Source organism: Scyliorhinus torazame, chromosome 8, assembly GCF_047496885.1.
Source record: "Scyliorhinus torazame isolate Kashiwa2021f chromosome 8, sScyTor2.1, whole genome shotgun sequence".
In the NCBI taxonomy this organism is placed as follows: domain Eukaryota; kingdom Metazoa; phylum Chordata; class Chondrichthyes; order Carcharhiniformes; family Scyliorhinidae; genus Scyliorhinus; species Scyliorhinus torazame.
The window spans coordinates 257,208,028-257,326,850 of NC_092714.1; the positions used below are offsets into that span (position 1 = coordinate 257,208,028).

Consider the following 118,823-nt stretch of genomic DNA (forward strand, 5'->3'; position numbering starts at 1 on the left):
GATCTCGGTGTCCATGTACATAGATCTCTGAAAGTTGTCACCCAGGTTGAGAGGGTTGTTAAGAAGGCGTTAGCATTTATTGGTAGAGGGATTGAGTTTCGGAGCCATGAGGTCATGTTGCAGCTGTACAAAACTCTGGTGCGGCCGCATTTGGAGTAATGTGTGCAATTCTGGTCGCCGCAATATAGGAAGGATGTGGAAGCATTGGAAAGGGTGCAAAGGAGATTTACCAGAATGTTGCCTGGTATGGAGGGAAGATCTTATGAGGAAAGGCTGAGGGACTTGAGGCTGTTTTCGTTAGAGAGAAGAAGGTTAAGAGGTGACTTAATTGAGGCATACAAGATGATCAGAGGATTGGATAGGGTGGACAGTGAGAGCCTTTTTCCTCGGATGGTGATGTCTAGCACGAGAGGACATAGCTTTAAATTGAGGGGAGATAGATATAAGACAGATGTCAGAGGTAGGTTCTTTACTCAGAGAGTAGTAAGGGCGTGGAATGCCCTGCCTGAAACAGTAGTGGACTCGCCAACACTAAGGGCATTCAAATGGTCATTGGATAGACATATGGACGATAAGGGAATAGTGTAGATGGGCTTTAGAGTGGTTTCACAGGTCGGCGCAACATCGAGGGCCGAAGGGCCTGTGCTGCACTGTAATGTTCTATGTTCTATGATTGGTTATGATCAATGCACGGGTTTACAGGGATAGGGCAGGGGAAGGGGCCTAGGTAGTCTATTCTTTCAGATGGTAGGTGTAGACTCGGTGGGCCGAATGGCTTCCTCCCACATTGTAGGGATTCTATGAATATCTTCAGTGTCCTGGCCAATATCTAACCATCGATCAACATCACATTGTCTGGTCATTATCACATTACTGTGGGTGGGATCTTGTTGGGAGGAATTTGGGCATTGCAACATTAACTACACTTCAAGAAAGATGGTATACTTGGCGGTAAAGTTCTTTGAGGCACCTGGTGGTTGTGAAAGATGCTATGTAAATGCAAGTCTTTTTTTCTTGATTTTCAGGAAACACCTTTTTTGGCCCCTCATTTAACCCAGGGATGCTGAAGCAAACTGTGGTAACAAACTGAGCCTTCGCTGTGTTCAGCATATTAAAACAGTAATGATCAGATAATGGACTATCAAAGCCAAAGCCTCATTCTGTCCACACCCAATTTCGTCGACATATTCAGTTGCTAAACATCACTGTATTCAGCACAGCAATATGGACTGACCTCAGGTTAAAAGGTGAGAGAAACTCAGATTGTCCTTCTTAGAGCAGAGACGGTTAAGGGGAGACCTACCAGAAGTATTCACGATTATGAGAAGGTTGGGCAGCATAATGGCGCAGTGGTGAGCATTGCTGCCTCACGGCGCCAAGGTCCCAGGTTCGATCCCAGCTCTGGGTCACTGTCCGTGTGGAGTTTGCACATTCTCCCCATGTTTGCATGGGGTTTGCCCCCCCAACCCAAAAAGTTGTGCAGGGTAGGTGGATTGGCCACACTAAATTGCCCCTTAATTGGAAAGAATGAATTGGGTACTCTAAATTTTAAAAAATAAAATAATGAGAAGGTTGGTTCGAGAAAGCTCCAAATTAATTGAGAGACTTTGGCGGTAACATGTAGAGGTGAACTCGAGGCATCAGTGCTCACGCACAATCCTCCAAGCAACTCACCTACCCAACCCTCCAAGCACCACCTGCCCCACATGTACTAGAGCCTGCAAATTGCGCATTGGACTTATCAGCTATCTAAGAACCCAACAAACCAGAGTGGGAGGCAAATCATCCTCGGTCCCAAATGATTGCCGAAAAAAGATTATTCAAAATTATAAGCAGTTTTTGACAGGGCAAAACTGTCAGGAGGGAGATAGGAGAAATTGTATTCTTTGACAAGTGGGTCAGGATTCAAGGTCATAGATTCAAAATAATTGGCAAAAAGACTGGAAGGTAATTGACAATTTTTTTCACACCGAGGGTTGTTAAGCTCTGAAACACACTACCTGACAGAATGATGGGAGCAGATTCTACAGAGATTTTCAAAAGGCTGTTGGACACATACTTGAAGAGGACTGAATTGAAGGGTTACGATGAAAAAGCAGAACTATGGGGCTAAATAAGCATGATGGGGCAAATGGTCTCCTCGTATGGTGTAAGGTTCCATGGTTTCCCTTCTGGTGTGGAACACAGAGAGCACTGATCATGCCTCTTCTGCTGGCCTAGTTGATCCGACTGAATATTAAAATTGGGAACATTTTTGACCTGTATGGTTCAGTTTCACATGGAACTAATTGAGTCATGGAGAGAGCTTTAAATTTGGAAGTTTTTATAAAATGTCCATCTGGAGTAAGGGTCACATGTCGTGCCCCTTTCCATTGATCATTTCATTACCATAGCTGTTAAAAGCAGTCTTAACTCACAATCCATAATAGAAAATTTGATTATGAATCATCTCAAGTCACAAGCTTCCACGAGTTGGGAGCAATAATACTTCCACACAGATTTATTTCCCCCCTCAGCCAATAGCAACATCACTTTCCTTATTAAAGCACAGCTTCACATCTTAGCAGGAATAGTTGGATGATGTAATTGTGAATGGGCTACTTTTGTATCAATAGATGTGCCAGTTTTTTGAGTGTGAATGAAGTTATGTAATGGCAAGGAACATGTTTATTTGCTTAAGTACATCAATAAATTCTCTGGTCTATTTAATAACATGCTCATTTGATTAAAATGTTTTTTTTTATTGATGGAGTCGATAAATTAAAAGTTAAATTGATCAACAAATATTTTTTTAAATATAAATTTAGAGTACCCAATTCATTTTTTCCAATTAAGGGGCAATTTAGCGTGTTCAATCCACCCACCTTGCACATCTTTTGGGCTGTGGGGGCAAAACCCATGCAAACACAAGGAGAATGTGCAAACTCCACACAGACAGTGACCCAGGTCTGGGATCGAACCTGGGATCTTGGCGCCATGGGACAGCAGTGCTAACCACTGCACCACCGTGCTGCCCGAATTGATCGACAGATATTGTTTGTGGCAGACATTTGAAGGCTGGTCTTCTGGCTTTGACATCAGATGTTGGAAAACTGGGAAGTTCCTTTTTTCTTTTAATAAAAATTGAAGTACCCAATTCATATTTTTCCAATTCAGGGGCAATTTTTTAGCATGGCCAATCCACCCACCCTGCACATCTTTGGGTTGTGGAGGTGAGACCCACGCAGACATGGGGAGAATGTGCAAATCCACAGGGACAGTGACCCGGGGCCGGGATCGTACCCGGGTCCTCGGCGCCGTGAGGCAGCAGTGCTAACCACTGTGCCACGTGCCACCGCACTACCAAATACATCTTCCCTAATTCTTCCTACTGTGACATCCCGGTCCACTCTTCAAACATCCACATCGCTTCCCACGGCACCTCCCCATGCAAGCACAGACTTGCAACATCTCCACCCTTCCTGCCATTTCCAGGTGAATAGTGATTTATTGATACTTGGGCGATTGCTTTGCTGAACACAGCCACTCAGTCTTCAAGTATGACCCTGAGCTTCTGGTCACCTGTTATTTTGATTCTCTGCCCATACACACTCTCTGTCCTTGGGTTTCTACATTGTCCTAATGATGGTCAACATAAGCTTTAAGAACAGTACTTCATCTATTGATTGGGTGGAACTCTCCACCTCAGGGAGCAGAGGAAGGAAGCAGTGTCCATACATTTAAGGGAAATCCAGACAAGCATTTGAGGGAGAAGGAATGGACGATCCTAATGATAGATTTAGATGACAAAAGATGGGAAGAGGCTCAAGTAGAGAATAAATGATAGCATGGACTGGTTGAACTGAATAGTCTGTTTCTGTGCAATATATTCTATGCATTTTATAGTCTTTCAGATTCAATATTGACTTCAACAATTTTGGTCATAATCACTGCTATCTTCCCGGCTCTGGGTCACTGTCCATGTGGAGTTTGCACATTCTCCCCGTGTTTGGGTGGGTTTCGCCCCCACAACCCAAAGATGTGCAGGGTAGGTGGATTGGCAACGGTAAATTGCCCCTTAATTGAAAAGAAAAATGAATTGGGTCCTCTAAATTTTTTTTTTAAATAACCCCTGCTATCATTTTTTAGGTAGCCTCCATTGCTAAAGATTCTGTTATTGCTATCTGCACTCTCTCTGGGCCCATCTTTTGTTCCATTCTTAGATCCATTATCATCGACTTGTCTTTCACTTTCATCTCTGATGTTATTTAGTCTTTCCTGTCTTCCAATCTCTCATAGACCTATTTTGTTCTTTTCCTCCGTCCCACTTCTGCACTGTAGCGATTCTATGATTCTATAATACCTGTTACATCACTAGCTTTTTCGCGTTCTGATAAAACGTCATCAACATGAAGTGTTAAGTCGGTTTCTCCCTGACAAATACTGCCAGACCTGCTGTGTATTTGAAGTATTTGACACCTCTAAACAATTATGAATACAAGCAAAAACACACACAACTGCTTCTGAACTAGATTGTCTGCCAAAACATTTTTTTCTATCCTTTTTCTACACAAAGGAGAAATACATTATGGACTCTGCCCCCTGCACATCCTACTGGAAGGTTTATATATGGCACTTCTTTTTAACTAAAATGTCATTTTACCAAGGAATTAACTTTAGATCCCAACATCATTGTGTTTCCAGCATTTTCCGATTTCCAGAATCCATTGCCTATGTACTGATGAAGCCCGACCTTGTCCGCACCCAACATCCACTCATGCACTTTTCATCAGGGATCTCTGAATAGCAATGGTGAGCAGAAATCCTGGCTAACATTTCCCTTCCAGAGTCAGTGTACTACACTCAACTGGCTTCCTCGACTGGGAATTAAAATTGGGAAATCTGGTGTGTCTGGTTTTGGTTATTGCTTTAAATCCTACCCCCGTCTCTGTCCTCCCCATATGTCTATCTCTTCCATAAGCGGATCCCAGTTCCAAAGAGCCATCACTATGATTGAAATCCTCTCTCCTTATTCACACAGTTCCAATTTCATGTCCTTGCTGCAGTTTGCTTAATGGCCAAAGGTGCCACTGCAGAACAGCATTCACGAACAATGCAAAGTGCCAAACACATTATGCAGTGATCCGAATCAGAACATTAACTCAGATTCCAATTCTCTGATGGCACTTACTGTTCCTCAATTGTTCTTCAATATGAAAAAGTTTTGTTTTCCATTACTCACCTGTTGAACGGAGCTTTGTGGACCGACAAGCTACTGCCTGCACATTACTATATATACAATGGACGCTGACTATAACCTCAATTTACATTTTCTCAATCCCAGGGTTTCTCAACACACCACGGAGTCAATGGGGTTGCCAAGATGCTGTAAATTATAGACTTGGGCAGCACGGTAGCACAGTGGTTAGCACAGTTGCTTCACAGCTCCAGGGTCCCGAGTTTGATTCCCGGCTCGGGTGATTGTCTGTGAGGAGTCTGCACGTTCGCCCCGTGCCTGCGGCGGTTTCCTCCGGGTGCTCCGGTTTCCTCCCACAGGCCAAAGATGTGCAGGTTAGGTGGATTGGCCATGATAAATTGCTCTTAGTGTCCAATAAGGTTGGGTGGAGTTACTGGGTTACAGGGATCGGGTGGAGGTGTAGACTTAAGTGGAGTGCTCTTTCCAAGGGCCGGTGCAGACTCGATGGGCCGAATGTAAATTCTGTGAATTAGAAAACCAATTTTTTCAAGTTATTTCATTTGAAGCTCGTGACATAGCGTAAAGAATGCTAAGATATGTGGAAGTATCAAGAGTGATGAGCGAAGAAGATAACTCAAATAAAATGGGTTTGTTTGATCTGGTCTTGTGCTTGATAACTTGAAAATGTACAGAGGGTGGCACGGTGGCGCAGTGGTTAGCACTGCTGCCTCATGGCGCCGAGGTCCCAGGTTCGATCACGGCTCTGGGTCACTGTCCGTGTGGAGTTTGCACATTCTCCCCGTGTTTGCGCGGGTTTCGCCCCCACAACCCAAAGATGTGCAGGGTAGGTGGATTGGCCACACTAAATTGCCCCTTAACTGAAAAAAATGAATTGGGCACTCAAAATTTATTTAAAAAAAGGAAAATGTACAATATTCCTGTATAATGGGATGTTTACTACATTAAATACAAGAGGGAGAAAAATTCTCTCAGAGGGTTGTGAGATGTTGGGATTCTCTTCCTCAAAAGGTGATTGAGGCAGTGTCCTGGAATGTCCTTAAGGCAGTGTCCTGGAATATCCTTGAGGCACTGTCCTGGAATGTCCTTAAGGCAGTGATAGATAGATTTTTGATTAGCGGGGGGGGGGGGGGGGGCTAAGATTATCGGGGGTAGGCAGCAATGTGGGGTCGAAGTTACAATCAGATCAGCCATGGTCTTATTGAATGACAGAGTGGCCTACTCCTGCTCCTAGTTCATGTAGAATCATAGAATCCCTACAGCGCAGAAGGAGGCCATTCGGTCCATCGAGTCTAAACTGACCCCCTGAAAGGGCACTCCACCTCGGAATTGCTTGTAGGTCTGGAGGAGGTTACAGAGATTGGTACAGGTGAGTAATGGGGGGAATTTGAACATGATTGTACTTCATAAGAAAATGCAGTATAAATTTACAACTGTAAATTAAACTTGGAGACGTAACACGGAAATGTGTGTTTTGTCAGGTGCATTTAGTAATCCTAAAACTGAATTTTGCTTTATAACATTGGGTTAAACTCAACTAATATGATCATATTAATGCTTAAAATCAAATTTATTAAGACCATAAGAAATAGGAACTGACATAGGCCATTCGGCCCCTTGAGTCTGCCCCGCCATTCAATACGATAATGGCTGATCCGACATTCCTCACTTCCACTTTCCTGCCCTTTCCCTGTAACTCTTGATTCCCTTATTGATCAAGAATCTGTCTAGCTCAGCCTTAAATATGCACACGGACTCTGCCCCCACATCTCTCTGTGGTAAGAAGTTCGAAAGACTCACAACCCTCTGAGAGAAGAAATTCCTCCTCATCTCAGTCTTAAATTGGCTCCCCTTTATTCTGAGACTATGCCCTCTGGTCTAGACTCTCCCATTAGGGGAAACATCCTCTCAGCATTTACCCTATCAAAGCCCTTTAATAATCCTCTATGTTTCAATGATATCACGTCTCATACTTCTAAATTCCAATGAATAAAGTCCCAACCTGTTTAACCTTTGCTCATAAGACAATCCCTCCATACTGGGAATTATCCTAGTGAACCTTCTCTGAACCACCTCCAATTAAATAATATCTTTCCTTAAATAAAGGGACCAAAGCTGCTCTCAGTACTCCAGATGTGGTCTCACCAGTACCTTGTACAGTTACAGCAAGACTTCCCGACTCTTATAGTCCAACCCCCTGGAAATAACGGCCAACATTCCATTAACCCTCCTGATTACCTGCTGCCCCTGTGTGCTAGCTTCCTGTATTTCGTGCACAAGTATCCCAAGTCCCGTTGTGTTGCAGCTTTCTGCAGCTTTTCTCCATTTAAATAATACTGTTCTTTTGTTCTCCCTTCCAAAATGAACTTTACATTTTTCCTCATTCTACTCCAATTGCTAACTTTTTGCCCACTTACTTAACACATCAATATCTCTTTGCAAACTGTTTGTATCCCTCTCACAACTTGCCTTTCCACCTATTTTTGTTTCATAGAATCATAGAATTTACAGTCCAGAAGGAGGCCATCCGGCCCATCGAGTCTGCACCGGCCCTTGGAAAGAGCACCGTACTTAAGCCCATGTCTCCACCCTATCTCCATAACCCCACCTAACCTCCTTCCTCCAAGTCATTAATATATATTGTAAACTGTTGCGGTCCTCGCACTGATCCCTGTGGAACCCCACTGGTTACAGGTCGCCAAGCTGAAAAAGAACCCTTTATCCCCACTCGCGGTTTCCTGCCCATTAGCCAATTCTCTATCCATTCCAATATACTAACTCCCACACCATAGGCGGCAGATGTAATTAAATAAAGTTGCAGTTATAGGACACCAAGTGTCATGTTGTGAGTGTTGAAAGTTAATAGGAAATCTTTGTGCTACTGCATTTAACAACCTGCTTTGTCAATCCTTTTAAGTCTGTTGGTTAATCTAGAACAACACCAGAACCGAATGGCATCATATATAAAACGCTGAGACATAAGAAGATAAGTCTGAAACCAGCTCTTTAAATATTATCATAGGGGCTGAGACCTACGGGGAACAAAAATGCCAACATGCCATTTGCCCTCCTACTTGCTTGCTGTAGCACATGCTAACTTTCCAAATTCCTTGCATGAATTCACCCAAGTCCCTCTGAAAATCAACATTTAAAACTTTCACATCATTTAAAAAATATTCTGTATAACAAAGTCAATAACCTCACCCTTCCCCACATTATACTCCATCAGTCACCCTGTTGCTCACTCATTTAACCTACCTACGCCTTTTTGCAGCCTCTTTCACAGAATTATAGAATCTCTACAGTGCAGAAGGAGGCCATTTGGCCCATCAAGTCTGCACCGACCCTTGGAAAGAGTCAGTGCATGCTCTTTGTGTCCTGTTCACATCCTACTTTCCCACCTAACTTTGTATTGTCAGGAAACTTGAATATGTTACTGTCAGCCTATTTATACTTAAAAATTCATTCATGGCATGTGGGTGTTACTAGCTAGGCCAACATTTATTGCACATCCCTAATTGCCCTGGGTGTTGGTGGTGAGGTGCCTTCTTCAACCGTTGCAGTCCATGTGGTGTAGGTACACCCACTGTGCTATTAGGGAGGGAGTTCCAGGATTTTGATCCAGTGACAGTGATGGAACGACAGTATATTTCCAAGTCAGGGTGGTGAGTGGTTTGGAGGGACATCTCCAGGCATCTGTTGCCCTTGTCCTCCTAAATGGTAGCGATCGTGGGTTTGGAAGGTGCTGCCGAAGGAGCTATGATAAGTTCCTGCTGTGCCACTGTTCATCGTTGATGGAGGGACTGGATGTTTGTGGAAGGGGGCCAATCAAACAGGCTGCTTTAGGTTGGATGGTGTAGAGCTTCTGGAGTGTTGTTAGAGCTGCACTCATCCAGGCAAGTGGAGAATATTCTATCACAATCCTGGCTTGTGCCTTAAAAATTGTGGACAGCCTATGGGGAGTCAGGAGGTGAGTTACCCGCCGCAGGATTCCTCGCCTCTGACCTGCTCTTGTATCCACAGTATTTATATGGCAAATCCAGTTCAGCTTCTGGTCAATGGTAACCCCCAGGATGTTGATATTGGGGGATTCAGCGATGTTAATGCCATTGAATATCAAGGAGTAATGGTTTGTTTAGTAGACAAGGAGGAGTCCGTAAAGGAGAGTCAAAAGAATGGTTTATTACCAAAAGTAAAGTATTACAGGTTACAGTCCCAGTCGGGACTATCCTGCAGCACCACTCCTACCTGGGTCGGCTATTAAGGGACTGAGTTAACCAGCCCCACTAACAGGCCTCTGTCCCTCAGCGGGGGACCTCGTACGCCACGTGGCTCATGGGGAGATTAATCGGGTCATCCCCTGGGTCTTGTGGGGGTTATAACAGTTAGATTCTCTCTTGTTACCCCCACAATCCAAAGATGTGCAGGGTAGGTGGATTGGCCACACTAAACTGCCCCTTAATTGGAAAAACAAAGTGGGTACTCCAAATTTTAAAAACATTTAAAAAAAAAGATTCTCTCTTGTTGGAGATGGTCATGTAGATGGTAAATAGCAGAGGCCTCAGTTCCCTGCCAAATTGAAAATGCCCCATTTATCCCTATTCTCTGATTCCTGTCCGTTAACCAGTCCTCCACCCATACTGATATATTACTCCCAACTCCATGAAACTACTTTATTTGCTATAAAGCACTTTGACCCGATTTGAGGAAGAGTCACCCAGACTCGAAACGTTAGCTCCGTTCTCTCTCCACAGATGCTGTCCTCCCTGCTGAGACTTTCCAGCATTTTCTGTTTTTGTTGTTGAAGCACTTTCACATAATCTGTGATTGTGAAGGGTGCTTTATAAATAAAAGATTTTCTTTTCTTTAATTAAAGATGAATTAATAGATTATTTATACCTAGCAACACTGAAAGAGTTCTGTATTACACGTATAGAAAATGAGGTAGAGAAGGAGGCACAGGAAGGTCAGCCGAGGAATCCAATATAAAAGCAGTCAATGCAAATACATTTTCAGATTAGGGGATACAAAATGCACCTGAACATCGGTACATTAATCAGATGGTTCAGTGAAGAGAACTCTTGGGATTTAATGGACGGAGCAACTAATGAGATGAAGACTATAAGAGGCATGTGCGTAAGCAGATTCCCATGAAAGCAGGGTATCAGGTGAATTGGGGTTGTTAAACTTTTCAATTCACCTGGTGTCGTAAGTGTGCTGCAAGGTTTGGCAAGAGCTTACAGTTATTTGGAAATATGATAGAGTTTGGTATATGACCACAAGGCAGTGGACATTGCTTTGAGCTTCGAAAGCATTTGATGAATTCTGTCAATTAGACTGTGGTTAACTCCATCTAGGTTCCGTGACCTTGCCTAAACAATATCTATCAGTGTCGGTTTTGAAAGTTTGAATTAGCCCCCAGTCGTCACAGCGTTTTGACGGCGCGAGTTCCAGATTTCCATTATCTTTTGAGTGAAGAAGTGCTTTCCGACACTACCCCTGAATCGTCAAGCTCTGAATTTAATGCCACCCCCGCCTCCACCCCATGTTCTAGGTTCCCCCACTGGAGGAAATAGTTTACCTTTGTCTATCTCCTTTAATCATCTCAATCAGATCACCCCCTTAATCTTCCATAATCAAGGAAATACAAGCCTAATCTAAACTATTGGTCCTCCTAATTTAATCCTTTTTACCCAGGTATCATTTTGTGCTGTAGATGATATATTAGAAGTCTTCACGTTCTCCCCGTGTCTGCGTGGGTTTCCTCCGGGTGCTCCGGTTTCCTCCCACAAGTCCCGAAAGACGTGCTGTTAGGTAATTTGGACATTCTGAATTCTCCCTGTGTACCCGAACAGGTGCCGGAATGTGGCGACTAAGGGATTTTCACAGTAACTTAATTGCAGTGTAAGCCTACTTGTGACATTAAATATTATATTAAGGTAACCTCAGGAAATAAGGAATGGCTTTCTCAAAGCCGCACTGTTAATGTATAGAACAAACAAACAGTGAATGTAAACTTGAATGAAACATGAAGGAAATAAATTAGTAGATCCTAGATTCAACTGGAGATACAGTCCTGGTCTTCTGCCGAGTCAGATGAATATAAACTCAAGTGATCTTCAACGCAGATTTAAATACCCGGGTGAGCAGACTGCGCTCAACACCTCATTCCACTTACCTGTCTTTTTCAGTAGGACGGCTTGTGTAAATGTTGCAGAGGCTGTGACAATCGAGTGCACGCTCTGGCTGCGATTAAGAACGGCTGATACTAATTGCGGAAAGGTTAGGGCACATCTATAAGAACCAGTTTCCATCTGTGCTGGGGGTGGCTGTGTGGGAGGGAGAAGCAGTCCGCAGTTATGTTATACAGGGTTTTGTGAATAAACCTATGTTCAGACAGACGGGCTCCAGCTTTTTCCTTTGCCAGAAAGGTGTTCAACACATTAACATCTTGTTTCTCTTCTCATGTGAAAATGATTCAATTTAACAAATTCCAGTCGAAATAAAAGTTTTTTTAAATTCAGAGTACCCAATTATCTTTTGCCAATTAAGGGGCAATTTAGCGTGGCCAATCCACCTAGCCTGCACAGCTTTGGATTGTGGAGGCAAAACCCACACAGACGCAGGGAGAATGTGCAAACTCCACACAGATAGTGACCCGGGGCCGGGACTGAACCCGGGTCCTCAGCGTCGTAGGCAGCAGTGCTAACCACCGCACCGCCCATAAAAGGTTTTGCTGAAACGGTACTTTTCTCTACTTGAGAGGACTGACTGAGCCCACCACTTCCCTTTGTGCATCTGTAGGTTTCCCTGTATTTTCCAGCATTAGTTTTTTCTCTCTGGAATCCTGTTGGTTTCCTTTAGTGCTTTTCCAAGAGCAACTCTCCTCCGAAAGCAGAATAGGAACACTTCGACTGGTTGCCACTGCAGGTGACATGATTCCTGACATGACACCTGGCAAATTGCAAACCTTCTGACGTTCAACTCTTGATTCCAATTCCGTTTTATACTAAATTGACCATTTTTAACTGTGGTGATTTTTCTCTCTTTAGATACCAGGTGGCAGAGAAAAAAAAACAACTGGTGCCAGGGGAAACCTTTCATGAGGTCAGGCAGGTCAAAAAAGTACCTGAACAGGAAGGAGCTGGAGAATTTGCACTGGGGTGTTCCAGGGGAAATCCTGGCTCATTCTGCGGTCAGAAAACCATGCTCCAATAACCTCATTTCAAGTGATGGTTAGAATCCCTATCATGCAGAAGGAGGCCATTCGGTCCATCAGTTTTGCACCGGCCCTTGGAAGGAACATCCTACTTAAGCTCACGCTTTCACCCGATCTCCATAACCCAATAACCCCACCTAACCGTTTCATAGAATCATCAAATTTACAGTGCAGAAGGAGGCCATTCGGCCCATCGAGTCTGCACCGGCCCTTGGAAAGAGCACTCTACCCAAGGTCAACACCACCACACCATCCCCGTAACCCCACCCAACCTTTTTGGACACCGAGGGCAATTTAGCATGGCCAATCCACTTAACCTGCACATTTTTGGACTGTGGGAGGAAACCGGAGCACCCGGAGGAAACCCACGCAGGCATGGGAAGAAGGTGCCGACTCCGTGCAGACAGTGGCCCAAGCCGGGTATCGAACCTGGGGCCCTGGAGCTGTGAAGCAACTGTGCTAACCACAGTGCTACTGTGCTGCCCTCTATTGGAAACGAAGGGGCAATTTAGCGTGGCCAATTCACCTAACCTGCGCATCTTTGGACTGTGGGAGGAAACCGGAGCACTCGGAGGAAACCCACTCAGACACAGTCACACAGAAAGCGATGGGCACAGTGGTTAGCACTGCTGCCTCACTGCGCCAGGGATCCATGTTCAATTCTGGCCTTGGGTGACTGTGTGGAGTTTGCACTTTCTCCCCGTGTCTGTGTAGCTTTCCACCGGGTGCTCCGGTTTCCCCCCACAGTCCAAAGATGTGCAGGTTAGGTGGGGTTGCGGGGAATGGGCCTAAGTAGTGTGCTCTTTCAGAGTGCCGGTGTTGACTTGATGGGCTGAATGGCTTCCTCCTGCACTGTAGGGATTCCATGAATTAAGTTTAAAATCCTGCAAGAAAAGGAATATATTCAGGACGGCACTGTGGAGCAGTGGTTAGCACTGCCGCCTCACTGCGCTGAGGACCCGGGTTCAATCCCAGCCCCGGGTCACTGTCCGTGTGGAGTTTGCACATTCTCACCGTATTTGCGTGGGTTTCGCCCCCACAACCCAAAGATGTGCAGGGTAGGTGGATTGTTCACGCTAAATTCCCCCTTATTGGAAAAAAATAATTGGGTACTACAAACAAAGAACAAAGAAATGTACAGCACAGGAACAGGCCCTTCAGCCCTCCAAGCCCGTGCCGACCATGCTGCCCGACTAAACTACAATCTTCTACACTTCCAGGGTCCATATCCCTCTATTCCCATCCTATTCCTTAAATGTCACTATCATCCCTGCTTCCACCACCTCCTCCGGTAGCGAGTTCCAGGCACCCACTACCATCTGTGTAAAAAAAACTTGCCTCGTACATCTACTCTAAACCTTGCCCCTCTCACCTTAAACCTATGCCCCCTAGTAATTGACCCCTCTACCCTGGGGACAAGCCTCTGACTATCCACTCTGTCTATGCCCCTCATAATTTTGTAGGCCTCTATGAGGTCGCCCCTCAACCTCTGTCGTTCCAGTGAGAACAAACAGAGTTTATTCAACCGCTCCTCATAGCTAATGCCCTCCATACCAGGCAACATTCTGGTAAATCTCTTCTGCACCCTCTCTAAAGCCTCCACATCCTTCTGGTAGTGTGGCGACCAGAATTGAACACTATACTCCAAGTGTGGCCTAACTGAGGTTCTATACAGCTGCAACATGACTTGCCAATTCTTATAATCATTGCCCCGGCCAATGAAGGCAAGCATGCCGTATGCCTTCTTGACTACCTTCTCCATCGGTGTTGCCCCTTTCAGTGACCTGTGGACCTGTACTCCTAGATCTCTCTGACTTTCAATACTCTTGAGGGTTCTACCATTCACTGTATATTGCCTACCTGCATTAGACCTTCCAAAATGCATTACCTCACATTTGTCCGGATTAGACTCCATCTGCCATCTCTCCATCCAAGTCTCCAAACAATCTAAATCCTGCTGTATCCTCTGACAGTCCTCATCGCTATCCGCAATTCCCCTAACCTTTGTGTCATCTGCAAACTCACTAATCAGACCAGTTACATTTTCCTCCAAATCATTTATATATACTACAAACAGCAAAAGTCCCAGCACTGATCCCTGCGGAACACCACTGGTCACAGCCCTCCAATTAGAAAAGCATCCTTCCATTGCTACTCTCTGCCTTCTATGACCTAGCCAGTTCTGTATCCACCTTGCCAGCTCACCCCTGATCCCGTGTGACTTCACCTTTTGTGCCAGTCTACCATGAGGGACCTTGTCAAAGGCCTTACTGACGTCCATATAGACAACATCTATATGCATCATTTGATGCATGGTAGGTGGATTGTTCACGCTAAATTCCCCCTTATTGGAAAAAAATAATTGGGTACTACAAAAAATAATTGGGTACTACAAACCTGCAATCATCATCTGTGTGACCTCCTCGAAAAACTCTATCAAGTTAGTGAGACACGGCCTCCCCTTCACAAAACCATGCTGCCTCTCACTAATACGTCCATTTGCTTCCAAATGGGAGTAGATCCTGTCTCGAAGAATTCTCTCCAGTAATTTCCCTACCACTGAAGTAAGGCTCACTGGCCTGTAGTTCCCGGGATTATCCTTGCTACCCTTCTTAAACAGAGGAACAACATTGGCTATTCTCCAGTCCTCCGGGACATCACCTGAAGACAGTGAGGATCCAAAGATTTCTGTCAAGGCCTCAGCAATTTCCTCTCCAGCCTCCTTCAGTATTCTGGGGTAGATCCCATCCGGCCCTGGGGACTTATCTACCTTAATATTTTTTAAGACGCCCAACACCTCGTCTTTTTGGATCTCAATGTGACGCAGGCTACCTACACACCCTTCTCCAGACTCAACATCTACCAATTCCTTCTCTTTGGTGAATACTGATGCAAAGTATTCATTTAGTACCTCGCCCATTTCCTCTGGCTCCACACATAGATTCCCTTGCCTTTCAGTGGGCCAACCCTTTCCCTGGCTACCCTCTTGCTTTTTATGTACGTGTAAAAAGCCTTGGGATTTTCCTTAACCCTATTTGCCAATGACTTTTCGTGACCCGATCTAGCCCTCCTGACTCCTTGCTTAAGTTCCTTCCTATTTTCCTTATATTCCACACAGGCCTCATCTGTTCCCAGCCTTTTAGCCCTGACAAATGCCTCCTTTTTCTTTTTGACGAGGCCTGCAATATCTCTCGTTATCCAAGGTTCCCGAAAAATGCCGTATTTATCCTTCTTCCTCACAGGAACATGCCAGTCCGGAATTCCTTTCAACTGACACTTGAAAGCCTCCCACATGTCAGATGCTGATTTACCCTCAAACATCCGCCCCAATCTAGGTTCTTCAGTTCCCGCCTAATATTGTTATAATTAGCCTTCCCCCAATTTAGCACATTCACCCGAGGACCACTCTTATCCTTGTCCACCAGCACTTTAAAACTTACTGAATTGTGGTCACTGTTCCCGAAATGCTCCCCTACTGAAACTTCTACTCTAAATTTATTTTAAAAAGGAATATATTCTGCAGGTGTAACATTGTTGGGAGAAAGTGTTGCCAGCCAAAATTCTAGTGTTAGAGATGTAGTGGGTTTTAGAACAGGGTGTTTCTAATCAGCAGGCCAGATGCTCAACCACTGAGCATAGTCAAGCTCCGCAGAACTATGACAGACTGCAGCAAACAGGCCAAAATTCACACTCTTGCAAAAGCTTTCCCAGTAATTATCCTGCACAGCCTGTGTCTGTCCAGTGATGGAATACTTGGCAAGCTGAAAAAACCCTTGAATGCTTGCAACATTCCCAGGCAAAAGAACAGGCGAACATAGACGCCCCCTTCAATTTGGTTCCCAAATTGGAAATGACAGTACCAGCTTTTGGCTTTGTGGGCTCCACACTGGTGTACCATTTTGTCCGGGCGGGGGCGGGGGCGGGGGGGGGGGGGGGGGGGGGGGGGGGGGGGGGGGTACGGAGGTGGTGGTGATGGTTTTGGGGGGGGGTTATCGAAGGTTTAAATGAATTCTTCAAATTCAGGTTTCCACTGATTTGCATCCGTCGCAAACAGGTCAAACCAGAAACTAGAAATGTACGTGTCGGACGTGCCTGTGATTTTCGGGGAGGTTGGATGGGAAGAGAAAAGGAAATGGGTCCAGAGCTCTGGGGCAGCGTAAGCAGATCTAAACAAAATTAAACCCTGCATTAATTGTAAAGAAGGCACAGAGCCACGCAAGAACTTAAGGCATGGATTTATTTTGCTGTCTTTAAAAAAAAAACACTTCAGAAAGGAACACATCATAGCCAGACTGCATACAATTTACAGAGACCAAGGCAACATACTCATTCACAACTGTAATTGAAAGCACTATTCTTCATAGAAGAAGCTGACGGTTAAATAATGAATAAGGAAGTATGCATTTATTGTGACTGTGAACACCCACGGATCACACTGGAAGCCCTGATTTTGAAAGCTGAGTGTATTTATTTTCGTAAGAGATATTTTTACAAGATACTTTGCACTGGAGCCTATAATGTTCTCACCTTCACAGCTTAGACACAGAACTAGTTGGGTAAAGACTATGTAGACTGTATACATATATATATATATATATATATATATAGGTTGAACTATAAATGGATGTACAAGCTTATTGTCCTGCACACTAAATAAGTGTGCACCATGGAGTCCCAGGGACCACATATCAAATGAGTTTAAATACATGCTTCCAATTAATTTGTATGCATCTCACCTTGCTGATACAAGCAGATCTTGGTATCATGGATTAGGATTTAGGCTCAAACGAGACAACAATGCTAAAAAAAATAACCCTCTCTAAACCTGCAGGCCCATGATAATCGAGCAGGATCAACCAGCAAATAAGAGATACGAGCATGAATACAACTGTGTGCCTTGCCTTCAGTGCCTGGAATGCCAGGGCTCTGGACCTGCAGGCTGGGCACGATCTGAACTCTTTTTTAACTGTAACCAATAAATAATCTGATGGCATGGGCTGCGTCAAAATTCATTCACAAACAGAGATGGAAAATAAACAGAATTTGGCTTTGCAAGTAGCTGATGGACCCGTTACTTGCAGGTCCGAGTGGAGTCGCAGGAGCAATCAGGTGACTCGAGCTTTCTTTGCCCTCTGAGAAATAGACTGAAAACAAACAACAAAACCAAAAACAGATTAGCTGCGTAAAGATTTACCTGAAAAACATTCTCTTTTTGTCAGTTTCCATCCCTTCTCTCCCCTGCAGGCCGTGAGTCTTACTATGATAATAACAATTTACATAGCGCCTTTAACATAATCAAATGTCCCAAGGTGCTTTACAGCAGACATTTTCAAAGTCGGGGTCGCGACACGCGGGTGGGTCACGGGCGGGTGTCGGGAGTGTCGCGGCGCTCCCGACTGCACAAATGTGTGCGCAACAGCCGACTTTTAACAATGCCGGCTATGAGCGGCCTTCAAAAACGCCGCGACCATAGAAAAAAAACGCGGCCGAACTGCGCATGCTCATCGGTGAGCAGGCACGCACGTGCAGTGTGGCCGCGTTTTTTTATATGGTTGCGGCAGTTTTGAAGGCCGCTTGCAGCCGGCATTGTTAAAAGCCGGCTGCTGTGCACGCACTTGCGCAATCGGGCTTTTCACAGTGACGTCATTGCAGTGTTAATGTGAACCTACTTGTGACAATAAGGATTATTATCAGAGAGATAGGAAGAGGCAGGACGACGGAAGGGTTTGAAAAGAAGGATGAGAATTTTAAAATCAAGACACTGCTTGACCAGGAGCCCATGTAGGTCAGCGAGCATAAGGGTGGTAAGTGGGTGGGATTCGGTGCCGGTTAAAACATGTGCATCAGAATTTTAGATGACCTCAGATTTACGGAGGGTAGAATATAGGAGACCAGCCAGGAATGTGTTGGATTAGCCATGTCTAGAAGTAACAAAGACACAAATGATGGTTTCAACTGCAGATGAATTGAGGCAGGGGAAAAGCTGGGCGATGTTCCACACGTGGAAATAGACAGTCTCAGTGATGGGACGAATATGTGGCCAGAGGACCATCTTGAAGTCCAGTGCGACATGTGGTTGCGGACAGTCTGGTTTTATCTCAAGAAGTTGCAAGGGGCAGAGGTAGGGCTGGGAGCTAGAGCACAGAGTTTGGAGTGGGGACTGCAAACAATGGCTTCATTCTCCCCAATATTCAATTGGGTTGGGGGGGGGGGTTCTGCTCATCTTGACACAGGATGTCAGGCAAGCTGTCACGACAGCTCAGCCAGCAGTGGAGTAGTCGAGAGAAGTGGTGGTGGGGTAGAGCTGGGTATTGTCGGTGTTCATTTGTAAACAAAAGCTGTGATTTTGCTGAACGGCAACATGCAGGCGACCAAAAGGTGGGGGCCAACGGGAGATTCTTGGGGGACACCACGGATAACAGTGTGGGGCAGGAAGACAAGACATTTCAAGCAATATCCTGGCCATGTTTAGATAGAAAAGAATGGAACCAGGAGAGCGCAGTCCCACTTAACCAGAAGATAGTGGTTATGTTCCACTCAGTGCCCTGTGGTTCTTTTGCCTTAGTAACCATTCTTCAAGTATGAAATGATTGAGTGTTAACAGCTCATTCAACAACACAGCCATCGCCATGTCTGATTCTACCCCACTCACTCACAATGGCCACATCCATGTACGTTCCAGTAGGCAATCAAGAGAGTGACTTCCCGTTCACTGGCTGAGGGACCCCAGGGCTGACCGTTAATTAGACACAAAGAACTTTAGGATGTCTGAGAGATAACGCAAGTTCTTTCTTTGCTGTCATGGACTGGGAATCAGACTGGGGACTTACTGCAGCCACGTTCAGAGAAGGTTCAAGGGGCAGCACAGTGGTTAGCACTACTACCTCACGGCGCCGAGGTCCCAGGTTCAATCCCAGCTCTGGGTCACTGTCTGTGTGGAGTGTGCACATTCTCCCCGTGTCTGCGTGGGTTTCGCCCCCACAACACAAATATGTGCAGGGTAGATGGATTGGCCACGCTAAATTGACCCTTAATTGGAAAAAATGAATTGGATACTATTTAGAAAACCAAAAAAAGGTTTATGTTATGTATTTATATTGATTTCTGAGTAGCCGCACTGAAGCAGCACTGAGCACTGTATGATGATATGTGCATGACCTCACCAGAAGTGACGTCACCGATTGCCTGTGCAGGTAACCAGGTAACTGTGCAGAGTAAAGAAACAGCCTGTACTTAACACACCTCATTAATAAACTCCTTTAGTTTCTCAGCCTCTGTGCCTCCTTGCATCAATCCTGCGGACACACCACAGAAACTATCGACTTGCAAGTCGAACAGCGCTTGCTAGCCACTGGGGACGAGGAAAAATAGTCGGAAAAGTCGGGAAAATGGACTTTGAAGAAAGGTTCTCCCCGTGCTCTGGAGCAGAAGGGCTCGGCGGACGTGAGTAACGGTTGCCCTGCAAGGTGATTAAAGAGCGCTTGCAGAAGCAAATATGCGGCACGGTGGCACAGTGGTTAACGCTGCTGCTTCACAGTGCCTGGGGTGCAAGTTCAATTCCAGCCTTGGGTGATCGTCTGTGAGGTGTTTGCACTTTCTCCCCGTATCTGTATGGGTTTCTTCCAGGTGCTCCGGTTTCTTCCTACAGCCCAAAGATGTGCAGGTAAGATGGATTTGCCATGATAAAATTGGCCCGTAGAAATCCAGATGCCTCGCTATTTCTTCCTTGATAATAGATTCCAGTATTTTCCCTACTGCTTAGCTCTTTCCTCTCCCTACAGATGCTGCCAGACCTGCTGAGATTTTCCAGCATTTCTAGTTTAGAAAAAAAACAATTAGTGCCACTGCATCTTTGAATATGGCCGAAAGAGGCTTGACAACAGGGGCACGATGATTATGCAGGACCTTTTAAAGGACACGAGTCCTCATCACAGTCGATGCTCACTCAAAGTGGCCAGAAGTCACCATAATGAAGCTAACTTCATCAGAAAAGATGATCGAGAAGTCTTCAGTAGATTTGGATTTCCTGAACAATTAGTGAGTGATAGCACACCTCAGCTTGTCTCTCAAGATTTTAAGTTTCTTGGGAACGCTATACAACATATTTGGTTTTCACCGGAGCATCATGCTACGAATGGACCAGCAGAGTGACGCCCCCCCAAAAAAACCATCGGAATTATTGATTATTGTTGTTTGATTATTGTTTATGTTGCACTTGTTAAAATCTGTTGGGTCATTCTATTTAAAGGGGGAGAAAATGTTACGTAATCATATTGATTTCTGAGAAGCAGCACTGAGCACTGTATCATGATAAATGCATGACAACACCCGAAGTGGCGTTACCAATCACTCGTGCAGAGGAAAGGAGCAATCTCATTAATAAAGCTCCTTTAGTTTCTCAGCCTCTGTGTCTCCTGGCATCAGTCCTGCGGACACAACAGCTCACTAGACCAATTCCAGGAATGGGTGGGTTGTCTTACGAGGAAAAGTTGCAGTTAGGTTTGCATCCACTCATATTTAGAAGAGTAAAAGGCAAAACCTTTACGATCCTGAGGGGTATTGACAGGGTGGATGTGGAGCGGATGTTTCTCCTTGTTCGAAAATCTAGAACTAGGGATCGCTGTTTAAAAATAAGGTCACTCATTCAAGACAGAGATGAGAAGACATTTTTTCTCTCAGGGGATTATAAGTCTCTGGAACTATCTTCCTCAAAAGGCAGTACGAAGTCTTACGACACCAGGTTAAAGTCCAACAGGTTTGTTTCGATGTCACTAGCTTTCGGAGCGCTGCTCCTTCCTCAGGTGAATGAAGAGGTATGTTCCAGAAACACATATATAGACAAATTCAAAGATGCCAAACAATGCTTGGAATGCGACCATTAGCAGGTGATTAAATTTTTACAGATCCAGAGATGGGGTGACCCCAGGTTAAAGAGGTGTGAATTGCATCAAGCCAGGACAGTTGGTAGGATTTCGCAGGCCAGATGGTGGGGGATGAATGTAATGCGACATGAATCCCAGGTCCCGGTTGAGGCCGCACTCATGTGTGCGGAACTTGGCTATAAGTTTCTGCTCGGCGATTCTGCGTTGTCGCGCGTCCTGAAGGCCGCCTTGGAGAATGCTTACCCGGAGATCAGAGGCTGAATGCCCTTGACTGCTGAAGTGTTCCCCGACTGGAAGGGAACATTCCTGCCTGGTGATTGTTGCGCGATGTCCGTTCATTCGTTGTCGCAGCGTCTGCATGGTCTCGCCAATGTACCACGCTTCGGGACATCCTTTCCTGCAGCGTATGAGGTAGACAACGTTGGCCGAGTCGCACGAGTATGTACCGCGTACCTGGTGGGTGGTGTTCTCACGTGTAATAGTGGTATCCATGTCGATGATCTGGCACGTCTTGCAGAGATTGCCATGGCAGGGTTGTGTGGTGTCGTGGTCACTGTTCTGAAGACTGGGTAGTTTGCTGCAAACAATGGTTCGTTTGAGGTTGTGCGGTTGCTTGAAGGCAAGTAGTGGGGGTGTGGGGATGACCTTGGCAAGATGTTCATCGTCATCAATGACGTGTTGAAGGCTGTGAAGAAGATGACGTAGTTTCTCCGCTCCGGGGAAGTACTGGACGACGAAGGGTATTCTGTCGGTTGTGTCCCATGTTTGTCTTCTGAGGAGGTCGGTGCGGTTTTTCGCTGTGGCGCGTTGGAACTGTCGATCGATGAGTCGAGTGCCATATCCCGTTCGTACGAGGGCATCTTTCAACGTCTGTAGATGGCTGTTACGCTCCTCCTCGTCTGAGCAGATCCTGTGTAGACGGAGCGCTTGTCCATTGGGGATGGCTTCTTAAATGTGTTTAGGGTGGAAGCTGGAGAAGTGGAGCATCATGAGGTTATCCGTGGGTTTGCGGTAAAGCGAAGTGCTGAGGTGACCGTCCTTGATGGAGACGAGTGTGTCCAAGAATACAACTGATTTTGGAGAGTAGTCCATGGTGAGTCTGATGGTTGGATGGAACTTATTAATGTCATTGTGTAGTCGTTTCAGTGATTCTTCTCCGTGGGTCCAAAGGAAAAAAATGTCATCGATGTATCTGGTGTATAACGTCGGTTGAAGGTCCTGTGCGGTGAGTAGGTCCTGTTCAAACTTGTGCATGAAGATGCTGGCGTATTGGGGTGCGAATTTGGTCCCCATGGCTGTTCCGTGCGTCTGGATGAAGAACTTGTTGTCGAAGGTGAAGACGTTGTGATCCAGAATGAAGCGGATGAGTTGCAGAATTGCGTCTGGAGATTGGCAGTTTTCGGTGTTGAGTACTGAGGCTGTTGCAGCAATGCCATCGTCATGGGGGATGCTGGTGTAGAGTGCCGAGACGTCCATTGTGACGAGGAATGTTCCTGGTTCAACTGGTCCATGGGTGCTGAGTTTCTGTAGGAAGTCCGTCGTGTCGCGACAGAAGCTGGGTGTACCTTGTACGATGGGTTTCAAGATGCCCTCGATGTAGCCAGAAAGGTTCTCACACAAGGTCCCATTGCCTGAAACGATAGGGCGACCTGGTGTGTTGGCCTTATGTATTTTCGGGAGGCAGTAGAGATCTCCAATGCGGGGTGTACGTGGGATGAGAGCACGTAGGGTGCTCTGAAGATCTGGATCCAAGGTCTTGATCAGTCTGTTAAGTTGGCGGATGTGTTCCTTGGTCGGATCTGCGGGTAACTGTCTGTAGTGTTCTTGGTTGTTCAGTTGTCGGTATACTTCTTTGCAGTAGTCCGTTCTGTTCAGTACGACAGTGGCCCTTCCTTTGTCTGCTGGTTTGATGACGATGCTGCGGTTGGTCTTGAGAGCGCGGATGGCATTGCGTTGTGCTTGGGTGACGTTCGGGGCTGTCTTGTGAATGCGACTGATGAATCTGGCATTGACGCGACTCCTGACGGCTTGGGCACACATGTCGAGTCTAAGGCAGCGGCCTTCCGGAGGGGCATTGACGACGGCATTGCTGCAACAGCCTCAGTACTCAACACCGACAACTGCCAATCTCCAGACGCAATTCTGCAACTCATCCGCTTCATTCTGGATCACAACGTCTTCACCTTCGACAACAAGTTCTTCATCCAGACGCACGGAACAGCCATGGGGACCAAATTCGCACCCCAATACGTCAACATCTTCATGCACAAGTTTGAACAGGACCTACTCACCGCACAGGACCTTCAACCGACGTTATACACCAGATACATCGATGACATTTTTTTTCCTTTGGACCCACGGAGAAGAATCACTGAAACGACTACACGATGACATTAATAAGTTCCATCCAACCATCAGACTCACCATGGACTACTCTCCAAAATCAGTTGCATTCTTGGACACACTCGTCTCCATCAAGGACGGTCACCTCAGCACTTCGCTTTACCGCAAACCCACGGATACCCTCATGATGCTCCACTTCTCCAGCTTCCACCCTAAACACATTAAAGAAGCCATCCCCTATGGACAAGCGCTCCGTATACACAGGATCTGCTCAGACGAGGAGGAGCGTAACAGCCATCTACAGACGTTGAAAGATGCCCTCGTACGAACGGGATATGGCACTCGACTCATCGATCGACAGTTCCAACGCGCCACAGCGAAAAACCGCACCGACCTCCTCAGAAGACAAACATGGGACACAACCGACAGAATACCCTTCGTCGTCCAGTACTTCCCCGGAGCGGAGAAACTACGTCATCTTCTTCACAGCCTTCAACACGACATTGATGACGATGAACATCTTGCCAAGGTCATCCCCACACCCCCACTACTTGCCTTCAAACAACCGCGCAACCTCAAACGAACCATTGTTTGCAGCAAACTACCCAGTCTTCAGAACAGTGACCACGACACCACACAACCCTGCCATGGCAATCTCTGCAAGGCGTGCCAGATCATCGACATGGATACCACTATTACACGTGAGAACACCACCCACCAGGTACGCGGTACATACTCGTGCGACTCGGCCAACGTTGTCTACCTCATACGCTGCAGGAAAGGATGTCCCGAAGCGTGGTACATTGGCGAGACCATGCAGACGCTGCGACAACGAATGAACGGACATCGCGCAACAATCACCAGGCAGGAATGTTCCCTTCCAGTCGGGGAACACTTCAGCAGTCAAGGGCATTCATCCTCTGATCTCCGGGTAAGCGTTCTCCAAGGCGGCCTTCAGGACGCGCGACAACGCAGAATCGCCGAGCAGAAACTTATAGCCAAGTTCCGCACACATGAGTGCGGCCTCAACCGGGACCTGGGATTCATGTCGCATTACATTCATCCCCCACCATCTGGCCTGCGAAATCCTACCAACTGTCCTGGCTTGAGACAATTCACACCTCTTTAACCTGGGGTTACCCCATCTCTGGATCTGTAAAGATTTAATCACCTGCTAATGCTCACATTCCTAGCATTGTTTGACATCTTTGAATCTGTCTATATATGTGTTTCTGGAACATACCTCTTCATTCACCTGAGGAAGGAGCAGCGCTCCGAAAGCTAGCGACATCGAAACAAACCTGTTGGACTTTAACCTGGTGTCGTAAGACTTCGTACTGTGCTCACCCCAGTCCAACGCCGGCATCTCCACATCAAAAGGCAGTGGAAGCGAAGTCTTTGAACATTTTTTAGGCCCAGCTAGATAGGTTCTTAAATACAAAGGGGTGAAAGGTTATCGGTAGACAGGAATGTGGGGTTGAGGTTACAAGCAGATCAGCCATAATCTTATTGAATGGCGGTGCAGACCTGAGGGGCCGAGTGGCCTACTCCTTCCCCTAATTTGTATGTTTGTGTGTTAGTCACATGGATGCCTTTCCCAAATGAGGCATTTGTCACTCGTGCCCCAGTTTCTAACTCCAATCTGAGTTCAACGTCACTGATTTCGGCTGGGGGACAATGGGTGCTACAGTTGGCTACAGTCCATCTTCGTCAAGAGCTCTTACTCTAGACTGTTATTAGTGACCGCGGCTGGAAGTGTACAACTTTGGTCATCGGGTGAAGGTAGGAGAGAGCTTGGCCACGATGAACCCCTTAGTCCAAACAGCCAATCAACACCTACTGTCAAACCGCATTTAAAAAAAATTATAAATTTAGAGTACCGAATTCATTTTTTCCAATTGAGGGTCAATTTAGCGTGGCCAATCCACCTAGCCTGCACATCTTTGGGTTGTGGGGGCGAAACCCATGCAAACACGGGGAAACTGTGCAAACTCCACACGGACAGTGATCCAGAACCGGGATCGAACCTGGGACCTCGGCGCTGTGAGGCAACAGTGCTAACCACTGTACCACCGTGCTGACCGCCAAACCGCATTTGATAGGGTGCTGGAATGTGCCTGGCGCTTTTAATCATACTCTAGAATGGCGAAAGTAAGACATTTGACTGTTCATCCTCAGTTTCATTTGCATTTCGACGACCCTTTATTTCCTTCAGGGGAACAAAGGGGCAAAACTAGGAAGAAAAATGGCCAACCTTCCCCCCACAACCACCAAAACAAAATACAGATTGACTTCATAAACTTTCCTAGTTACCTAAAAAGTAATAGCATCTACACCATAAAAGTAATTCACGCTTTAGAATATCCTGCAGATGTGGTAAGATGCCGTATTTGTTCCACTTTTAACCCGCAATATTTCTGGGTTCAGATGTGACATCATAAATCGCTCTTATCTTTGTTTTATAAATTTAGAGTCCCCATTTATTTTTTCTCCAATATGGTGCAAATTTAGCGTGGCCAATCCACCTAACTGGCACATCTTTGGGTAGTGGTGGTGAAACCCACGCAGACATGGGGAGAATGTGCAAACTCCACACGGACAGTGACCCAGGGCTGGGATTCAAACCTGGGTCCTCAGTGCCGTAGTCCCAGTGCTAACCACTGTGCCACATGCCGCCCTATAAATCACTTTTATAACCCTAAGAGAGCTGTGCCAAGGGTGGTAGGATCCAGGGTCAATTAAGTTTTATAATTCATTATCCAAGGCAATTATTCTACTCTTGCCACCCATCTTCCAGTGACAGGATATGCTGCAGGGTACAGTCTCAAACAGAGCAAAGAGTAAGGGGCAGCACGGTGGCGCAGTGGGTTCGCACTGCAGCCTCACAGCGCCGAGATCCCAGGTTCGATTCCGGCACTGGGTCACTGTCCGTGTGGAGTTTGCACATTCTCCCTGTGTTTGCGTGGGTTTCGCCCCCGCAACCCAAAAATGTGCAAGCTAGATGGATTGGCCATGCTAAATTGCCCCTTAATTGGAAAAAATGAATTGGGTACTCTAAATTTTTTTTTTTTTTTTTTTTAAATTGGAAAAATGAATTGGGAACTCTAAATTTATAATAAATAAATAAATAAACAATGCAAAGAGTAGACTGATACTTACTGTTCTTCTCCGATAAAAGTGCGGGGCTAATTCTAACAACCATGAAGATTCGATCGCGGTCACATCCCTCATGAAGTACTTGGATGTCTGGATGATCTCGTTATAGACAACCCTGGCAACAGTTAGAGTGACAATGAGGGGTTTAGAAAGTCACAAACTTTGATTTCACAGGCTGCTACAAGGTTCAACCACTTCATACAAAAACAAGCATTTAATACCCCAGGTGTTACGATCTGGAATGCACGGTCTGGAAATGTGATGGAACCAGATTCAGAAATCATTTTCAAAAGGGAAGTGGATATATACTTGAAATGTGGAATGGGGAACTGGGTACCAATGCGGAATGAGGCTGCTTCGATAACATAGAGAATCAGCAGAGGCTTAGTCCTTCCGTACTGTACCATTCTATGATCAAATAAAAATGATATAATAATCGTCATAGAGTTAAACTTACCACTGCTGTTCCTTCTCTCCATATAATACGGAAGTTGGATGAATATAAAGCTCATAATCATCTCGAATGGTCCTACAAAAAAAAAAAAAGGTTGTTAATTCTTTTTCACAAATATGCTTACAGCTGCAGTCTACACTAGAGGATGTCATAGTAAAATGTACAGAGTATATTAGAGTACAGATTTTATAAATTAATTTAATTTTTAAAAATGTATTATTTCATGGGATGTGGGCTTCGCTGGCAAGGCCACCATTTGCTGCCCATCCCTAATTGTCCATGGACTAAGTGGCTTGTTCAGCCATTTCAATGCACAGTGCTGTGGGGCTGGCGTAACATGTAGGCCAGGCCTGTAAGGGTGGCAAATTCCCTTCATTAAAAAGGGCATAAGTGAACCAGATGATTTTTAAAAATCACAATTAATCATGGTCACCATTGCTGAGGCTAGCTTTACATTCCAGGTTTATTAATTGAATTTAAATTCCACTACTTGCTGCGAAGGGATTTGAAACCATGCTCCCCGGGGCATTAGCCTCATCCGTGACATCATGACTACACCACCATTCCCCCAAATTATAATGGAGGGTGCTGTAAAATGGATGCCTCATTATGGAGTTGCCCCAGAGCGAGAATTTTTCTTCTCCTTTAATCTTTCTTCCAAAGGTGTTGCCTCTGCTCACTCAAATGGTCATTATTTATGTGTGAGCCATTCAATCACAGGGGTATCGAAGCTGAGCCCAAGTTAAAGACAGCGAGGGCAGCATGGTGGCGCAGTGGATAGCATTGTTGCCTCACGGCGCCGAGGTCCCAGGTTTGATCCTGGCTCTGGGTCACTGTCTGTGTGGAGTTTGCACATTCTCCCCGTGTTTGCGTGGGTTTCGCCCCCACAATCCAAAGATGTGCATGGTAGATGGATTGGCCATATTAAATTGCCCCTTAATTGGAAAAAATTAATTGGGTACTCTAAATTTATTTTAAAAAAGTTAAAGACAGAGAGAGCAGCCATAAGCAGCATGTTTCAAAAAGTGTCACGACATGACACCTATTAAAGAGCGTTATTATGAAAACTACACAGTATATCAAAGACGATATGCATGACATCCAATTGCTTCATAATGATGGATGTTAGATTCATTAAATGCGATTGAAAGGTAATGAGAGAGAGAAAAAAAAGTCAAGAACATGATGGCAAAACTGCCTGGGTGGTTACCTGTAGAATCCAGAGTAGTGAAACTTTGCCGCATTAGCGAAGAAGCCTGAAACAATACACCGCAGGATAGGATCTGGGTCACCTGAGGAGAGAGTGTGTAAAGCAGGTAACTTCTCATTTCAGACAGCTGCAGGAGTATACTACTTTACCCATGTTCTGTTAACCTGGGCCCGTGGAGTGGGTTGAAGCTGGAGAGGGGTTTGAGTAGGCTGACACAAGGTTGGGGCTGGCTGGTTCCGTGGTGGGGCTGTGCCATTGTTCTGACAGCTGCTCTTAATCATTAATTTCGCCGTTGTCATGCATCGGGGTCAGTACGATTACATTTTGCAATAATCTATTTGGATAGTCAACAAATGCAAAGCCTGATTACCATTTAATGGTTTCAGGGGCAGAGTGGTTAGCACAGTTGCTTCACAGCTCCAGGGTCCCAGGTTCGATTCCTGGCTTGGGTCATAGTCTGCGGGGAGAAATGGCCTCCTTCTGCACTGTAAATTCTATGTTATATGATTCTTGCATTTTATGAACTAAAATGCTCATAACAAAACACTCATATGGAGTAGATGATGCTTTTCTACTTAACAAATGTCTTATGCTATCACATTGCAAGGAGTTAAATGTTTTTTAAAAATATAAATTTAGAGTATCCAATTCATTTTTTCAAATTAAGGGGCAATTTAGCGCAACCAATCCACCTGTCCTTTTCTTTTAAATTTAGTGTACCCAATTAATTTTTTCCAATTAAGGGGCAATTTAACGTGGCCAATCCGCCTACCATGCACGTCTTTGGGTTGCGGGAGCGAAACCCACGCAAACACGGGGAGAACGTGCAAACTCTACACGGAGAGTGACCCAGAGCCGGGATCGAACCTGGGACCTCGGCGCCGTGAGGCAACCGTGCTAACCACTTGCGCCACCGTGCTGCCACCCAAGGAATTAAATGTTGACGTGACCCAACAGATTTCTCAGAATTCTAATTGAAGCAATGATAAATGTTATAACCCGCATGGACTCGTCCAGCTGGGGGTGATTGTTCCCCGGTGCTGATTGGACTGTGAGTTAACCAGCAGGTGACAAAAAGGAGTGAGGACCCAGAGATGTGTGACCGGGCCCTGTGTAAATACCGCTGTTATGCTGAATAAATGTCTTTCTAATGAATTCTTTGGACTCCTGCTTTGCCGTTTATTTCAGTGAATCCACACGCTGCCCAATATTAGCGCGATGGCAGTGGTTAGCACTGTTGCTTCACAGTGCCAGGGACCCAGGTTCGATTCCCGGCTTGGGTCACTGTCTGCGGAGTCTGCACGTTCTCCCCGTGTCTGCGTGGGTTTCCTCCAGATGCTCCGGTTTCCTCCCACAAGTCCCGAAAGACGTGCTTATTAGGTGAATTGGACATTCTGAATTCTCCCTCAGTGTATCAGAACAGGCGTCGGAATGTGGCGACTAGGGGCTTTTCACAGTAACTTCATTGCAGTGTTAATGTAAGCCTACTTGTGACAAGAATAAAGATTAATATTATTAACCTCGTCAAGGGTTTCTCCATGTGATATTGTAACATACTTTCACTCCCTGGAACGGTAGATTAAACCAAGGATCTCTCTGGATTTCAGAAGCCAGTAGTGCAGTGGATTGACTGCACCGCAGACCAATAGGATATAATGTTGGACCTGTAATTCCAATAATAGGGGCTGGTTTAGCACAGTGGGTTAAACAGCTGGCTTGTAATGCAGAACAAGGCCAACAGCGCGGGTTCAATTCCTGTACCGGCCTCCCCGAACAGACGCCGGAATGTGGCGACTAGGGGCTTTTCACAGTAACTTCATTGAAGCCTACTTGTGACAATAAGCGATTATTATTAATTAGTATTATTAATTCACTGCAGTAAGGGCAGCATGTGGCGCAGTGGTTAGCACTGGGGCTGCGGCGCTGAGGACCCAGGTTTGAATCCTGGCCCTGGGTCACTGTTCGTGTGGAATTTGCACATTCTCCCCATGTCTGTGTGGGTTTCGCCCCCACAACCCAAAGATGTGCAGGTTAGGTGGATTGGCCGCGCTAAATTGCCCCTTAATTGGAAAAAAAAAATTGGATACTCTAAATTTAAAAAAATAGTCCCAAATCACAGGAGCACTATAAAAGAAAGTGTGACACCAATCCACATAAGGATGCATTAAGTCAGGTGACTAAAGGCCTGGTCAAACACAGATTAAAAAAAAAATCTAAAGTATCCAATTCATTTTTTCCAATTAAGGGGCAATTTTGCGTGGCCAATCCACCTACCCTGCACGTCTTTGGGCTGTGGGGGCGAAACCCACACAAACACAGGGAGAATGTGCAAACTCCACATGGACAGTGGCTCAGAACTGGGATCGAACCTGGGACCCTGGCGCAGTGAGGCAGCAATGTTAACCACTGCGCCACGGTGCTGCCCCCAAACACACAGATTTTAAAGGAGTCCCCTAAGGAAGGAAAGCTAAGGAAGAGAGGCAGTACAGTGTGAGGTCTAGGAAGAGTATTCCAGATCTTAAGACCAAGGCAACTGAAGGGAAACCTAGTGACGGTGGAGCAAATAAAATTGGAGATGCTCAAGAGACCAGGATTAGTGAAGTGCAGATATCTCAGAGGGTTGTGGAGCTGGGGCAGATTACAGAGATAGGGAGGGGGTGAGGTCACGGAGAGATCTGAAAACCGAGAATTTTAAAATCAAGACCTTGCTTGATCTGGAGCCAATATAAATCAGCGAGCACAGGGGTGATAGGGGAAACAGATCTAGTGCACGTTAAGACACAGGCAAGAGAGTTTTGGATGACCACAAGTTTACAGAGGATAGAATGTGGAAGACCAGTCAGGAGAACCTTGGCGTGGTCAAGTCTAGAAGTAACAAAGGCATGAATGAGGGTTTCATTCGCACACAGGGGTTAGTCCATCTACCAGGGTGAGGCAGGGTAAAGTAGCAGACAGAAGCCAGATACTTCTCAGTGAGAACAAAAAAAACCCCTGCTACCTTGAATTTCTCTCATCAACTGGTTAATATAACACAGGGTTCAGATTCACTGTTGCTTTAGTTGGAACTGTGAGATAGTTATGGATAAGAGCAAAAATAAAATCTAAGAAGGGGTTCTCACTAACCTGGGCAAAGAGGCTGTCGCTTCCGCTATTTTAAACCTGAATAAATAAATTCGCAACAGACATGTCCCCCTCCTCCCTCTCCCCCGTCAGCAATGGAGAACGAAAATCTTGTTGACAGCAAACACAATACTCTGACATAATTGTCACAGAATTGTGAGCAGCCATTTCCAACTGTTATTAATTATTGCTTTAGCCCAGCCAGCCGACAACACAATGGCTGTCCTCTTAACTACTCGGCTGTGACCTGTATAAGGAATTTCAAATACTCCACCGTGTTGATACCTTCGCTTGATTTCTTCGGCACTCTGAATTTGGACAATAACTTCTTCAGCTGCTCCCGGACTGTCGTGGCTCGAACAAGTCCTTTGTAATTTAAGAAATGTTTCTGGCACCACTGTGAGTTTTTATTGTGCTGCAATGGACAAAGAAAATATATGAGCATTGACTGCGTCAATCTCTAACTCATCAATCACAGCAGTCGCATGATCATGCTCCAAAATGTAAAGAGTTTAAGAACGTAACGAGGTAGTAATGGCAAGCAGTCACCCACTCGCTGAGGTTTTAAAGTAAAAGGAACTCAAAATGTTCAGCAGGTCAGTCAGCATCTGTAAAGAGAAAATAGTTCGGGTGTAAATCGTTCCTCAGAACTGATGTCAGTACATGTGCAGGTTAGGTGGATTGGCCACACTAAATTGCCCCTTAATTGGGAAAATAATAATTGGGTACTCTAAATTTTTTTTAAAAAAAAGAACTGGGATACGATTCTCCAACCCCCCACCGGGTCGGAGAATTGCCGGGGGCTGGCGTGAATCCCGCCCCCACCGTGTCCCGAATTCTCCGCCACCAGAGATTCGGCGGGGGCGGGAATCACGCTGCGCCGGTCGACGGGAATCGCGCCGGTCGGCGGGCCCACCCCCGGGGATTCAAGCCGGCGTGGATTAAACCACCTTGTGAACGGCGGGACGGGCGGGTACCGGGGTCCTGGGGGGGGGGGCGTGGGGCGATCTGGCCCCGGGGATTGCCCCCACGGTGGCCTGACCCACGATCGGGGCCCACCGATCGGCGGGTGGGCCTGTGCCGTGGGGGCACTCTTTTTCTTCCGCCTTCGCCATGGTCTTCACTATGGCGGAGGCGGAAGAGACCCCCTCCCCTGCGCATGCGTGGGGATGACGTCAGCAGCCGCGTGGCACCAAAGGCCTTTCCCGCCAGCCGGCAGAGCGAAAACCACTCCGCGTGGGCCTAGCCCCACCAAGGTGAGGACTTGGCCCCTAAAGGTGCGGAGATGTCCGCACCTTTGGGGCGGCCCGACGCCGGAGTGATCCGCGCTGTTTTTGGCACCAGGTAGCAGACATCGCGCCAGTTTGCGGAGAATCCCGCCCCTGATGTCAGCACTAACCTGCTCAGGGCGACATGGTGGCGCAGTGGTTAGCACTGCTGCATCACGGCGCCGAGGTCACTGTCCGTGTGGAGTTTGCACATTCTCCCCGTGTCTGCGTGGGTCTCACCCCCACAACCCAAAAGATGTGCAGGTTAGGTGAATTGGCCAGGCTAAATTGCCTCTTAATTGGAGAAAAAAATAATTGGGTACTCTAAATTTAAAACAAAAACTGTATTTTCTCTTTACTGATGGATATTTGAGCCTCCACCCTATGTCCAGTTTTCCATTTTATTTTAGCCCAGTTACATCCTCTTTCAAGAGTCAATTTGACCATCCTTCATCTTACTCTCGCAAACCCATATTCCCCTGCTCTCTGCTAGATCACAAGTCTCACCACTTCCTGCAGAGGCCTCACTGTGCCACGTAGCATAGCCGTACCTCCCACAAAGTTTTCAAAGGGTGGAAGTTAGGTTGGCACCTGGATGCAGGAGACTGATTTCCTGTAGAATTCAGCCGATTTCATCAGGTTGAGAAAACAGGATGTCGCTGTCCCCTTTCAGCTGTGATGGTTATTGTTGGGACATCCCACTTACATTGGGATACCTGTGAGGAGTATCACAAATCCAGGAATGACGTTTGCTCAATTGGTGTGGCTCCCAGCTCCAATACAAACATTTCTACTTGTCCTTCTATCCTTTACGCTTAATCAAACAAATGCGTTTACTTCTGACGCATTTATAGTTATAAAGGGAGACATTTTTTTTTTTTTTACACAGAAAGTGGCAGTCGTTGCCAATGAGGTTGGTGGAAGTGGAGACAATGAATGGTTTCAAAAGGAAATTGGATGAGCGCTTGAGGGAAATAAATGCTACCAGGATAGAGCGGGGCAATGGGACTGATTGGATTGTTCGGCAGAGGGATGGCACTGATGCGATGGGCCATGTATCACTCTTCTGTGCCATTATGACGCTATGTCAGACAGCGGTTATTATACTGCTCACTCACATCATTAGTGACTCAAATATAACAATAGACTGCATTTCTATAATGCTGTTAACGCAAAGACATTCCAAGGTGCTTCACAGGAAAACATTCAAACAAAATTTGACACAGAGCCACAGAGGAGACATTAGGACATGTGACCCAAAAGCTTGGTCGAAGAGGTAGGTTGCAAGGAGTGTCTTCAAGAAGAGAGAGGTAGAGAGGCAGAGATGTTTTGGGAGGAAATCTCAGAGCAGGTAGGTAGCATGGCTGCCAATGGTGGAATGATGAAAAGAGACCAGAATATAGTCACCTTGAGCTCTGCTTATTGGCATCTGGCTGTCAGGGAGATATCTAGTCACTGAAATTCAAATTGTTTCAGTCGAGGCGGCACGGTGGTGCAGTGTTAGCACTGCTGCATGGTAGCACAATGGTTAGCACAGTTTCTTCACAGCTCCAGAGTCCCAGGTTCCATTCCCGGCTTGGGTCACTGTCTGTGTGGAGTCTGCACGTTCTCCCCGTGTCTGCGTGGGTTTCCTCCAGGTGCTCCGGTTTCCTCCCACAGTCCAAATACGTGCAGGTTAGGTGGATTGGTCATGCTAAATTGCCCTTAGTGTCCAAAGAGGTTAGGTGGGGTTACGGGGATAGGGTGGAGGTGTGGGCTTAAATGGGGTGTTCTTTCCAAGGGCCGGTTCAGACTCGATGGGTCGAATGGCCGCCTTCTGCACTGTAAATTCTATGATAACTGACCCGGATTCAATCCCAGCCCCGGGTCACTGTCTGTGTGGAGTTTGCCCATTCTTCCCTTGTTTGTGTGGGTCTCACCACCATAACCCAAAAAGATGTGCAGAGTAGGTGGATTGGTCACACTAAATTGCCCCTTAATTGGAAAAACAAAGAATTGGGTACTTAAAATTGTAAAAAGGGAGGGCAGCACGGTGGCACAGTGGGTTTGCCCTGCTGCCTCACGGCGCTGAGGTCCCAGGTTCGATCCCGGCTCGGAGTCACTGTCCATGTGGAGTTTGCACATTCTCCCCGTGTTTGCGTGGGTTTCGCCCCCACAACCCAAAGATGTGCAGGTTAGGTGGATTGGCCACGCTAAATTGGCCCTTAATTGGAAAAAATGAATTGGGTACTCTAAATTTTAAAAAAATAAAGTATAAAGAAAATCTTTTCAGTCGATGAATTTAAAAAGTTGAGCAAAAAAGCTACGTGCATCAATCTGCAAAGAGGCAGACTTGGACTCTCTTGATGCAAGTTACTCAACATTTGTTTAAAGAAGGAATTTTCAGGGCAGCACGGTGGCGCAGTGGTGAGCACTGCAGCCTCACGGCGCCGAGGTCCCAGGTTTGATCCCGGCTCTGGGTCACTGTCCGTGTGGAGTTTGCACATTCTCCCCATTTTCGTGTGGGTTTCGCCCCCACAACCCAAAGATATGCAAGGTAGGTGGATTGAACACTCTAAATTGCCCCTTAATTGGAAAAAATGGATTGGGTACTCTAAATTTATTTTAAAAAAAGGAATTTTCCCACCCTCTTTTTTTCTTCTCTTCTCCTGAAGGCATTGTCTTCACTGCTGGATCACAGAACACAGACACTCACAGCCAAGTGGCCAATGTTCATGCGTGAACCCTAGATAGTAAAACTGTAGGTAAGCTATTGAACTCTGAGGAAAATCACCTCTCGGTCTGATCCTTTCCTCAGAGCACATCCACACACATGCACAGTTCAGTAAGGGACACAGTTCAGTGCTGGACAATAAACAGAAGTTAGGACACTGCTTGTCTTTTTACCCTTTCCTGAGATTAGATCAGTTAACTCAGTGCAGACCTAGAATGAAACCTATTTTCTGGCCTGCAAACTTTATTCCAACATCAGGCGTTGCTTTGGCTCATAGGAGTTATAAAGTTAGTGAAAGTTTTTTCAAGATATGAAGACTCCAGGGCAAAACTTTATAATGGTGCTATTTCACAGTTTTCTTGTAGTGTAGGCTTATAGCCATCTCACATTGGTTGATACATGACATGGCACAAATTCTATAACTGGTGCAACCTAGTCACAAAAAGGCTGGTTACAAACCTTGATGAAGGCCTCATAGACATTCAGCATTGTCAGATGGTCTCCCTCAGCCACAGCAAACTTCCTGTGCTCTCGGGCCTTGAAGGGAAATTAAGAAAAATACAATAAGATATGCAGAAAAGCATGGAAGCAAAATTAAAACATCAGGAACAGATAGCATGCCCCAGATGAAAAAAAAAACACGCAAAAGCCTCTGATACCCCACCTCTCCACTACCAGCAACCCCCCCCCCCACAAAGAGAAATGCTCTCATGCTGTCTTTTACTTATTAACGATTGCACATAGGTTCCGGCAGCTGATTAAAGCAGCTGTCACAATTTCAGGTTTTATATAGACATTTTCTAGTTGAGCAATTTCACAATGTTTCCCGTACTGTTCTGACTCAGAGGCTTCGCCAGCAGCCGGATAATGTAGTTAAGATACACATGAGCCACGATCTAACTGAATCATGAACAGGCTCTCGAGGCTGAATGGCCTATTCCTGTCCCTGTGTTTCGCCTGCTGTAACCCGCACTAGCCGCATTAATGATTCCCTTACTTGCAGTAATTTGTTCACTGAATTTAATGGGGGGGCTTTTGCTCCAATACCAGCCTCAATTTACAGCATGGAATAAATGTGTCATTTAGTATAATGTAATATATGTAACTCAAAAGTCTGACAAAAATACTTTGCAGCATTAAGCATAAAGATATATTCTGATAAAGGTCGACGACAGATTAATTATCCTTTGAATGTTTTCGGATTTGGGCAAATATGGAGCTCAAAAGAAAATCACAGCTTCCTACCAGGAACATCCCCTTTTTGTTCGCTGGAATGCACTGAATTCACCAGCATCCAGACATTCACAATAAACAAATGTTTTATTTCAGATCTCCAGCATCCGCAGTATTGTGTTCTTGGTACAATAAACAATCACCTTGTTCAGATTACAACAAGCCTCTGCTATTTACAGTGATGAGCCCATTAGCAATTTAAAATGAGTAAATCACCTTGACCTCGGAACAAAAGACGATCTCTGCTTCCTTAATTAAAACTGAAACAAAGTGAAATTCGCGACAAGCACAATTACAGAGAACATCGTCAGTTTTTTCACCCTGCAAAATGGAAATGATAATTTGCTTCCAGTTTTGGCCAGGCTCATTTATTTGGGGGACAGCAGGGAGATTTAACATCCTAATAATCAGCAGGCAATGTATCGCACAGTGCTAAACTATCTTCTGGTTAGGAATGAATGGGGCAAATGAAAAGATGCTCTATGGGAGAACTCTATGGGCCAGATGAATCTCTTTTCCCTCAACTCTCAGTCATGCTTCTATGGCCCCTAGGTACCGAGGAGTACATTTATGGTGCTATGTAGTGTGCAGAGACCACTGCAACCTTGTAAAATGAAACCGTGCAAATCCACAGGATGTGTCACGTGATGCGGTAATCCCTCAGCTGCCTGCTTTTACAGCAACTTGCCTCAACCTCAGAAAAACATTCAACATGAAACATAGCACACAGACAAGGGAAAATTTCATTTTTTTTTTTGAAACGTGGAGAAAGAAAACCTAATTACTGAATGTACATGAAATAGCAAATATGGGGCAGTGAGCCTCAAATGATATTTATATAAAGCACACAGACCTCATGCATTGCGACATGGTTTGAACCTCTTCTGCTACATAGTAGTTTCAGAATAATTTAAGGGATCCATTGACACCTCTCCAATGTGTTTATCAAGTGGATAGCTGAACCCCGGAGACGCAGGGAAGTTCTGGGTTCAATCCCATTTGCTGATTTAACTGATTCCAGGGTGGGACTGCAATAAGTCTGTTACTCGGTGCCCTTATGAGGGTGAGGTGGAAATTGCCCAGAACGCTGCATGGGCATTGGGCGACCAATGAATTGAGTTTGGCTGTGATGCCCTCGCCTGTCAAATAGCCCGCTGATAATCACCGCCAAGGTGCACACATGAGTGACAGAGAAGGTGCTGCAGGATAGCTGGTACATGTAAAACTACACCTGAGCAAAAAGTCAACCTCTTCACGAAAGAACAGCGATGATGAGGAAGGGGGGGGGAAGGTAGGTGGTGGTTGAGAATAAAAATAAACTTCAACTTCATAAAATCACTTTATGTGCATTATAACGAAGGAACACAGAAGTTAGTGACGTACAGATAAATAATGCATGGAGTGAGTCAGGGCTTTGTAGCTCAATTACCCATTATCATTAAATAATTTGACTTGTGATAAATAACTATTATGCACATACACATTTTATGTTCCATGGGAACCCTTAAATTACATTGCAACTCTGTCCATTAAACCCCATTCCTCTAAACCTAGTTCCCCTGGGCTACATTACAGCTTTCTTACAATGCAAAGGCCAATCTGCACTCAGAGATTCAGTAGAGAATATTGGGGGGGGGGCAAGTTGTGATACTTTTATAAAACTTCCGAACCTACCGCTGCACCTTTCTGGTTTGGGGGCACCACAAACACATTCTGTATCTGCATCATGGCCGCTATACTCAAAATCTCCTGTGAGCACCCAAAGTTTCCTCAAATTAAAAGAAAAAGGAAAAGATTAGTCATTATCACCTGCATTGTGCATCTGTATTAGTCACAATGTCACAAGTGAATGTGACGAAGGCGATCGTGTCGATTTCAAAAATACCTTTTTCCTGCACATTTTAATTTCTCTCTACCACACCTGCGTACCACTTCCTGATTGAGGTAGTTGTTAGCCAAAATCAGCCTGTTCTTAATGTTTCAATAGACTCCTCTAGCAAGGATCATGACCATTGGCATACAGATACTGTACAGTTTATATTCATAGAATCCCTACAGTGCAGAAGGAGACCATTCGGCACAGACCCTCCGAAAGGACACCCCTACCTAGGCCCACTACCACTACCCCCCCACCATTCCCATAATCCTACCTAACGTTTTGGACACTAAGGGGCAATTGAGCATGGCCAATCCACCTAACCTGAACATCTTTGACTGTGGGAGGAAACCGGAGCACCTGGGAGGAAATCCACGCAGACACGGGGAGAACGTGCAAACTCCACAGAGACATATTCATCGATGCAAGTCTGCCAATGTACTTCAGCCATTATGTTCTTGCTAACTTGTACTGCATTCACATTGACTAAATCTTGATGCAACATTGATGATTGGTTAAAATTAAAGAAACAAGCTGATGTCAAGTGTTCTTTTTCTGAAAGCTGGGCTGCTGGAAGCCAGGTTGTGCTAGGAAGTGCCTGATTTTCACAGGCCACCTCCCGCAAGCTTCCCCTCCCCCGCCACTGTCTAACTGGAAGCTCGGTGGCTGATGGGTTGAAGGAATGTGTGTTGATTTGGACGGCACAGGCAAAGCTACGGGTCCTGAGATCCACATGCAATACCAGCTTTGTGTAACATCATTGCGGCCAAAGAGACTTCACCAGGCCTGAAAAAGTATCAACCGTGCATTTTCAAACACTCACTCGCTCTCTGATCTGTACTTGAAAATGGATCTGGGGATAAGCAGCCCGTGCAGTAGGACACCATTGCAATGGACACATACTAATACATAGAATTCACAGTGCATGAACAGGACATTAGGCTGAGCTGGTTGGTGCTGGCTTTTATAGTCCAATCACCTCCACCCACCCTATTTCATCTCGCCAGATAAGCAAATTCTTCTGTTCCTTTCTCCTTCATGGACTTACCGAAGCTTTCTTTACTTTTATTTTTTAATATAAATTTAGAGTACCCAGTTCATTTATTCCAATTAAGGGGCAATTTAGTGTGGCCAATCCACCTACCTTGCATATCTTTGGGTTGTGGGGGCGAAACCCACGCAGACACAGGGAGAATGTACAAACTCCACACGGACAGTGATCCAGAGCCAGGATCGAACCTGGGACCTCAACACCGTGAGGCCGCAATGTTAACCCACTGCGCCACCGTGCAGCCCTCCTAAGTTTTCTTTATAACATCTATGCTAGTCACACCAAGTATTCCATGTGGTAGCAAAGTCCGCATTCTAATTGCTCCTCAGATAAAGAAGTATCTCGTGAAGAGCCTTGGGATGTTTTATTATGTTAACCGTGCTATACAAAAATAAGTTGCTATTGAATTCTTCATTGGGTATATGGCAATCTTATATTCATGACCCCTCATTTTGGTCGACTAAAGTCAGGGAAAGGAGGGCAGCACGGTGGCGCAGTGGTTAACATTGTTGCCTCACATCGCAATGGATGCAGAAAAGGCTTTTGATCGGGTAGAATGGGACTATCTGTGGGAGATACTGGGACGGTTCGGATTCGGGCGGGGCTTTATTGACTGGGTCAGGTTACTGTATAGGGACGAATAGGACAACATCGGACTATTTTAGACTGCACCCCGGGACGAGACAGGGGTGCCCCCTCTCCCCACTGTTGTTTGCGCTGGCTATAGAGCCGGTGGCAATTGCTCTGAGAGCCTCGAGGTGCTGGAGAGGACTGGTCTGGGGAAGGGGTGGAGGGGTGGAGCACAGGGTTTCGCTCTATGCGGATGGCCTGCTTCGGTATGTTTCAGACCCAATAGAGGGGATGGAAGAAATCATGAGGACTCTAGGGGAATTTGGCCGGTTTTCAGGGTATAAGCTTAATATGGGATGAGATGTTTGAGGTCCAGGCGAGGGGACAGGAGAGGCGACTGGCAGAGCTGCCGTTTAGGTTAGTAGAGGGAAGCTTTAGATACCTAGGCATCCAAGTGGTGCAGGAATGGGACCGGCAGCATAAATTGAATCTGGCCCGGCTGGTGGACCAAATGAAGGACGATTTTCGGAGATGGGATGCGCTCCCGTTGTCTCTGGCTGGGAGGGTGCAAACGGTGAAGATGACGGTCCTCACGAGATTCCTATTTGTATTTCAGTGTCTCCCCATCTTTATTCCGTAGTCCTTTTTTAAGCGGGTCAACAGAGTGATCACGGGCTTCATCTGGGCGGGCAAGACCCCCCGAGTAAGGAAGGTAATGCTTGAGCGGAGTCGGAGAGAGGGCGAGCTGGCGCTGCCAAATTTTAGCAACTATTACTGCGCAGCTAATATAGCCATGATCAGGAAGTGGTGGTGGGGGAGGCGGCTTCATTTAAGGGCACCAGTTTGGGAGCGTTGGTAACTGCGCCTCTGCCATTCCCGCCGGCACGGTACTCCACCAGTCCAGTGGTGGTGGCGGCCCTGAAAGTTTGGGGCCATTGGAGGCGGCATGTGGGAGCATCCGTCTGGGCCCCAATCTGTGATAATCACCGGATTGCCCCGGGGAGTATGGACGGGGTGTTCCGGTTATAGCGGAGAGCGGGGATTGAGAGGATGGGGGATATGTTCATAGAGGGGAGCTTTCCGAGTACAAGGGGGTTGGAGGAAATGTTTGGGTTGGCGAGGGGAAACAAAACAAATTCAGGTATGTGCAGGACTTCCTTCGTAAACAGGTGTCAACCTTCCCGCTCCTACCGCTAAGGGGGATTCAGGACAGGGTAATTCCAGACGGTGGGTAGGAGGAGGGAGCGTTTCGGACATTTATAAGGAGCTTATGGGGTTGGAGGAAACGCAGACCGAGGAGCAGAAGCGCAAGTGGGAGGAGGAGCTGGGAGGAGAGATAGAGGATGGTCTATGGGCAGACGCGTTGAGTAGAGTCAACACATCCGCAACATGTGCCAGGCTCAGCCTGATACAATTTAAGGCTGTTCACCGGGCTCACATTCAGTGGCCCAGATGAGCAGATTCTTTGGGGTGGAGGACAGTTGCGCAAAATGTGCGGGAGGACCAGCGAACCATGTCCACATGTTCTGGACATGTCCAAAGCTGAGGGGATTTTGGCAGGGGTTTGCAGACGTCATGTCCACGGTGTTAAAAACAAGGGTGGCACGGAGTTCAGAGGTGGCGATTTTCAGGGTGTTGGAAGATCCGGGAATCTAGGAGGAGAAAGAGGCAGACGTTCTGGCCTTTGCTTCCCTGGTAGCCCGGAGACAGATACTATTAGTATGAAGGGTGTCAAAGCCCCCGAAGTCGGAGACCTGGCTATCGGACATGGCTAGCTTTCTCTGTTTGGAGAAAATTGTTTATTTTGTTGTTACTATACCAAAATTACCTCAATAAAATGTTTATTAAAAAAAAACATTGTTGCCTCACGGCGCCGAGGTCCCAGGTCGGATCCCGGCGCTGGGTCACTGTCCGTGTGGAGTTTGCACATTCTCCCCGTGTTTGCGTGGGTTTCACTCCCACAACCCAAAGATGTGCAGGCTAGGTGGATTGGCCACGCTAAATTGCCCCTTAATTGGAAAAAATGAACTGGATACTCTAAAAAAAAATGTAAAAGTCAGGGAAAGGATATATAGATCTATAAGATCCTCAATCATCTTAACAAGGTGGACGTGGAAAGGATGTTTCGTCTTGTGGGTGAGTCCAGAACTAGGTGGCGCTGTTTTAAAATTAGGGGTCACCTTTTTAGGACAGAGATTAGGAGAAATGTTTTCTCTCAGAGGGCTGTGCGACTCTGAAACTCTCCACCTTAGAAGGCAGTGGCAGAGGGGCTCATCAAATATTTTGACGGCAGAGGTAGATAGATTCTTTTTAGGCAAGGGAACCAAAGGTTATCAGGGGCAGATGAGAATGTAGAACTGTTTTCTCTATAAATTTTAGAGTATCCAATTATTTTTTTCCAATTAAGGGGCGATTTAGCTAACCTGCACATCGTTGGGTTGTGGGGGTGAAACCCACGCAGACAAGGGGAGAATGTGCAAACTCCACACGGACAGTGACCCGGGGCCGGGATCGGACCCGGGGTCCTCCTGGTGTGCTAAACCTTGGGCTGGTTCAGCACACTGGGCTAAATAGCTGGCTTTTAAAGCAGACCCAGGCAGGCCAGCAGCACGGTTCAATTCCCGTACCAGCCTCCCCGAACAGGCTCCGGAATGTGGCGACTAGGGGCTGTTGACAGTAACTTCATTTGAAGCCTACTCGTGACAATAAGCGATTTTCATTTCATTTCATTTTCAGCACCGAAGGCAGCAGTGCTAACCACTGCACCAGCATGCCGCCAGGGAATGCAGAACTTGAAACACAAACGGATCAAATCTTATTAAATGGCTCAGGGGCTAAATGGTCGACTTTTGCTTCTATTTTGTATGTTTGTATGTAAGCCCTTTATTTGGCCACCACCTCAGCTTTCACTTCTCTAGAAGTGGGTAGGCTACAAATTGAGTATTAGTTTTGGCAATCTGTCGAGATGTCTCCCCTAGTGAGTTAGTTTTGGCAACAACCTTACCGAAGATATTCAACAGAGGATGAATCAAATTCAGTATCTGGTTCAGGATGGCTCCATTTTGCTTGCCATTGATTGTGAGACAGCCAACCCAATCCCATCAGTCCCCCACCAGGTGGGATATTGTTAAAATTACCCCCATAATGTGCACGTCTGTGAAACAAACAATTTGCACAATGCTTTTTCCCCCCCTCCTCTTTCTCCGGGTAGGCTGGTCCACAGCCCGCCCTGTCCATGCCAGCCCTCTGCAAGAACAATGCAGATAGCCAGCCCTCCTCCCCACCCTTTTTCTGCAGTCCTGCAATTTTGAAAAATAATTTCTCTTTCGAAAGCCCCGATGGATTCTAGCTCCACAACACTCTATCAATGGGAGTCGCTTGTTAAATAATCCACATAAACAGGGCCCAGAAACCTTCTTTGAAGTGACACAATATTGATAATAATCTTTATTAGTGTCACAAATAGGCTTACATTAACACCGCAATGAAGTTACTGTGAAAATTCCCTGGTCGCCACATTCCGGCGCCTGTTCGGGTACACAGAGGGAGAATTCAGAATGGCCAATTCACCTAACAAGCGCGTCTTTCGGGACTCGTGGGAGGAAACCGGAGCACCCGGAGGAAACCCACAGAGACATGGAGAGAACGTGCAGACTCCGCACAGACAGCAGGAATCGAAGCTGGGACCCTGATGTTGTGAAGCAATAGTGCTAACCACTGTGCTAGAGAGAAAAAGACTGCGAGGGTTATTTTGAGCCCACACAGACTCCGCACAGACAGCAGGAATCGAACCTGGGACCGTGACGCTGTGAAGCAACAGTGCTAACCACTGTGTTACCGTGCCGCCCCGACTAATAGGATATTAATCATGGTGGATCTTTTCTTTGAGACAGTAAAACAATCCTTCTATAGCAACAACTTGAATTTATAAAGCACCTTTAACCCAGTCAAACGCCTCATAGGACTATTATTGCAGAAAACATGATACCAAGAAGATATCAGGATAGTTAACCAAAAGCTAAAGAGCGTCTTGAAAGGAGCAGAGAGAGCCCGAGAGGTGGACAGGTTTAAGACGGGAATTCCAGAACTTCGGGCTTAACTGAAGGCACGCCTGTTATTGCTGGTACACATTACTATCCTGATTCAGAGGCTTACCTGACTCCAGCAGCATTTTAGCAAACATGGGATTCAGAGGGAACTCAGCCATGCGCAGGCCAAGGGGGTCGGTGAGGAAGCACTGATCGTTCAGACCTGTAAATGGCACACAGAGCAAATTCTGCAATTAATGACGTGATCTAGCCGTGGGGTGACATACCTCAGGCTGTGTGACTATCGTTCCCTCTGTGTAATTATTAATTTGTTTCCAAAAGCGAATTAACTTTGGAAAAAGAAAAAGTAGCCTCTCATTCCCTCCAATAAGCTCTCGAAATGGGAAGCTTGCGAGCAGTAAAGATGCCAGTGAGGTTTAATAATAATAACAATCTTTATTGTCACAAGCAGGCTTACATTAACACTGCAATGGAATTACTGTGAAAATCCCCTCGTCGCCACATTCCGGCGCCTGTTCGGGTACTCAGAGATAGAATTCAGAATGTTCATTTCACCGAACAGCACGTCTTTCGGGACTTATGGGAGGAAACCGGAGCACCCGGAGAAAACCCACGCAGGCTCCGCACAGACAGTGACCCAAGCCGGGAATCGAACCTGGGACCCTGGAGCTGTGAAGCAACAGTGCTAACCACTGTGCTACCGTTTCAAGGCTGATTCGGGTCTTGTGCTTTCTCTCCAGGCAACTAACCATCATGGTGAGACTGAACAATACTCTTCTACGGTCTGGGTTCAATATAAGCACAGACTGGATGGAAATGTTTTACTTTAAGGCTCATAAATTAAATGAGTTTATCGCATTATCAACGGTTGTTACTCCAATGTGCGTCAATTGAACTCTAAAAAGATCCCCCTTCATTTCCCCCTTAAAGAGAATAGTGTTATGGTTTTATGCTAGATAGATTACTTGGGTTCACTGTCAATGTAAGGGGCCCCTGATCGAGCAGCATATTGCTTTACCTGCCTAATACTCAGGCAAATGTAAAAAGCCCCAGGGGCTGAAATAAATCCTTGCCACTGCATTCCAATTTGCAGGACAGATTCGGTGCCAACAGGCACAGCCTCCTTTCCTTCAGTATGTGGAAAATAAACTCATCTGACCGAGACTCAGAATATAAGGCAGCAGTTTACTTAACATTAAGCAGGTAAACAAACATTATACTTAAAAAGACAAACTTTATTATCCGCCTCAAAAATACAAATTAACAAAGCAGTTTATCCTGCTCTATCCCTTAAAAAATTTTTTTTTCCGAGTACCCAATTCATTTTTTCCAATTAAGGGTCAATTTAGCGTGGCCAATTCACCTACCCTACACATCTTTTAGGTTGTGGGGGTGAAACGCACGCAAACACGGGGAGAATGTGCAAACTCCACACGGACAGTGACCCAAAGCTGGGATCGAACCTGGGACCTCGGCGCCGTGAGGCAGCACCACTAACCACTGCGCCACCGTGCTGCCCTTCCTGCTCTATCTCTTAAGATAACATTGATTTTTAATTCATGCTTGTTCACTTGTGAAATACTAAAATGCTGGTACTGATTTAGCTCACTCTCCCTGTTGTCTTCAGACTAACTGCTGAGGAGGGTCTTAGAAGCCAACAACTGGACGTTCTTGGCCACAGGGTTGTTCATCAACGAGTCCGCAAAGAATCATTGACCCTGCCCCCAACACTGACCCAATCAACATCTGACATAGGTGTTCACATAGAACATAGAATTTACAGTGCAGAAGGAGGCAATTCGGCCCATTGAGTCTGCACCGGCCCTTGGAAAGAGCACCCACTTAAGCTCCAAACCTCCACTCTATCCCCGTAACCCCACTTCACATTTTTGGACACTAAGGGCAATTAAGCATGGCCAATCCACCTAACCTGCACATCTTTGGACTGTGGGAGGAAACCCACGCAGACGCGGGGGAGAACGTGCCGACTCCGTACAGACAGTGACCCAAGCCGGGAATCGAACCTGGGACCCTGGCGCTGTGAAGCAACAGTGCTAACAACTGTGCTACTGTGCTGCCCACGGTAACCAACAGAGTCAATGGACTTTGATGAATGGCTTGATCAGTGATCAGTGCCAACTGCTTTAATTACCTGCTGGATGGGTTTCATTCCCAGATATCGTGTGAACCCATACACATCAAGGACTTCCAGAATTGTGCAAGTGTCTTCTTTCCCCCTAGGTTGTGATTATTTGCCAGGCTATAAAATGTGTAGCTTGCAGGAAGCACCCACCAAAAACAGATCTTAACCCAGTGGATCTGCTGCGACTGGAAATAAGGAAACTAATAGATAATTAAACAAAATGGCTTTGTTTCCTTGCAGACTCCATTCTGTCTCCGGCACCATGCAGGCAGGAGAATCAATAGTTGGTCATCAGATTAAGAGCGAGTCTGACTCCTTATCAGACAGGCAGCAGGTGCTAGAAACTAATTAGCAAAACAAAAAGAAATACGCTTGAATTCCATGTTGGGGACATGTTCCATATCTGGAAGAATTTTACTTATTAAAAAAAATGACCGACAGAGAAGGTGAATTTTGCCAGAAATCCCCAAAACAAACCTATCCTTACCTCCCAGTGCATAAAGCAGTTCTAGTGCCTGGACCATTGACTGGGCTGGGGGAGGCTGTGAATAGAACAAAGGATACTGTATGAAGGTGTTTCACTTAGAATACCCATACTCAAGATTTATTGCACAAACTGTTATAGGATTCTTACATTTGCAAGCAATTATAATTTTTGTGTTGTGTCTTCATCCAATAATGTCACCACCCTCCTCCCATTGTAGCACAATGAGAGGCTTCACACTTCTCATTGTAACACTTCCTCTCAGCTCTCTCATTGTAACAGAAATATTCCACACATTTCACTGTAAAATTCTGATATACTCCACACCTCTCACAGTAACATTCTTTTTTTTTTTATTTTAAAATTTAGAATACCCAATTCATTTTTCTAATAAAGGTGCAATTTAGCGCGGCCAATCCACCTAGCCTGCACATCTTTGGGTTGTGGGGACGAAACCCACGCAAACACGGGGAGAATGTGCAAACTCCACACGGACAGTGACCCAGAGCCGGGATCGAACCTGGGACCTCGGCGCCGTGAGGCAGCAGGGCTAACCCACTGCGCCACCGTGCTGCCCTTTCACAGTAACATTCTGATGGTCATCTGGCACAGTAACACTGCGGTATACTGCACACTTAGCTATAAAATTCTGAAACTCTGATAGGCCCCACCCCTCTCATTGCAAAGTAAGGTCAAGTCGCCATAGTCCCAGATGACCATCGGCTGCTTGCCCCTCTTTGAGGGGGAGAGCTGACTGGTGGTGATTTAACCTGAGGATCACCATACCTCAGATGAGGGGCAAGGTTGAGAAGGCAGGGCCTTCAGGGATAACCTCAGCCTGTATGGAAATTGCCCCCCCGCTGCTGGCCTCGCTCTGCATCACAAACCAGCTGTCTAGCCCACTGAGCCAAACCGGCCCCCGATATTTGATATCTCACACACTTCTCGTTAACATTCTGATGTGTTCCAGTTTGCTCTGCAATGTGCCCCACACCCTCAGTATCGCAAATTCAGAAATGTCCCACTTTTCATTATAACATTCTAGACAGTGCCTCACATTCTTCATTATCGGACTCAATAATTATCATCGCTGGCTGAGGTTCCAGGGTCACTTTCAGCACAAACTAATTGTGCCGCAGTGGCTGGTGTTTTACTTAAAATAGACAGTAATTACAGTACATGTGAGCGTTCCTCTTACTCTGGTAGCTCAGCGCTTTGCACAAAAGAAAATTACTGCGGAGGCTGCAAACCTGATATAAAAGCAGAACATATTGGAAAACATTTAGAAAGTTAGGCAGCATCTGCAGAGATGGAAACAGAATCTAACTGAGTCTTTTCCAGCATTTAACTGCTTCCCACTCCACAGACGCTGCCCGACCTGCTAAGCGCTTTCCAGCATTTTCTCCGATTATTGTCGGGCTTTGTACAAAATTATTTTACGCACCACTCAATGCTGTTGTTAACCCGGAGCAAATGAAACACTTAGGGTGCAACTGTAACACGTCAGTTCGACATATGTAGCCTTGCAGTGAGAGCATTTTATTCAGATGCTCCCTACCCCTCCTGAACAGCAAGATATCCACACAGAGGTGTGGCATGTGAGACCCAGCGGAGAGAAGGCACTTCCAATGCTGAGGCAGTCACCCCATTGTGGAAGTTTCATGTGCAGATTTTATCATTTTAAATTGATGTGAGAATGCAAAGAGAGGGCTACCGTAGAACAGAAGCCCTCACCCGTTGCACCATCCCCGATTCAAAGAACCTCATTTCAAGTTACTTATTGCAATCGACCATTAGTAACTCAGCAGGCTTGCTCTTGGCCTAATTTCACGAGCTGTGACGAATTCCTATTGGAAGACTTAATCCGCAAGCTTCCCATTTCAGTTCTGCTGGCCTCACGCTCTGGATTACATTCGCTTGATAATAAATAGATGTTAGCGAGAGATACAGTAATTACTTACAGACAGAAAATTGAATCTCAGCACATTGTCAATGCCCAATGCTTTTAGCTGGAGTATGACTGGAGCAAGGTTGCTGCGCTGCATCTCTGGCACCATGGATTCCGGCAGCTTCTCAAAGGTTTCCTCTAACGTGGCACAGGAATTAGAAGAGAAAAACATGAGAAACAGTCTGAAGCCTGCACTCCAAACAGCCAGGCTGCATGCTGAAACTTCAGAAACCTAAATGAGGACTTTAATTTTTCTAAATTTGTTTTCGGGATGTGGGCATCTCTGGCGAGGCCAGCATTTATTGCCCATCCTTCACTGCCCTTGAGGTGGTGGTGATGAGCTGCCTTCTTCAACCACTGCAGTCCACGTTGTTTAGGTATACCCACGGTGCTGTTTGTGAGGGAGTTCCAGGATTTTGACCCAGTGACAGCGAAGGAACGCCGACAGATTTCCGACTCGGCATGGTGGGCGGCTTGGGAGGCGTACTTCCAAGGGGTAGGGTTCCCAGGTATCAGCTGCCCTTGCCCTTCCAGGTGGTAGAGGTCACGGGTTTGGAAGGTGCTGTTGAAGGAGCCTTGGTGAGTTGCTGCAGTGCATCTTATAGATGGGTACACGCTGCTGCTACTGTGTGCCAGTGGTGGAGGGAGAGAATATTTCTGGATGGGGTACCAATCATGTCCGCAGCTAGCTCTATAACAAGAGGAGGTGTTTGAAACATTTTGATCCCCAATACTTGTCTCAGAAGGACATACAGAAATTGTACTGGGGTATCACATAGTAAGTCATGGATTTCAGGGCAGCACGGTGGCACGGTGGTTAGCACAACTACCTCACAGCGCCGAGGTCCCAGGTTCGATCCCAGCTCTGGTCACTGTCCATGTGGGGTTTGCACATTATCCCCGTGTCTGCGTGGGTTTCGCCTTCACAACCCAAAGATGTGCAGTCTAGGTGGATTGGCCACACTAAATTGTCCCTTAATTAGAAAAAATGATTTGGGTACTCTAAATTTATAATTTTAAAAAAAGTCATGGATTTCAGCAGTTTAATTCACTGTCCATAAATCTGGGGGCAGTCAGTGATGGTTAACTCTGCAGTTGAAATGTTGCACACTAGCTGCTACCATGACCTTTGTAAGATAAGGACAGGAAGGTCTTTCATTTTGTCACTGGGATTCCTTTCATCCTTTGGATTTGTATATATCAGTGCACAAACTCATTCAGCATTCATATATTAATAAAGGAGAAACCCAGTTTAAAATAAAGAGATTAACATATCTGTTAAAAAGGCAGACAAAAACATTTCCTCCAAACGCACGAGTGCACCAATATTCAGAGCTTAATACGAAAGCAAAAGCATTGCATTTCAACGCAGTTAGCGGTGGAAGGGTCAGACTTAAACAGATGGATCTATGTAAAAGAAACAGCTGGGCTACACGCCTGCCGGAGAAGATACACCCTTTTCTGGAGCACGCTCCTTTCTTGTGGAATCGGTCCACACACAGAAGGTAGAGCGAAAGAAGGAACACTCATGTCTTCCTCGTCCTTTAATCTTTCAACTTGACACTCCGAATACTGATCCCAGCCTTGTGAAGCAATGGAGTTGGTACAATTGCTGTATGAGGAGGTGCTTGTGAGTGTGGGGATGTATACTATCGACTATACTATACCATGTAAACACCTATTTACTTTGACATAAAATTTTTAAAAATAATTTCCTGTAATGAAATACATGGATGCATGCATTGTCCAATGGAGTGCTCCATCGCATAAACCAGAAGGTCCTCAGCTCAGTAACTGATCTGTGATCAGTTTGTGGAAACATACTGCACAGAAGGAGGCCATTCAGCCCATCATCGTTAGTAAAACTATTCAATTAATTCCACCCCCCTGCTTTCTCCCCACAGCCTCAAGTATTTATCCAATTCTCTCTGGAATGGAATGATTGAATCTGCTTCTAGGGCCCTTTCAGGCAGATCAATCCAAATCACAAGGACTTACAGCACGTCATCTCTGGTTTTCGACCATTCCGCTTCTCCTCATTTACTCGGTCAAAACCATTCATGATTCAGATCGCCGATCTGATCTCAGGCGAAGCAATTGCTGCGGGTAACAACTGGGCCTCAGTAATCCAGTTGGAAAGGGGAAATAAATCAGCAAGAACTTCCCCTCCCCATCGCTATCCTACTGGCAAGTAGAGATTCAGCTGTGATCCATCTCCAGTTGAACTGCCTGCCAACATTCGCTTGCGCACGATGAACAGGCATCTGACTGAGGTACTGGGGGCTTTCAGAGCCTGTGCCACAGTCACCCTGCAAGAGCCATGCTGCTGATCAGGAAGAATATTGATGGAAGAATATTGATAGAAGAAGAAAAAGGGATTTGCAAATGTTATTGCTGTTCTTCAGAAGCAGGCTCTCAGAGAGCTCCTGCTCCTGGAGGACAATCCTTCAATTAGCATCACTAGTTCAAGCTGTTGCTGGTGTACTCACAGTTAGTTAACTATAATATTCCTGCATGGTGGAATTATATTAAAGCACTGCTAGATTTTGGAGGGCGGCACGGTGGCGCAGTAGTTAGCACTGCTGCCTCACGCCGCTGAGGACCCGGGTTTGATCCCGGCCCCGTGTGGAGTTTGCACATTCTCCCCGTGTCTGCTTGGGTCTCACCCCCACAACCCAATGATGTGCAGGGTTAATGGATTGGCCACGCAAAATTGGTCCTAAATTGGAAACATTTTAAAAAATCTGAGTTTGGCTTTATTTAAGGATTTTTCCTCTAAACACTGACTGACCCTGACTCGGTGATGGTCAGAATAAGGATTTAAAATGTTTTCCTTTTGCAATCTTACATATATTTAAACTGTCACCACAGGTCACTGCAGGAAATAAAGTCAATTATAGCCAATTGAGGATGAAGAACCCCATCACAGCCAAACTCCACAATCCAACTTGTCATTTCTTTGTGATTATAGGGTGAACTCGTGCTCAGGTAGAATTCCACAGGCACCAGTTCTTGCCTGTTTTAAATGGACAGACTTGGGGGAAGCATGGTGGGCCAGTGGTTAGCACTGCTGCCTCACAGCGCCGAGGACCCGAGATCAATCCCGGCCCCGGGTCACTGTCCGTGTGGAGTTTGCACATTCATAGAATCATCGAATGTACAGCGCAGGAGGCCATTCGGCCCATCGAATCTGCACCGGCCCTTGGAAAGAGCACCTGACTTAAGCCCACTTCTCCACCCTATTCCCGTAAGGCCACCTAACCTGTTTTGGGCGCTAAGGGTAATTTAGCATGGCCAATCCACCTAACATGCACGTCATTGGACTGCGGGAGGAAACCGGAGCACCCGGAGGAAACCCACGCACACACGGGGAGAACGTGCAGACTCTGCACAGACAGTGACCCAAGCTGGGAATCGAACCTGTGACCTTGGAGCTGTGAAGCAACAGTGCTAACCACTGTGCTACCGTGCTGCCCGTACCCCAACCCAAAAAGATGTGCAGGATAGGTGAATTGGCCATGCTAAATTGCCCCTTAATTGGAAAACAAATTGAGTAGTCTAAAGTTATATTAAAATAATAAATGGACAAACTTGCTACAGGCATGAACGTTGGTGGGATATTCTACCATCAAAGTCTAGCCAAGTCAGATTCTCACCCGTAACACATTGTCTCCCCTCCAATAGTGAGACCATCGAAGAAGTTTCTTAAAACCTACGTTTTTGATCAAAGTTTTGGTCACGTGTTGTAATATCTCTTTACGGGGCTTGACGTCAAGTCCGACCTGATTAAGGTCCTGTGAAGCACCTTGGAAGGTTTACTATATTGAAGGCTCTATATAAATGCTGCCTGTTGTTTCGCCTGGCCCCGACAGGCTCGGTTTCGCGTCTAATCCAGCGAGCCTCAGGATTGCTTTAAGTTAACGCTACCGACAGATACTTTCTTACCTGTACACAGCCTGAAGCACTTTCCTGAGCGGTTTCGACCAGCCCGCCCCGCTCGCTGAGCTGCAGAAGCCTGGGAGACTGGGGTGACCACGAGAGACTCAATACCTGTTCTGGGATTGTAGGCTCTCAGTTTCACAAAGCCACAGTCAATGACGAAAACAATTCCATTAATTGTGATTGAGGTTTCGGCAATGTTGGTGGCCACCACTATCTGCGAAGAGAAAGGAGGAAATATGCAACCGGTGTTGTGTCTTTATAGAGGCGTCAAGTACAAAAACAAGGAAGCGATGCTAAATCTTTATAACTCACTGCAGTATTGCATCCAAATCTGGTAACCACAATTTGGAAAGGATGTCAAGGTTCTGGAGCAGATGCAGAGGAGATTTGCTAGGATTATACCAGGGCTGAGGAACTTCAGTTTATGTGGAGCAACTAGAGAAGCTAGTCAGTGGCAGGAAGATCAGTACCCAGAGGGCACAGATTGAAACGAATTGCCAAAAGAATCAGAGAGAGGAGTTGAGGAAGAGAATTGTCTTTACGCAGCTAGTTGTTACGATCTGAAATATGCCTACTTGAATGGGTGGTGGAGGCAGATTCAATTGTAACTTTCAAAGCAGGAATTGGATACAAAAAAAGGAAAATATTTGCACGACTATGGAGTAAGAGCTAGGGGATTAGCACTTTCAAAGAGCCAGCACAGGCATGTCAGGCTGAACAGCCTCTTTTTCCACTGCATGATCAGGTTTCTCTGCTCTCATTGTCCCTGGTTTAAAAGATGCAAGGGGACAGCGCCACATGCTGACACAGTGATGTACTACAAAACAAAACACTTTCCACAGAGAGTGTATATTGAACTTTGGAACAAATCACTTGGCTAGTGGCATACAGGAAATAATAATAATTAAAAAAATTTTTTTTAGAGTACCCAATTCATTATTTTCTAATTAAGGGGCAATTTAGCGTGGCCAATCCACCTAGCCTGCACATCTTTGGGTTGTGGGGGTGAAACCCACGCAAACACGGGGAGAATGTGCAAACTCCACACGGACAGTGACCCAGAGCCGGGATCGAACCTGGGACCTCGGCGCTGTGAGGCAGCAGGGCTAACCCACTGCGCCACCGTGCTGCCCCCGAAATAATAATAAAATTAAAACTTTTCTTTGTAGCTTGTGGTGTTATCCATTAATTCTTCCTCTCAACTTCCTATTCTGCTGGTCTCCCAAGTGCCGACTCTGTACAGGTGCGGTAATGTCTGCAAAGGATATCCATTTTAAATAATTCCGACAGCCACCTGATCTGCCTGTTAACCATGCAAATGAGCCAGTGCAGGTAACACAGTACTCTCAACTTCAGGATTCAAGCCCCACTTCAGGACTCGAGCACACAGCCTGACAATTGAATGCAGCCCTGTGGGAGTATTGCAAGGAAGTGTTTTTCTGAGGAGATGTTGAAACTGCACGATAGCATAGTGGTTAGCACTGTTGCTTCACAGTTCCAGGGTCCCAGGTTCGATTCCCGGCTTGGGTCACTGTCTGTGCAGAGTTTGCACGTTCTCCCCGTGTCAACGTGGGTTTCCTCCGGGTGCTCCGGTTTCCTCCCACACCACAAGTCCCAAAAGGCGTGCATGTTAGGTAATTTGGACATTCTGAATTCTCCCTCAGTGGACCCGAACAGACGCCGGAATGTGGCGACTCGGGGCTTTTCACAGTAACTTCATTGCAGTGTTAATGTAAGCCTACTTGTGACAATAATAAAGATTATTATTATAAACGGAGTTCCTATCTGCCTGTTCATGAGAGGTCCCCGAGCACTTTTCAAAGAGAGCAGGAGAGTTCTCAAATGTTGCCCAATGGTTAGCGCTCAACCAGCAGTACCAAAGTAGATCACCTTGCTGGCTCTTTGTGGGACATTGCTGTGTGGAAATTGGCTTCCACATTTCACAGTGTCAAAACAGGTCAAAGGAGGCCATTCGGCCCGTCAGGTCCATGCCAGCTGTCGGTTGAACGATCCAGTCAGTCCCACTCCCTCCATTCTATCCTCGAAGCACTGCAAGTTTATTTCCCTCAAGTGCCCATCCAATTTCCTTATGAAAGCATTGCTCATCTCCACTTCCACCGTCCTCTGGACAGGATGCTCCAGGCCATTAGTGGTCGCGGTGTAAAACATTTCTTCCTCACATTTTTCTTGCATCCTTTGCCCAAAGCCATAAACCTGTGCCCCCCACTCCCCCCCCCCCCCCCTTGCCCTGTATCATCAGCAACTGGGAACTGCTTTTCTTTGTCTACCTTACACAAACTGTCATAATCTTGCACACGCCTATCAAATCTTCCTTTTGTCCCCTACAAAAACAAGTTAGGAAATAATTATTTGGCACTAAAACATTTGAGGACATAAAACGTTAAATATAAGTGAAATATAAGTGTCATTTCTTTCTTTCTTTAAAGGTGTTGGCTCTTTGACAGAGTATGGTGCAAAGGTCACTGGGTATCTTTTAGTACTTCAGCAATTCTTCATATGTTAACTACCCTGGTCAATGAGTGTAGGCAGGTGATTTGATTATGGAAAGCATCGCTGCCAAGCTGATTCTGTCCCCTCCTGACCCCAACCGTCTTATATGGTGACTAGGAAGTGATATTTTGGCTGACTTTGCCCTCGCTAGCTCAGGGGCCGACGGCAATGTGTCCACTCCCACCCTGATTGAAGTCAGTCACCGCAGGATAGATTGTGGCCCAGTAAATATAAAGGAAGTGACTGGGAGCTGGACGCCACTTCTAACAGGAGGTGTGTGTGTGTGCAATCTCACCTTCCTGCAGTTAGGGGACATTCTCTCAAAGACTTTCATCTGTTCGCCAGGAGGCAGCCCTGCATACATAGGGAGAACACGGAGGTGCTTCTTCATCCCGCTGCGTGAAAGAGCACGGGCCTGTTCTATCACCATGGAAACCACCATCTCCACTTCATCCTGCAGAACGAAAATATGACTGAAAAGGAATCTCAATGCATTTACTGGTTTTACTCTGCAACACTCTATATCTACCATGTTAAAAGATAACTGAAACAGTTATAAAATTGTGGCTATTTCGCTTTCTCCTACTCAGTCTGCACCACTCATCATTTCCTCTTCTGTCATTTTTTTTTAACTAACCAAACACCAATATCTTTACTTCCCTCGGTGTTCTATTTTTGCACTAGCTATTAAAGCAGCTACATTAATTCCTGCCTGGGTTATTAAAGCATTCAAGATAAACAGGCCAACAACTGCATTAACATTAATTCGAAGTGTTACAAATGCGTTAAAAATAGTGCACTGGGGCGGCACGGTGGCGCAGTGGTTAGCACTGCTGCCTCACGGGCGCCGAGGACCCGGGTTCGCTCCCGGCCCCGGGTCACTGTCCGTGTGGAGTTTGCACATTCTACCCGTGTCTGCGTGGGTCTCACCCCCACAGCCCGAAGAAATGCAGGGTAGGTGGATTGGCCTCGCTAAATTGCCCCGTAATTGGAAAAAAAATTGGGTACTTTAAATTTATAAATAGAAAAGGAAAAAAAATAGTGTACTGGGGGAATTAAAGCCACATTGCCTTTAGGATATACATCCATTGCTGACATTTTGCCACCGAGATGCTTGTCCTGGTGATCTATATCTGAAGAAAATGTGATTAAAAATAAACAAGTATGCCCTGGTAATGAAAACTAGGAGTTTTAGCAACTAAAACACTTCTTTCTCATCATGATTAGAGCAGCTGCCATTTGCTTTTATAAATTGTACATTGAAACTGATTTTTACAAACTTTTAGATCTTCAAAATTATTTTCAGTGAAAGGTGACTTGCTGCATTAATTTATTTCTCTCGCTTTTATTTTCGTCACTTGTGATGGGATGATGCTTGTTGGGTGTTGAGCACCCACCTGTCACCTTGCCCAAGTCCCTATCATAAGAACATACGAACTAGGAGCAGGAGTCGGCAATTTCAACCCCTCGAGCCCACTCCGCCATTCAATATGATCAAGGCTGATCTAATCTCGGCCTCAACTCCACTTTCCGGCCCGTTCACCATAACCCTTTAACCCTGTCCTAATTAAAAATCTGTCTATCGACTTCCAATGGTGGCCATGAGCTGAGCGGTTTCTCGTCGAAGAATATCAACTAAGGCCTTTTAACTCCAACAAATGTGCACCAGAAGCACAGGAAATCCCCCCCAAATCAACCTCCCACCGACCGCAAGGGTAAATCAGTCGCCCAGCTGAAAAGCCAGTAGAGACGAGGGGAGGGAAACCTCAGCCTCGGAAGAGGGAAACACGCGTGGAGGCACAGAACTGGCGAGGGTTGATCCAGGCGCTGATGGACAGAATGATGGGCTTCATCATCTCCGAGTTCCAGAAATATAAGGGGGAAGATGAAAAAGACCTGATGACGGCTGTCGAAGCAGCAGTGCAGGCAGCGACGGCCCCCATGAGGGAGGCAACGGACAATATGGAGCGGAGGCTGGAGGCCCAGGAGACGACGACACGGGACCTCGAAAAAGCCGCCGCGGGCCAAGGGGACCGGATTGCGGCACTCGAGGCCGAGGTGGCGAGGCTGGTCAAGAGCCAGAAGTGGTTGAAGGACAAAGTTGACGACCAAGAAAACCGATCACGTTGGCAAAACCCGAGGATCGTGGGGCTGCTGGAGGGAACGGAGGGGAGAAACCCCATGGAGTAAATTGCAGAGATGCTCGGGAAGCTGGTCGGTAAGGAAGGCTTCGCCAAACCCCTGGAGGTGCCCACAGGCCGCTTCGGCAGCAACTCAGGGCTGGGGAACCACCGTAGGCGATAATCGTGAGGCTCCATGGTACCAGGATAAGGAGCAGATCCTGAGGTGGGCAAAGAGCGCAAAAGGCTGTAAGTGGGAAGGACATTCCATCCGTTTGTACCAGGACATTGGTGCCGATCTGCCCAAGAGCCGGGCAGAATTCAACCAAATTCGCCTGTACAAAAGTGGGGTGAGGTTTGGCATGCTTTACCCTGCCAAAGTGTGGGTCACGTATCAAGGGCAATGAACACTATTTTGATGCCCCGTTGGAGGCCAACAAGTTTGTCCAGATAAATGGCCTGGGCAACCAACAATAGAGGGCAATGGCCAGAACGTGGGTGTAAGAATCTGAGAGGGGCAGGGGCAACCATACAGAGAGGTGTGGCGGGGTGGGGGTTGCCTGGGTTAAATTGGGGAATCCAACTGTCAGAAGAGCTGCTATGCTAACAAACAGGCTGGTGTATGGAGGTACACCGAAGGTGGAGGCTGCAGAGCACCTCCCGGGAGGGAGGGAGCGCCTGATAGGAGGGAGGAAAAACAGAATTGCAGGGGAAACAAAGGGGAGGAAACGGAGGGGGTGGGGAAGGGGGCAAAGCTGAGGGGGGAGTGTGGGAATAGGAGGGGGGGGCACAGGGGTAGGGGGTGCACAGGGGAGAAGCAGAGGGGGTGTAGGGGAAGGGGGATCGTAGTGTGCTGCTTATAACAGGTCGGCGCTCCTGAATAGTCCTTGAGCAAAGGCAGGTCAGGGCGAATTGGGTCAGGCCCACAGTGTGAGTATGGCTGACCCTCAAAGGAGGAAGAGGAGGAGGAGGAGGCGGGAGGGGTGCCACATCCTGATAGTAACATGGAACGTGAAGGGCCTCAACGGGCCAGTGAAAAAGTCCAGAATCCTTGCCCATCTCAAGAGTCTGAGAGTGGATGTAACCTTCCTACAGGAGCCACACCTAAGAGACAGGGGCCGACAGCGGGTAAGGAAGGGCTGGGTGGGACAAACATTTCATGCATGTTTCGGCACTAGGGCAACGGGGGGTGGCCATATATATTTGTTATGGGTTATGGTCAGCGGGACCCTGGAAGGGACCCCAGTAGTCTTGCTAAATATATATGCCCCGAACTGGGACGATGCAGAATTCGTCAAGAAAACAATGGGCCACAGGGAGAAAGAATCTCAAATTTGTTGGACGAGGGCTGAGGATCCTACAACCCTATTGCCTGGATCCCTCTACCTACCTCACACAGAGTCATACCCTCCTGTCCCGGACCATTGGCCCGATTCAAGGTAGTTAATCTAACGGGGGTGACTGTCTCCTGAAACACAGCTTTCAGATAACTCTCCCCCTCCCTGATGTGTTGCAGTGTCCGAAGCTCAGACTCCAGCTCATCAACTCTGAGCCGGAGTTCTTGGAGTAACCAACACTTGCTACAGATGTGGTCATCAGGAACCTCAATGGGGTCCACCAGCTCCCATACCGTGCAGGTATAACACCTTGTCTGAACCTGCATCTCTATTTTATTTCATTCATTTTACAGCTGATTTTTAAAAAGAATTACGACTGATCTTCAGATTTTTAATTTGTAAAATATTTCTCCTATTTACCTTTAATCTGAAAGCAACTTAGAATCGATCATTCAAATGAGCAGATACTTACCAACCAAAAAACTTACGGTTTTCCTGCGAGGTGACTCTTTCTTTTCTCACTCTGTTTATGCTGAGCTCTGCCCTCAACAGCTCCCTTCCCTGCCCACTCCCCCCATTGTAACTCATCGGGTCCGCCTCTATCGGCGTTGTTTCTCGCTCTGAAGCTGCTATCTACACATCTAAACCCAGACTTTAAGTTTCAATAATAATCTTTATTGTCACAAGTAAGCTTACATTAACAGCACAGGACAGCATGGCAGCACAGTGGTTAGCACAGTTGCTTCACAGCTTCAGGGTCCCCGGTTCGATTCCCGGCTTGGGTCACTGTCTGTGCGGAATCTGCACGTTCTCCCCATGTCTGCGTGGGTTTCCTCCCAGAGTCCAAAGATGTGCAGGTTAGGTGGATTGGCCGTGCTAAATTGACCTTAGCGTCCAAAAAATGTGGGGTGGGGTTACGGGGATAGGGTGGAGGCGTGGGCTTAAGTGGGGTGCTCTTTCCAAGGGCTGGTGCAGACTTGATGGGCCAAATGGCCACCTTCTGTACTGTATATTCTATGATTAACACTGCAATGAAGTTACTGTGAAAATCCCCTCGTCGCCACACTCTGGTCGGGTACACTGAGGGAGAATTCAGAATGTCCAATTCACCTAACAAACACCTGTTATGGGACTTGTGGGAGGAAACCGGAGCAGCCAGAGAAAACCCATGTAGACTCTGCACAGACAGTGACCCAAGCCGGGAATTAGGAACTGGATATTCAATGAGGTTTTTCCACTCCCTCGCCCAAGAGGAGTTTTTTTTTAATAAATGTTTATTATTGGGTTTTTGAATAAAGTATAGTTACCGTTATGTACACAAAATAGAATACGTATATACATAGGAGAAGGGAACACGCACAAAAAACAAAACAAACACCCAAAATAAAAGTAGGGTATTATGTGCTAGCTCAACAACAGCAGCTCTGTACAATTGGCAGTATTGTTTTTAGCACATAAGTAGGTATCTGTTTGTGGGGGGGTGGGAAACTGGGGGGGGGGGGGGGGTATACATATACATTTGGGCGCCGGGGAAACAAATACAGAACAATAACAGAGGGCAATACACAAATGGATCTGGTATTGGTGTTGCCGCTTGCTTCTCCCAGACGGTTTTCACTGCCGTTGTCGTCTCGCGATCACCTCCGCTTCAGCTGTTCTCTGCTCCTGTAGATGCCAAGTTTGTTATTGTTTCCGCTGCCCTCCTTCCGGCTATCATTCCCTTGCCTCCCCCCCACCTCACTGGTTCCCCTCCATTGTTTCCTGTCTCCTCCCTCTTCCCCCCTCCCCTTGCCTTTTGTTTCTCTTAGGTTTAGCTGCTACCCCACCCCCCCCCAACCACACCCACCGCCTCGGCTACTTTCCCTGGATTCTTGGCTACCTGGCTATTCTTCTGCTTGTTCGTTGGCCACAAACAGGTCCCGGAACAATTGGGTGAATGACTCCCACATTCTGTGGAAGCCGTCGTCTGACCCTCGGATGGCGAATTTGATTTTCTCCATTTGGAGAGATTCCGAGAGGTTGGACAGCCAGTCTGCAGCTTTGGGTGGTGCTGCTGACCGCCAGCCGAACAGGATTCTGCGGCGGGCAATCAGGGAGGCAAAGGCAAGGGCGTCCGCCCTCCTCCCCAGGAATAGATCTGGCTGGTCTGATACCCCGAAGACTGCCACTTTCGGGCATGACTCCACCCTCATCCCCACCACTTTCGACATTGCCCCAAAGAAGACTGTTCAGTACCCTGCAAGTCTGGGGCAAGACCAGAACATGTGGGCGTGGTTGGCCGGGCCTCCTTGGCACAGTTCACATCTATCCTCCACCTCCGGGAACAACCTACTCATACGAGTTCTTGTTAAGTGGGCTCTATGTACTACTTTTAGTTGCGTCAGGCTGAGCCTTGCACACGTGGAGGTGGAGTTGACACTATGCAGTGCTTCGCTCCAGAGTCCCCACCCTATTTAATCCCCAGGTCCTCCTCCCATTTCTTTCTTGTTGCATCCAGCACGGTGTCGGCCTTTTCTACCAGTCGGTCATACATGTTGCTACAGTTCCCTTTATCTAGGATTCTTGCATCCAGTAACTTTTCCAGTAATGTCTGCTGTGGATATGTCCTTGTCTCCTTTCGTAGGAAGTCTTTGAGTTGCTCCCAAGAGGAGTTGAAACTGACTGCAATTCTCTATTGCCATCCTGGCTGAAATTGGTTAAGGCAGCAGAAACCGAGTGTCGCAGGCAAAGTTGTGTGGGGATGCGGGGTTGTTGGGCATGGCCACAACTAATCAGTAAAACCCTGTCACTCCTGACTGCTGCCTAACAACTTACTGCCAGTAGTACTCGTGGGCGCATATACGAGGCAGAGCAAGTTGGAGCTCAGCCATGAAGACCCCACTTTCAAACCGATTACCAATGCTCACTATCTCGATTCACACAAAACAAATGGCCACTTGCTTGAGGTACCAGAGACCTGGCAGCACCTGTGTCTGAGTCAGCGCCCACAGGATTGGGGGGGGGGGGGGGGGGGGGGGGAGAGAAAATGAGGCGGAAGGTGATCACAACAGTACAGGATATTGATGCAGCATTTATTTTTAAAAATTCAATGCAAACATTTGTTAGATCAATTCGAGACACTCAGAACAATTACACAAGCCATTAATTTTATCAAAGAAAGTGATGCAACATTTGTGGGTTTCTATATTAATTATATGCAGGATACAAGACAGTCACTCACTGCTTTAACCCAAAAGCAAGTTAATGAGTGGAGTTACCAAGAAGGGGTCTTTGGATTGAGGCTTATAATGACATAAATGGGAAAATATTCTGTCAATAATGATAGTAACCCAAAGAGATGCTTCCCTCTTTAAGGCAACATAGGCTTTTGCCACTGGCTCCATTTGTCAGTCAATGGAGATCTAGTGCGAGCAAATACCACAAGGTTGCCTGGCAACTAACATTACTGTCAGCAACCTTTCCCCTACCAGCCTTCACGACTGAAAAATCAATAGGCTTTGCAGACTCTGGTTTCTTTGAGCAACTGAATTTGTTATACCGCACTGCCTTTGCCAGATATTATAAAACACAAACCAACTATGTGCATCTCCTGCTTCACCTGCTGTTTACATTGCAGTGCATTCAGTGCAGGTTACTATAAGGAGCCAGCTCCCCTAAAGGGTTAATGAGGTTAACTAGTAGCTGAATCATATAGAACAGATTTGACCACACGGCTATGGTTTTAGCTATTAAGCGATACGTGAGCTATAAAGCAGAAACGAGGCAATATTTAATCAAAGCAACTCCCAAACCTGTGATCGTCTTGATCCAGAAGGATAAGGTCTGCAGATGCATGGGAACATTATTACGACTCACCCGCCTTGAACATATATTCGCCGTATAGTCGCTGGGTCAAATTCCTGGAACTCCCCAAGAAGACTAACCAACATCTTTAATTTAAAGGCAATTGGCTATGGGTAATAAATGCCAGCTTTGCAGATAACATTTTTCAAACACAGTACAAGCTTGAAGATATTGGATATTATGGACTGTAAGATTATATTTTGTAGAAGTGGCCACAAACTCATATTAAGATGGATGCAACTTAACATGTAAAGATGGACATTTAGGGCGACACGTGGCACAGTGGTTAGCACTGCTGCCTCACGGTGCCGAGGTCCCCTGATCAATCCCAGCTCTGGGTCACTGTCCGCGTGGAGTTTGCACATCCTCCCCGTGTTTGTGTGGATTTTGCCCCCACAACCCAAAGATGTGCGGGCTAGGTGGATTGGCCACGCTAAATTGTCCCTTAATTGGAAAAAAAATAATTGGGTACTCTAAATTTGTTTAAAACAAAACGATGGAAATTTTAACTATGGACAGTATTCGATTCTCTGGCCAGTATTTAGTTAAACACAGACCTGCAGAAGGGGACTTCGCAGCCACCGGTGTAGTTTAAACATCCCATTGTTTAAGGATGAAGTAGTATTTGAGGAATATGGAAGAAAAACGGAAAGTGCTGGAAAAATTCAGCAGGTTTGGTAGCATCTGTGGAAAGAGAAACAGTTTTAAAAAATAAATTTAGAGTACCCAATTCATTTTTTCCAATTATGGGGCAATTTAGCGTGGCCAATCCACCTAGCCTGCACATCTTTGGATTGTGGGGGCGAAACCCACGCAAACACGGGGAGAATGTGCAAATTCCACACGGACAGTGATGACCCAGAGCCGGGATCGAACATGGGACCTCGGCGCCGTGAGACTGCAGTGCCAACCACTGCGCCACCGTGCTGCCCGAAAGAGAAACAGAGTTAATGTTTCGAGCCCAAATAACCCTTCTTCAGAACTACCTTTCCAGCACTTTTTGTTTTTATTTCAGATCTCCAGAATATGCAGTATTTTGCTTTTATTTGAGGCATAGGGGTTCTTTAGACTTTGTCTAATGCAGCTGAAGTACTCCATTTGTTCCAGCTTCCAAGTCCATCCGAGAACAAATATCCTGGCTATTTGACTACAAGAGGCTACTCAACTTCATGAGAATCCTTTCTTTCTAAAAGACCTCCACTCCAACTAAAGTATCAACACTGCTAAGAAGTATTAGGCCTAGATCCGCAAAGGGACTGGAGTTCTAAATTCCAGTTTTAATTCCTGCTTTAACTTAATCTGTATCTAATCCTGATGCGTGTGAAAATGAGAGCGAGATGAGTAATTGAGACGTCACATTCGATACATCTGGGCAAGCGTGTGATAATAAATAACAATGTTTATTTTTAAAATCACCAAAAAGCCTGCTGCTGGAATTTATTTGAAACTCAGGTGGAATAAAAATCACTCAAGAGGGTAAAAAAAATACACACACCTGGCGTACAAGCATCCTGATCACGGACTGGAAGGGACCACACAAATTTTGCCCTTAACTTGTTCATATTCTGAGAATGAACACCTGGAGAAGTAATGCCTGAATCTATGAGAGAAGAATTGGCTATGTTTTCTGCTCGGTGCCGAAATAGCTCAGTTGGGAAGATTGAAAGGTCCCTGGTTCGATCCCGGGTTTCGGCAAAGCTTTTGGTAACACAGTGGGTAGCGCTGTTGCTTCACTGCGTCAGGGTCCTAGGTTCAATTCCCAGCTTGAGTTACTGCCTGTGCGGAGTCTGCACGCTCACCCCATGTCTGTATGGGTTTCCTCCGGGTGCTCCGGTTTCCTCACACTAGTCCCGAAAGACGCGCTTGTTAGGTGAATTGGACATTCTGAATTCTCCCTCTGTGTACCCGAACAGGTGTTGGGGTGTGGCAACTAGGGGTGTTTCATGGCAACTAATGGTTGCTAATGTAAGCCTACTTGTGATCGTAGGGGCTGGTTTAGCACAGGGCTAAATAGTTGGCTTTTAAAGCTGACCATGGCAGGCCAGCAGCGCGGGTTCCATTCCCGTACCAGCCTCCCCGAACAGGCGCCGGAATGTGGCGACTAGGGGCTTTGCACAGTAACTTCATTTGAAGCCTACTCGTGACAATAAGCGATTTTCATTTTTCATTAAATATTATTATTGTGACTTGTGACCATCCAGTGGCTCAACTGAAAGCGCCAGTAAGTGAATGAGAACAGATTGAGATCGGGCTGCAATCGACAGTAGTCTGCCCACATTCGCACATTGACAATAGCCACCTGATCAAAATTTTGAAGAGCAACCTGGTTAGTGTCCAGCAGACTTTCAAGAGAGACAGAGGGGAGAACACTGGCCAAAAAAGTCATTGAGAGGAACTGCAGGTTTTCAAAGTCAGTGCGCATAGGTGGTTAGAACAGTGCCCCCAACATTTCTTTACTAAAACAATATGGTCATTCCAGGGTAGTAAGTTTCTTTCTCTTTTTTTTGAATAAATTTAGAGTAACCAATTATTTTTTTCTCCAATTAAGGTGCAATTTAGCATGGCCAATCCACCTAACCAGCACATCTGTGTGTTGTGGGGGTGAAACCCACGCAGACGTGGGGAGAATGTGCAAACTCCACACGGCCAGTGACCCAGGGCCGGGATTCGAACCCGGGTCCTCAGCGGCGCAGTCCCAGTGCTAACCACTGCGCCACATGCCGCCCCGTAAGTTTCTTTCTCGATGCCGTTAAACATCCATGCTCTAACCAATTGGCAAGCCAGAAGAAAACAATTAGATGAAAAGGGAAAAAAGAAGTACCTGGCCAGTTAGAAATGCTAGAATATCCCCGTCTGCCTCATTCTGATGGATTTTCGTAACTGTGTCCACTGTAGCTTTCACGTAATCAGGAACTGGACTAGGGGTACAAAAAGAAAAGAAAAATCACATTACAGTAGGCAGTTAAGGTTTGAAGAGTTTTGTGTGAAATTTGATGACGAGTAGAAAATTGCCTCCGTGATAGTCTCAAACCTCCCACCAACCCAACCTCACAGTTCCTCACCCAAATCAAATTCCTAATCTTAGCTGTGCCCTAGAAAGAAGCAACGAGGTCAAAGCAAACACTTACTCTGCTGCACCTCCTGCTGGTCGCAATAAGGATGCCTGCTGACATTCTCCACAACAGAAAATGATGTGGAATGAGTGAAACGTGACACATTGAAAGGAAAATAAATTTTGAAAGAAGAGTTGAAACAACACATTTTGTGATGGGAGGAAAAGAGGGGAGGAAGATGGGGAGAAAATAAAGGTGTTGAGAATTTGCATTCATTTAACAACTTTCATGATCTCTGGATACCCCAAAGGGTTTTTTGTATTTTTGAAGTGTGTAAGAGACATGTTTATAACATTTGTGCGCATCAAGGTCCCACAAACAGAAATGAGATAAATGACCAGATAATCTGCATTTGGTGATGCTGACTGAGGAATAAACATCGGTCAGGATCCTTTGGAAAGTGCCATCGGATTGTTCGCTTCTCCCGGAGAGGACAGGCTCTCTGCACCCTCCAAACGCCAGCACTCTTAATACTGGACTAAAATCTAGATTGCTTGTTTAAGCCATGACTTTATCATTCCCCGTCCCATCATATTCAGTTGGCTGGACAACTGGTTTGTGATGCAGAGCAAGGCCAGCAGCGTGGGTTCAAGTCCCGTATCAGCTGAGGATATTCATGAAGGCCCCGCCTTCTCAACTTTGCCCCTCGCCTGAGGTGTGGTGATCCTCAGGTTAAATCGCCACCAGTCAGCGCTTCCCCCCTCAAAGGGGAAAGCAGCCAATGTTCATCTGGGACCATGGTGACTTTACCTTTTAGATTCCGACTGTCTCCTGACAAATGTGGGAAGGGATTGAGTGGCGTATTGAGGATGTGCTGGCCTTGAAAAGGGTCCAGAGGAGGTTCACAAGAATGATCCCTGGAATGAAGAGCTTGTCGTAAGGGGAACAGTTGAGGACTCTGGGTCTGTACTCGATGGAGTTTAGAAGGATGAGGGGGGGACCTTATTGAAACTTGTAGGATACAGCGAGGCCTGGATAGAGTGAACGTGGAGAGGATGTTTCCACTAGTCTGAAAAACTAGAACCAGAGGACACAATCTCAGACTAAAGGGATGATCCTTTAAAACAGAGATGAGGAGGAATTTCTTCAACCAGAGAGCGATGAATTTGTGGAACTCTTTGCTGCAGAAGGCTGTGGAGGCCAAATCACTGAGTGTCTTTAAGACAAAGATTAGATAGGTTCTTGATTAATAAGGGGATCAGGGGTTATGTGGAGAAGTATGCGGATGAGAAAAATATCAGCCATAATTGAATGACGGAGCAAACTCGAAGGGCCGAGTGGCCTAATTCTGTTCCTATGTCTTATGGTCACCATACAGGGACCAGGTGGCAGCTTTTGGACTCCCCTTCCCCCCAACAAGGAGCAGGGTGATCAAACCACTCCCCTCCACTCCACTCCAGGCTGGCACTTTCAGTGGGCCGTGGGCACAGCCCGGGCATGTTCTCCCCCCCATCCCCTGGGGGCTATACCTAACCTTGTGCCCCCAGAGGGTTCCCCCAAATGCTTAACATTTTTAAATCCTGTTGTAAACCTTGCCGATATGATGCCACGTTGGCGAGATATGAACATTCAGGTGAGGGGGGAACATATTGCGGGGAACCCCTTTATTTGTATTTAAAGTTATTGAAATGAGGGCAGGAACCTCGTTACGTTGCTCTCCGACTCATGCGAGATTTGGGGTTCATGTAGCTGTTTACATTGACAGCTAATGTGGGCTCAAAATCACCCTCACTGTCTTTTTCGCTCTAGCACAGTGGTTAGCACAATTGCTTCACAGCACCAGGGCCCTAGGTTACATTCCCGTCTTGGGCCACTTGTCTGTGTGGAGTCTGCACGTTCTCCCCGTGTCTGCGTGGGTTTCCTCTGAGTGCTCCGGTTTCCTCCCACAAGTCCCGAAAGACGTGTTTGTTAGGTGAATTGGACATTCTGAATTATCCCTCAGTGTACACGAACAGGAGCCGGAGTGTGGCGACTAGGGGCTTTTCACAGTAACTTCATGGCAGTGTTTATGTAAACCTACTTGCGACACTAATAAAGAGTATTATTGTGCCTTCTCAACTCAGAAAGTGGTAACAAGTGTACTCCATACATTTCAATCCCTGCACAGGTTCGATGCACAGGCTATAATAGTCCTGCCTGTCATGCAGTTTTCCAGATATTAACACATAAAATGCAGTTAATTTGCGAGCTGAAGATCTATGCTGGCTGAGTTACACAACTGACTGACAGCAGAAAAGGCAACCTGGCCACTTTTCATCTGGATGACCTAATCAGTCTTTAAATATTTATTCATGGGATATGGACACCGCTGGCAAGGCCAGCATTTGTTGCCCATTTCTAATTGCCACCACTTTCTTGAACTGCTGCAGGTACACCCACAGTGCTGTTATGGGGGGGATATTAACCAAGTGACAATGAAGAAGCGGCAATACATTTCCAAGTCAGAGTGGCGTGTGGCTTGGTTGGGAACTTTTGGGTGGTGGTTTTCCCGTGCATCTACTGCTCTTGGCCTTCTAGGTGGTGGAGGTTGCGGTTTTCGAAGGAGCCTTGGTGATATACTGCAGTGCACCTTGTAAGCGGTACACTCTGCTGCCACTGTGTGTCAATGGTGGAGGGAGTGGATGTTGAAGGTGGTAGTTGGGTTTCCAATCACAGGGCTGCTTTGTCCTGGGTGGTGTCAAGCTTCTTGAGTGGTGTTGGAATCACATTCATCCGGGCAAGCACTCCAGAAAGGTATTTAATCACTCTCCTAACTTGTGCCTTGTAGATGGTGGACAGACTTTTGGGAGACAAGAGGCAACTGACTTAGCGCAGGATTCTCAGCCTCTGACCCACTCCTGTAGCCACATATTTATATGGCTAGTCCAGTTCAGTTTCTGGTCAATGGTGACCCCCATGATGTTGGTCGTGGGAGATTCAGTGTCGGTAAACCTTTGAGTGTCATGGGTAGATGGTTAGATTCTCTCTTGTTGGAGATGGTCGTTGCCTGGCACATGCAAATGTTTCTTGCTGCTTATCAGCTCAAGTCTGAATGTTGTCCACATCTTGTTGTATATGGACACGGACTGCTTCAGCATCAGAGGTGTCATGAATGATACTAAACATTGTGCAAACATCAGCGCTTCTGACCTAATGCTGGAGGGAAGATCAGTGAAGAAGCTGAAGGTGACTGGGCCAAAGACACTACCTGAGGAACGCGTGCACCAATGTCTTGGGGTTGGGCTGACTGGAACCTGGCATCAGCTCATTTCTGTCTCATCACAAGCAGTGTCACTTTCCATTAATTCTAATTAAACGGGCAGCACGGTGGCGCAGTGTTTAGCATTGCTGCCTCACGGCGCCGAGGTCCCAGGTTTGATCCCGACTCTGTCCTTGTGGAGTTTGCACATTCTCCCCTTGTTGGTGTAGGGGCGTTTTGCCCCCACAACCCAAAGATGTGCAGGGTAGGTGAATTGGCCATGCTAAATTGCCCCTTAATTGGAAAAGTAAATTAATTGGATACTCTAAATTTAAAAAGAAAATTCTAATTAGTCTTTCCGTGGTGGCTAGCGAAACTGAAGGGTGGGGGCTGGGGGGGAGAGAGAGGGAGAGAGAGAGAGAGAGAGAGAGAGAGAGAGAGAGAGAGAGAGAGAGAGAGAGAGAGAGAGAAGAGAATGGTAGGACCAGTAGGTGGCCTGCGGGGCCTTTGGCCTTGCTATAGATAAAATGTTTGTGAACCACTGCTTGAAGAGAACTATCCACCATCCCAAGCCCTTGCTCCTTCCCCAGAGCCCCGCAATGTACCTTAAAGTATAAAAAATGTCAACTGGAAATGTCCGGCCCTCCACGGTCAGGATGGCACAAGTATCCTTACTCGGGTCTGTGGTTTCGTTAAGATTGAAAAAACCTCGAAATTTCTGCAGGAAGGAAAGGTAAAAGTAGGAAATCGGCATTGGCACGTGTAACAACATTACAAAGAAGTTTTAATTCCTGTCACAACATACAACTGCAAGATTGGATTCTCATCACTTGTGGGCCAAAAACAAAGGGGGGAGTTCTTCGGAGGATTAACATATGCTATGGATAAAGAGGAACATGCAGACATGTCACACTTGGATTTCCAGACCACATTTGATAAGGTGCCACGTCAAAGGTTATTGCAGAAAATAAAAGCTCATGGTGTAGGGTGTAACATATTAGAACATAGAACATACAGTGCAGAAGGAGGCCGTTCGGCCCATCGAATCTGCACCGACCCACTTAAGCCTTCACTTCCACCCTATCCCCGTAACCCAATAACCCCTCCTAACCTTTTTGGACACTAAGGGCAATTTAGCATGGCCAGTCCACGTAACCTGCACGTCCGGAGGTTCACAAACACCGGAGCACCCGGAGGAAACCCACGCAGACACGGGGAGAACGTGCATACTCCGCACAGACAGTGACACTGCGGGGAATTGAACCTGGGACCCTGGCGCTGTGAAGCCACAGTGCTATCCACTTGTGCTACCGTGCTGCCCGCTGATGGGATAGATGGGAAAGTATTAGCATGGATAGAAGATTGACTGGCTGGCGGAAAGCAGAGAGTAGGCATAAATGGGTCTTTTTCTGATTGGCAGGCTGTGACTAATGGAATCCTGCAGGGGCCTGTGCTGGGGCCTCAACGTTTTACAATTTATATCAGTGACTTAGATCGGGGGGGGGGGGGTGAAGGCACGGTAGATAAATTTGAAGATGACACAAAGATAGATGGGCAAGTATGTTGTGAAGAGGGCATAAGGAGGTTGCAGACTGACACACATAGATTGAGTGAGTGGGAAGAATCTGGCAGATGGAGAATGATGTGGAAAAATGTGAAGTTGTTCACTTTGGCAGGAAGAATAGAAAAAGAGTATTACTTAAATCGACAGAATTCCGAGGTGCAGAGGGATGTAGGTGTTCTTGTGCATAAGACCATAAGCCATAGGTCATTCAGCCCATCGAGTCTGCTCCACCATTCAATGAGATCGTGACTGATGTGATGTGATGTGATAATCCTCAACTCGACTTTCCCGTCCTATCTCCATAACCCTTGATTCCCTCACTGATTAAAAATCTGTCTATCGCAGCTTTGAACATACTCAACGGCCCAGCCTCTGCAGCCCTCTAGGGTAAAGAATTCCACAGATTCACTACCCTCTGAGAAAATAAATTCCTCGTTGTCCATCTTTAATGGGAAACCACTTACTATGAGATGATGCCCTCTGGTCCTAGATTCTCCCACAAGAGGAAACAACCTCTCACATCTACCCTGTCAAGCTCCCTGAGAATCCTCCATGTCTCAATAAGGTCACCTCTCATTCTTCTAAACTCCAATGAGTACAGGCCCAACCTTTTTTAATAAAAAGTAACCAATTATTTCATTTTTCCAATTAAGGGTCAATTTAGCATGTTCAATCCACCCAACCTGCACGTCTTTGAACTGTGGGAGGAAACTGGAGCACCCGGAGGAAACCCACGCAGACACGGGGAGAACGTGCTGACTCCGCACAGACAGTGACCCAGCGGGGAATTGAACCTGGGACCCTGGCGCTGTGAAGCCACAGTGCTCGCCTCATGTGCTACTGTGCTGCCCGAACAAATGAAGGACATCTTTGGGTTGTGTGGGTGAAACCCACACAGACATGGGGAGAATGTGCAAACCCCAGACGGACAGTGACCCAGGGCCGAGATTTGAACCCGGGTCCTCAGCGCCGTAGTCCCAGTGCTAACCACTGCGCCACATGCCACCCTGAGTCTAGGCCCAATCTACTCAACCTCTCCTCGTAAGAAAATCTCTCCATACTCGGGATCAACATAGTGAACCCTCTCTGGACTGCCTACAATCCCAGTATATCTCTCTTTAGATAAGGGAACCAAACCTTTTCAAAATATTCCAGCTGTGCTCTAACAAGTGCCTTTAGCAAGTCTTTCTTAATTTTATTCTCCATTCCCTTTGAAATAAAGACCAACATTACATTTGTCTCCCCTATTACCTGCTAAACTTATATACTAGCTTTTCTGATTTATGCGTGAGAACTCCCAAATTCCTCTGTACTGCAGCTTTCTGCAGTCTTTCTCCACTCAGATAATATTCAACTCCTTTATTCTGCCTACCAATGTGCATAACTTCACTGCACAGTCACAGAAGGTTAGTATGTAGGTACAGCAAGTAATTAATAAGGCTATTGGAATGCTATCCTTTATTACGTGAGGAATTGAACATCAAAGTAAGGATGTTATTTTTCAGTTATACAGGGTGTTGGTGAGACCACATCTCAAACGCTGTGTGCAGTTTTGGTCTCCTTATTTAAGGAAGGATGTAAATGCGTTGAACGTGAATCAGTGGAGTTTTACTAGATTGACACCTGGAACGAGTGGGCTATCTTATCAGGAAAGGATAGACAGACTGGGCTTGTTTCCACTGGAGTTTAGAAGAGTGAGGGATGACATGATTGAAGTATCTAAGACCCCGAATGGTCTTGACAAGGTGGACGTGGAAAGGATATTTCCCCTTTTGGGCGAGTCCAGAACTAGGGGACACTGGGTTAAAATCAAGGGTCACCCTTTTAGGACAGAGATGAGGAGAATATTTTTCTCTCAAGGGGGTTGTGCGACGTTGGAACTCTCCATCTCAGAAGGCGGTAGAATATTTTTAAGGCAGAGGTAATGGATTCTTGTTAAGCAAGGGAATCAATAGTTATTGAGGATGGATGGGAGTGTAGAACTCGAAACACAAACACATCAGCCATGATCTTATCAAATGGTGGAATGGGTTCAAGGGGCCGAGTGGCCTACTTGTGCTCCTATTTTGTATGTTCGTAGGTAACATGGATTCAGTACATGGGTAAGATTTTTCCGATTGTCTTTTGTAATCTCAGTGGAAGATTCATAAACCACACATAAATGGCTTTTTGCTGGAGGCTCCGCTGACGTTGTGATAGGACAATCAGAAGCCCCTCCCCCCACCTCCTACCATGGGAATTTAACCCAATAATTTCTATTTTCCTGCAGCGGATTGGTTAAGCGAAGGGGATTATTGGGAGGCAATCTGCAATTGAGTGACTTGTCCCCATTTCTACCTTACATTACACCCAGAAATGTGTTACTAGTCTTCCAATCACACAAAGAAGTGATCCTTCTATCCCAATTGCGCCTTTAAGTGCAGCTTTGAGTTCAAATTAGTCCACGAGATGCAACAGCAACAATTTGCGTTCAAAATGGACGTTTCACGTTGTATAGCATTCCAAGGCTCTTCATTGAAGTGACCCAGGCCACATGAGAGGATACAAGGACAGGCAATCAAAAACTTGTTAAAAGGGTAAGTGGAAAAGGTAAAGAGGCATTAGGTTTTGGGTAGTAAATTTCAGAATTTAAGACTAAGGTAGTTGAAAGCATATCTCTGGCGAGTTGTAGCAGGTTACAGAGATAGGGAGGGGAATCATATGCCTACTCTGGGTTTATACACACATTGCATCTGTAGGACATACCTCTGCATCCAGTGTAGCAGAGGACACAATAAGTCGAAGATCTCCTCTTTTCTTTTGAATCTGCACAGAAAGGAGAATGTATATGACGATCAATGCATTTTTGCCATCAAAATTAATGCATTATTTCTGAGATCTTTAGGACTAAAAAAGCTTTTGACTTGTTCAATCCTTTGACAGATTTCAGTACTGTTTTTGACTTTGGATGTTAGGGAGCAGTAGGTATGTTTATTGGACAAGATATGCTTGCAGAGGGCAAAGCACGATAGAATCAGCTAGGGACAGACACGGGTTCAGAGTTAGGGCTGTCGATAGGTGTTATTTTTTTATAACAGAACAGAGGTATTGTGGGCTGTATATTATTAAATCTTAATGACTTATAAATATAATCTTGGGCAGCACGTGACACAGTGGTTAGCATTGCTGCAATCGGCGCTGAGGACACGGGTTCGAATCCCGGTCCTGGGTCACTGTCCGTGTAGAGTTTGCACATTCTCCCCATGTCTGCGTGGGTTTCGCCCCCATAACCCAAAGATGTGCAGGCCACGCTAAATTGCCCCTTAATTGGGAAAAAAATAATTGGGTACTCAAAATTTAAAAATAAATAAATATAATCTAATGACCATCCAGAAATAAACTATCACACCTCTCTCTCTTGGCAGTGATAGATCTGCTGTGTACTTCTTAGAAACACAGAATAGAATAGAAACATAGAATTCTTTCAGTGAAGGAGGCCAATTGGCCCATCGGGTCTGCGCCAACCCGCTGAAAGAGCACCCCACCCAGGCTAACTTTTCCCCCAGCCCCCCATCCCTAACCCCACCTAACCTGAACATCTTGGACACTAGGGGCAATTTAGCATGGCCAATCCACCTAACCTGCATATCTTTGGACTGTGGGAGGAAACCGGAGCACCCGAAGGAAACCCACGCAGACACGTGGAGAGAGTGCAAACACCACACAGATAGTCACCCAAGGTTGGAATTGAACCTGTGAGGCAGCAGTGCTAACAACCGTGCCGTGCCGCCTCCAAATCAAGAAATATCTACAGATAAGTTTTTTAAAAATAAATTTAGAGTACCCAATTACTTTTCTTCCAATTAAGGGACAATTTTTTTTTCTTTTAATAAATTTAGAGTCGCCAATTATTTCTTTTCCAATTAAGGGGCAATTTAGCGTGGCCAATCCATCTAACCCGCACATCTTTGGGTTGTGGGAGTGAAACCCATGCAGACACGGGGAGAATGTGCAAACTCCACATGGACAGTGACCCAGGGCCGGGATTCGAACCCAGGTCCTCAGCGCCGCAGTCCCAATGCTAACCACGGCGCCACATGCCGCCCTAAGGGGCAATTTAACGTGGCCAATTCACCCACCCTGCACATCTTTGGGTCGTGGGGGCGAAACCCGCGCAAACACGGGAAGAATATGCAAACTCCACACGGACAGTGACCCAGAGCCTGGATCGAACCTGGGACCTCGGCGCCGTGAGGCCGCGGTGCTAGCCACTGCACCACCGTGCTGCCTTGATACGTTTAAAAATTTTTTTTAAAAATCATCCTCCTTTTTCACATTTTCTCCAAAATTTACACCCAACAATAAACAATAATCAGTAACAAATATGTCAATCCCCATATCAATAACAACGATCCCATCCTCCCACCAAACCCAGGCATTAGCCCGCATGTTAACATAAACAAATGACAAAAAGGAATCAGGAATCACCCATAGTCACCATTAACACATACAGTCCCCCTCCCCCCAACCCCACTAATGTTCGATGTGATCCAATTCCCGAAAGTGCATAATGAATAACGCCCATGAATTGTAGAACCCCTCCATCCTTCCCCTCAGTTCAAATTTGACCTTTTCAAGCGTCAAGAATTCCAGCAGGCCCCCCTGCCACGCCAGGACATAGGGTGGAGTGGTTGATCTCCACCCTAACAGGATCCTCCTTCGGGCAATCAACGAGGCGAAGGCTATAACATCTGCCTCCGCGCCAACCCCGGCTGGTCCGACACCCTGAATATGGCCTCCCGAGGGCTCGGGTCCAGTTTCACGTGTACCACTTTAGAGATTACTCTAAACACCTCCTTTCAGTAATCCTCCAGCTTTGGACAGGACCAAAACCTATGAACGTGATTTGCGGGGCCTCCCCCGCAGCGTTCAACCTTGATAAGTTTAATACAAACTGAAAATGTTTTCTTCTACAATCTCAGATCCGATCTTCCAGGAACCAAACATCTTGCGGTTTTCATTCACCAAACATATGCAAAGTGCATTACTGAATGCTGACCTTTCTTAGTAAGCCAATAGCTATGTCTGTGTACAAAGTTCTTTCATGGGCCTCATCCAACAGCAGGACACTAAAATAAGGGTAAACACAAGAACACATTAGAAAGTCAGACATATGAAACCATCATCATGTTTCTGGCACACAAGAGTACGGAGGTGAACACTGTTACGACACCCTGAACTAGTGTGTGGTCAAATCCAGCCTCACAGACCCCGGAGCCCCAACACAAGTGAATTAACCAATAATTTGTATAAATTTTGCAGACTCTTTGGCTCCTAGAGTACACAATAAGTTATAGACTTCAGGTTTGTAAGTTGAACACAATAACTGTTTATTTATAACAGGAACAGTGTTGAAATATGCAATAATTGTAACAGAATAACGGCCAGCTAACCCCCGCCCGTTTACCGTCCCACCCTCTACTCAAACACACACAAGACACACAACACACAGAGGGAGGGGTAAAAATAATAGGAATTAAACTATGAAACAAAAGATTAATGTCCTTGCTTCCGGTGTCAAGGTTGTTGCAGCAGGCTGTCCTCCCAGGATGCTTAGTGGTCAAAGCCACCAGATGGATTGCTAATGAGGATAATCTGACAGTAACATTGAGTCAGAGCTCCCAGGCTGTAAACTTCCCTCTGGGGAGTCACTTTAACTTTTATTTTATTTAAAAAAAATATATTTATTGAAGTTTTTAACACGATTTTTCTCCCTTACAAACAATAACCCCCCCCCCCCGTAACAAAAAAAAGAAACGCGAAATCGCGCGGAGCAAGATATATACATGGCAAAATAGTATATTTACATAGCTTTGTACACTGGCTCTCTCCCGTACGTGCCAGTTTCCCCGACTCTTCATGTTATCTCTTGCTCATCAACCCCCCCAGGCAGCTCCCCCTCCCCCCCTCCTCCCCGGACGTCCCCACCCCCCCACTCCCCCCCTCCAGGTTGCTGCTGACCGACCTTCCTCTAACACTCCGCGAGATAGTCTAGGAACGGTTGCCACCGCCTGTAGAACCCCTGCGCAGACCCTCTCAAGGCGAACTTAATCCTCTCCAACTTTATGAACCCAGCCATATCGTTTATCCAGGCCTCCACGCTGGGGGCCTTCGCCTTCTTCCACATCAGCAAGATCCTTCGCCAGGCTACTAGGGAAGCAAAGGCCAGAATGCCGGCCTCTTTCGCCTCCTGCACTCCCGGTTCGTCCACTACTCCGAATATTGCTAGCCCCCAGCTTGGCTTGACCCGGACTTTCACCACCTGAGATATTGCTCCCGCCACTCCTCTCCAGAACCCCTCCAGTGCCAGGCATGACCAAAACATATGGACATGGTTCGCCGGGCTCCCTGAGCACCTTCCACATCTGTCCTCTACCCCAAAGAACCTGCTCAACCTCGCCCCCGTCAAGTGAGCTCTGTGAACTACCTTAAATTGTATCAGGCTGAGCCTGGCACACGAGGAGGAGGAATTAACCCTACCCAGGGAATCAGCCCACAGACCTTCCTCGATCTCCTCCCCCAGCTCCTCCTCCCATTTGCCCTTCAACTCTTCTACCAGCGCTTCCCCCTATTCTTTCAGCTCCTGGTGTATTGCCGACACCTTGCCCTGCCCGACCCATACACCCGAGATCACCCGGTCTTGAATTTCTTGTGCCGGGAGCAACGGGAATTCCCTCACCTGTCTCCTCACAAAAGCCCTCACTTGCATATATCTAAAGGCATTTCCCGGGGGTAACTCGAACTTCTCCTCCAGTGCCCCTAAGCTCGCAAACGTCCCGTCAATGAACAGGTCCCCCATTCTTCTAATCCCCGCCCGATGCCAGCTCTGGAACCCCCCGTCCATCTTCCCCGGAACAAACCGGTGGTTACCTCTGATCGGGGACCATACCGATGCTCCCATTGCGCCCCGGTGCCGTCTCCACTGGCCCCAGATGCTTAACGTTGCCGCCACCACCGGGCTCGTGGTATACTTTGTCGGCGAGAGCGGCAGCGGTGCCGTCACCAACGCCCCCAGGCTCGTTCCTTTACAGGACGGCATCTCCATCCTCTTCCATGCCGCCCCCTCTCCCTCCATAACCCACTTGCGGATCATCGCCACATTTGCTGCCCAGTAGTAGCTCCCTAGATTTGGCAGCGCCAACCGTCCTCGGTCCCTACTGCGTTCCAGGAACCCTCTCCTTACCCTCGGGGTCTTATTCGCCCACACAAACCCCATAATACTCCTACCTACTCTCTTAAAAAAGGCCTTGGTGATCATGATGGGGAGGCACTGAAACACAAACAGAAACCTCGGGAGGACCACCATTTTGACCGACTGCACTCTACCCGCCAGCGAGAGCGGTAACATGTCCCATCTTTTGAAGTCCCCCTCCATTTGCTCCACCAATCTCGTCAGGTTCAGTTTATGTAGGGCCCCCCAACTCCTGGTTATCTGGATCCCCAGATACCGAAAGCTCCCCTCCGCCCTCCTCAGCGGTAGGTCCCCTATCCCTCTTTCCTGGTCCCCTGCCTGTAATACGAAGAGCTCACTCTTCCCTACATTGAGCTTATAGCCCGAAAACTCCCCAAACTCCCTCAGAGTCTGCATGACCTCCACCATCCCCTTCATTGGGTCCGCCACGTACAGCAACAGGTCATCCGCATATAGCGACACCCGATGCTCTTCTCCCCCTCGGACCACCCCCTCCATTTATTAGACTCCCTCAATGACATGGTCAATGGTTCGATCGCCAATGTGAACAGCAGGGGGGACAGGGGGCACCTCCGTCTCGTCCCTCGGTACAGTCGAAAGTACTCCGACCTCCGCCGGTTCGTCACTGAACTCGCCACCAGGGCTCTGTAAAGGAGCTTAACCCAACTAATAAACCCTCCCCCGAACCCAAACCTACGCAGCGCCTCCCAGAGGTACTCCCACTCTACTCGGTCAAAGGCCTTCTCCGCGTCCATAGCTGCCACTATCTCCGCCTCTCCCTCCTCCAATGGCATCATCATCACGTTTAAAAGCCACCGCACGTTTGTGTTTAATTGCCTGCCCTTTACAAATCCCGTCTGGTCTTCATGGATCACCCCCGGGACACAGTCCTCGATCCTCGTGGCCAGCACTTTTGCCAGCAACTTTGCATCCACATTGAGGAGCGAGATCGGCCTGTACGATCCACATTGCAGTGGGTCCTCGTCCCGCTTTAAGATCAAAGAAATTGTCACTTCCAACATTGTCGGGGGCAGGGTCCCCTCCTCTCTTGCCTCGTTAAAGGTCCTCACTAGTAACGGGGCCAACAGGTCTACATACTTCCTGTAGAACTCCACTGGGAACCCGTCCGGTCCCGGGGCCTTCCCCACCTGCATACACCCCAAACCCTTGCTCAGCTCCTCCAACCCAATTGGTGCCCCCAAGCCAGCCACCTCCTGCTCCTCCACCCTCGGGAATCTCAGTTGGTCTAGGAATCGTCTCATCCCCTCTTCCCCCGCTGGGGGCTGGGGTCTGTACAGCTCTTCATAGAACGCCTTAAACACCTCGTTTATTTTCGTCGCACTCCGAACCATGGCTCCCCTTCCATCCTTGACTCCCCCTACTTCCCTCGCTGCCATCCTCTTACGGAGCTGGTGTGCCAGCATCCGACTAGCCTTTTCCCCATGCTTGTAGATCGCCCCCTGCGCTTTCCTCCACTGTGCCTCCGCCTTCCCTGTGGTTAACAGGTCAAACTCCATCTGGAGCTGTCGTCTTTCCCCAAGTAATCTTTCCTCCGGGGCCTCTGCGTATCTCCTGTCCACTCTCAAAATCTCCCCCACTAACCTCTCCCTTTCCATGCCCTCTGTCTTCTCCCTATGAGCCCTAATGGAGATTAGCTCTCCCCCGATCACCGCCTTCAACGCCTCCCATACCACCCCCACCCGCACCTCCCCGTTGTCATTGGCCTCCAAGTACCTTTCGATACACCCCCTCACCTTCCCACACACCAACTCGTCCGCCAGCATTCCCACATCCAGCCGCCACAGCGGGCGTTGGTCCCTCTCCTCTCCCAGCGGCAGTTCCACCCAGTGCGGGGCATGGTCCGAAACGGCTATGGCCGAATACTCCGTCCCCTCCACCCTCGGGATGAGCGCCCTGCCCAGAACAAAAAAATCTATCCGGGAGTAGGCTTTGTGTACATGGGAGAAGAAAGAAAATTCCTTGGCCTGCGGCCTTGCAAACCGCCATGGGTCCACTCCCCCCACCTGATCCATAAACCCCCTGAGCACCTTGGCCGCCGCCGGCCTCTTTCCAGTCCTTGATTTGGAGTGGTCCAGTGCTGGATCCAACACTGTATTGAAGTCCCCTCCCATTATCAGGCCTCCTATCTCCAGGTCCAGAATGCGCCCCAACATGCGCTTCATGAATCCTGCATCATCCCAGTTTGGGGCGTATACGTTTACCAACACCACCCGCGTCCATTGCAGCCTACTGCTCACCATTACATATCGCCCTCCATTGTCCACTACAATAGTCTTGGCCTCAAATAACACCCATTTTCCCACCAATATTGCCACCCCTCTATTCTTCGCGTCCAGTCGATTGGCGAAAGCATAGGCGCCAGCATTTCCTTACGCATCTCCTCGCGCTGCTCCTCGAAGCAGTGCTTGATAAACTCCTGCAGCTCCACTTTGTCTCTGGCTGCCGCCATTTTGTCTTTTTCCCCCGGTTTTTCCCATTGCTCCAATGCCACTTTTGTGGCCGTTACGCTTCGATTCCGTTTCATAAAAGTTGGAGGGGGACTTCCCTCTTACCTTCCCCACAGGTTAGTATCAAAAGAAGTTCCGTTGGGGCTCTTCTAGCGAGCCCGAAAGTCCGTGGTAGCGGGAGCTGCCGAATCGTGCTGCTCAGCTCCGCATAGCCGCACCCGGAAGTCATCCACTTTAACTTTTATTAAGCTGGGCCTTCACTCAAAGGATCCTCCCCAGGCCTGTTTAATTCTTACTTGTTTTCAACAACACCAAAATGACCGAGCGCCTTACTGAGATAAGAACAGAGTTCCCCACATGAGTTTTAAAAAAGGGTATTTAAACTACTGACCCAGCCTATAGCTAGTGGCTGGACTGAATTTCCTGAAGTTCAAGCTGGCTGTGGAGAGAGAAAGGTCTATACTTTGGACCTTCAGAAACAATCCATTACATGAGAGAGGGCGATCAGGGCTGTGACCCTCCAGCATCTACCAAAATGAAAGTAAAAGCAAGCACAGTCACACAGAGGAAGGAACATTCCAGAGAAAACCCCAACCAATCGGCAGGGGCCATCGATAAGGCCTGGCAATTCGAAACAGTCCATTGGCCAACAACCAAGTCTTTCACGGTGTGTCATCACTGATCTTCCTTGAATCTGCTTGGGCAGCACGGTGGCACAGTGGGTTAGCCTTGCTGCCTCACGGCGCCGATGTCCCAGGTTCGATCCCGGCTCTGGGTCACTGTCCGTGTGGAGTTTGCACATTCTCCCCGTGTCTGCGTGGGTTTCACCCCCACAAACCAAAAGATGTGCAGGGTAGGTGGATTGGCCACGCTAAATTGCCCCTTAATTGGAAAAAATGAATTGGGTACTCTAAATTTATAAAGAAAAAAGAAAAAAAAAATCTGCTGATCCAAAATATAAATAGCCCTTTTGTAACCTGCCTTGCCTGAGGTCATAAGTCAATCCTCAGTTTTCCAGCCACATGAATTAAAGGTGAAGTTCACCTTAAAGACATAGGTCCCATTAATTGCCCATATACAAAAATTGAAATAGCAGTAAAACAGAAATTATAAGGAAAATACAAGGGACAGTCAGGGGTTAACAGGAGGATCCTTACAGTACCGCAACACAAAATATATCACCAGATTACACATGTTTCAGTATGGTAAAAAATATCACAAATAAAGAAAAAAGATGGAAAGTCTGCAATCTATTTCGTAACATGCAGTGTGACAAATTTACAAAATTAACATTTCTAGCGGTTCGGTGATGATAAACATATGGAATCGAGCTGATGGAGGTCATGCCTGTGCATTGGAAAGCAGCAGAGCCCCACATTGCTCCAGGCACTTAACTGATTGGTGAGGTCCTTCCCTGGGATCAAGGACCCTGCGTGTGGATGTCACAATGGAGGCATTTTTGGGCAATGATATGACATGTTCACCCAGCCAGTCAAATAGCTTGCCTATCTCACGATCAAGCTTCACAACATGAACAATTGTAACCCAAGTGTGGAATTAAACTCCAGCAAGGCATCAACCCCTTAGGAGGGAGTGTGGAAAAAAGAAAATTAACAAGCTTTATTTTAAATGTTGTTTCTCTGCACAATTCTGAATAAGGTATTATTGTGAAAGTTGGGGCAGCACGGTGGCGCAGTGGGTTAGCCCTGCTGCCTCACGCCGCCGAGGTCCCAGGTTCGATCCCGGCTCTGGGTCACTGTGGAGTTTGCACATTCTCCCAGTGTTTGCGTGGGTTTCGCCCCCACAACCCAAAAGATGTGCAGGTTAGGTGGATTGGCCATGCTAAATTGCCCCTTAATTGGAAAAATGAATTGAGTACTCTAAATTTATTTTAAAAAATAAAAAGATTATTGTGAAAGTTGTATGGCAATTAATAAATACTTGGGGCATTATAAGTCATCAAGGGGGGGGGCAACAAGGTGGTGCAGTGGTTAGCACTGCTACCTCACGGCCCCGAAGGCCCGGGTTCGATCCCAGCCCTGGGTCACTGTCCGTGTGGAGTTTGCACATTCGCCTCGTGTCTGCGTGGGTTTCACCCCCACAACCCAAAAGATGTGCAGTAGGTGGATTGGCCACGCTAAATTGCCGCATAATTGGGACAAAATATTGGGGTACTCTAGATTTATTAAGGAAGTCATTGTGAAGATCTGTCTTGTCCAGTATTAACATCAGCTGGGATTGTAACACTCTCCACAGATGCTGCCAGACCCACTGAGCTTTTCCAGCATTTTCTGTTTTTATTTCAGATCGCCAGCATCCGCGGTATTTTGCTTTTACTTATCTGCTGTAGAGCTCTGAAGACTGTGGGCTGCACATCGTCGATACATGTCAATGTTCCCACTTAATAATGGACAGCTGAGACATGACCACTGTGCATTTATCAAGTGGGAAGTTAATTACCAGGAAATAATGTCAATGAAACTATAAATGATTAATGTTCTCAGCATTAAAAGCAGACCAATCTACACCAGAGAACTGAAACATATTACAGTAGGTCTAGCGTTCTATTCTAGTTTACAATCTATTTAACTCACTGCCAACCCAGGGCAGCACCGTGGCGCAGTGGGTTAGCCCTGCAGCCTCACGGCGCTGAGGTCCCAGGTTCGATCCTGGCTGTGGGTGACTGTCCGTGTGGAGTTTGAACATTCTCCCCGTGTTTGTGTGGGTTTCGCCTCCCAAAACCCAAAGATGTGCAGGGTAGGTGGATTGGCCATGCTAAAATTGCCCCTTAATTGGAAAAAATTAATTAGGTATTCTCAATTTTTTTTTTAACTCACTGCCAACACTACAAATTAATATAGGATGTTGAATGAAAGAAATCTGAACTGCATTTCTTTTCATTGCTATTCGATTTAACATTGATGAGAGTTTTAACCTGAAATGTGTTTAGCTTAAAATAATTCTCAGCCAGAAGAACAGAATGAAAGTGCATGCTAAACAACGTTGTGACTAATATGGAGTCAGGTGTTAGCCTGTGTCAGCTGAAAAGCAGCATGCTGCACAGTGTTTTTTCATTTTTCTTGCAATTCCACATCATACTTTAAAAAAATAATGCTGAGTCACAGTAACAGCCCAAAAGCTGAATCGTTCTTTCAATAGTTACCTGTATTTCTTCAATAAAGGGTCAGCCATCATTTCTCGGACAAGCATCCCATCTGTAAGAAACTAGGACACAACAATACAGTGTTAATCAGTGTTTCAATTCAGAAACCCCTACTGCAGGGTTACAATGAAGCTCAACATCAGCTGGAGGAGCAGCACCTCAGCTTTCAAACTAGGCACTTTTCAGACTTTAGGCTCAACAATTTCAGACTGTAACATCTGGCCCCATTTTATTTCCTGTTCTTTGCATGCATATTTTGGTACTCAACTGGTTTTTCATCAGTTCTTGCGACTGGACGGTAGCTGTTTATTATTCTGCCATTTACGGACAGTACGGTGGCGCAGTGGTTAGCATTGCTACCTCACGGCGCCAAGGTCCCGGCTCTGGGTCACTGTCCGTGTGGAGTTTGCACATTCTCCTCGTGCTTGTGTGGGTTACACCCCCACAACCCAAAGATGTGCAGGCTAGGTGGATTGGCTATGCTAAATTGCCCCATAATTGGAAAAAATGAATTGGGTACTCTAAATTTATAAAAAGAATTATTCTGCCATTTACACCTCCTCTAGGCACAGCTGCGGTTTCTCTACTTGCCCCATTACAACACCCTTTGGCTCTACCCCATCAATCCTTTGGTCATTTAATGTCCAGTCTTCTACCCTCTCATTCCTTGTGTCCTTTATCCACTCTCTCCATTTCATCTGCTCCAAACCTGTTGCATTTCTCTGTGTGGAGTTTGCGTGTCTGCGTGGGTTTCTTCCGGGTGCTCCAGTTTCCTCCCACAGTCCAAAGATGTGCAGGTTAGGTGGACAGGCCATGATAAAATTGTCCCTTAGTGTCCAGGGATGTACAGGTTAGGTGGAGTTGTGGGGGTTAGGGTGCTCTTTCAGAGGGTTGGTGCAGACCCGATGGGCCGAATGGCCTCCTTCTGCGCTGTAGAGATTCTATGATTTCTATATTTTCCCAGTTTGGATGAAAGGTCATTGACCCGAAAGGTTAACTCTGTTTCACGGATGCTGCTTGACCTGCTGGTATTTCCAGAATTTTCTGTTTGTAGTTTAATGCAGAATATTGTGTCAACCATTTTAATGTGACCCTGCCATTGGTGTGGCACAGGCATGACTCAGGTCTCTGCTTATGCCTATGAATTGCCTTGTGGTAAGATTTTGGCCTGACCATCTGATCAGGAAAATGCCTAATCAATCAATGCCACAATAACATGGCTCCCAGTGGTTCATTACCAGCCATGATTGGGAGAGTCCCATGGGAGAAGGGAAGCTCACTTCCTTAGCCAAGGAATAGTGCACAGAGTGAATATAGCAAAGTTCAATGAAAATAATTTTGTTTTGAAAAATGTAATTTAGCCAATTAAAAATGCAGAGAGCACCCTTAATGGTTCATCGGGTAAACACAGTTTGCAGTCTGATGCTGAACCACACAAATTAAGAGTGTCCCAATTTCAATCTCCAATAGCCATGCATTGCATCCACCTATGCATGCAATGTCTCGGTCGGTCAGGTACTGCACGCGTCGAGGAGACTTCAAGATCGCCTCAGTGTTGATAGTCAGCCCTGGGCAGAAAGTAAAACCTGAGGTGATCAAGCACTAATCAGATGCCAGATTTGATCAATTATTAGGGATTAATTAATGAGTCTACTACAAACCGTGCAGAATATGCCATTAAAAAGATGAATATGGCTTCCTTACCAGCTCAAATAAGTGATTTTTATGACGGGAAACTGAGGAGAAAAAATATGAAATCAAATGAAATGAAAATCGCTTATTGTCACAAGTAGGCTTCAAATGAAGTTACTGTGAAAAGCCCCTAGTCGCCACATTCCGGCGCCTGTTCGGGGAGGCTGGTACGGGAATTGAACCGTGCTGCTGGCCTGCCTTGGTCTGCTTTCAAAGCCAGCGATTTAGCCCTGTGCTAGTGGAATATAGATTAATGAGAATCAAACATGGTAGAAATGATGGGGTGGTATAAGAATATTACTGAAGGCTAAGCAGAGTAGCATGTGGTACGTTAAGGTATACGGGTCTTTTTTAGCATTGCTGCCTCAGGCCGCCAAGGACCCGGGTTCGATTCCGGCCCCGGGTCACTGTCCGTGTGGAGTTTGCATATTCTCCACGTGTCTGCGTGGGTTTCACCCCCACAACCCAAAGATGTGCAGGGTAGGTGAATTGGCCACGCTAAATTGCCCCTTAATTGGAAAAGAAATTGGGTACTCTAAATTTATTTTTAAAGGGTCTTTTGGTTAATACAGGCGCTGCAACAGCCTTTGGGTGCTAAGTATGCCCCCTGTGGTAGCGGGATCCCAAATGCATTTGCCAATTAAATATCAGGCACAATCGCCACTGCAACTAATGGTTGTTGCTATCAGTTGACTGCTGATAGAAAGTGTGTGAACAAGGTTGATCTCAGCCTGTCATCCCTCACCAGCACATGAAGAAAAGCTGGCTGAACGACCTGAAGACTGCTGTTGTCTATAAAATTAGACCTCCACAGTCTCACCACCTTCAAGCTTTCCGAGTCTTGGGAGGGGGGTTAAAATCAATGATACGCAGTCACCTAATGTCAATGATGGTCTGGTACATTTTACCTGATGAGCAGGGATTGGATATACTGCTGACTATAAGTTGTGATCTAATGGACATGTTTGGTTTTGGGACCATTAAAAAATATAAGTGTAGTTGTTGGCAGAATAGGATCCAAAAGCCAAAGGTCTCTTGCATTGATTCACAAACTCCACATGGACAGTGACCTGGGCCGGGATCGAACCACTGGGTCATTATGCCACCCCTGCTATTTCTAAACATTGAAGTAAGATTAGAACCCTTAGAATTTGTCACAAGTGTCCAAACTTTCTCATACTTGGTTCTGCAGACTTAATACATTTTCGTGATTTGAGAAATTGGGTCAGCCATCTGTAAAAATAAGACGCAGAACGAGCGGATGGTTGATGTAATAGCGCCTGCTTTATACTATAGCCCACAATGAAAATGACAGTGTATAATTTCTTTTGTTATATCTGACAGTACTCCAGTTGGAAGATTTGCGGCGTTATTAAAAGTATATAATTACTGGATGTAGCAGGAGATGTACTGGAGATTGATTAAATCAAAGAGTCAAAGAGGTCTACAACACAGAAAAGGCCCTTCAGCCCATTGCATTTGAGCCAGTCAAAAACAACTGTTCTATGTATTCTAAATACCATTTCCCAGCACTTGTCCCATAGCCTTGTATGCCTTCGCATCTCAAATGCACATCTAAATACTTTGTTATGTGAGAGTACCTTTAAGAAATGGGGGTTTATAAAATAGCTGTAGTGGATGTACCTTTAAGAAATGGGGGTTTATCAGTGATGTCAGAGTGTGGGTGGAGCTGGGCTGCCTGTCTGCTTTTACTTTCACTTTGGGCTCGCAGCTACAGGGTGTGTTTAGTTTTGTTTTAGATTTGGAGAAGCTGTAGTCACAGCAAGATGTGTATGAATCTCTGCCAGCTAAAGAATGTTCATTTGATGATTTCAAAGTGGTAACTGTTTTCAGTAGTGAAGTTAAACCTGATGTCTTTCTGTAAAAAGGGTTATTTTTGTCTTACGGATGTTGCAAGGAAAGATTAAGAGTTACTTGCAGAGTACTGTATTCTTTGGGGATTTATTGGTGTTGATAGTTGTTAAGATGTTTACTGTGGGTTTCTCAAGTGTTAACGGATTCATAAATAAACATTGTTTTAATTTTAAAATACTGTAGATTTCTGTTGCATCACACCTGCAGAGTGGGCCCCGTGTGCTCCCCATAACCACTATCTATTCAAAGTTGTGGGTCAGGTGAACTCCATGATTCACTTTAGGGTTCTCTAAACCCTGGCCCATAACAACTTCTTAAATGTTATGAGGGTCTCTGCCTCCGCCACCCTTTCAGGCAGTGAGTTCCAGACACCCACCCAGTGGGTGAACAAGTTTTTCCTCACATCCCCTCTAAACCTCCTGCCCTTACCGTAAATCTATGCCCCTCCTTGGGCGGCACAGTGGTTAGCCTTGCTGCCTCACAGCGCCGAGGGCCCGTATTTGACCCCGGCTCTGGGACGTTGTGACTCCATGTGGAGTTTGCACATTCTCCCCAGGTCTGCATGGGTCTCACCTCCACAAACCCAAAGATGTGCAGAGTAGGTGGATTGGCCAGGCTAAATTGCCCCTTAATTGGAAAAAAAAGAATTGGGTACTCTAAATTTATTTTAAAAATCTAAGCGAAAGGTTTTTTCCTGTCTACTCTATCTATGCTCCTCATGATTTTATACATCTCAATCATGTCCCCCCTCATTGTGCTCTGATCCAAGTGATAATGAAAAGATGACTGGCAGAAATGAAAAAGATAAACATACACACACACAGGCACTATGCTGCCTCCCCTTCTAACCATTGAGTGGGTGGCGCATTGAAAAAATTCTATGTCCCAACATGCTGTTTTCTGGGGAAGAGGATGGAAGGAGAGGAGCAATCAGACTCGGAGAAGAAAAGCAAACGGATTGGGCTCTTTGGACTGGAGAGTGACTGGACGAATTCTCAGCTGGCAACAGGTAGCTTGGCACTGCCGTGGGGGGATCATAACTGCAAACCTCCCAGCCTGTGCGACACTGCTCCAACCAACTGCGCCAATCTTGGTGACACACATTAACAATTGTTACCGTACCTTTATTCTCGTTGCATGGAAATCGGTGCAGTCGTCAAAACGGATACAGTATCCAACTTCGTGACCCAACACCACACCACGCTCCTCTGCTACTCGCCCTGCCACCTTCGGGCACAGGAGAAAAAGATCAACAGGAACCAATCTGGTTTCAGGAATTACCTGCTGGCAGTGGGAAGCTCTCAGAGTTCTCGCATCACCATATTATCACAGTGGTACCCCTAAATTCCTTTCCAGCACCAAGACCTGTCATTCAAAGTCATTCAACAATAACTTGCATTTACACGAAGTGTCATCAAAACGTGCTTTATGTCAAATAATAGATTTTATTCCAGCGGCTGTAAACCTGAATTGAACTTTTATAAACAGAGACTTTTTGAACACAGAGACTAACGGTCATGTAGCTCCCAGCCAAATATGGTTTCCCCAATTTGCATTACTGTACATTCCACATTCCGATTCATTGGAATGGAGGCAGCATATTTGCAAAATCCACCAAAGACAACGACCTCAGGGAACATTGATGGATCTACACCTGCCGTCACATTAGTAAGCCATCAAAGCGATCACCTGAGGCATTCGACTGCTGGAACAAACCATTTAGCTTAAACACTTGGACAATGGGGCCCTGGCTAAGAGAGCTTCACAGACAGGGCCTAAACAAGTTAACCTTGGATTAGCGTACACTAACAATTACTTTTGAAAAAATTATTTTCACAGTGTTTTGGTGTTGCTGGCTACACCAGCACTTTTATTGCTCAGACTAAGGCAGGCCAGCAGCACGGTTCAATTCCCCTACCAGCCTCCCCGGACAGGCGCCGGAATGTGGCGACTAGGGGCTTTTCACAGTAACTTCATTTGAAGCCTACTTGTGACAATAAGCGATTTTCATTTCTTAATTGTCCTTGAGAAGGTGGTGGTGAGCTGCCCTCTTGAACCGCTGCAGTACATGTGGCGCAGGTACACCCACAGTGCTGTTAGCGCGGGAACTTCACGATTTTGGCCCAGCGACAGTGAAGGAACGCCAACATATTTTCAAGTCAGGGTGATGAGTTACTTGGAGGGGAACTCCCAGGGGGCAGTGTTCCCATGTGCCTGCTAATGTTGTCCAAGTCTTGCTGCATACGACATGGACTGCTTCAGTATCTGAGAGGTTTGGATTATCTGGATCCCTGGGCAGATGGAGAGAGAAGATCACTTGACAAGCCAAACATTTGTGTGTTTTGAGCACCTGTTTTCCCTTCAGAACTGAAGACAAGCAGCTGAGACAGAAGACCCCTCTCCCCGCACCCAACCCCCCACTGCCTCCCTCCCTCTCCAATCCACCTTGCAAACTCCGAATTCCGTTTGCTGACCGTGATCATCCTGCTGCGGACAGAGACTTCTCAAAAGAATTAAACCCAGGAATACCATCTGCAGAAGTCTGAGGGCAGGATTCTCCGTACGGCCGCACCAGTTTTCTGGTGCATCAAGACTACCAAAGGAAAGCCGCAAGACCACCAAATTCAGCCTGAAGACAGCGAAGTCTTCAACCTACAGGCTGCATATTTGTTTACAGCCTCTTTCTTCCTTAAATTCAAGAAAACCTGTCCGATTGGTTCTTCTACGATCTCGGTGCGCATATCCTCTTTAAACAAAAATAAGTCGCGGTCAAACATGGGGAGGGGAAAAGTGAAGCCTTTTGACTCCTCCTCACTTGATCATGAAAGAAGGAACCAGGGGGACAGCCAGAATTAGAGGAACGCAGAGCTCTTGCATGGTCGTGGGGCAGGAGAAGATTACCACGTACAAGGGGCCAAGAACACGGAGGGATTTAAACATAAGGATAAGAATTTCAAATTCCATTTCAGGATGATGGGTGAATGATACATGTTGTGAGTTAGGGTGCCGCAGGGTCAGGTTTATTCAGGCAAGTCTGGAATTCAGATTTATTACTGCTAAGCATGGAATGCCAACAACTGTTGAGTGCTCCGAGGACAGGAGGATTTGATGGTATCACACCCAATGCTTTTCATAGATGACAAGGCAAAATATCAATTTAATGTCCACAATCTAAATTTGTAATGCATAATTCTGTTCCACTTGATTGTTATTAGGTACACTTTCGTGATTAAATTAGATCAGTTTCCCTTTGCTATCCAATGCCATAAATCTGAACTGGTCAGGATCAAGCTTCATTCAAATTAATGGTCAGTTTGGATTAGGGATCCCACTGTGTGTATATACACACGCAAATGCACCAAACAATAACGGTACAATGGAGAATTCAAGGCTGGAAAAACAATCGGGAAGATCGAGATTTCATACCGGATTCAGTCTTGCGAAGTATTCACCCAATTCCCTTTCAAAGTTATTGTTGAAGGGCAGCACGGTGGCGCAGTGGTTACCCATTGCTACCTCACGGCACGAGGACCCAGGTTCGAACCTGGCCTCGGGTCACTGTCCGTATGGAGTTTGCACATTCTTCCCGTGTCTGGGCAGCACGGTAGTGCAAGTGGATAGCACTGTGTCCTCACAGCGCCTGGGTCCCAGGTTCGATTCCCCGCTAGGTCACTGTCTGTGCGGAGTCTGCACTTTCTCCCCGTGTCTGCGTGGGTTTCCTCCGGGTGCTCCGGTTTCCTCCCACAGTCCAAAGACGTGCAGGTCAGGTGGATTGGCCATGATAAATTGCCCTTAGTGACCAAAAAGGTTAGGAGGGGTTATTGGATTACGGGGATAGGGTGGAAGTGAGGGCTTAAGTGGGTCGGTGCAGACTCGATGGGCCGAATGGCCTCGTTCTGCACTGTATGTTCTATGTACCCACAACCCAAATAGATGTGCAGGGTAGGTGGATTGACCACACTAAACTGCCCCTTAATTGGAAAAAATGAATTGGGCACTCTAAATTTATATTAAAAAATAGTTATTGTTGAATCTGCTTCCACTGCCCTATCAGACAGTGCTTTCCAGTACACAACAACTTTCTATCTCAATCTTCCTCAGTATTAACTATACCTCCCAATTTGGTGTCATCTGCACATTTTTAAATTATATTTCCAATGACCAAGTCCAAGTAGTTCAGGTAGAACAGTGGTTAGCACTGTTGCTTCACAGCGCCAGGGTCCCAGGTTCGATTCCCACTTGGGTCACTGTCTGTGCGGAGTCTGCACATTCTCCTTGTGTCAGCGTGGGTTTCCTCCGGGTGCTCCGGTTTCCTCCCACAAGTTCCGAAAGACGTGCTTGTTAGGTGAATTGGATGCCTGAATTCTCCCTCAGTGTACCCGAACAGGCGCCGGAGTGTGGCGACTAGGGACTTTTCACAATAACTTCATGTAAACCTACTTGTGACAATAAACAATTATTATAAAAGATTATTATATAAATGGGCGAACAATGGTTCATTTGCCGACTAAATGGTCAGGTGAGGGAACAACAAGCTGTTTGGTTTAATCTATAAAGCCTTAAAACACGCTTGGAGAAGTGGCCTGCCCACTGAACAAACCCGTAAGATTTCAGTCTAACAGCCTTCCCAGTTGTAAGAGGACATACTCCCGTGCTTATCTGAGAGAAACACAATGCGAGCCAGCTACTTACGGAAATAGCTGCCACCCTACGGGGCTGTGTCACACCGATCACTCGGCCTTCTGCTGTCCAGCCAGCTTCCAACAGATACTGTCAACATATGGTTAGAAGGGTGAGAAAGAAGCAGTCAGCCCTGTTATTAATTTACCTTAATACACACTTTACATTTTTTGAGAGACAACTGTGGAAGACATATTAAAACAGATGCATTTCCTCACTGAAACTAACTCTCCAAGCAATGTCCTCCATCATTTTAAGCACTCGCTCAATCACTTAATGCAACTCAATGCTACTGAACATGAAGGGCAGAGCAAACAAACCCACTTCCAATTTTTGCTATGGCTTTCCTTTCAGTCTTGTAATACGGCACCAAGTAAAAAAGCAGAATGTGGGGGCAGCACGGTGGCGCAGTGGTTAGCACTGCTGCCTCACGGTGCTGAGGTCCCAGGTTCGATCCCGGCTCTGGGTCACTGCCCGTGTGGAGTTTGCACGTTCTCCCCGTGTTTGCGTGGGTTTCACCCCCACAACACAAAAAGATGGGCAGGGTAGGTGGATTGGCCACGCTAAATTGCCTTTAATTAGAAAAAATGAATTGGGGACTCTAAATTTAAAAAAAAGCAGAATGCTTTAGAAAAGCAGTTTGGTTCAGAAACCCATCAACAATCCCATGATTCCTGCTGCCTCACAGCGCCGAGGACCCGGGTTCGATCCCGGCCCCGGGTCATCGTCTGTGTGGAGTTTGCAAATTCTCCCCGTGTCTGCCAAATCCCAAAATGATGTGGAGGGTAGGTGGATTTTGGCCACACTAAATTGCCCCTTTATAGGGAAAAAAAAATTGATGTTTACATCCCGTGATTTTCTACACTTAGAATGATGCAGCATAGGAGGTGGCCATTTGGCCCATCGTCCCTTTACTAGCTTTTTAAAATAACTAACCAATTAATGTAACCCCCCTATTCTTCCCCCAAAGCATTGCAAATTTTTCCTTTTCAAGTACACCTTTAGTTTGCTCTTGAAAGCTCCTTATGATTTACTGTGTCTGTGTCAGAATTCTACACAAAACATCCTATAGGCAGTAAAAATGTGCTTTTTGAGTTAACACATGTTGTAATACGTCACTTGCCCCAGTGACAACTCATTCAGTGAGACACAGAGAAACTTTAATACCAACCTGGGGAATCTGAGTGCTTTTGCCACATCCGGTTTCGCCAACTATCACCACTGTCTGATAGTTTTCTACTAAATAAAGGATGTGATTTCTGTGCTAAAAAAAAAAGAACAAAACTTCATTGAAAACTATTACTGTTAGATTAAAGCACGGATGACTTTGCAAAGGCCTCACTGGGACTAACGAACTATGCCATGAAGTCCCAGAATCTTAGTTAATTCAACGATTTGCAGTTTTCATGAAAAAAAAAGAATGGATTTGTGGGGAAGGAATGAGAAGCACAAGTTTTTAAAATTCATTCACAGGGTGTGGCACTGCCAGCATTTATAATAACAATCATCATTATCACAAGTAGGCTTACATTTACACTGCAATGAAGTTAGTGTGAAAATCCCCTAGTCTCCGCACTCCGGCACCTGTTCGGGTACACAGAGGGAGAATTCAGAATGTCCAATTCACCTAACAGCACGTCTTTCGGGGCTTGTGGGAGGAAACCGGAGCACCCGGAGGAAACCCACACAGACACAGGGAGAACATGCAGACTCCGTACAGACAGTGACCCAAGCCGGGAATCGAACCTGGGACCCTGGTGCTGTGAAGCAACAGTGCTAACCACTGTGCTATCATGCCACCTATGACTCCAACCAGTGGAAAGTTTTATCCCAGTTTCCCACTGCTTTCAAATCGGCAAGGGCTTCGTAATGTCTCACTTGGTCAAATGCTGCCTTGATGTCAAGGGCAGTGACTCTCACCTCTAGATGTCAGCTCTTTGGTCCATGTTTGAACCAAGGCCGAGGTCTTGAGTCAAGCGGCCGTTGTGGATCCCAAACTGAGCATTGCTAAACAGGTTAGACTGAATAAGTGACACTTGAAGCATTGTTAACAACACATGTGCTGATGATTGAGAGTAGACTAATGGGGCAGTAACTGGCCAGATTAGATTTCAACTGCGTTTTGTGGAAAGGACATAGCTGGGCAATTTTCCCCAGAGTTAGGTAGAAGCCAGTTCTGTATTCGGACTGGAACAGCTTGGCCAGGGGTGCAACTAGTTCTGGAGCACAAGTCTTCAGTACTACAGCTGGGATGTTGACAGGGCCCAGAGCCTTTGCTCTATCCAGTACATTCAACCATTCCTCAATGTCACCTGGAGTGAATTGAATTAGCTCAAGACTGGCATCTGTGATGCTGGGAAGAGGCGGATTTCCCCCAGAACACAGCCACCTAGATCTGGAATGTTAGCTGCATAGATATATTTTACGAAGATTTCAGAGATTAGTTGTGGAATTAAGCCACTGCACACAATAGCAGTACAATAGCACAGTGGTTAGCACAGTTGCTTCACAGCTCCAGGGTCCCAGGTTCGATTCCCGGCTTGGGTCACTGCCTGTGCAGAGTCTGCACGTTCTTCCCATTCCTGTGTGGGTTTCCCCCGGGTGCTCCGGTTTCCTCCCACAGTCCAAAGATGTGCAGGTTAGGTGGATTGGCCTTGCTAAATTGCCCTTAGTGTCCAAAAAGATTGGGTGAGGTTACTGGGATAGGGTGGAGGTGTGGGCTTGGGTAGGGTGCTCTTTCCAAGGCCGGTGCTGACTCGATGGGCTGAATGGCCTCCTTCTGCACTGTAAATTCTAGATTCTATGAATAGCAGCGAGATGGTTGCTGCCACTGAATTTGCCCATATTGGACAGTAAGGAAGAAAATGCCTCAAATGCGCTGTAAAAGCATTCACATATTCCATCTTTCTGGTGTTGCAATGCTGAAATTCCGCCACTAGAGCCCATCAGAGAACCAGCACATGCCTCTCCTTATCATGGCAAAGGGCCTAAATACTCTCATTCCATAGTGTCAATAGGGATTTCAATGCACATTTCCTGTCAGTTCCGAACAGTCAGAGACGAGTGAATCTTTAATGTTCCACTTCGTGTTTTTGCATTCCAAAGTGCCAGCTTGGCTCAGTGGTCGCACTCGAAAAAATTTTGGTTTTCGGGCCCCGCTTCCAGGGGTTGAGTGTCTAATCAGGGCTGACACTTCAATGCGACACTGAGAGCATTCAGAGCAAATGTTAACTCGGTGCCTCAACTTTCTGTCCAGCTGAATGTAAAAGATCCAGTGGCACGATTTGAAGAGTGGGGAGTTACTCTGACGTTAAGGCCATCATTGGTTTTTTAAAAATTTAGAGTACCCAATTCATTTTTTCCAATTAAGAGGCAATTTAGCGTGGCCAATCCACCTACCCTTTGGGTTGTGGGGACGGAACCCACGCAAACACAGGAAGAATGTGCAAACTCCACACGGACAGTGACCTAGAGGGGGGATCGAACCTGCGACCTCAGTGCCCGTGATGCAGTAGTGCTAACCTCTGTGCCACCGTGCTGCCCTCAGGCCATCACTGTTATCGGTATTAGCATCAGCATTATCGTTGCTGGTTTCTTAATTATCCCGATTTCATTTGCTCCATCACTGCTGATCGTGCCTTCGGCCGCCTGGCTACTAAATTCTAGACTTTCCTCCCTACTTCTCGATCGCTTCTTTCTCATGTGCATTTTGTTGTTACGTACAGTGCTTGAAGGTTTTGCTGTTTGGGATTCCAGGGTTGAACCACATAGGATCCTGGGATAGTTCATCAAGGGGGATAGTTCATCAAGGGGGGGGGGGGAAGATAAGTCATCATGTCAGAGTCTGCTGGGCTCATGTGGCTTTTGGGGGATGGGGGGGGGTTCTTGGGAGTAAGAGAGTAGGCTGACAGATCGCAGGGGAGGAGGGGAGGGGGGGAATCGATAATCTGGGGGGGGGTTTAAGGATGGGGAGGGAGGGCAGAATGATGGCCATGCAGGTCTTTATGTTCAAGGAGTCGAATGAGGGCAGCGGCCATCTAGGATGGGCCGGGCAAAGAGATAGGCCTTGGCATGCAGAGGCCTATCTACGCGGTGCACGTGGCTGACCCGAATAGAAGGGGGTTCAGAGGCCCCTGTCAGGACTGTCACATGGAACATGAGGGGTCTAAATGGTCCAGTCGAGAGATCCCGGGTGTTTTGCACCCCGAGCTGGACAGGTCAAATCCGAGCTTTTTTGTTAATTCGGGAACGGTGAGAGAATTGGCAGTATTCATGGAAAAGATGGGCGGGGGTGGACCGCTGGAGGTGCAGTCATCCGAGAGAGAGGGAGTCCTCCTTCATCTCTCATGTCAATTGGGGGTTCTCTCAAATAGATGTCTTTGTGGTGGGGAAGTCGCTGCTTCTGGGGATGGTGGGGCTGAATATTCAGCAACTGTAAATCCAGATCATGCGCCACATTATGTGGATGTGAGGTTGGAGTCGAGTCGGGCCCAGTGCCCTGCTTGGAGGCTGGATACGGCACACCTTGCGGACAAGGACTTCAGTGAAAAGATGGCCTCTGCCACAGGAAATTATGTGAGTTACAACCAGAATGGGAAGGTTTCGCCCTCTACATTTTTTACAGCTCCTCAAACACGGTTGCAAACACCCCCCACCTTTTCTCAAACGCCCTTGCTGAGCCCCTTAACTCATGCTTTATCTTCTCTAACCGCAGGAAGTCGTACAGGTCACCCAACCATGCTGCTACCCCTGGTGGCGATGCCGACCGCCACTCCAGCAAAATTTGTCGCCGCGCAATCAGAGAGGCGAAGGCCAAGACATCGGCCTTCCTCCTCTCCATGAGCCCCGGCTTCTCTGAAACCCCAAATATCGCCACCAAAGGGTCCTGGTCCACTCCCTCCTCCACTATCCTGGCTGAGACCGTGAACACTCCCGCCCAGAATCTTCCCAATTTTTCACAACCCCAAAACATGTGCGCATGATTCGGTGGCCCCCGCCCACACCTCTCACACTCATCTGCTACCCCCTGAAAGAACCCACTCATTCTTGCCCGAGTCATATTCACCCTGTGCACCACCTTAAACTGTATCAGGCTCATCCTTGCGCAAGAGGAGGACCCGTTTACCCTTCGCAGTGCCTCACTCCATACTCCCCAATTGATCTCCATTCCCAACTCCGCTTCCCATTTCTCCTTGATCTTCACCACCTGCTCGCCTCCCAGCTCCCCCAGCCACTTATATATATCCCCAATTCTTCCCTCCCCTTCCACATCCTGAAGCAGCAGTCGCTCCAGCAGGGTATATCACAGCAATCTAGGGAACCCCTTCCAGACCTTTCGTGCAAAGTCCCTAACCTGTAGATAGCTGAACTCACTACCCCTCGGCAGCTCTACCCTCTCCCTTAGCTCCTCCAGACTGGCGAACCCTTCCTCCAAATACAAATCCCTCACCTTGACCAGCCGCACTTCCCTCCACCTCCTGTATACACTATCCATCCCCCCCGGCTCAAACCCATGATTCTCGCACAGCGGCGTCAGCACCGACATCCCTTCCACCCTAAAATGCCTCCTCAGCTGATTCCATATCTTCACCATGGACCGCACCACAGGGCTCCCTGAATACCTATCCGGAGCCATTGGCAATGCTGCCGTCACCATAGCCCTCAAACTAGACCCCTTACAAGATTCCTCCTCCATCCCAACCCACTCTCCCCCTTCTCCTTCCCACCACCGCCGCACCTTGTCCACATTCGACGCCCAATAATAATGAAGCAAGTTTGGCAACGCCAAACCCCCCCTGCTGCCTCTGTAGCAGGGTCCTCCCCACCCTCAGCACCTTCCCCGCCCATACAAAGTCAGAGATGATTGTGTCCACTTTCTGAAAAAAGGCCTTTGGTATAAAGATCGGGAGAGCCTGAAAGATAAACAAGAACCTCGGCAGAATATTAATTTTCACCACTTGGACCCTCCCCGCCAACGTTAGGTGCAGTGTATCCCACCGCCCTCTACATTTTGGGAGGCACCAGCTGTGCTTCAAAAGCTAGTGATTTGAAACAAAGCTGTTGGACTTTAACCTGTGTGTTGTACGACTTCTTACTGTGCCCACCCCAGTCCAACGCCGGCAACTCCACATCATCTCCACGGATGCAGAGAAGGCCTTTGATCGGGTGGAATGGACGTACCTCTTCGAGGTACTGGAAAGATTTGGGTTTGGGACAATGTTCATCTTGTATAGTGCTCCCGTGGCATGTGTCTGGACAAACACCGTGAGCTCAGATGACGTTCGGCTGCACAGGAGCACAAGGCAGGGATACCCGTTGTCCCCATTGCTGTTCACTCCAGCAATTGTACCTCTGGCCATTGTGCTTAGGTCGACGAAGGGGTGGAGAGGCATTGAAAGAGGAGGCAGGCAGCATCCCTCTATGCAGTTGATCAGCTGCTCTGCGTGTCTGATCCCGAAGCCAGCATGAGAAAGATAATGGAACTGCTGAGGGAGTTTGGAACCTTTTCAGGTTACAAGCTGAACCTGAGCAAGAGCGAAATCTTCCCAGTGAACCCCAGGGTAGAGAGGCGAAATTACAGACACTGGCACAAACAGAGTTTAGATACGTAGGGATCCAGGTGGCACATGACTGAGCCCAGTGGTTAGCACTGTTGCTTCACAGTTCCAGGGTCCCAGGTTTGATTTCCGGCTTGGGTCACTGTCTGTGCGGAGTCTGCACCTTCTCCCCGTGTCTGCATGGGGTTTCCTCCGGGTGCTCCGGGTTTCCTCTCACAGTCCAAAGCTCTGCAGGTTAGGTGGATTGGCCATGCTAAATTGCTTTTAAGTGTCGAAAAAGGTTAGGTGGGGTTACGGGGATAGGGTGGAGGTGTGGGCTTAGGGAGGGTGCTCTTTCGAATGGCCTCCTTCTGCACCGTAAATTCTATGATAATATCTCGGGGACGTCAATCGGGTGGTTTAGCAGTACCTAACCTAATGTTCTACTACTGAGCGGCAAACAGTGAAAGGGTGCAGAGATGGCTTGCGGAGTGGGTGCAGATGGAGGAGGCCTCATGCGTGGGGCCATCCTTACGGGCGTTGGTTCCTGCCCCTCTTCCGTTCTCACCAGCCAGGCTCTCGGCAAGCCCAGTGGCGATGGCGTCACTGAGAATCTGGAACCAATTCAGGCTACAATTCAGACTGAGGGCGCATGTCCGTGTTGGCACCAATATGCGGTAGCCACACATTCATTCCATCGGGGATGGATGCAACACACAAAACGTGGATGAAGAAGGGGGCTGAGAGGTTCAGGGACGTGGGGTTTGTGGGACTGGAGGAGTTGATGGAAAAATGTCAACTTCTGAGAGAGAGTGTGATCAGATACCTGCAGATGCGGGACTTCTTGGGGGGGGGGGGGGTCTCTCTGCAATCCCCTTGCTGCCGAAACCTACACTACTGGATGGGATGTTGTCTCAGGATGAGTTGGGAGCAGGGAGGATATCGGATATATATGGGCGGTTGCTGGAGGAAGTAGGGCCCTGTTGGATGAAACAAAGGGGAATTGGGGGGAGGAATTGGGACTCGAGCTGGAGGGTGGGCTCTAGAGTTAGCTTTGGAAAGAGTAAATTCCACCTCTCCTGGCGCCAGGCTGAGCCTGATAAAGCTTAAGGTGGTACATAGGGCACTCCTGACTAGAGCGCATGAGTGAGTTCTGTCCTTGGGTGGAGGATAGGTGCGAACAGTGCCGAAGGAGGCCTGTGAACCACTCCCCTATTTCCTGGTCCTGCTCAAAACTGGTCGAGTTCTAGGCCTCGACAACAAGTACTCTACGTCAGGTTCCTATTCATTGACTACAGCTCCGCCTTCAACACCATAATCCCAGCCAAGCTCATATCAAAACTCCAACACCTCAGACTTGGCTCCTCCCTTTGCAACTGGATCCTTGACTTCCTGACCCATAGGCCACAATCACTAAGAATAAACAACACAACCTCCACGATAGATTGGGCAGCACGGTAGCACAAGTGGCTAGCACTGTGGCTTCACAGAGCCAGGGTCCCAGGTACGATTACCTGCTGGGTCACTGTCTGTGTGGAGTCTGCACCTTCTCCCCGTGTCTGCGTGGGTTTCCTCCGAGTGCTCCGGTTTCCTCCCACAGTCCAAAGACTTGCAGGTTAGGTAGATTGGCCGTGATAAATTGCCCTTAGTGATCAAAAAGGTTAGGAGGGGTTACTGAGTTATGGGGATAGGGTGGAAGTGAGGGCTTAAGTGGGTCGATGCAGACTCGATGGGCCGAATGGCTTCCTTCTGCACTGTATGTTCTATAGTCTTCAATATCGGGGCCCTGCAAGGCTGTGTACTTTGCCCCCTACTATACTCCCTATACACACCGGACTTTGCGGCAAAATTTGGCTCCAACTCCATCTACAAGTTTGCTGATCACATGACCATAGTGCGGATCTCGAACAACAATGAGTCAGAGTACAAGAGGGAGATAGAAAATCTAGTGGCATGGTGTAACGACAACAATCTCTCCTTCAAACATCTGCAAAACTAAGGAGCTGGTCATTGACCTCAGGAATCAAAGTATTCTACACACCTCTGTCTGCATTAATGGTGCCAAGGTGGAGATGGTTAGCAGTTTCAAATTTCTAGGTGTGCACATCACCAACAATCTGTCCTGGTCTACCCATGTTGACGCTAGGACCAAGAAAACACAACAGCGCCTATACTTCCTCAGGAAACTATTTCAGCATGTCCTCATTGGCTCTTACCAATTTTTACAGATGCACCATAGAAAGCATCCTAACTGGCTGCATCGCAGCCTGGTGTGGCAACTGCTTGGCCCAAGACCATAAGAAACTACGGAGTTGTGAACACAGTCCAGTCCATCACACGAACACGCCTCTCATCCATTGACTCTGTCTACACCTCCCTCTGCCTTGGAAAAGTGGACAACATAATCAAAGACCGCACGCACCCAGGTTATTCTCTCTTCCAACTTCTTCCATTGGGCAGAAGATACAAAAGTCTGAGAACACGCACGAACAGACTCAAAACAACTTCTTCCCCGCTGTTACCAGACTCCTAAACGACCCTCTTATGGACTGACCTGATCTCTTCACACATCTTCTCTACTGAGTAGTTCTACACTCCGTATGCTTCACCCGATGCCTGTTCCTATGTATTTATATTCTGTTTTTATGAATATCCTATGTTTTTGTCATGTATGGAACGATCTGTCTGGACTATACACAGAAGAATACTTTTCACTGTACCTCAGTACATGTGACAATAAATCAAATCCAAATCCAAGCTTTGTTAAAACGTAAAGAGACAAACTGTTGCACTACATTTGATCGTTCTGTTGGCTGATAGGAGTTGCATTTGTTCTCTATGTTGTGCTATGTTTGGAATAAAAATACTTTTTAAAAAAGGCGCCACATAAATACAAGTTGTTAGGGCAGCACGGTGGTGCAGTGGTTAGCACTGCTGTCTCAAGGTGCCAAGGTCCCAGGTTCGATCCTGGCTCTGGGTCACTGTCCGTGTGGAGTTTGCACGTTCTCCCCGTGTTTGCGTGGGTTTCACCCCCACAACACAAAAAGATGGGCAGGGTAGGTGGATTGGCCACGCTAAATTGCCTTTAATTAGAAAAAATGAATTGGGGACTCTAAAATTTATTTTAAAAATAAATAAATAAATACAAGTTGTTGTTGCTACGCCCAAATCAGTTGTTGCATTTGTTTTCAACCATAGCAACAGCAATTGTACGTCAAAACTTTTTTAGTTGGCTCTGTATAGCTTTGGGGATTTATCACCCCATAAGACGCTGGCCAGGATTTTCTGGCCCTCCTCACGGCGGGTTTTCCGGTGGCAGAACGCCAATGACTGGCGGTGGGATCTTCCGGACTCACCAAAGGCAATGGCGTTTTTCCTGCCTCGCTGGCTGCGTCGGAAAATCCCAGCCACTCTGTGCCTTTTAGAAAATATGAAACAACTGAAATACTTTATAGTAAAATAAATACTTGTCTCTCAGGAAAAAAAAACCTAAAAATAACCCTTCCTGTCTTTCAGAGTCATAGTCATAGAACTGAGAAAATAATTAAAAGCTGGCCCCAAATAATTAAAATATCATAGATTATCATAGAATTTACAGTGCAGAAGGAGGCCATTCGGCCCATCGAGTCTGCACCGGCTCTTGGAAAGAGCACCCGACCCAAGGTCAACACCTCCACCCCATCCCCATAACCCAGTAATTCCACCCAACACCAAGGGCAATTTTGGATACTAAGGGCAATTTATCATGGCCAATCCACCTAACCTGCACATCTTTGGACTGTGGGAGGAAACCGGAGCACCCAGAGGAAACCCACGCACACACGGGGAGGATGTGCAGACTCCGCACAGACAGTGACCCAAGCCGGAATCGAACCTGGGACCCTGGAGCTGTGAAGCAATTGTGCTATCCACAATGCTACCGTGCTGCCCTAAATATCACAAAAACAAGCAAAATAATGACAATTTTGATCACTCTTTCAAGGGATGTGGGTGTTGCTGACAAGGCCAGCATTTGTTGCTCATCCACTATTGCCCCTTGAACGGAGTGGCTTGCTGGGTCTTTTCAGAAAAGCAGTTAAGAGTCAACCACATTGCTGTGGGTCTGGAGTCACGTGGAGGCCAGGCCACATAAGGATGGTAGATTTCCTTTCCTGGGGGACATTAGTCAACCAGATGGGTTTAGACCACAGACCATAAGACATAGGAGCGGAAGTAAGGCCATTCGGCCCATCGAGTCCACTCCACCATTCAATCATGGCTGATTTCAACTCCATTTACCCGCTCTCTCTCCATAGCCCTTAATTCCTCGAGAAATCAAGAATTCATCAACTTCTGTCTTAAAGACACTCAACGTCCTGGCCTCCACCACCCTCTGTGGCAATGAATTCCACAGACCCACCACTCTCTGGCTGAAGAAATTGCTCCTCGTCTCTGTTCTTAAAGTGACTCCCTTTTATTCTAAGGCTGTGCCCCCGGGTCCTAGTCTCCCCTGCCAATGGAAACAACTTCCCTACGTCCACCCTATCTACGCCATTCATTATCTTGTAAGTTTCTATTAGATCTCCCCTCAACCTCCTAAACTCCAGTGAATATAATCCCAGGATCCTCAGACGTTCATCGTATGTTAGGCCTACCATTCCTGGGATCTACTCGATGTTAGTCACAATTACTGAGACGAGCTTCACACACCAGATTTATGGATTGAATTTGATTCCTGCCACCTGACATGGTGGGATTTGAACTTGTGTTCCCCGAAGCATTAGCCTGAGCCTCTGGGTTACTAGTCCAGTGGGATTACCACGACACCACCGCCTCCATCTATTTCTCACAATTAATATCACTGTTGGACGAGGTAAATGTAAATAATTACATTATAAATATACCTTAAAGATAGGAAGCTTTTGCCTCTGTTGCTCTATGGAGAGGGATGCATATCGATTGTAAATCACTGCCGTTCCACTTGCTTCGGCAGAACTCACTCGCTCCTCAGATACGCCGACTCCAGGGCCCTCGGTACCTAAGCAATGGGATGCAGTCAAACTCAATTTTAAAATCGGCATTTTTTAATCTGAAGTAATCATTTCACCCTTTTCTGTTTCCCTCCTGAAGACTCGCACTCCTGCCAAATTTCACGTTCACACAGGATTAACCCATGAACATGCCCAAAGATAGACATTGAAAGCTGTCAGCCAGTTATTTGATCATAAAATACATCGCAGGTTCACCCACCATTCGAGAATGTCAGAAGGTGCCACTGGACGGAAACATGGCTTGATTTCCCCCCTCCATTGCCCCGAGCCAGAACCTGGTGCGACGCCAATCTTGTCGAACGATGATGTGGAGATGCCGGCGTTGGACTGGGGGTGAGCACAGTAAGAAATCTTACAACACCAGGTTAAAGTCCAACAGGTTTGTTTCAAATCACTCGCTTTCGGAGCACTTTCGGAGGAAGGAGCAGTGCTCCGAAAGCGAGTGATTTGAAACAAACCTGTTGGACTTTAATCTGCTGTTGTAAGACTTCTTACTGGTCTAACGATGTAACCGTCCAATTAAGTGGCCTCTCCTGATTCCTTTAAGGGCAGCAGCTACGCGATTTAGTGAGAATGTTGTGGCTTCAAAAAACTTGAGGAAAGGTTGGGTCCGTATCCTTTGGAGTTTGGAAGAATGGGAGGTGATCTTATCGAAACATATAAGATTCTGAGGGGACTTTGTGGTGATGTGCATCAATGTAAATACATGTAGGCTAGCTAGACACTAGAGGGAGCACCAGAAACATCACACACACACACTCAACCAATAGATCAGTTAGATAGGACACGACCAATGGACATTCACGATACACACAGAGGTGACACGACCACAGGGGGGCATTACACCAACCCATATATAAAGGACACCACACACATGATCTGCCTCTTTCCAGTGGCGACAGTCAGTGAGTAGAGGCACAGGGTTGACTCAATATTACACCCACCACGTGGATTGCAGCAACTGGTTAGTCAGCCTGGGTAGCTAAAGATAATGAATGGCTTAGATAGGGTGGATGTAGGGAAGTTGTTTCCATTAGCAGGGGAGACAAGGACCCGGGGGCACAGCCTTAGAATAAAAGGAAGTCACTTTAGAACAGAGATGAGGAGAAATTTCTTCAGCCAGAGAGTGGTGGGTCTGTGGAATTCATTGCCACAGAGGGCGGTGGAGGCCAGGACGTTGAGTGTCTTTAAGACAGAAGTTGATAAATTCTTGATTTCGAGGAATTAAGGGCTATGGAGAGAGAGCGGGTAAATGGAGTTGAAATCAGCCATGATTGAATGGTGGAGTGGACTCGATGGGCCGAATGGCCTTACTTCCGCTCCTATGTCTTATGGTCTTATAGTAGGATTAGCAGTAGTGTCGAACCCGAGTAATAGAAGTGTAAATAGTTTAATAAACGTGTTGAAGTTATCTCCACGTCTGAACCTTCCTTCGTCAAGTGCACCACAAGGAAGCCGCTTATGTTACACCTAGAACATAACAAATCATGGTACCAGGACTGAACTGTTTCAATCCATATAGCCATACCTCAGCGTACAGTGACAACCAACAATGATATCCAGGCAAGATGTTCGAGATCCGGGTTCCGTAGCAGCTGCAGTGCCACGGCGATCTCCGCGAAAACTGGCGGGTATTCCGGCAAATGTCTGAAATCTTCCTGGTAGCAGCCAAACTAGAAGACGTGGCCGATGCTGAAAAGACAGAGCTTCTGCTCACCATCGCCGGTGCCAGAGCAGAAGAAATCTTTTAAAAATCCAAGTTCTCCAAGGGGCAAAACAGGAGCGACTTCCAGGCAGTCCTGGACAAATTCGGCAAATACTGTGAGGAAAACACACTCCAACCAGCAAGAAAAGGTAAGAGAAGCGCCAGTACTCACCAAGAGGCCGAGATCCCGGAGCAGAGAACAATTTTGATCAGCGGCCATCTTTCTAAAGGGACTGCACTTGCGCAGTTGTGAAACGCCGCGCATGCGCAATCACAAAAACGGCCCCCGGTACAGGAACAGTGATTTGCGCAGCAAACACTTCCTACGTATGATGTCACATGCATCATGACGTCAGAGGCCCCGGACCACGCCCATTTAAAGGGGAAACGTCCCAAATCAAAGAAAAAATCTTTTAAAGCCGTAAAACAACCTTCCTTCACCTAGAATGATAGCACAATGCCTCAAATTGAACTAGGAAATGAAATTAACCTCCGAAGAACCGTGCAACAAGCAGTTACCTACGCCCAAACCGATGATTCCGACCTTGAATACTTCGATACCGACCTTTACACTTCCTCTGGACCTCGTGAGCCCAATGCCAGCTCTGACGCAAACAGTGATGATATGGTCCTCGAAGACTACGACTCGGACAAACCTTTCACCTTGGGACGCTACCCCAGTACCAAATCCGAACCGCAATTAGACGTGTTACACATTGACGACCCCGACGACGAGTTCTTTGGATTTGAGGATCTTTAGCCTAGCAGATATGACATCCCGACTCATGAGTGCAGGATTATGCTGCGGCCTGAAACCAAGAGACAGAGAGCGGTACAACCCCACAGAGAGTGGCCTGCTGCCACACAGAGCGTGGTCCACGCGCCGCTCAGGGGTCCCGACTCTACGAAAGAAGACACGCAAGACTCCACACCGCAGTCCTTGCATGAACAAGAAGCGACTCCAGTGTCAAAAGCCTCCACAGCGAGCTCGTGGACAGACTCCACAATTGCAGATTCGCAAGACTCCAGAGCGCAGTCCTTTCACGAACAAGAAGTGACTCCAGTGTCACAAGCCTCCACAGCGAGCTCGTGGACAGACTCCACGATAGAAGAAACGCAAGACACCAGAGCGCAGTCCTTGCGCACAAGATGTGACTCCAGTGTCACAAGCCACTGCAGCGAGCTCGTGGACAGCCTCCACGATAGAAGCAACGTAAGACTCCGACGCGCAGTCCTTGCAAGACCAAGACCATGAGGGTCTAGCCACCTCCTCTGACCAACTAGCGGCAGATGATGCAAGTCTGCCATGCTCAAGTAAATAGCAAGAAGATTATGACAGTCTACCACGCTCCAGTGCACAGCAGGACTACCATGATGGTCTATCATGCTACAGTGACAAACAAAGCGACGATGACAGTCCAAGCCCAAATGAAGGACAACAGCAAGACAATGACAGTCCACCCACATTGTTTGCGCCACCACATGAAGACTCTGACAATTTACCCAACCCAAGTGAACAACAAGCAGCTACTGAGGATCTACCCACGGTATGTGAGACGAGTGACGACAGCATCCCACTTCCCATGCAAGATGTGCAAAGTGACAGACCTCAGCTAGTGTGTACAGAGGCACTCGACGATCACTGTGAGACCACTGGTGACTCCGGTGACAGCACGATACTTCCACCCACATTCGCTCGAACTTCTCCACAAGTCAATGCATTCCTGCATGTTCCAACTCCGGACGTGCAGCCTCAAGAAATCTCAGCTGACTCAAGTGAACCTGCTAAGACTCTGGACGGGGAGCATCAACAAACCAACACTGACTCAGTTAAAACAGACCAGACTCCAGATGGGGAGCAACCAAACGCCGACTCTGATTCACGTAAGCCGGACTTTACTCCAGACAGGGAGTGCTGCAACCTCGGTGATGGCACGCTCAGGGTGGCAGCAGATGCCACAACGACAGGTGATGGATCACTTAACAATTACACTGGGCCAGTGATAACAAGCAGCGGTTACAGTCCAAGAGGAATATACCAATATTCACCACAGCTATATCCACACATTTGTTCCACACCAGCAGTGCAGCCAATGACAAACCTAGTATTCGGGCATGCAGCAGCCAGCAGTCTATGCAGCATATTCTCAAACAGGTCAGCACTACGGATTGCCCACTAATGGAATCAAGACCGAAGGAGGACTACCGCAAGCGCAATCTGCACTACAGACTGGATGCCTTAGTTCCAGCCCAGGATTTGCTGCACCCCAGCCTGACCAGACGGCATATTCCCATCAGATGCAAGGTTCTAGTTTCACACCATCACCAGGTATTTATGCGAGCAGCAATTCTATTTCCAATTCGACAAGCTTCAAATATTCTCAGCAGGATCACCCTTCCTGCACAGCATGTGCCCAGAACCAGTATGTACAATCTTATCCAACTTCAACATATGGCACAGCCATGACCTCGAATGATACTGTTGATGGTACCTCTTCAACGTCAACACCTTATCAGCTACAAGATACCATCCGACAGCACCATCACAAACATCGAAAAAAGAAAGGGACTCCAAATCAGACCGCGAAGTGATTTGACCACTTCTTGGTTCCTGTGGCACAGGGACGTTGATGGCATTCATAACCAAGGGAGACATTTGACCATGATGATTGATGGTTTTTGGGCTCACACAAATTATTTTGATTTATTGTTTAATCACTGTTCCCATGACTTGTATATACCTTAACCTATCTACCTGTTTTTTGTTCAATTTTCTCAAAGTGTACAGAAAATATGTAACATATAAAAAAGGGGGGGGGGATGTGGGTATGTGCATCAATGTAAATACATGTAGGCTAGCTAGACACTAGAGGGAGCACCAGAAACATCACACACACACACTCAACCAATAGATCAGTTAGATAGGACACGACCAATGGACATTCACGATACACACAGAGGTGACACGACCACAGGGAGGCATTACACCAACCCATATATAAAGGACACCACACACATGATCTGCCTCTTTCCAGTGGCGGCAGTCAGTGAGTAGAGACACAGGGTTGATTCAATATTACACCCACCACGTGGATTGCAGCAACTGGTTAGTCAGTCTGGGTAGCTATAGTAGGATTAGCAGTAGTGTCAAACCCGAGTAATAGAAGTGTAAATAGTTTAATAAACGTGTTGAAGTTATCTCCACGTCTGAACCTTCCTTTGTCAAGTGCACCACAATGAAGCCGCTTATGTTACACCTACAACATAACAAATCAGACTTGACAGGCCTGATGCCGCGAGGGTATTTACCCCACGGGAGAGACTAGGATGAGAGACCAGGGCACACAATTTAAAAATAAGGGATCTCCCGTTTAAGGCAGAGATGGGGAGAATTTTTTTTTTCCTCTCAGTGGATTGTTATTCTGTGGAATTCCCTTCCCCAGAGAGCAGTGGAGGCTGGGTCACTGAATATTTTCAAAGCTGGGTTTGCTCCATTCTTGATTGACAAGGAAGTCAAAGGGTACAGGTAAGTCAAAGTAGACAGAAAAGTGGAATTGAGCAGAGCCAACCAGAGCAGCCCATGATCTTATCAAATAGCACAGCCGGCTTGAGAGGCTGATTGGACTACTCCGAATTCGTATGTTTGCAAAATCTAGGCTGACATATCAGTGCAGCACTCTCAGCGTTGATGAAAGTGCCATTTTCCATGTGAGGTGTTAAATTGAGGTCCCATCTGACCTCTTAGATGAATATTAAAGATCCCAAGGCATTATGCAAAGAGCAGGGGACTTCCCCCCAATGTTCTGGACAATACTTATCCTTCAATCAATATCACTAAAGCAGATTAGCAGGTCATTATCGTACTGCAGTTTGTGGGAGCTTGCAGTGCACTCGCTGCTGCATTTCCTACATAATAAGTGACTCCACTTCAGAAGTACTTAATTGGCTGTAAAACGCTTAGAGACATTTTTGAAGGACACTATATAAATTAATTCCACTGTCAGTATTTGTTTTATATAAATTAAGAGTGCCCAATTCATTTTTCCAATTAAGGGGCAATTTAGCATGGCCAATCCACCTACCCTGGCCATCTTTGGGTTTTGGGGGCGAAACCCATGGAAACACAGGGAGAATGAGCAAACTCCACACGGACAGTGACCCAGAGCCGGGATCGAACCGGGGACCTCGGCGCCGTGAGGATGCAGTGCTAACCATTGTGCCGCCTGTACTGTCAGTACTTTTACAGTCAGACAGAAAAATATCAAACTAAGGAAGCTTTAGCCCGACTGCTATTTTTCCCATCACCAAGTTGGCCAGAAACCACTCACCAAAGGCTACATTTTGTTTTAATTCATTCACAGAATGTGACCGGCGTTGACAGAGCCACCAATTTACTGCCCATCCATAGCTGCCCTTGAGAAGGTGGTCATGAGTTGCCACCTTGAATACAACGGAGTGGCTTGCTCGCCCATTTCAGAGGGCAGCTCAGATTGCTGTGGGTCTGGAGTCAGATGTAGACCAGACTGGTAAAAGACAGCTGTTTTCCATCCCGAAAGAACATTTGTGAACTAGTTGGGTTTTTACAGCAATCCAGTAGTTGCGTGGCCACAATTACCAATACTGGCTTTTCATTGCGGATTTATTTATTTAACTGAGTTTAAATTCCCCAGTTGTCAATGGTGCGATTTTAATTCATTTCTCCAGATCATTAGTCTGGTCCTCTGGATTACCATCCCATAACCTGACCCCTATGCTACCCTTCCTCGCATGATGATGCTCCAATACATTGTCTCATGGAGCATTAGGATGGGGTCTGCCCTCTTAGATGCTACACAGGAATCCACTCAGTTACTCTATCAATCATTAGTGGCAAGCGCAACAAGGGCATTTCCAGAAGGTCAGATGGGGATGGAAGAGATACATAGCGAATCCACTGCTGATCCTGTACACTAATCAGTGTCCGATTGCAGTGAGCCCGTGAGGGGCACCCTAGCTCAATCCTCTCTCCGAGATAAAGAATCTCAGAAGAGGAGAGAGTGACGAAGATGCCACTGGGCACTGTCAAACATCCAGATGCTCAACAGGCGTTTAAAATCATGCAACAATAGGGCAGCACAGTGATGCAGTGGTTAATTGCTGCCTCACAGTCGCCGAGGCCCCAGGTTCGATCTCGGCCCTGGGTCACTGTCCGTGTGGAGTTTGCACATTCTCCCCGTGTCTGCGTGTGTTTCGCCCCCACAACCCAAAAAGATGTGCAGGGTGGATGTATTGGCCACACTAAATTGGCCCTTAATCGGAAAAAAAATAATTGGATACTCTAAATTTATTTTAAAAATATTTTTAAAAAACTAAAATCATGCAATGTTTTACAAACTGCTCAGTGCCTGAGTTACTCTCAGCCGAGAACACCCTAGCTCCACTTACAACCAGTAGTAACTGATAGCATGGCTGCAAATATGATTCCGATATAGAATCTTAGGTGGCAGACACCAGAGAGTACGGTTGGTGATTGGGACAGGAGGGCAGCGTTTGGGAGTTTAGCTGAAAAGTATGGTGCAAAGTATCTCAGTCAATCATAGTTCGTGGAAAAAGTGATCTGGTTAGAAAAACATGAGTAAGCTTTGGAAAACTCTACATTTTGAAGTGAAAAATAAGTACACTGGGGAACAAAGTGAAATGTTAAATTGCAGACGTTAAAACAAAACCAATGGCAAAGCTTGGCTTTCGGTATTTCTCTGGTTGGGGGGGTGAAGAAAGAGGTCGGTGAGCAACGTGTCTTTCAACGTGAAATACAACCATGAGGCAAGAGATTAGGTGGGGCAACCTAGGGGCAATGGTATAAAAACGTACAGAAAAAAGGAGGAAGTCGCATGACCTCTTGAACCTGTTCCATTATTCAGGCAAGATCATGCCTGACCTCCTACATCAACTCCACTTTTCTGCCCTAATTCCATTTTGGGATTTAAGGAGAAAAGTGGAGGGAGGTGCTTTTTAAAGTATTTTTAAAGATAAATTTAGAGCATCCAATTCTTTTTTTTTTCCAATTAAGGGGTAGTTTAGCATGGCCAATCCACTTAGCCTACACAGCTTTTGGGTTGTGGGGGGTGAAACCCATGCGGAAACGGGGAGAATAGGCAAACTCCACACGGACAGTGACCCGGGGCTGGGATCGAACCCCGGTCCTCGGTGCCGTGAGGGACTGATAGGTTTAGGTTTCTGTTGGTCCTTGGTCTTTCTTTCTCTCCAGTCTATCATTGTTACTCCGGAAAGAACGTAATACAAATAATATTTATCACCTGCACACAGAATTTGCAATTACCATTAAAATACGCCCACCATTTTGTCTTTGTCTCAGTTCTGTATTAGGAAAATAAAGGTAGTTTTAAGGGATCTATATTTGTACTGGTAAACATCAGACATAAGGTATAGTTTTAAGTTGGTTTAATTTAATGTTTCTGTGTCTGGAAGGGTAAAACCTAGTTAGATTCATGCTGGACAAAGGAGTTTGTATGTGTGTGGGTTGGTTATGTTCCAACTGTATTTCTACTGTGCTTAGAGAGGCCTATGGCATAAAGAATAAACAAAAGGTATCAGCATTGTGGGCATTGCTTAGAATGTGGGGCCTTGTAAGGTAGAGAAGCTTTTAAGTTTTAGTTTAGCTAATTTTATTGCAGTACTGAGAGAGAAGGCAGCTCTAAAGCTCTGCCCGGCCCTGGGTCATTGTCTGTGTGGAGTTTGCACATTTCCCCCCCCCCCCCCCCCCCCCCCACCGTGTCTATGTGGATCTCGCCCCCACAACCCAAAATGATGTGCAGGGTAGGTGAATTGGCCATGCTAAATTGCCCCTTAATTAGAAAAAAAAGAATTGGGTACTCTAAATTTTATGAAAAAAAAGCTCTCCACCTCTAGAAGCAGTTGGTTTTGAAGGCTGAAGAGAGAATATCTCTTTCAGATTTGCTAGAGGAAAAGCCATACCATGGAGTAATGGCTAAGAAAACAAGTGCAGAGATCTGAAGAGCAGCTGGTTAAGGAAATGAGAAATTAAGAGAAACGTGTCCAAGAAGTCAGGAGTAAAGTGAACAGAGACTAAGGTGTTGTTCAGAAGAATTCAAGGAAGAGTAAATAAAGTGTTCTGAGTTAAAGAAACAATTGCAGTAACCAGATTTGAAGTGGGACAGCAGACTTCAGAGGTAAATTATACATCTGATGCCATTCAATACAGTATGGGAATTGCCAGTTAAAGCAATTGTGAGCAGTTTGCGTCGCAGTTAAGACAAAAACATTTGGGCAGCACTGTGGCGAAGCAATTAGCACTGCTGCCTCACGGCACCGAGGACTCGGCCCCAGGTCACTGTCCGTGTGGAGTTTGCACATTCTCTCTGTGTCTGTGTGGGTCCCACCCCCACAATCGAAATAAATATGTGCAGGGTAGGTGGATTGACCACACTAAATTGCCACTTAATTACGAAAAAAAGAATTGGTTACTCTAAATTTATTTAAAAAAGACAAAGAATTCCTCAAGGGGCTGGTGTGAAATCCTGGACTGGATTCACTGTTAAAAGTGGAGTGGAACCATTGTTTAAAAGTGTCATATGGACAATCTGGGCTGGATTTTAGAATGCAAACCGCTAAGGGAAGCATAATTATGGGAGACGATCTTAAAGCATGTTTTTGAGAGTGGAGTTTGGAAACCCTCACTTGACAATCTGGGGGGATTCTGAGGAGACATCCACAATCATTTACTTGAGGTTCAGAGTAGAGAGTGTATTTGTCCACAGTCATCTGTGTGTTAATGAGACCACTGCAGATTAAGATGCACTTTGTAATCCATGTTAATCTTAAAACCTGTGTGCAAGGGGCGAGTAGGCTTTTGTATCATAATCCAACTTTTGCATGTTTAATTTTTTTTCTTGTTGTTAAAACTACTTAGCGGTCCTGTGACTCTGTTCCTTCATGTTTTACTTTTAAAAAGTTATGGTCTTTTGAGCCAGGATTTCATTCTGGGATCTTTCCATCCAGTTATAACATCAGCTGGGTTCTTAACATCTGAAGGTACGAAACCTCTCCATTCATGCCCATGGAATGCAAGAACACTTATTTGACGAGTGTTGTTTATTAAAGTGTGTCACCTTGTTGCCTAGCCATGAAAGTAAAGAACTATAACAAGTTTAACTTTGCACAGTATTGTTGCCTTGTCACGGACATTTGATTTACATTTTTCAGTATCAATGTTAAGTCAATAGTGTTCCAACACTTCTGTTGAAATTCAATATCCATTGGAAGAAAAAGTGGGCGGCATAATGTCTCACAAAGCCTCGCCAGGAATATCCAAATATTTGGTTTAAGATGAAACATAGCAGTATGGATAAATGTTGATCAATGGACAGCACGGTAGCATAGCGGTTAGCGCAACTGCTTCACAGATCCAGGGTCCCAGGCTCGATTCCCGGCTGGGTCACTGTCTGTGCGGAGTCTGCACGTTCTCCCCGTGTGCGCGTGGGTTTCCTCCGGGTGCTCCGGTTTCCTCCCACAGTCCAAAGATGTGCAGGTTAGGTGGATTGTCCATGCTAAATTGCCCTTAGTGTCCAAAATTGCCCTTAGTGTTGATTGAGTGGGGTTACTGGGTTATGGGGATAGGGTGGTGTGGGCTTGGGTAGGGTGCTCTTTCCAAGAGCCGGTGCAGACTCGATGGGCCGAATGGCCTCCTTCTGCACTGTAAATTCTATTCTATGACAGGAAACAAAGAGTTAGAGTAAATAGATGTTAGGGCGACATGGTGGTGCAGTGGTTTGTACTGCTGCCTCACGGCGCCGAGGACCCGGATTCGATCTCAGCCCCGGGTCACTGTCCAATGCATGTGCACATTCTCCCCGTGTCTGCATGGGTCTCACACCCACAACCCAAAAACATGCGCCGTGTAGGTGAATTGGCCACGCTAAATTGCCCCTTAATTGGAAAGAAATGAATTGAGTGCTCTAAATGTTTTAAAAAATAGAGTAAATAGATGTCACTCAGATGGAGGATGGTGAGCAGCGCTAGATGCTAAGGTCATTGTTAAGTCTACTTGGGTAAGGGCAGCACGGTGGCCTAGTGGTTAGCACAGCTGCCTCACGGCACTGAGGTCCCAGGTTCGATCCCGGCTCTGCGTCATTGTCCGAGTGCACTTTGCACATTCTCCCCGTGTTTGTGGGGGTGAAATGTGCAGAGTAGGAGGCCACACTAAATTGCCCCTTAATTGGAAAACATAATTGGGTAATCTAAATTTATTTTTAAAAAAGGTCCACTTGGGTGGATGAACAAAGAGATCTAGAGATCTAAATACATAATTCTCTGAAATTGTAGGTAGATAAAGGCATGAAAACATTTTTTTTTTAAATTTAGATTACCCAATTCTTTTATTCCAATTAAGGGGCAATTTAGTGTGGCCAATCCACTAATCCTGCACATCTTTGGGTTGTGGGGGTGAGACCTCCGCAGACACGGGGAGAATGTGCAAAACCCACACGGACAGTGATCCGGGGCTGGGATCGAACTCGGGTCCTCGGTGGCGTGAGGCAGCAGTACTAATGTACCACTGCGCCACAATGTCGCCCTAACATCTATTTACATTTAAAATTTCATAAAAATGGGAATTGAGCACGAGTGCACGAAAAAAACAAGGATAATGTTGCAGTTCGGCCAATTAGAAAAACGTGTGCAGTTTTGTTCACTTCATTACAGATAGGACATTAATTTCTTAGATGGAACATAACTAGAGTTTCACATTCTTGGTTATGAGGAAAGACCCCACATAGATGGTCTATTTCCACAGCAACAGTGAACGGTTAAAGGAAATTTAGTAGAGGCTTTTTGTAAATTATGAAGTTCTGATAAAATGACTAAGAAGGGATTATTTCCTCTGGTTGGGGAATAAGTGATGAGGGGTCACCAATTTAAAATCTTCATTAGGACAGTAAGGAAAGAGGTTAGGTGAAGTTTGGAATGCTTCACCATGGAGAATAACTAAGGTGGCATCGCATCTTTTAAGGTACTAGAAAAATATTTGAAGCACAGGAAGACACAGAGCTATGGGAAAAGAGCAAAACTATAGGATAATAATAATCTATAATAATAATCTTTATTGTCTCAAGTAGGCTGACATTAGCACTGCAATGAAGTTATTATGAAAAGCCCCCAGTCGTCATATTCCAGCGCCTGTTCGGGTACACAGAGGGAGAATTCAGAAAGTCCAAATTACCTAACAGCACGTCTTCCGGGACTTGTGGGAGGAAACCGGAGCACCCGGAGGAAACCCACGCAGACACTGAGAGAACGTGCAGACTCCGTACAGACAGTGACCTGGCGCTGTGAAGCAACAGTGCTATCTACTGTGCTACCATGCCAGATTGGTCGAATAAAGGACTGGTTCAGACACAATATCCAAATAACCTTCTTCTGTCATGGAAATGTTTTTAGCTCAATGAATGTCACTGAGAAAGTAAAGGAGGAACTGAAAAAAGAGGGTTTTAATGGACTTTATATTTAATATTAGAGCAGTGTTGAACTGCAACAAACAAAGCAAATAGAATATTGAACGACCCAAAACAAATGCAATTATGCTCAGACCTGGCAGTATTCTAGTCAGCCGCCATCATGAATACCACATATCTAGTTCTGTCCACAGAGATGCAAGCTCTAGAGATAATCCAGAGAACAGCAATAAGAATGATCCCTGGGGACCCTTGCTGAGCTTCAGGAAAGACTAGAGAAACTAGAGAGTTTTTCAGCATCAAATCGAGGAAACTGAAAGAGATTATCTAATGGATGTGTGCAAAGTGGTAACCAGAATAAAATTAAAGTCAATCCAAAGCATGAAACAATAAGAGTAGGATAAAGGGACACAAATTGGTAAAAGGAAAATTGTCGGACTGATTTCAGGGAATTCTTCACAAAGTGATCAACAAATAGGATGGTCTTTTATGTCGATTTGTGAAGCTGAAAAACCTAGGATTATTTAACAGTGGATTTCAGTAAGAGGCAATTAGGGAGTCTGTTTGACAGGATTAATTAGCAGGATCCAATGGGATCTGTATCTACCTCATGAACCGCCATTGATAAATCCACTATCTAAAATTGAATTGTGCAGACTAATCATTACATGGTGTATGCTGATCTTAACAAGTATGACAGTCAGGTGCTAGACTTGGCCATGCAGAATGATAAACGCAGAATGATAAACAGGTAGAGTACCAAATTCACATTGCCATGATTCAAGCGTCACCTTGTATCAGTGTTAATATTTTAGAGCTAACTCCAGGGCTCAAGTGCATTATGTAGGCTGACACTGCAGTGCAATCCTAAGGGAGTGCCTTATTGTCAGAGGTGCTGACTTTCAGATGAAAGGTAAAAACCGGTGGCTCAAATACCTGTTCAATTGGACATAACAGGGTTCCTGCCACTTCTGGAAAAGGGTCAGGAAGTACCCCCGCCCCGCTGTCCTGGCCAACATTTGTTTCCTCAATCCACACCACCAAAACAGATGAACTGGTAATTTGCTACAAGTGGGATCTTGCTGTGTAAAATTGACTGCCATGGTTGCCAGCACGACACGAGTGACTATTGAAAAGCAGCCCACTGGCTGCCGGGCACGTTGGGGGCAATCCTGTGGCTGTTGAGAGGCGCTGACATGACTGTCAATTCTTTACAAATGTGATGACTAGCCCTTCGCCCCAGACAGGGGTCAGAGACTCTCTCCTCCCGACACACGAGTCACCAGTGGAGGAATCGCAGCCAAAAAGGGCGTTTGGGAGGGCGGGCATGACAGGAAACCCTTGCAGATTAATGAAAGGTAGAGACAGAGTGAGTGTAAGAGGTCCCCCGGCACCTCACTGCGACACACCCCTGGCTGCACATTGGGATAACACACCCACTCTGCTGGGCAGCTGCCGAGCGCCCTCTTTGCGTTCAATTTCGAAAGGTGTTTTTTTAACCCAAGGGCTCTGCGGGGCGCCTGCTCCTGTGCAATAATTGCCCCCCGTTCTTCCCGCCCCGGATTTGATCTCATTCCCCTCGGCATTTCATCTTTACCTGGTTTCCAAAACTTCGGTGCTGACATGGGGGCCGCCATCTTGGTGTGAAAGGTCACGGGGAGGCCTGTCAATCATCGCGACGTCATCAATGGACTGTCTGGCTCCTTCCCCACAGCCTCTCTGCAGATTTGCACTCCCTCCAGTTCCAATCACATTGATGCTCAACATGTCTTCATCTTTAAAAAGGGGAATAACATACCTGAAGGTTGCACAAGTTGTCATTTGCACTGCATGCACTCCCTCCAGTTACAATCACATTGATGCTCAACATGTCTTTATCTTAAAAAGGGGAATAACACCTGAAGGTTGCACATGTTGTTATTTGCACTGCATGCACTCCCTCCAGTTAGAATCACATCGATGCTCAACATGTCTTCATCTTTAAAAAGGGAAACAACATACCTCAGAGTACCCAATTCATTTTTTTCAATTAAGGGGCAATTTAGCATGGCCAATCCACCTACCCTGCACATCTTTGGGTTGTGGGGGCAAAACCCATGCAAGCATTGGGAGAATGTGCAAACTCTACACGGACAGTGACCCAGAGCCGGGATCAAACTGGGAACTCGGCGCCGTGAGGCATCAATGCTAACCACTGTGCCACCATGCTGCCCTGGGAAATAACATACCTGAAGGTTGCACAAGTTGTTATTTGCTTTGCAATAGCTGGCTTGCAAGTAAGCCAAATAGAGGAATGAACGGTGGCCCCTGATCGAGAATAGATTAGATGGTGGGGATATTGAAAATTGCAAAATGCTGAAAGTACAAAACAGCTGAAATTTTTTTTGTTGAAAAAGATGGAAACAGAATCTACAAACTGGCGGGAGAATTTAAATGAGTGTTGCAGGGGCAGGGTAAATTAAAAAGGAAATGGCATAGGAGTAAATAAAAGGTTAAGGTGGTGGAGGGGAAATGAGGTAAGGTGGTTAATCGATAGAAACACGGTGATTAGCACTGCTGCCTCACAGCACCAGGGACCCGGGTTCAATTCCAACCTTGGTGACTGTCTGTGTGGAGCTTGCACTTTCTCCCCATGTCTGCGTGTGTTTCCTCCAGGTGCTTCTGTTTCCCCTTACAGTCCAAAGATGTGCAGGTTTAGGTGGATTGGCCATGATAAATTGTCCCTTAGTGTCCAAAGGATAGGGTGGGGGAGTAGACCCAGTTAGAATGCTCTTTCAGAGATCCGGTGCAGACTCGATGGGCCTAATGGCCTCCTTCTGCACTGTAGGAATTCTATGATTGAATTGATAGGTGTGAGGAAATGACCCATCAAACAAATTATCTTCACACTAATGTTTGGAGTATTCCAGCTAAAGTGAGGAGTTGGAGATAATAAGTCCAGCTCATGGAGGGGCATTGTACCAATTACAGGGACTTTGTTGCAGACCAAGGGCTATTTGCACACAATATAAAGAGTATATTAGAAAGGGCTGGCATGAAAGGGGAAGGGAGCAACAGTGTTAATAAAGGCTACCATTATGAATGGTGAAGAGATTCATGTGAGCATTAGCAACGCTCCAGGAATCACTCCGGGCAGACCGAAAGAAAGAATGCAATAATGCTTTGGGGAATGTTTTATGGAGCAGCTGACTCATAATTTAACAGAGGACCATGTTTATATGCAAATTATGAAGGCTGATGACAAGAAAAATGCCTGTCTGTACATAGATTTGGAGAGAAATAGCAGCACAAGTAAAAAATGAATTCAAGGTGATTTCCAAACGCACAAGTCATCAGTTTACCAGGGCAGCAGGAAGCACTTGATTTAATTATGACACAACGAGTGATTAATGCATGAAAAAGACACCCAGATGGAACAGTGGAGGTAAAAACCTTCGAATCATTTAAGAAACA

General features: G+C 46.6%; 1 protein-coding gene across 1 annotated transcript; it reads right to left on the minus strand.

Annotated features, from left to right (window-relative positions):
* Nucleotides 1–16,636: 16,636 nt before the first annotated feature.
* On the minus strand, nucleotides 16,637–117,014 carry dhx35 (DEAH-box helicase 35). Its single transcript, XM_072515151.1, has 22 exons — nucleotides 116,968–117,014; nucleotides 103,050–103,183; nucleotides 92,802–92,894; nucleotides 91,643–91,720; nucleotides 88,073–88,177; nucleotides 83,384–83,445; nucleotides 75,560–75,629; nucleotides 73,267–73,326; nucleotides 69,563–69,675; nucleotides 65,488–65,584; nucleotides 55,662–55,820; nucleotides 52,859–53,069; nucleotides 48,927–49,051; nucleotides 46,969–47,023; nucleotides 44,445–44,540; nucleotides 38,467–38,561; nucleotides 36,019–36,096; nucleotides 31,864–31,993; nucleotides 28,459–28,540; nucleotides 27,252–27,323; nucleotides 26,798–26,909; nucleotides 16,637–17,557 (listed from the first exon to the last, which is right to left on the minus strand). Exons 1-22 carry the CDS (start codon nucleotides 117,005–117,007, stop codon nucleotides 17,519–17,521), a joined length of 2,106 nt encoding a protein of 701 aa, XP_072371252.1. The 5' UTR covers nucleotides 117,008–117,014; the 3' UTR covers nucleotides 16,637–17,518.
* Nucleotides 117,015–118,823: the final 1,809 nt, after the last annotated feature.

Excerpts from the sequence above, each read along its gene's own strand:
- dhx35 (XM_072515151.1), bottom strand. The coding sequence starts at position 117,007 with ATGGCGGCCCCCATGTCAGCACCGAAGTTTTGGAAACCAG. Across the intron at positions 36,097-38,466 it reads CAAACCAGAAAGGTGCAGCG|GCCCGAGAGCACAGGAAGTT; the intron begins GTAGGTTCGGAA and ends TTTCCCTTCAAG. Across the intron at positions 26,910-27,251 it reads GGAGAGAAGGAACAGCAGTG|GGTTGTCTATAACGAGATCA; the intron begins GTAAGTTTAACT and ends AACTGTTGCCAG.